At 37.5% G+C, this 113,217-nt stretch overlaps 2 protein-coding genes across 2 annotated transcripts; one reads left to right on the top strand and one right to left on the bottom strand.

The window, feature by feature from the left end:
- The first annotated feature begins 21,746 nt into the window (after positions 1–21,746).
- Positions 21,747–44,449, top strand: LOC115430599 (major intrinsically disordered NOTCH2-binding receptor 1-like). Its single transcript, XM_030150696.1, has 4 exons — positions 21,747–22,102; positions 33,165–33,398; positions 40,077–40,325; positions 43,511–44,449. Exons 2-4 carry the CDS (start codon positions 33,252–33,254, stop codon positions 43,709–43,711), a joined length of 597 nt encoding a protein of 198 aa, XP_030006556.1. The 5' UTR covers positions 21,747–22,102; positions 33,165–33,251; the 3' UTR covers positions 43,712–44,449.
- Positions 44,450–56,068: 11,619 nt separating this feature from the next.
- On the bottom strand, positions 56,069–108,732 carry LOC115430601 (solute carrier family 12 member 2-like). The gene is given in 28 exon segments (XM_030150698.1): positions 56,069–57,895; positions 61,204–61,271; positions 61,553–61,688; positions 66,041–66,127; positions 76,924–76,982; positions 76,984–77,036; positions 79,726–79,848; positions 83,230–83,277; positions 84,900–85,043; positions 85,945–86,024; positions 87,878–87,984; positions 90,679–90,819; positions 93,488–93,599; positions 95,037–95,136; positions 96,006–96,161; positions 100,152–100,262; positions 100,490–100,604; positions 100,690–100,797; positions 100,894–101,051; positions 101,154–101,238; positions 102,214–102,266; positions 102,269–102,337; positions 102,425–102,533; positions 102,622–102,732; positions 103,864–104,003; positions 105,308–105,403; positions 107,419–107,494; positions 108,617–108,732. Coding segments are annotated over 27 exon segments (2,772 nt in total). The 5' UTR covers positions 107,486–107,494; positions 108,617–108,732; the 3' UTR covers positions 56,069–57,759.
- Positions 108,733–113,217: the final 4,485 nt, after the last annotated feature.

Here is a 113,217-nt window from a genome sequence, read left to right as displayed (position 1 = left end):
GTGCAAGATAACTCAAAAAGTTATGGATGGATTTGGATGAAAATTTCAGGAAATGTTGATACTGGCACAAGGAACAAAAGATTATATTTGGTGGTGATCGGGGGTGGGGTGGGGGGGCCACTGATCTGCCTGGCGGAGGTCTGCGCTCTACAAGTGCTTTCTAGAAAAGACAGCGCAGACCTCCGCCAAGGCAGATCAGTGCCCCCCACCCCCACCCCTGATCACCACCAAAATTTAATCATTTGTTCCTTGTGCCAGTATCAACATTTCCTGAATTTTCATCCAAATCCGGGGCACTGATCTGCCTTGGCAGAGGTCTGCACTCTCCAAGTGCTTCTAGTTATTAAAGTATTATTAAAATTAAAGTACTTTTACTGCATCATTATTGTTTAGCCACTTGTCAATCACTTTATTCCCCAAACATGACACTGAAATCAATTACAAGTTAGTGATCTTCTAGAGGTTGCGTGACCCTGAACAATCCCTCATTTGTACAAAACCCATAAATATGATCTTGAATAGATCGTCCAACGAGTACGCCCAGTCCACTTCATATGTTTCTTTAGTGAATGAACTGCTCGTGTGCTTTGTCAAACATATGTTGATACTGTACTGTGGTTATCTGATGTAAGAACTCTGCGTTGGTGAATTATTAATGTAGAAACCCTGTTGAGCATCACTTTGTGTTTAATGGACATACTCTAACGCTGAGGATGATGGACTGGGAATACAACAGCAAATGACTTCACAGCATCAAATGTAATTTTAAAACAATAGCACAAGATCACTGAGGTTATTATACTGATGTATTTATTAGGACATACCTGTAAAGAAAAGTTTTTTCATCCTTCATTTTCACAAGATGCCAGAGGCAGGAAATATCATAGAACAAGTTTTCAGGTATATTTGTTTTTCTTATAGTTTTTAACAACTTTTACTCTCTATGTTTTAGCACAAATGTCTGCTCTTCGTACTCATTACACTTTCAAACAGACATTTACTTTTATGAATCATTGGTTATTTCTTGTTGAGCATCATTTTGCTTTATTCCAACATGAAGACCAGTTTCAGTGTAAAAACATGAAACAATAACAGAAAAAATGATCACAACAAAAGATGAAAATGATGTAAGAGACATACAAAGACGCTGAGCTGGTGAATGTAATGTTTGTTGTTGACGCTGTTTTACACTTTGGGCAATGATAACACATATTACACCATTTTCATTTAAAGTATGAATGATTTATATTCTTTATTATCTGAATCTGATGTCAGGTTCAGTTCATTTTGCACAGACACATCTCATATAACGTGTCCTTTAAAACTCCTATTTAGTTTTATACGCTGAGTACATTTCAGTCTGTATTTTTTTAACTTTGCTACAGTAGTCTTTTGTACACAAATACCAAGTACTTTGATAGGATTAAAGAATGTGTGGACTTCTATCACCTCTGTGAAGAACACTTCCAATATAAATATTGAAATTAATTAATTAATTCTGTGTAGTTTATTCACAATCTTACACAGAGAAAAAAAAAAACCCTTTTGGCTAAAGAAATTGTGCATTTAAATTGTACATTTTAACTGCAGACTCATAGTCATGATTGACAGACTATTTATTGTTGAACAAGCAAAATCGCCCTCGAAAAGAGATTTTATCTCAAGGGACTTCCTGGTTAAATAAAGGTTAAATAATAACTACAAAAAAAAAATAGAAAAAAAGGCAAGAATAAAAAAAAGCAAGAAAAGAACAACAACAAAAGAACATATTAACCGTATAATATTTACAAGTGAAATAGAGAGAAAACTGTAATATTAATAGTACATGAATGTACATAGATGTACACGATTACACACCATGGAATATATTTATGTATAAATATATATAATCAATCATATGCATACTGAATCCTACATATATACATCTGATTTGTTTTGTATATTATGTTCCTGAAAAGGAGTTGGAAAAAGTTGAATCTTAAAACAATTACACAACCTGCAGCTGCACATATTTGTAAAATGAATGATGCAATAGGAAATACAAAATAATCCAGCAGTAATTTTATGTCTTAATATAATAATACCTTTAATTATTTATTATTTATTTAATTCAGAACTTTTTTTTTTAGGAATATATACATCTATTTATGACATTTACTGAAGTTGGATTATTTTTCTGTTTTATATTGTATTTATATTTGTATGATTCATTTTCTACTGTTACTCCAAGTATCTGCAATATTACACATTTCTCTCTGGAATTACTAAATATTCTGATTCGGATCAAAGACAATCAGCTAACTAATGTGCGTACTACTGACATCATATAATTCATACAATGTTTAAAATGTTAAAAATATATAAATATCTTATTTAACTTGCATACTATTAGAAAGTGTTGAGCTATACAGACTTAAAGCTTACCTCATCCTTATCTGACAATGATTAATGTGCTTCTTACTGTAAAGACTGACCATTTACTGACATTGTCCATATTAAGCAAATCTTTTGAAATATTTAGATAAAAATAAATGCTTTAGTTAGGATCGGTAAAAGAAAACAGCAGTGAAAAAAAGCCTTTAATTGAGTGGCGTTCAGTCATGACTTGATGCTTGATGAATAATAAATAACACCATGTGGCGCTTCTAATCACACTGAATGCATCTGCATGACTTTAACATATGATTTCAAAGGCAGCGAATGGAGACAAGCAGATGGAGAGTGGGGAGATTTGTCTACAATCAGCAACATGACAAAAGAAAAAAAGAAATCAGCCATGCCAAGACCGAAAACATATAAATAAAGGATGATATTTCAAGATGTTTAGTGAAGCTGTGATAATTCATCTAAAATGATATTCTTGCCTGTTGTTCATACAGTCATCATCTGTGTTTCCAGAAATAAAATGAAAATAAAGATGCTAAGCAAATGTTACTATCAAAAATATTGTTAAAAAATACAAATACAAGCTGGTGCAACCTGTGTGAGACCACTGTAGAAGAAGCTGACCCACATAGAGCAACTGGTTGAGCAGACTCTCAGACCAGACAGATGGAGATCATTATGGTGCTGACATGGCTGATGTCTCCCGAAAAATCCTGGGGCAACTGCAGCCAGGCACACATTTGTAAACGGCCTTTAAAAAGAATGTAACTGTCATAGTGGGAACAGGTCTGTGAGGGTCATGCACAGCTTTAAAAAGCACAAAAACTACAAGAATGGCTCCAGTCCTGCATGTTAGACTGTGAAAATGTCAGCATGCATGTGCAGTGTTAGTGGAGTGGATGTAAGTCATATCTGGCCTTCAGCCTCTGACCCCGCAGGTGGGATGAAGGCTCAATCAGCTTCACTGATCTGCTCCTGAACTGCAGTCCTTCAAATATGCATTTCAGATTATATGCACGACGCTGATCCTCAGATTACAGGCGAACTGTTCCAGGCAGGTGCAATTACAAATGAAATGTCTCCAGGTGCACACAATCCCACACACGCAACTTATCTTCAGATTAAAACCAACCTTTTAGATGCCTATGAATCAGACAGGTTCATTATGACCATGTGCTCATTGTGGATACACACTGGTATTAGAGCACAAGTCAGGCCACCAGTCAGGACAAATCAGCCAGTTTAATACCAGATGTTTAAGCCAAAGAACTCCTGGGACAATCTGCTTCAACCCAAAGCACATCTTCAAACACACACACCTCTATTAACCTTCAGATGTAAAGACTGTGTCGAGGTAAATCCCACAGTGGGTGTGATTTCAGCCACGCCCCCCGGCATCTCAGAGCTCTGAATACTGATCACTTTTGGAAACCTCATTTTATTCATATACTGTTCATTTCAATTATTAAATTGTGGCTGTTTGCTAATAACACATCACTCTGTAACAAGCTGAAAACGTATTTCAGCTTCACATAGACTTGATATAATAGATTTTATGTGATTAAATTAAGTGTTTTGTCATATAAATCATACATAGGGTGCTGCTATATCCTCCTGACACCCAGGAAAGTAAACGTTTTGGCTTTTTTTATATTAATTAATTTTATTTTCTTTTTTATGATTGGACAGTGATTTATTTATTTATTTTTAAGTAACGCTGTGAAACTCTTGTCCCTTACAGAGGACAAAAATGCATTGCAGGGTCTCCCGAGGATGTAAGTGATGTCAAACTGTGCATTTACGTAACTGCAAAACGTAACTTTAATTAATAAAATAATAAAACGTGCAGCATGCATGTGTTAACATGCAAGCCTGCTGTCTTACTGTGGCCCATAAAAAAATACACATTAAAGACAACAATGAGTCTGTCATTTGCACACTTCATCACACAATTTATTTATAGGGACCTAAGCAGAACTGGAGCCCCCACCACCTCACTGCAACCACTGCACCTGACTTACTGTGACTTCTATTTGTGACTTTTTGCATTTTTTGTACATTAATGAACTTGAGAAAACAGTACGCTAATGTTAGTATAATTCCTCAAAATGCAGTCAATGTCCAGTAGATGCACACCCTGAAATACAGGACTGGTACTGAGAATGGATTAAACCAGTAGCATTAGCTTGTCAGCCTATTATATAAAGTTACAGTTTTGTATAATTAGAGTCAACATAAGATATAACAAAAACGTCAAGCTCTTCTAAGGGAAATTTGGAAGACTTATGGTTCACAGGGTGCTAACCCCTTAGCGTCTGAATTTATATCCAATTATATTGAAAAATACATTTGTTTTGCTTTCAAGCAGATGCTAAATTAAAATTGTTAATTTAACTATAGCACATACACTAGACATAAACCTAGGTATCATTCAACAAGCACCATGGTCAAAAATAATGAAAAAGTAATGAAACAGATTTTTCGTCTCAGGATGGAGATGGTTTTATTGATGCCACAAAATTATTTTCAGTGTCCTGACTAGGTATGTATCGAATATGCCCGAACAGGAATTAGGGGAACACATACACTATCTCAGCTGATTCCGTAATGGAAATGGTTTGATGCAAATTTGCAACAGTCAACGTTAAGGGGCTTAAGAGGCACTTAGTTCCCTTTGTCTTCCATACACACTGTGACTACATATTCTGGGTTAAAAATACACTGTTTAAAACAAAACTGCCACTAGAGCATGTCAACAGTGACAGCCTACATTGCTGTCACTAGCATTTCAGTGATAATCTTGATTTTGTTTTTCACACAATTTTCACATTATTCAAAGACAAAAAGTCAATTTAATCAAATTGATTCAATTTACAGCTCGACCTGAACTACAACAACGTCAGCCTTCTTGTTGGTGAAAGCTGATGTAAAAACACATACCAGTTTCTCAATTTATTCTAAAATTACTGCAATTACAGGAAAATTCATGTGAGTATGCTGACAGCCTCTAAATAAGGAGGGTGGAAACCATTGAAACCCCCAAGGTTCAAAGGGTTAAAAATAACATGGGTTTTTGTGTGATGCTGCTCTGTGATTGGCTGCAGCCTGTCACAGATGTCTGCATGCTGTGAGCGTTACTCTGCCTTCACACTCTGTCTGTCGGCTCCTCTTGGAAATGAGGCTATGAGACTAGGGTGTGAGGTTGCATTTTAACTTGTATAATCTCTAATCTGCATGATTTTATGGAGCGCTAATGTGACACTGGTGTGAAGTGAGACCTGGAAGACCCAGAATGGGGACCCCAGGAAGAACTGGCTTATGTTTAAACTAGTTCCTGTTCAGAGAGAAGGAGATGAAATGGATGTCACTTTTGCAGCAGCGTTACTTCCGGTCAATGAGCATGTTGAGTGAAAATGCTCCATGGTTTTGGGTTGCTGGTGCATTGTGGGTATTCTCTAAGAAGCTAAACTTCCAATGCACTGCAGTGATGCACCACTGGCACTGAACACCCTAGAAAATGTCTGACTCCCCGGGCAGAACTAATGCATCCTCTGTAGATTTACCCTCCCCCAACACCAAGAGTCACCGCTACACACTGACCCACACATTCAGTACACAATGTTTACAAAGACTCACATCATCCTGTCATGACTGCAGGACTCCTACACACTGTCAGATTTCAGCATGTTATGAGTCTATTGCCTGACACATTGAACTTAAAAATGATGTGTATGTGTGTGTGTGTGTGTGTGTGTGTGTTTCTCTACTGTGCAACAATAAAATCTGCTGAATCTCAGATCATGATGCAAGTCCAAGTAGAAGCATTAAACATCAGCTCAGTTCACTGACCTCTGCATCATAGTTGTGAGTAATGATGCAAAGTTAACAACAAAGTATTTATACATAAAGTTGAATTTATGCAGAATGTGAATCAGACTGAGACTTTGGTAAAAAAAAATAAAATAAAATAAAATAAAATAAAATAAAATAATAATAATAATAAAGATACAATTTTTGCAACAAAAGCCTGAGGTTGGTAGTTTTAGCTACATAAACATACCTGCCACCAACTGATGTGTTATTTTATTGCATTCCTGTTAGTTTTTAAGTAGTCACATTGTGAGATGGTTATGCTAAATTTCTGACACTTTTAGAATTTTGTTCAACATTTTGGTCATGACACAATGATACTTGCCATCTTTGAAACTCATCCTCTGTGCGACAACCAAGGTAGACAAAACCAACAATACCACTTCCATCTGGTAACACAGCCTGTGGATAATTAGAGTCTGAGGTCACCCACTAGTTTTTGAAGTGCCATTTTGAAGCCAGTAGTTTGTGATTAGCTGTCCCCATGTTGCATTTTGGAGCCAGAAGTGACTATATATGAACCAAAAGGGGTTGAGCTACAGGAGTGCAAGGGGTGATGGATGAGTTTAAGGTCACAGAACAGAGTGTATGGAGGTCACGCTCAACATCTGCCTAAAAAAGCCAGTTAGTCTGGTTGTAAAACTAATTTGATGGTCTAAAGTGACCATTTTGGAGCACATAGTGTTTTATTATAGTTGGCCACTGGACGGAACAATGACCATTGGAATAAACTACCAAAAAACCCTGAAATACTTTTGGCAACATCAGTTACACCAAAGGGCACTGACGACCATTGAAATACATTTTAGGAACATCCTGAAATACGTTGCAAAGAGTTCTTAAATAATCTAAAATACTTTTTAAGTAAATTTGATGGCACATCTAAAATGAGCACTTATGGACCACGTAGTATAGCCTTACTACTCGGCCACTCATGACCATTGGAGTAAATGAATAATAACTTGCTGCACCCTTTTAATCCCCCTCGGCCAAATATAGTGTGAGATTCTATTGAAAGTTACTGCCCTATAATTTAGACTAGATTGTCTTTGTGTAAACTTATTACATAACAGCAACACAACGGCACAAGGCCATCTGACCTTGAAAAAGTAGGGTCAAGGTCACCTATTTTTAATAGGCTTCTGCTCCATGCCAAGATGCACCCACAGTGTAAATTTGGTGCAAATATCTAAATGCATTTGTCAAATAATGCGATTATGTCGTTGAATGGACAGACAGACAGACAACAAAACAATTACAATACAATGGTTTAACAGACATTTAGAACACTTAATGATGTGAGGACATTTTTTGTATTTTGCTGAAAAAGACTTGATGCTCAATGCAACCCAGCAAAGACAAAGCTGAAGGTGGTCTAAAGACATGCGTATGGCATTGTTTTAGAAAACAAAACAAAACAAAAAAAATCAACAGTGATATGATGAAATATTACTATGATTCAAAGACTTACACAGACTTACAGTACAGTAAGGACAACACCAGAGATTAGTGACAGGACAATGAAAGTGCCAAAGTGTTGAACCTAAATTTACCATAAATAAAATGTCTACATTTGGAGTAAATTCTACCAACAGTAGGTTCCAGTTTCATGCAGACTAAACTAAATGTTGTTGACTCTGGACTCTGTGTGAGTAGATCTGAGAGGCCTGCTCCAGTGAAGTTCTTTAATTAAACATTACTGCATTTGTATTCTGGGCCTAAACCATTTAGTGATTTATTGACCAGTAGCAGCCCTTTAAAATTCTATCCTGTAACTAAGTCGAAGTCAGGACACAGATTTTAGTGCTCCAGTAATGTGCTCTGGTATCTTTAACCTCGTGGTTACAGCTCTCCTTCTGAATCAGCTACAATTTAATGCTTTTTGGGAAGTCCACATAGAACAGCAGCTGACTCTGCAGGAGATCCAGGCTTGGATGAGAGACTCTTGGTCTTTTAGGGCCATGAAAACTTTGATTCATATTATGTTTTTAAGTTAACTGACAGGTGATTGTTTTGATATGACTAAAGAAGGTCAGATCTGTCTTCGGTTCTTTCAGGCCGTGCATACAGATAATTCTATTTTCTCAGCTGTTAAACACAATAATCTTTGTTGTGTTGGCTCATCTAATTATTTATTTGCTCTCATCATTTACCCAGTGAGTCTTTTAGGCTGCAGTCACCTGATGAAAGAGCCACATATATCTGCACATCAACTGCATAACTATGGAAATCAGTTTTGTCCTGTAGAAGTTCACACAAAGGCATCAGGTAGACATCAAAATACTGTTTATGCTTGACAACAGCCTACTACAGCTTCCTATTTTTGGTTCAAAACAAGCATGAGCAAGTGTTTTCACATTAGAATCAACTTCACCAACCTACTTCAGACTATGGTACAGTTCTTTGTCCAGACTAGGGGTGTGTGATATGATGATATTAGATCGTGAAGGATTAGAACGTATTGACGATCCGACAAAGCAAAGAGATCGTGGAATTGAGGGAGTTTATACGGGGTGCGTTCGATGCTGCTCGTACCCCACAACGAGAAAGCACAGTAAAAGTGAAACTTAAAATAGCAGGGCAAGTCAATCATACTTAAGACTTGGCCCCCACACAGTCGGACGTACTTGACTTTGTGTACGTCTGCGCACATCCACCTGTTTTTGAATGTGAAATTGTACGCTCCACTATGAAACCTCAAACGTCTGCTCACAGTACGCACACATGCACAGTATGCCCGATGTGAGTCCTCCACATATTTGTCTGTGGCGTTACTCATAGAATAATGTATGTTTACACTACGAACCTGTTCAATCAGCTGAAGAGACAACATCCCAAACAGTATGACTCAAACTGAACTAGAAGACCAGCCACACCACAGCCAGAGGCAACAGATATAATTAAACTAAAGCAAACAACTGTAATGCGAGCATTTAGTAAAGGCACTCTATGAGAAGAGGAGCAAGTACGTCCACACTGATCCTTTTTTGGAGCGCCTGAATTCTTCTTCTTCTCATTTTGGACTTCTTCCTCCATCCAAGCCCACCCAATACACTGATTACCAGTTGAAAAACCAGAGCTACAGCCACTGGTTCTGGAAGTCTGGAGGATGATTGGAAACAGGCATTTCTTCATTGATATTTTGTTTGGTACTTTTTCTTTTTTTTTTACTTTTCATGTTTATTGAAAGCTACCTCAAAAATAGGATCAATGGCCCTGTAGCTTAGCGGCCAAATTAAAAGCTTTGGGAAATGTATCCAGATGCCATTTATTATCACCCGGTTCTGTGTATTTATTATATTACAGAAATGGTCCATGTTTTGGTCATATTCCAATCAGATCTGTAAAAAAATTCAAATTCCAACTTGATATCAGTGATACTTACTGATTTATTGGATCAATCCACTTCCTATCTCTTATAATGGGAAAATTTTTCAAAGTGGCACCAAATCCAGAATCAGATCCGGATCCAAATAATTTCAATACCTTGTGTTGACATCATCATACAGAAGCTGTATACCAAGTTTGAAGTCAATCAGAACTGTAGTTCGGGAGAAGAAGACGATTGAAATTTTGTCCCCTTAAGAGCCCATGTTAAATTTTCCATACGCTCCCGGATCCAGAAGAAGATCCTGATCAGCATGTGGCCATTATGTTTTGGTCATCTCCCCATCAGGGCTGGACTGTAGAAATTTACACTGGATATCATTTATATTTACTGAGTTTTTGCATTGATCCACTTCCTATCTCTTATAATGGGGAAATTTTTCAAAGTCGCACCAAATCCAGAATCAGATCCGGATCCAAATAATTTCACTAACTTTTGTTGACATTATCATAAAGAAGCTGTATACCAAGTTTGAAATCAATCGGAATTGTAGTTTTGGAGAAGAAGATGATTGATAGTTTTGTAATGGATAACAGACGATGATGCATGACGACAATAGCTTACAGCCTGTCAGCCAGTAAGCTAATAAAAACAAGTACAGTTTAATTTTTATGTTCAAGAGTGCACTTAATCAGAGTGTTGTTTACATTTCAGTATGTTTATGTTCTTGGAAAAATTGCAAAAACTAAGTTAAAAATGTTCTGGAAGGTTCTGTAGGATAAATTATATTTTTCTTTTAGGGCTGTCTTTTACATAGGGAAACTGTTTGGTTACACTGTTCAGAAACTTGCAATTAGTCTCAAAGATCAGAGGGAAGAATTGTGATTTGATTTTTAAAAATCATGACATGATATTTTTGCCATATCACCCACCCATAGTCCAGACCATGATGTAGAGAAGCTGTCACACCTGCAGTTTCAGTTATGCTCAAATTTTAAGTCTAGACAAAATACCATGAAGCAAGAACCATACCATGAAGACATCTATATCAAATAGGGAGCTTATTATTATTGCGTTAGTATTACCTTCAACAGTGATAAATAGTCACTTGCTTTTTCAGTGTTAAATTGTGACCTGCTGTCAGAATAATTAACTAACTGCTTTTATTCAGATGAAGATGACAGCAAAGTCTATTACCTCTTTACACTATTAGACTGCTTGACCAAGCACAGCATAGGTAAAATGAGGACACAAATAACCCTGTCCTGTTTATTCATCAGGTACAGTTATGATTTCACAGCATAATAGAGCTCAACATGGCCTGTAGTTTGGTTGTGATTTCGTACTTGGTGATTAGGTCAAATATTCCGATCTTGTGTGTTAAAATGATGTAATGTTTTCAGTGAGGTGTATCAAAACAGCACCATGTTTGCAGTGACATTTCAAGAAAGAAAAAAAGTAGCCAAACAATACTATACTGCCAGCTCAGAGAAGAGGAAAGAAATCTTATCTTCCACTATGATGATAGGAGTGAAATTAGGTTACGTGTCACTCTGCATCCCCTCGGCTTATACAGCTGGCAAGATGACTCAGGCGAGGAGCTACACACTTTACAACCGACACTCCACAACATGCTAAGAATGGGTAGCAAAATCCGTTCTAATTCCATCATGAAGATATGCTTTGTTAGTGCTCTGTGACCCGCAGGACTGCAAATAAGGAAGTGTTAGTTAAGGGTCAGATAACTAGAACTTTCAAGCCCCGGAAATCGTGGCATTCAGGTCACTTAAATATCGTATCCGTACAGGGAAGGCCTCCTTCAGCGTTAGCCTCCGATCCTGACTTTGGAGTATTAATATTTATGACCAGTTGTAGTGGAACTTACAGATGGGCGATGAAAGGGAAAACCTAATGGGAATGTCTGAACCAGGCTGACAGTGCCTCCATCCACAGAGCACAAGGGCTTATTTAATGGGGTGATAATTGCGAAATTATCTGAGCCATATGTTCTGGTCTTTGGAGTCACCAACTCTCTTCTCAGCTGAACACCCATCAGAGATTTTTGAGTAAAGTGTCGACAGCAGCCTCTACCTCCATCATCAAAACACCAAATAAGCGGATAGCTTTTGTTCGAACGGTGCACATTGAGTTCACAGACTGTAGAATCAATGCAGAATCAGGGCACTAAAGCTGTCCTGGAGGCACATAGTGGACGCTACATTGTACTAAGACATTTGATATTATTTATTTTCCCACAGGCTTCTTAGGCCGACACTACTAATGTTCCAGATGTGTGCACTGGACCGATTAGCGGCCTCACTGATACTAAAAGCAACTGTAATATTCCAAACATAGAGTATATCAGCCTAACCTCGCTTCACCTCAAAATAGCCGATGGTTATGTAACCGTTTGTAACCTAAATCTTTATGTGTGACAAACCAGAGTGAGTGGTTCAGTGATCCTGTTAATTAGCGATGAAGAAGGAGGTAAGGATCGTTCTATATGAATAAGAATAAGAAACCCTGTACATAGGAGATCACTGTTCATGTCTGCTTTTTGAAACCAAAGGTAAACGTTCCTGTATTCTTACTGTAACCTTTACCATAATCTTTTCTTATCCCAAACCAAGCGCTAACTGAAAGTCAAGGACCTCAACAACAAAATGCAGTCAATTCATGCGTATCTTTAAGTGTATTAGTGCTGACTGCTCCTGGACTGGATCCAAAAAGCCATGGTTTTCATAGTCATTGAACATCTCTTTAAAAATATTTAGTCAATAATATTTTCCAGGAATCATTCTGGTAAGACTCCTGGATTAAGATCTCAAGTCAAACAGAGGGTTTGACACCCACTATGTCAGGCTTTGATTGACTGGTGTTTATGACATTTCATTCGCCTGCCTAGTCGGACTTTCAGAGCTTCTGTTTATTGAATACAACATATTTTTCCTGACAGATCAACAGCTGTGGTTGATCACTTACATTAACATGACACTTGAATGTCTTTGGTCTGCACATACTTTAACCCTATAATGCCAAACATATCATATTTGACACATGAGTTTTAAACCCCTCTTCATGATCAGTATGATATTTTTTGCTTGAAAAACCTGATGTATACAATTAGATACATGCAATACACAGATAATCCACCAGGGGGAGGAATTTGCTCACCAGAGGCCTTTCCAGTGACACTACAAGATTATCATTAATGAGGAAGGAGGAAGAACTTTGCCAGTTTTGAAAAGGAATTACCAATTTGTTAGACATGTTTGTGTTATGTTATGGTTTTGTTTGTTCAAAAATAATAATACTTGAGTACTGAGACCTGATTTATCAAATATGATACAAAATTGAAACTCATTCACGGAAATTGCTATTTGAAAAATTTTTTGGAGGGGGGTTGTAAAGAAGGACCAATAAAGGCTCTAGTTTCAAAGAACAGAAATTTTCTGTCAGTGATTTAATGGTTCAGGCTTTACATGGCTAAGTTAAATATTCTACTAAGTCAGGAAGTTAGCATTTAGCAGCTCCGCCCCTTTTACCCAACTATGGTCCAAGAGCCAAACCGCTGTCTTCACAACAGCAGTCCAAAAAGCAATGGGTGACATCATGGTACTAAAGTGGTATTGGAACAGTCTAGATCCAACAGCCAATCAGCATTTAAACTAGAGTTGAGCAAAAAATCTTATCTTCAATTGCAACTGCAAAATAAATATGTGCAATAAAGGCATCATAAAAGTCCACTGGGTATAAAAATGAAAAAAAAAAAAGAATGTTTGTCTGTTTCATTTTTTCATACTCAACATGCTAACATCTGGCCAATCAGAAGGAGCCCCAGGCAACTGTCAGATACTCTCAGATTAATTGGTGTCAACAAGTGTAGTTATTTATCTAACACGAGTCATATTTCCAATACAACGCTGAACAGTATTGCAGATTTTCCTCATATCATTCAGGTCTCATTTGAACATGATCAGTGGTATTTTGTTCTACTTTCCTGCTGCCTGTAGGGATGTTAAACTGTCCAACAGAAGCACTAGATGGAAAAACCTCCAAACACTCATATATGTAATTTTGGAGGTCATCAGCAATCAGCCTGTTCTGTCATGTTGGTATGAAAGTCGCTTAGGTATAGGGACACCTTTTGCAACACTACAGTCATTAAAAAAGCACATATTTTTACTGACTGTACAGAGGCAGTCCTGGGGCTCATTTCTGGGTTAAATAGTGAACCCTTCATCGCAAATGGCGAGCTAATGATGGGTCTGCAAATGCAGATGCTTAACGAATGCAAAATCTGTTTCTGGGCTCATTGTGTTTGCTAAACCATCGGTACCTTACCATTTACGTTGAGGGGTGTTTGCTAACGGGTGCGTTCACTATTAAACCCAGAACAAAGTCTCTGCTCCTGCTGTTTCCGGTCATCTGACAGCATTATGGTTAGAATGAAGAATTAATATAGGCTATTTGAGACCCCGGACCTCCTCCCTTACCCTCACCTGTCTGGATGGACCCCCTCAGATGTCTGCATGTACCCCCACCCTACTGAAGTGAATTGAATTATTTACACACACATATATCGTGCGTCCAGCTGGACGTCTAAGGATGACCCCAGTTATTCCACAGGCGACTTTGACAGAACTCTAAATGTTTACTATTGGTTGTAACCACGCTGAACAACAGGACAAACAGATTGTATAGAAAAACTGAACTCTGCTCTGTTCCTCATCCATTCACTCATACCTCATTACACACACACACACACACACACACACCCCCAGGTGTGTGTGGCACTGGTTCACTAGCTCCGCCTCCATACTGCTCTCGTTAATTTATTCATATCTCAAAGCCACACATACTTTGTCCTGAAGTAATCTATATCTATCCATAAATGCAGAGAATACAATTCAGCGAGCGGATCAATCCTCACACGGTAAATTCATTTTTGTCGGTGCAAAATGTCCTTGGGAAAAATCTGATATGCTCAAAGATATTGTCAAACTTCTGTTAAAAATCTTCTTTTGAAATGTATATAATATTTCAAAGGGAAAACATGACAGAAATACAGTGAAATGAAGTTACAAGAATAGATCCTCATTCTAAGTTAAAATCAGCCCTGAAACATGGACCTGAGCGCAGACTTAACAAACTAGCCCAGAAACGGGATAACGCAAAATGCGTGAAATTGATGCATTTTGCGTTGTGCTGGGCTTAACGATTTAATGAGCCAATGCAGAAACGAGCCCCTGGTTCCCAAAGGAGCCTCTTGTGGTTTTAGGTGGTAGAACATGGACACTCTGCACAGGTGCAAGTGCTCCATGTCTTTGCATTGGGTTCATGGTTGTTCTAATCCACTGGACTATCCTCCACTGTCACGTGTCTCAGCCTCTTCACTGAAGTACGCCATTACATACGAGTGGGCTTGGTGTCTCTTCAACTGTGGAAATGCTGCTTCCTGCTCTGTTTGCCACATCCATTTGCACAATTGCCTCCTAAGTCTCCTCAAACATGTTGTTGCCACATTGGTTATAAATCTGCCGTAGCGGTTCACTCGCCCCGAGACGTTTCAATCTTCAGCTGTTTTTCTATGGCGGGGTGTGTTCTCTATTGCCTCGGCTTCTGCCTGCCTCGCTTTGCTCTAAAGTAACATTAGACTAGGATCAATAAGCACCAGGTCTGTCCTACAGTTTTTGTTTGAGCTCCTATGTGATATTTGGACCTGAATCCTGCTGTGGTTCTTATAATTTTGACTTTTTACCAGATTCTTAACACAAAATTACAGCTGAACGTGTACACCATTATTGCTTTATGTCAAACTACAGAGTATAGTATGATTTCCCCCAGATTCACTTTGCTAATTTAAAGCACCTGGCTAAAAAAAAAAAAAGAAAAGAAAAAAGAAAATCAACTCTTGGATTTAACTAAGCAAATAAGAAAGATCCTCCTATTGGATAATTACTCCAGGGATTAATATTAAGTTCTTCAGCTTTAACTGATTCAGTCATTATCTTCTCATTTCTTAAATAACCATCAGTTTGATAAAGAGCATACAGACTGGACTGTGTTTCAATGGAAAAAGGTCATGTGGTCGGATGAGTCCAGACTGACCCTGTTCTACAGTGATGTGCACATCAGGATGAGAAGAGAGGTGGATGAAATGATTACCCATCATGCCTAGTGCCTACAGTACAAGCCTGTGATGGCAGTGTTATGATCTGGGACTGATTCAGTTGGTCAGGTCTAAATTAAAGCAACATCATGTGACTAAAATGGTGATGGAAATAAATGTTGTGATGCTGCATAGGTGAATATGTGTCATAATCATAAGACAGCTGTGACAAAAGAGACAAGGGCTGTGTATTGGCAAGAATCTGGTGATATGATACAAATCACAATACTTGGATCACGATACGATATATCATGATACTGTTAAAAAGGCCATTTTTGTTTGTTTCTTTTTAAAATGATTATTTCCTTGAAGAATTGAATTACACCAGAAATATGCACAAATACTAAACACATTTTTATTTGATCAGAACAGAATCTAATGCTATATCACAACATTTTCCTGTGTTAAAACTTCAATTATGTTTCACAGACATTACAGTTTAAGATCCTGTTCAAATGTGCATATTCTATTAGTTCATAACTAACATCATAACATTATTTTTACGCAATCCCAACAAAGAAACTAAAATTATTCAGTAAAAGAATGTTAAGTAATAATAAATAAAAATAAACAAAAAAGAAAAACAAAAAAGAACCTCTACAATATCTGCATTTGAATAAATACCTAAAAATATCGATACAGTACTTTTTAATATCTGTACAATATTGTGAAATGAAATATCATGATATATTGCAGAACTGATATTTTCTTACACCCCTAAAAGAGACATGTCTGTTCTTACTTGGAACAGACTGTCTGTCTGTCTGTCTGTCTGTCTGTCTGTCTATCTGTCTATCTATCTATCTATCTATCTATCTATCTATCTATCTATCTATCTATCTATCTATCTATCTATCTATCTATCTATCTATCTATCTATCTATCTATCTACATTCACAACAACGCTAACATCACATGCCCCACACACATGTAAACATATCACTGGTGTGGAAGATCTTCACAGTGAGCACAGAAGACACAAGGATTACATTTATCAGAGGTGACTTATCCAGTGAAATGAACATGCCATGACTCTGTGGTTGTGGGGGAAGGATGTTCAAGTTAGTGAATAATCATTCAGCTGCAGTCATTTACACAGCAGCGTAGGAACGTCATATGTAAAAAGCAGCAGCTCAGACTCGAACATTGTAAAACCGTAAATGTGTATGTCTACGTAGTTTGGTATTTGGACATATCACATTTCTCATCCACTGCTATAACGTCTGCATCCCACATATCTAACCGCATCCAATCACACTGGACATAAAATACACACACAATTAAACTCGTATTGGCAAGAACCAGGTGATACGATGCATGTCATGACACAGGGTTTACAGTTCAGTCAGGCCCAGTAAGTAAACATTTTCACCATTTTACATTAAGTAATTGCCTTCATTGGAAACAGCATGATGCAACATTTTTTTCAGATACATTTTTTTATTTATTTATTTTTTTATACAATGTCCTTTTCAGTGGACTTTTTTTTTAAGTAAAGCTGTGAAACTGTTGTCCACTACAGAGGACAAAAAGGCATTGCTGGGTCTCAGGAGGATTTTGTGTTTTTTTTTGTTTTTTTTATTATCAAATGTTAGGTGAGAACACATCACCTCGTGCATAAATGTGTGTTTCCATTGTTATATTGGAGCAGATTAGTTAAATGTCTGAGTAACAGATTTAAGCACTAGGATTAAAAAAACTAAATTAACCACTGTTTGCTGTGAATATTTGCATGTACACTATTAATTATCAACATGTTTTGGAAAATCAACACAGTATCACAAAGTATAAAATCACAATAATCTTAGGTGTCTGGGGTTTTTTTTTCTCTTAAATGCAGACTTTAGAATATATAAAAAATGATCTGACCAAATGAGAACCACAAATATTTACAGTATCAATATCTTTTTAATAATTCATATGAAGAACCAATTTACATACCTATACAAAAGCTCTCAGTCTCAGAGTTTTGACATTTGAAACATTGACTGCAGCTTCTATATACCTGCAGTAAAAATGAATGCTATGAATAATATCTGTACCCTATATAAACTGCCAGTCCACTTTGCTTCCATAGAAACAGGTGCTTCTTCGATGGAAGCAGCAATAACCATCTTCCATCCATCATTTTCATCATGTGTACTATCCTGAGCTGCTGTTATTTTATGTTTCCCTTCGAGCACAATCACAGTGATGAGCAATAAAACTCATAGGAGTCTGTTAGGGCCCTAATCATGACTATTTATGAGCAAAATGTGTCCCAAAAAAAGCGACTACAGACAGAACGATGCATGTGTTGGTAAAGTCTGACTGTGTCAAAATTGGAGGATATATTTTATTTTCCATTGCCATTGGGATGATGGAGCCCAAACTCAGAGAACAGCTTTAAACACAGTGGTGTTAAGACAGCTAGAAGCCAAAGTGCTTTAATCCTGAGCTCCTGAAACGACTGCAAATGACTGAGACTGGCATAAGTGTAGGAGTCATGGGCTTCAGGGATCAAAGACCTGAAAATATTAAATCAGTGCTTACAGAACGATGCGGTTACTCTGTGTTCTCTGTTAATGTCCCAATTTGTTTTTCACAGAAGATGACTTTGATGCCCCTCATGTTTCATCTAATAGGTCAAACTCTGCATCAAACCACAGAAGGATAATCTGCAGACAAACTACACCTTTACATTCATGTTCCTCACATGATGAATCCTAGGACTTTTTCTACTAGGTTAACATTTCTCTGACATTTTATTCTTTCCTGAAAATAAACGTAGACAGTTTAGGTTATCCCTAGATGCTCCCTTAACCCTATCATCAGTTTCATAATAAAACTCTTCCTGGTTTATCAGACAGCTTTAAATGTATAATTTTACAATATGAATGTGCTTCAAAAGACAATCATAAAAGTTTATGACAGACAGTGTTTGTTATTGTTTGACAATTGTTCAACATGTTGGATTCGTGTGTGTTCAGATGCTTATGTAAAGTTTGCGTTGGAGTCTGTGTTGTGCTGCAGGCTTGTCATTGGTTGACATTTGCAGACTCCATTTCTGACCAAGCAGATGGAGGAAACTGTCAGCTATCCTCAGATTAATTGGCATCAGTTTGGTGGCATATCGAATAATGTTCTTGCACAATGGAGATTTTCCTTAGATTGTGCAGACCCCATTGAGAGAAGTGTTGTTATAATGTGTTCAGACCATAAGTGACAGTTTCACAATGGTGTGATTATACACAAAGTCAATGTAAAGACATGACTAGACTCTAAGACCTGGTGTTACTATGACATTAGTCACTTTTCCTTTGGACATCTGCGCAAAACTTTACCGATATTTACTAAATGTCGAAAAAACAGAAGTGCGTAACGTCAGTTTTGCCATTAAATCACAAATGCGATGATTTGTTTATTTATTATCGCGAGATGACACAAGAGTGATTCCATAAACATGGCGACGAACGTACATATGGTGTTGATTTACAGATATATTCATTATTATTATATATTACCCCTCTATCTCATACTAAATTAAAAAATGATTGGGTTTCCTAGTGTGTCCACACATACTGTGACATGTTTTTTCTTCTTCTTCGCTTGTGTAACGTACGTCAACATCCAGTTTTTTAATTCACCTGACTCTAGTTGCGAAAAAGGTCTTTCCATTGCAGTTTTGTGTGATATACCATTTGTGCTACGCCCGAAAAACCACCTCTTGCCAGCGCAAATCTTTTACTCAAAAAATGAGACTTTTGGCAAAATTATCATTTTTCCATTAGGTAAACGTTTAATGCACAAGTAATATTTGCGCAATTTGAGGGTCAATGGAAAAGCGACTATTGACTCTCAAAAACATTTATCCAGGGATTTTCTGCATAGCATATTATGAACTGGCCACATCTGTTGTGTTTCAAACTCTCAACAAAACACTGATAGGGTCTTTATGGAAAACACTGATTTCTTAGCATACATTGTGTGATATTTCCTGTTACTTCTTTTATTACCATTATTATTATTATTAGTAGTAGTAGTAGTAGTAGTAGTAGCAGTAATGTTTGTATGAAGCAATAGTAAAAGCAGTGGTTTATCTTATAAATTGGCATTATCTTTAATCATATAATTACTAGATCTCCTAAAATACACTTTACGCTGGTTAAAGGCATGTTACATATAATATGGATGGCACCACCTCTGCTTCATTTCGATCTAGGAAAAAAGCATAATTTATCTCACTAAGTTTGCAAGTACAACCTGACATTTTGCCAAATGTACCCACTCAGGGACTGTCTATTAACGTCAAATCTCTACTTCAGAGAATGCCAGGTCTGTGATGTGATTTAACATTGTTCAGTACTACCACGTTAATGATATAAAAACAGACTAACTTGACAGTTCCCTCTTCCACTTAAACCTGACAGTAGACGGCAGCTTTCTGGGGTTTCATCTGATGGGTCAAATAGAGTGAATGCTTTTGCTTTGAGTTCTGGAAAAACCAATTAGAAACACCAATTCAACATTCTTAGCAACAAAAATATATGAGTTACAGATAAGAATCAAATAGTGCTGTGTGCACGACTAATTTAATGACACAAAAAGACAGATGTGCTTCTTAACTGTACATAGAGCTTTCACTGCTATCATTACACACAGCTGTACTCTTGGATGAAGTTCATCCTAGAGTTGGAAATCCCTCAGTGGGTTTTCCAGTTGAGATTTCCAACTGGGAACATCATTACACAGAAAAGTGGCAGAAAATTAGGCAACACTGGGCACGTGAGAAGCCAATGTTTGTCCTTTTAACTGCACTGAAAATGATAAACTCACAGTTGCCAATTACTACTGCAACTAAATGATTCGTTTTTTTTGGCTCCAGATAAGAATCAGCTTTCTCTGACTGCTACGACTCAAATGATCTTCAAGTATTATTTCAAGTATAGCTACGAGGAGTATCTTCAAGTCACCCAGTGGTACGCTCGGTTACCTCCCAAATAATACAAATCCTGCGTTTAGCATTTAACTGTGACTAAACGCAACCTGACAGACCTGCCAACACGTCTCCTTTACAACATGTCTGAGAACCCAACCTGTACGAGGCAGATTAGCATTAATGTTGAAGTAAAATGAGACTCCCTGAGGTGTTAAGAGGTCCATTCATACGTGATGGGTTCCTCTGCTGCAGTTTCCCTCTCCATCACTATCTGTATTCAGAGACGTGCCCATATGTGGCCACCTGAGTGCTGCAGGCTGACGGGGAGCTCCCTCCATCCTCCACTGTACTCAAGGAATATTACACACAATGTGGCAATAAAACAACACATGCATTGAACCGGTTCCTAATTGGACACCAAAGTATTTCTGACTAATGTGGTTGTTTTACAAATGAGAGATCACTGCTTGTATTTCATGGATCATTTTTTGCATCTTCATTAATGTGCACAGACCATTCACATCAGGAGGGTTGAGCATGTTCTTCCACTGGTACATTCATACACATATAGGCTATTCTCAAAGATGCTGACTTTGTATGTTGGGCGTGTAAGACTGAAACAGACTGCATGCCTGTTTAATCTGTATGTGCATCTGAACACACAGTTTCCTCTACACATTTGCCAACTCTGCTAACATCTGGCTCAGCTCCTCTACCTGGTCCAAAACCAGGACCAGCACATGCAAACCCGTGTTCCACTGCACCAGACCAGCGCTCAGGGCCTGTCTGACACGGAATGGAATGAACTTAGGTCGCAGAGCAATGCATCAAGTCCGCGCAAACGTCGCATTGATGCACTGAGCTAGCAAACACTGCGTAGTAGACTCCAGTCCAGCTGCAGGAGGAGGAAGGAGCTGGAGCCGCGAGCCGGAGGAGGAGGATGATGTCAGTGCTCGAGGACGGGAACACATAAGACCAACATCAGCCGGTGGGGGACACGACTGTGGACCTCTGCAGCCCCTCCGTGCACCGACTGCAGCACACACACACACACACATACACACACACACGCCACCAAACCGACATTACAATCTGCAACCTCAAGATGGTTTACATGCAATCTCACGAGCGCACATCCACGAAAACAGGACGCACGAGCCGCGCCGTGCTCCCTCTGTGTGACCGTCGCAGTCGAGTCAAATTAAGCCCAAATTACGTGGACAGTGAAGCCTACACAACGTGCTACACATAGTGGAGATTGTCTGCGTGTAATCCGTGTGCGCACAGTCTACAGCCGCAAATCAAAAGCCCCATGTCTTACCGCATCCGTCCGCGCGCCCAGCCTGTGCTTATCCATTTTTCGCCAGGGAGGCGAAACGAGGCAGCGCGAGAGTGGTTTCCCAATGACGACATCGGACATGTGCACGAGGTAAAGCTGCAATATCCGCCTTATTGGTCACACTCCCAGGATTCTCTCTCCTCCTCCTTTAACCTCCTCCTCCTCCTCCTGAACGCTTACATCGTTGGTGGATTGGTGCGCAACCCTGCTGCACCATCCACATCAATCTGACCGCAACGCAACCACAAACCTCCTCCTACACTCTCTCTCTCTCTCTCTCTCTCTCTCTCTCTCTCTCTCTCTCTCTCTCTCTCTCTCTCTCTCACCCTCCCGGTTAAAGGTCTCCATCTCCTCCATCCACCCGGTGTGCGTATTTTCCTCCCTGCTCCATCTGTTTACCTGTGCCTAACATTCCCTAAAAGCACATTTGTTCCTGCTCACATTAGTGCTCTCAGCAGGGTGACATCTACTGATTCGGGTGACTCACATGACCTTTACTTTAGCGCCATCATCAGGCTCCTTCCGGTCATTAAAAAAGGGTTTTCGCCCTTTTTCTGCCAAAGCTGGAGCAGACTTTTGTAGGTTCCTTATAATGAATCAGCAGCAGGATGTGTTTTCTCTGGTTTTCAAAGCTCTAAACCAGGGGTGTCAAACTCTGTATCAGTAGTAAGTAACATTTAACCCTTTCATGCATACTGGTCACTACAGTGGACAGTCATTTTCCAGCTCTTCTCGTATATATTCATGGGTTTTGTTGTTTTAGTTCCATATCAGCCGACACAGTGTGGACGCTTATGCATCATCCCATAATACATTGTAATTCATACCATTACTGTAACTTTGCAGATCAGGGTGATAAACCTGATCTGCAGTAACATGTGTTAAATCAATTGCTAATTGTTATTAGACTGTAATCAACAGTTTTCTTAATCAAAAAGTTTTTTTTTTTTTTTTTTTTTTTTTGCATATTGTCTGCATGAAGTTAGTAATAACTAGTATTAGAGTATGTTAAAATGTGAGAAAACATCAGATTAGCTGCATGAAAAATGTTTTTATTTCATAGTTTTCACGCAGTTTTTCACTTTCTGATGATGGGTTTTAAATACAGGGTGGGGAAGCAAAATTTACAATATTTTGAGGCAGGGATTGAAGACAGTGTATGACCAATTAGTTTATTGAAAGTCATGAGAATTTATTTGCCACAAGAAAATTTACATAATAGAAAATGTTTTTATTCTATGTGTCCTCCTTCTTTCTCAATAACTGCCTTCACACGCTTCCTGAAACTTGTGCAAGTGTTCCTCAAATATTCAGGTGACAACTTCTCCCATTCTTCTTTAATAGGATCTTCCAGACTTTCTCGTAATAGTTTTGCTCATAGTCATTCTCTTCTTTACATTATAAACAGTCTTTATGGACACTCCAACTATTTTTGAAATCTCCTTTGGTGTGACGAGTGCATTCAGCAAATCACACACTCTTTGACGTTTGCTTTCCTGATTACTCATATGGGCAAAAGTTTCTGAAAAGGTATGGATAATAGTGTTAGGTATGATTATGACATCTATATGTTTGGTTTCAAAACAATTGACGTAGTGCCTGCTGAGAAAAAACAACTAAATGTTCATTGTAAATTTTGCTTCCCCACCCTGTACATGTTTTTTTGCTTCAAAAATTGGTGTCCAGCTGAGTGGACATTTTTGTAATTCCATGAAAAATAGGTTCATAAAAAAATTTCAGTCGCATTGATTTTTTCATGCCGAAAGAGGAATAAAAACACTCAGGAATAAAACTCAACTAAGGTTCTCATAATTCATGCATGAAAGGGTTAAGAAGAGGGAGAAACAGGACTTCATTCATGCTGTTGCTGTCCAGTAGATGCTAAATGAAGAGGAGATGGTGCATTTTAGTGACATTAGGCATAATTACTATAATAGTAATTAAACATATTTTCTAGTCTCAGGTATGTAGATTGTTTTATTGATGCTGATATTGATCAGTTCCTCTTGTCAACGATCCAAACAAAACATAAATGACCCAAAAATCAGTAGAATGACATGGAGTTAATTACACAGTGACTGAAACAGGCCATTGAAACTGATCCATGAACGTCAGGGATCATAAATAACCAGGTAACACTTGTACATTCACAAACAGTGTTGAACAGCACCTCATTACATAAACCAGGGGTCTCAAACTCATTTTCCTTCAGGGGCCATATTCAGCAAAATTTGATCTGAAGTGGGCCGGACCAGAAAAATAATAACATAATAACCTATAAATAATGACAACTCCACATTTTTGTCTTTGTTTTAGTGTAAAAAAAAAAAAATAATAATAATAATTATGAAAATACTTACTTTTATAAACTATCCCAAAAAAAAACCAAACAAACAAAAAAAAAACTGAAATTTAAATTAAAAAACGTAAGAAAATTTAGTGCAATTTTAACAATATTATTCCTCAACTTATCATTTCTCCATGTGCATTATGGATCAGATCTACAAAGACACTAAACACTGAGGAACAGGCAGAAAAATAGTTAAAATTGTGCTTAATTTTCTTTAGACATTTCAGGCTGTTCATATGTGTTCAGGGTATTCACATTTTAGTGTTATAGGATGGTTTGTAAATGTAAATATTTTCATAATTTAATGTTATTTTTTTGCACTAAAAGAAAAAAAATAAGTTGTTAATTCTAGATTTTTTTTTTTTTTTTTGGCTTAATTCAGGATTTTTTTTTACTTAATTTATTTTTATTTTTTTATTTTTTTGGCTTAATTCCAGTTTTTTTTTTTACTTAATTGAAGTTGTTTTTTTTTTTTTTGGCTTAATTGAAGATTTTTTTTTTAAACTTAATTGAAGATTTTTTTTTCTGCTTAATTCAAGATTTTTTTTACTTAATTGAAGATTTTTTTTGGCTTAATTCAAGATTTTTTTGCTAAATTTTAGATTTTTTTGGCTTAAGTGAAGATTTTTTTTTACTTAATTGAAGATTTTAATTTTTTTTTTTTTTTGCTTAATTGAAGATTTTTTTTACTTAATTGAATTTTTTTTTTTTTTTTTTTTTTTTTTTTTTTTTTTTTTTTTGGCTTAATTCAAGATTGTTTCCTTAATTCAAGTGATTTTTTTTTTTTTTGCTTAATTCAATTCAAGACTGTGGAATTTTTGCACTTGGCAAAAACATCCCAGGGGCCGAGCTGGACCCTTTGGCGGGCCGCATTTGGCCCCAGGCCGCATGTTTGACACCCCTGCTCTAAACAAAGCCTTTTGATAATGCATGTATGACCGCCCCTCAGCATCAGGACCAGTTTCTGAGTCTGGAATGATGCTGTGATGATGCGTGGGGTGGAACTCCTCCAGTAGGTGCAGCTTCTGTTTGACAGGTGGGTCCACTTTAACCCTTTCATGCATAGTGGTCACTACAGTGGACAGCTGTTCTCTTGTATATTCTTCTATTCTATTCTATTCTATTCTATTCTATTCTATTCTATTCTATTCTATTCTATGACTGATGTAAAACCAAAAATAAATTCATTCATTCATTCATTCATTCATTCATATCAGCCAACACAGTGGACACTCACACTGCAAAAATCTAACTCTGACCAAGTGTATTTTTCTCATTTCTAGTCAAAATATTTCATCACGCTTAAAATAAGACAGAATCATCTAAAGAGGAACTTTTCAGCAAGATATGAGAACTGATTTTTAGACAATAGATCTTCAAAATCTGATCTCAAGAAATCTTACCAAGATAATTTTCACTTGTTCCATTGGCAGATTTTTTTGCTTGAATTAAACAAAAAATGTTACTCTTTAGGGGATTATGTCTTAATTTGAGTGTGATGAGATATTTTGACAAGAAATGAGAAAAATATACTTGGTAAGATTCAGATTTTTGCAGTGCATGCACCATCCCATACACTGACATTCAGACCATTATTGTAACTTTACTGTTCTTGATAAAACCTGATCTGCACAAACATGTTTGAGTGTAAATCAGTTGCTTGTTATTGTTATTAAACTGTAATTAACAGGTTTTTGTGGGTTTTTTTTTTTTGTTTTTTTTTTTTTGCATATTATCTCCATGAAGTGAATAATGACTAGTTTTTGTGTTTGTTAAAATGTGAGAAAACTCAGAAAAAAATCAGATTATCTGCTTTAAAAATGTTTTCATTTCATAGTTTTCACACAGTTTATCAGTAAATATGTTTCTTTGCTTCAAAAATTAAATCTATGGTATCCAGCTGAGTGGACATTTTTGCAACTCCATGAAAAATGGGTTTATAAAAACTATTTCAAATGCATTGATTTTTTAATGCCTCAAGGAGTAAAAACACTCAGGAAAAATATCTTGACTAAGGTCCTCATAATTCATGCATGAAAGGGTTAATATGCCTATATGTGAGTCTGTGCGTCTGCTGTGGGTGGCTGGTTCATACCATTGAGTTTTTCTCCTGTGGTGGGTTCACTGACTGAGCTGGTGTATAGTCTATGGAGAAAAAATGCACACATCTGTCTGTCTGTCTGTCTGCCTTTGTGTGCTCTTTACATATACAGATGAACAATCATTCAACAGGTGAGTAAATAACCTGCTCAGGACCATGTCTTTGGACTGTGGGAAGGAGGTGGAGAACATACGTAGACAACGGTAGAACATGCAAACTCCTCATAGAAAAGCGAACCACTGCATCATCACCGCTTTAAAATGTCATGTTAACCATCAAGTGATTTTGTTACACAGTTTGCTCTTTTAACAAATCTGCCCAAATGTGGTCACTTTTGGCTCTGAACAAACAAGAAGCGAGGTCCAAAATGTAAACTTTGGGCCTCTAAAAGGTAGGTCATTCACATACGGTTGAAGATGTATGGCACCAAACACTACATTTAATAGTCTATGGTTCCATTTAGTAGTTGTGAATTACAGCTGGAGTGAGATGTATGACATGAACAGACCCTGGACTTGTATTCGAAGAACTTACAATTTGTTTATGGGTTGTTGTTTTGTTTTGTTTTTTTGCAGAATAGTCAGTTATCTATAGTAAAATTATATGTTTAGTGCTGCCAAAATGAATGTATATATCAGTCATTAAATAGAGCTTTTATTTTTTATCTAATTCCCTTTTACGTGATAAGATAAGACAGTTTTTCAGGGTAAGAATTGACTGAAAAATTAGGAACAAAGAAAAGAGTCCAGCCATTATTAGTATATATTATTATTATTATTATTATTATTATTATTATTATTATTATTATTTAATGCCTTTGCTTTTTCTACTCTGATATGTGTCTGTAAAGTCATTTAGATGTTTGTGCATTGTTTTTGTATTTACACCTGGTTTTGCATTACGACTTTAACAGACGTTTCCATGGGAATCTCACTATACCAGTCAGTTATACACAGCAGATGGACTTATTAATATGTATGGTGAAACCATCAAGGCCTTTAGTCCCCTGAAAGACTTCACATTGAACAGGGCTTCACCCCAGTGTCTAAAAAGACTTTTCACGTACATAATCAGTATTTAAGAGGATAGAGAATACATCAAGAACCAAATCTATTTTAGGGGAAAAAAGGAAAGTCTTGCAGAACTGCATCATTCAGTCTCATCTGTTGAAGTCAGCTGCTCAGCTTCATAGAAATAATAATAATAATAATAATAATAATAATGATAATAATAATAATAATAATAAAAGTTTATTTATATATCACTTTTCACACAGAATTCACAAAGTGCTTTACAATAAAATCAGAAGTAAAATACATGGGCAAAAAACACACATCTACATAGACACACACATAAAAACATACAGCTACAAACACAGGCATTAAAATATAAATACAAATTGTGATAAAACCCACACCTAACTAAAAGCCTGTAAATTGGAAGGCCTTCAGCTGCTTTTTAAAAGACTCAAGAGCATTTAAAGTGCAAAGTGTCAGTGTCAGTCCACTCCACAGCATGGGGGCCACTGTTTGAAGCATTAAGTCAGTATTTTTCAATCTTGGGGTCGGGACCCCATGTGGGGTTGCCTGAAATTCAAATGGGGTCACCTGAAATTTCTAGCAATTGATTAAAAAAAAAAAAAAACACGTATTAATAAAAAATATATGGTGAGTTGACAGAGACAATCACAGTAAATAAAAGACATGACAAACTGTGAAGCTGAAACTGAAGCACTGTGGTACTGTTTATCTGTCAAATGTTCATTGTGGTCGGTTTCAGATGCTGCAGCTCTTTCATAATTCATAGTTTGAGTTCTTGTTTGTTCAGTATTAATTGTCAGCCTTGTAAATCCAAGCTGGACTGACTGTACATATCCTGACCAAGGAAAATAAAATTCTCACTTTGTGCAGTAATCTACACCTGGCTTTTCTGCCTCCATCCATAATAATATACATTATATAGACTAAATGTCATCTAAAATTAATGTTTATTTGCAACACAGTATAGCAAACTATTACATGATCAAAAACAAATTAATTTAGCAAAAAAAAAAAGTCTCTGTTTTGAATGTCTTGGGTCGCCAGAATTTTGTGATGTTAAAATGGGGTCACGAACCAAAAACAGTTGGGAACCACTGCATTAAGTCATTCCATACATTGTGACCTGATGAACAAAAACATAAAACCTTGAACGTCTTTCACAGTGTAAATGTTATCCAAGTGCTCCGTCTAGTTTTCCTTGGTGCATGTAAACCAGTACTGTGTTGTTCAAGGTGAGAGGGTCATGTGGCAGATGGAGACAGCACTAGGCGTCTTTCTGCTTACTCAGCTAAACACCCTACGGTCACATGACACACATCTTGTACATCATGGTGGTCGCTCTAGTCGAGTCATGCAGCCGTCTGAAGAGGATGAACTCAGAGCTTTACAAAGAAGGGAGAGGTGGAGTTAGTCCACTTGTCATCTTATGTGGTACATCTGAATCTCAAAGCTAATATTTAACACTAACCACAGTTTTGATGATCAAGTCAAAGATGTTATAAAATTAGGCCATTTAAAAAAAAAAAAATCATTTTCTCATGTACAAAAAGCTCATGTTTGATCTATTCTCTGCTTCAGTACTGTAATGGACTTCAATATCAGCCAGGGTTCCTTTCACCATCTATACTTTGTACAAAATGCTGGTTCTCGACCCACACTAGATACAGGTCCTCAGATCACCTCTGTGCTGATTTATCTGCCTTGGCTTATTGTAAGATTTCTAATTGATTTTTACATGTTATTGCTGACTTTTAAATCCATAAATGGCCTGATTTATTGACTCCATATGCTCCGCCTTGACCATTAAAATCTGCGTCTGGAGCCCTGCTGCTTATTCCTAGGTCACAGAGACACATGGGGATCAGGTTTTGACAAACATGTGAGAACCCACTTAATGGTTCTCATGCTTCTTTAAACTCTACCCTCAGTGATTGAGTGTATAAAATTTCATCAACTCTAACTGCAGAAATGGAATAGAATATTCATAATTATGTTTTCATTTGTGTTAAATAGCCTGAAAATACAAAACATCCTCATCAATAAACAAGATTTACAGTCACTGCTAAAATGACATAAGACATGAATTTGCAGACACTAAAAACACAAAATACTACATACGTGTTATTTTAAGATATTGTAATAACATGGTTAAGGCTTGATTAAGTTTAGGTGGTAAAACAACTTGAATAGAAACAGACTGTAATGAGGGCTCAAATGAAAAAGTTACATGACAAATGATATTATAGGTTTTAACACTGGTTTGAAAAGGATCAAAAACACTGGTCTCTTGTGTTTAAGTCCAAAGAGTGATGTCATAGGACATCATGACAGTATGGAATTAATGTCAAACCTGGAAAACACATGCATAGACCCTCCTTTCTGCATAACTTTGGGACTCATTCATTCATTCATCCATCCATTCATTCATTCATTTATTTTCTGAACCCACTTGGTCCTCACTGAGGTCGTGGGGAATTTTCTAGTAATTGCTTAAAAAAATTACTAATAAAACATATTTTTAATTATTCAATATTTATTTCATTATAATTAAAACACCCCACACTTTTCCTAATAAGATTCAAGTTCAAATAAAATGCAGGATATATTATCTGAGAGAGCACATCTTGATTAACCTGATCATGTGACTGCATGCGTCTTTCAAATGTTCATTGTGGTCAGTTTCAGATGCTGCAGCTCTTTCATAATTCATAGTTTGAGTTCTTGTTTGTTCAGTATTAATTGTCAGCCTTGTAAATCCAAGCTGGACTGACTGTACATATCCTGACCAAGGAAAATAAAATTCTCACTTTGTGCAGTAATCTACACCTGGCTTTTCTGCCTCCGTCCATAATAATATACATTATATAGACTAAATGTCATCTAAAATTAATGTTTATTTGCAACACAGTATAGTAAACTATTACATGATCAAAAACAAATTAATTCTAGCCAAAAAATTTCTCAGTTTTGAATGTCTGGGGTTGCCAGAAATTCTGATGTGAAAATGGGGTCACGAGCCTAAAAAGGTTGGGAACCACTGGGTTAACCTATCAGTGCATGTCTTAGGATGGTGGGAGGAAGCCAGAGCACCCATAAAGAATCCACACAGACACAGGGAGAAGATACAAACTCCACACAGAAAGGTCCCACCCCCAGCGACTGGTGTTGGAATCAAACCCAAGACCTTCTTGCTATGTGGCCTGAGTGCTATCCACTGTACCACTGTGTCGCCTACTTTGGAACTCAAAGTTTTTAATTTTGGTGATATTTCATAGGTGAAAGAAGGCAGTTTTAGTGTGCTTTATATGGGACTTAAATGATAATTCATTTAACTTATAAAAGTAATGAATTGTAGACTCATTCTGAGGTTGGATAGTGAGATACTGAAGTCAGAATGTAGAAGAATTACAGGTTATTCAAACCTTTATGCCTTTAGGACATGCTAGTACTTTCCTTGACTTTATTTCATAGCTTGGTTTCATCTGCATAACAATATAAATGTGTGCTAATAATATAGGCTATGGCAGTGGTTCCCAACCTTTTTTGTCTGTGACCCCATTTTAACACCACAAATTTCTGGTGACCCCAGACATTCAAAACTGAGACATTTTTTTGCTAAAATTAATGCATTGTTTTTGATCATGTAATAGTTTGTTGCAAATAAACATTAATTTTTGACAAAATTTAGTCTATATAATGTATATTATTATGGACGGAGGCAGAAAAGCCAGGTGTAGATTACTGCACAAAGTGAGAATTTTATTTTCCTTGGTCAGGATATGTACAGTCAGTCCAGCTTGGATTTACAAGGCTGACAATTAATACTGAACAAACAATAAAACTATGAATTATGAAAGAGCTGCAGCATCTGAAACCAACCACAATGAACATTTGACAGATTAACAGAACCACAGTGCTGCAGTTTCAGCTTCACAGTTTGTCATGTCTTTTATGTATTGGGATTGCCTCTGTCAACTCCCCATATATTTTTTATTAGTAAGTTTTTTTTTTTGTTTTTTTTTAATCAATTGCTAGAAATTTCAGGTGACCCCATTTGAATTCTGGGTGACCCCACGTGGGGTCCCGACCCCAAGGTTGAAAAACACTGGGCTAAGGGAAACCCGTAAAACGTAAGGGTCCTAGCACAGACCCCTGTGGAACTCCATGACTGTGCTGAAATATATCACATCACACACTGATTTCAGTGACTCATATGCTGTCATATGCATATGCATATAGTTTGTGGCAGCTGGAATTACTGTGCAGGCAAATAAATTACATAACAGAAATGCAAACAAGGCAGCAGGGATGAAAGCACCTGTGATGTAGATACAGAGTTTGTTTTTTCAGTAATCCAAACATTAAATATGCCCAGCAGATTTGATGGACAAAGTTGACCATTTTAGGTCCACTGTAAACCAAACAAGTGCATGTTAGTTTAACAACACAAACCATGCATAAACTCAGGTCATGGTGGAAAACACAACAGAAAAATCACTATGTGGATAAACATTAAAGCCAGTCATTGAATGCATCATGATGACCCTCTGACATTAGTCACAGCTGCAGATCTTCTCCATCCTTCTCATCCTATGTGGTGACAGTGACAGAATAACATGTGGAGAATGTTTAACAGTTGATTTCATCTCCCACTGCTGCAATAGATGAACAGTGGTAAGACAAATTCACAACACGATGTTGGCATTTAATAGTGCTGAGTGTACTAAAAACTAAACTGGCTTCATTTTCTAAAGCCACAGTAACTTTGAAGTCAGGCAGCAGCTCCCGAGATGTCAGAATAAATTAACATGTTATGTTTTAAACATTGCAGGCTCCTGCACAAACAGCAGCAAGGAATGAGTAACAAGGACACTAATATCTGACATGAGTATCCAGGTTTCTCTGTGTTACATGTAATCACCATTCGACCAAACCTGGACAGGCCTCATTAGTGGTTTACTGGAGTACAGATAAACCCAGTCCACGTTGAACACCATGTGAGCAAAAGATTGATAATTAAAATAAAAAAATGGGATCTAATTGAATATTTAATCTTAAAGCCATATACTATGGTTCTTTTGATCCCACTGAAACGATCCTGATGATGAAACAATGATCCTGATGAAGTGATCGGTTGTATCTTGAGTCCACCTGAGGTAAACACTGTCTGTTTTAATAGCCTTCAATAGCTGGTATTGTTTTACTGATGACCTTACATGAGTATTGGGATGCCTATTGCCAGATTCTTGCCAATATGAAGCCTACAGTAAGTTGTGACCTGTTAGTAAAAAGGTCAAAGGTCACCGGAGGTCTCCCACATTTCAGAGTATCTGTAGAGACATTTTTCTGCACACTTAATAACCTCACATCAGCTCCAGTCCAGGGCTAACCGAGGCTTGGTCTTATATCATCCATAGCCCAGAGACGAGTGATTCTTCGATATAACGTCAGGTTTTACATAACACACTACTCAGGTGGCTTTGGCATGGATGGATCTTATGTAAACTAAGGCATCAGGGCTTCACCTCTTTCCCTCTGTGTGTCTCTGTCCTATCTCTCTAACGCTGCTGCCCATCGTCCGTCTCTTAATGGTCAGGTTGGGTTACACACACCTGCAAGTGATCCATGCTCATAAATATCTTGCTCTTCATGAATTATTAGTGAGCGTGCCGGTTGTAGTGAGCGTGTGCATGGAGCCAAAGTGCCGGCAGCTGAACCAGTCAGTGTGGATGGAGTCGCACAGCAGCCATGGACATCTCTGCTCTGCCCAACAATAACCACCCGGAGAAGTTCCTCCAGCTGGACGTGGGGATGCTGCCGGTCACCCACGGGATGTTCCAGGTCGGAGCTGTCATGTCCAGTCACAAACACTGGCACAACAGGGTCTACTTCCAGGTAACGGCCGGGTCACACCTCTCATACTGTACGTCCATCTGCGTTAACCTCCTGAGACCCAGTAATGCATTATTGTCCTCTGTAGGGGACAGTTTCATAGCTTTACTTAAAAAAAAAAAAACACTGTTCACTGCAAAGGACATTCCAAACAAAAAACAAATAGATAAAAAAAAAAGCTATCAGAATTTCTTTTTTTTTTTTTTTTTGCATTGTGATGTTTCCAATCAAGACAATTATTTAATGTAAAAAAGCCAAAACTTGTACTTTCCTGGGTCTCAGGAGGTTAACCCCTTGTAGACTATTGTCGTAAATTTGCCTCAATATTCCACTGTTTATGTAATGAGGTGCTGTTCAGTACTGTTTGTGAATGTACAAGTGTTACCTGGTTATTGAGGATCTCTGATGTTCGTGGATCAGTTTCAATGGCCTGTTTCAGTCACTGTGTAATTAACTCCATGTCATTCTACTGATTTTTGGGTCATTTGTGTTTTGTTTGGATAGTTGACTAGAGGAACTGATCAATATCAGCATCAATAAAATAATCTACATACCTGAGACTAGAAAATATGTTTAATTACTATTATAGTAATTAGGCCTAATGTCACTAAATTGCACCATCTCCTCTTCATTTAGCATCTACTGGACAGCAGCAGCATGAATGAAGTCCTGTTTCTCCCTCTTCTTAAATGTTACTCCACATTACATGAATATATTATTCATGGTATACATTTAGGGTACATCAATAATCTTCTGACAGAGATCATAGTCACAATCTAGCCGTGGGTGAAGATAGTGGAGTGAAACAGGAGAGCAGCAGCATTCAGTATTTATCAGACAGAATAGCCACAGGGCAGGAGGTAATATTTAAAACAGAGAAGAGCTGACCTCACAGCTGTTAGCTGATGTTATTCCCTCTGCTGAAAATGAACAAACATGAGTGGAATCCAGTGGAAGGACCTCAGCTCCAAAATGAAACCACTGTGGAAGCATTTTAAATGTGTAATACTCCTGATGGCCACTGGGGTTGGCAAGACAATATATATACAGGGTATCCCAAAAAAATGTATACACACTTTAAATAATTGTGAAGTAGGTGTTTATTAAAATTCATTTAATTTTCAAAATGTAATAGAATTTACAAACATCATTTTATTGTTTTTTCACTGCCTGTTCTCAAATGGACATCCAGACACTGCTGACAACCAGTGTTGGGCAAATTACTTTAAAAAAAAGTAATTAGTTATAGTTTCTAGTTACGTTCCCAAAAAACTAATTGAATTAGTAATGGAATTACTCCTTCATAAATGTAATTAGTTACCAGGGAAAGTAATTATTGTGTTACTTTTTTGAAAAACCTTCAAATATGTAAAAGGAAACTGATTTCTGAGCGTGTTTCACGGGTCAGCTTCATAGAGTAGAACAGAAGACAGGTACTGAATACCATAACTGTGGTGAGGCTGGGGTCCACCAGGGCCTGGCTTTTCCACCACATAAGGGGATCTGCATTTATAGGAAGAACTTGCACCTCCACTTTTGTGAAATGTCTCCAGTCCAGTCAGTCAGACTCTCACTGATAACTCCTCCCCTAAGTTAAACTGCGCACGTAGCTGTGTTCAAGTGAATGGGGTGTGCTGCGGACAACTCAAACTCGCAGATGTCATTAGTCGTTCAGGTGAAGGCAGCGTGGACAGCTCAGACTCATGTGGCATGCAGGTGAAGCATCAAGGCAGTGTGGGCAATTTGAATATAAGAACGGCTCATAAAGAACGGTTTCGCAACAAATCGGTTCTTATCATTCACTGAAAAGAGCCATTCAAATGACTCGACTTGTCCGCGAACGTCACACCTCTCGTGCCTGGCTGAGCGAACCAGGACGGATAACAGCTGTTAGAGATCAGTGCAAAGTAACGCACCACATTTCACTGCCGGTAACGGCATAACGTTTCAAATAGTAATTCATTAGATTACCCGTTACTGGAAAACAATAACACTGTTATTCCCAACACTGCTGACAATGCCAAGCAATGGAATCACACACATCACCAAACAATTCCCTTGGTATTTATGTGCATTCACGTTCAATGGCTGCTCTCAATTCAGCGACTGTTGCAGGTCTCATAGTGTAGACTTTGTCTTTTAGGTATTCACATTAAAAAAAAGTCTAGTGGTGTGAGGACTAGTGACAGAGGGTATTAAACAAAACCCCTCTGTCCAATCCACCTGTCTGGCAATTCACCAGTCCTCACACCACTAGACTTTTTTTTATGGGGATACCTAAAAGACAAAGTCTACACTATGAGACCTGCAACAGTCACTGAATTGAGAGCAGCCATTGAACATGAATGCATACAAATACCAAGGAAATTGTTTAGTGATGTGTGTGATTCCATTGCTTGGCGTTGTCAGCAGTGTCTGGACCAGAACGGACATCAGTTTGAGAACAGGTGAGAACAGGCAGTGACAAAACAATAAAATGATGTTTGTAAATTCTATTACAGTTTGAAAATTCAAGGAATTTTAATAAACACCGACTTTACAATTATTTAAAGTGTGTATACATTTTTTCTGGAACACCCTGAATTTATTTATTTATTTATTTATTTATTTATTTATTTATTTATTTATTCATTCCCCCCAGGAGTTATTGGTGGTAAACAGAGGCTTTGATTGGCAGGTCTATATGACAGTTCGTTCGTCTGTTGAGTCAGACCTCCAGAGTTTATCTTTACTTTAATAAAACATAGTTTCCCTTACAGCTCCACTGTGTTTGTGGTTGATAGGTTACACTAACAAGAATATAAAATGGCTTTGTCGGATAGTGCCTGATAAATTAGGGCTTTGTAAGAGTGGAAGGAGGCATATACTAAAGCACAATCAAGAACTACCAATACCCGCCTGAAATTACTGCAGTATCACTGGTTGATGCAAACATATGTAACTCCAGAAAAACTCAACAGATACAGTGGAGCTGTACCTGATATCTGTACCAAATGTGAGAAGGTAAAAGGCACACTTTTCCATTGTATCTGATGAACCAATGTATCCAAGATATTCTACAGATTCAAGTACCTTTAGTACCACAGATGTTTATAGTGGGTTTATATTCTGGTGACTCAAAGATTAAAAAAAAAAAAAAAAAAAAAAAAAGAACAAATATTTGTAGACTTAAGCATATTACTGGCAAAAAGAGTAATAGCCCTCTCATGGAGAAACATCGAAAGACCAAGATTAAGTAGATGGCTATCTGTGCTAACTACAACTCTCCCTTTAGAGAAAATTACATATATAATAAAAAATCAACAATATAATTTTCATCAGATCTGGGACCCTTTCATCGCGTATGTAGCTGCTCCTAAACTTTTTTCTTCTGGCTAGAGAAGAGAACCACGCTCCGACTGATGGTTGGTTTATTTTCTCTTATTTCAAACACCAAACCACTGTGAACAACTGAAATAACATAAACCATAACATGTAATATCAAAATGTTGGCATCAAGAATAATTAACACAATATTTAACATAAATGTCACATACAAATCAATATAAATAATAATTAGAAGTACTCCATACCGTATGCACCCTCCAACCAAAAATAAGGAGTAGCTCTTCTTAAAAGGTGTGTTTTCCTTAGAATTTCCAAAACAGAACTAAACTCTTTGTCCCTGCTATGTAACATCACATGACTGACTGATGCATCATATGACTAACCAAATGCATCACATGGCTACCTTGACATGTACCTTTTCTCCATCAGCAGGGGTAATTAATTACCAAACAAACAAAAATACATACAGATCAAATATCTAAACAAAGACACATATCTCAGTGACAGCTACAGCGTGCATAGCAAGAACAGACATGACACATATGATGGACACATGACATGTGAACAGTAGCCCTCTGCAGTGTTCAGTTCAACAGAAATGTCCCTTTTAAATGTATTTATTTATCCTACATAAAATAGAATGTGATTTACTGACCTGATCCCCAACCAAGAAATGAAGCAAATACAGGTGAGGGGTGGGGGTGGAAGTGGGATTGTTTTGATTTGTTTGTTCAACACATGTAATTGTGATTTCTTGTTCTGTGTGAAAATAATAAAAAGAACGCTGGTAAAATTAGCGCTTAGCATTATCTGACCTCTGACCCCTTGGGCTCCCATCATTCTGCCCCATTTGTCCAAATATGGTAACTTTTGGCTCCAAATAGCCACCACGTAATGACCAAATCACTACTGACTTCAAAATGGCATTTCAGAAACTAATGAGTGATCTCTGTATAGTCTATGGATGACTCTTATTTGCTTATTTGTCATCAGTGTCCTAAAATAACTGCATTTTTTTTTTAGAATTTTCTTTTTTTTTCTTTTTTTTGTCCAGAAACACAAAAACTTTGAGAAATTAAAATTGAGCATTTGATGATTAAGGCACATAAGTCATTTTTGACCAAAAAGGCAGTTATTACCTCCACCAAGGAGGTTATGTTTTTGTTGGCAGTGGTTTGTCTGTTTGTCTGTCTGTGTGCTAGATAACTCTAAAAGTTATGGACGGATTTGGATGAAAATTTCAGAAAATGTTGATACTGGCACAAGGAACAAATGATTAAATTTTGGTGGTGATCAGGGGTGGGGGGGCTACTGATCTGCCTTGGTGGATACGAGTGCTTTTCTAGAAAACACAAAATGTAATCATTTGTTCCTTGTGCCAGTATCAACATTTCCTGAAACTTTCATCCAAATCCGGGGCACTGATCTGCCTTGGCGGAGGTCTGCGCTCTCCAAGTGCTTCTAGTTTTTAGGAAGGTCACATATGTGACATACAGTATACCTTTGTGTTAACTTTGTGGTACATGCTGGTGCTTTTATGTGAAGTCTGTGTTGTGCTGTGAGCTGTCAGTCATTTGTTGACAGTATCTGGGTCAGTTTCTGAGCTAAAGGTAGAGAGGCCGAAGAAAGAAAATGAAGAACTCAGTAGCAAGAGTAAGAATTTTTTGGAAAAATCATATCTAAGTCCTCTGTGTAGAAACCAGTCTACAGGCTGGTAGGAAGCTGAGACGGACATTAACTCAGAAACGGAGCTGAATAATGTCAACAAACAACTGACAACAGCACAAACTGGACATGAGCACAAATGTTTCATCTGTTTTATGTAAATATGTGCAAAGTACAGCACTTAAATGTTTTAGATCACCTTCCCCTATTTGTCCCAGACCATCCAGCATCACAAAGAGCTTTAATCTGACTGTTTCATTTTCAGTGAGCGCTCGATGTTTTACCATTTTGAAAAGGAACGAGGAATTTGACCTGAAATCACCCGTTTATTCCCAAATTTGCTCTCTGGACTTCTCTAAGAATCACTTATTTAAAAACTAAAACTGTTTTTTCTGCACAGGAAAGCAAGTAAATGACTATCAATTGGCATGTGCTTTAGTATTTTTCTTTTTTTCTTTTTTTTTGTAAAACAATGCATTTCAAAATCATGGATAGCAATAATAATTATTTTTTACCATTTAAAATTATTATTTTGGTTAAAGAGCTCCTATATGCTGGTGTATTAACCATTACAGAAACATAAATGATTTGGGTAATTACCAGTGCTGTTAATTCAGGGCGGCTGTGGGATAAACCTTACATTTGGTGGACGTCTAATACATTTGTTAAGCAGTGTATGTATAAGTCTACTAAGCTGAAACAGTTTCATATAATGCATCTATATCTATTTCCAAACAAAATCTGTAGTAAAGGTGAAAAAGAACAGGTTCTGAAATGTACTCCCAAGTAAATAAAAAAGCAGATCAGCTTTTAAAGGGTATTTCTACTGAAAATGAACCTCATATGTGAAGACTATTAACTCTTTCATGTATGAATTATTATGAAACTGAGTGGAATCATTACTCCCAAACTATTTTTAGAGCGACATACATAGGCTATATTTAGTGTTTACTTGAACACAACTTTAATGAGAAATATATTTTTAGTATAGTGTCCAAAAGCCATATCATCCATCAAGATAATATGCATTTTATTAGGAAAACTTAACCTAAAATGTAACTGAAGTGGATGTTACACATAAGTGGTAACAGTAAATATCTGATAACATAAGAAAAAATATCAAGCAATCAAACAATATATGTATGTATGTATGTATGTATGTAGTTATTTGTTTATTTATTACCTCCGCCGAGGAGGTTATGTTTTTGCAGGTGTTGGTTTGTCTGTCTGTCCGTGTGCAAGATAACTTGAAAAGTTATGGAAGGATTTGGATGAAAATATCAGGAAATGCTGATACTGGCACAAGGAACAAATGATTAAATTTTGGTGGTGATCGGGGGGGCACTGATCTGCCTTGGCGGAGGTCTGTGCTCTCTGAGTGCTTTTCTAGTTTATTTATTTATTACTTTGGAGCAGTTATTTTAAAGTATTTATTGCAAATATTGGTTTTAACTGAAGCTTCAATAACACGATATATGAAAGGGTTGAATTATTCCCTCTTGAAATAAAAACAAAACAAAACAAAGAAAAACAAAACACAGTCAGCCATTAATCTCAAATTAATGGTTGTGCAGTGAATATCTGTTAGTCTACTTTAATCACAGTAAATGGATGTGAGTGTGTGAAGTCATCTGCCATCTAAAAATGTCCATAAATTTGATAAAGTCAGTTTTCATCTTATTTCCTCAGAGGGAACAGAGGATCAGAGCTGACACCAGGTCACCTCCGTCTCCAGAGGGTTCTCCTGTGGTGTTCGTGGACAGATATCTGGAGAAGCACATCACTCCTGTCACTTTTAAGTCCAACATTAAGACCAACCCTCTGTACATGGACATTAGAGCGATGGACGCCGTGGACAACGAGAAATTCAAACCATCGTGGACTGTACAGGAGTACGACACGCAAACCATCCACGGGAACCTCGCTGACTATTTAAAGGTAATTTAGGAGAGATGGAGATGTTACTGACAGCTCATCTGAGGGAAAAACACCAACATATTATATCAAACAATGATGCAGCCTCTTAAACCCAGTTGCCCCCTGAAGCCACAGTTTTATTTGTGTTGCCATAGTAATGCCATTCAATGCTTGTTGCTCCATATACATACAAATCCATGTAATTAGAGGAACATCAACTAAAAGATCAACAAAACCAATTTTCAGAAAACAGAACCAAGGTTATAATAGTTTTGGATTTTTAATTATAGTTTAGTTTTAATTAGTTTTTAGAGCAGGTTTGTTAGTTTTTATTAGTTATCATTTTTTTCTGAATGCTTAGTTTTAGTTTAGTTTAGTTTAGTTTTAGTATTAGTTTTAGTTATTTCATATATTTTATCTTCCTCATCATCCTATTCAAAGAAATTAGTGAGGCGTGGATATGGGCTACCCTGGACACTTTATTTGGGGGTCGGGTTAGGGCGGCTCATGGACTGAGCAGAGACACAATGTACCGTACAATGTATAAATTCCCTATAGCAGGTTGAGGTGGGGTGCAATCCATACACAACGTCACTTACGTGAAACAATGCGAAGATGTGCAAAGCATGAGAGGAGATGCACAAAGCAGCCAGCAGTTAAAGCAGATAGAAACATATATAAACCAGCTAACCAGCAGTTAAAGCAGACAGAAACATATATAAACCAGCTAACCAGCAGTTAAAGCAGATAGGAACATATTATAAACCAGCTAACCAGCAGTTAAAGCAGACAGAAACATATATAAACCAGCTAACCAGCAGTTAAAGCAGATAGGAACATATTATAAACCAGCAGTTAAACCAGATAGGAACCTATTATAAACCAGCTAACCAGCAGTTAAAGCAGACAGAAACATATACAAACCACTTATAAACATATATAACCCAGTTCCTCATCAGTAAACCACACCTTAGCAGATATCTCATCTCTTAATCATCTCCAGTTCCATTATTAGCTAACTTTGCTTCAGTTCAGTTCAGCTAGCTGTAGCTAGTAACATCAAACGTTTTTACGACATTGACAGAAACGAAAACGAAGGGAATTGTATCCATAATTTTTATACGTTTTAGTTAGTTTTGTAAGCTCACAATACAGTTTCAGTTAGTTATCGTTTTTTTCTTTTAATTAGAGTTTTTATTTATTTCAGTTAACGAAAATGTTTTTTCAATTTTAGTTTTCGTCATTTCGTTCGTTTTCGTTAACTATAATAACCTTGAACAGAACACAACCCAAACAACAAGCGCTTACATGGACAAATATTTAAACAAAGTTAACGGTCTGAGACCAGCGTATGAATAATTAAATAAAACAGAATGAGACACCAATGAGACCACCTTTGCAGTGCTAAGCTAACACTAAGAACATAACGTGGTATGCACTTTTAATCCCCCTCGGCCAAATATGGTGTAAGATTCTGTGGAAAGTTACTGCCCTATTATTTAGACTAGATTGTTTTTGTGTAAAACTTATTACATGTATATTTATATGTGAAATTACTCAGATATTATAACTGCACAAGGCCATTTGACCTTGAAAAAGTAGGTCAAGGTCACCTATTTTTAAAAGGCTTCTGCTCCATGCCAAAATCCATCCACAGTATTAATGTGGCGCAAACATCTCAATGCATTCTTCAGATAATGCGATTATGTCGTTGAATGGACAGAGGGGTAAAAACCCAACAGTACTACTCTTATTTCTCTACAGATAAAACTCACTGAATGAGACAAAGAGCAAAAATAAAGTTCACATTATGAAGTGATGATCATGAATGTTGTCTTACTTTTATGATTTTCTAATCATAACTTGGTTCAAATGAATGAACCTTCGGCTATTGGCTAATCCATTATTTTGTGTTACATTAAAGTGATTCCCACTGGAAACGAAGGGTTTTTAAATCTAAAAGTTAAAATGTTCCCCAGCTCTGTCCTCTCGTCTATTTATGGTCACTCAGAAAACTCAGCATGGTGCCACCACTCACAACTCCTGAGTAACAGTTCACAGGTCAATGAATAACGTCATGGTGATTATTTCTGTTGTATAATTTATGGACAGGGCGTCCTCTGATGAACTGTATCTGTTTCACTGACTGTGTGTCATTGACACGCAAGCTGGTTAAAGAGCAGCCGTTAACTTAATATCCACACAGGTCACATCTTTTGATGATGAAATTGGTAAATTTACATTCAGAGTTTTCTATATGTTTAGTCATGTATGTCCGTTTCTACCACTGTGATGAAAAACAGATCCTTTAAGTCAAATAAAGACAGAAAATCTAGAAAAACAAAAAAACTAAACGATTTCCTGAAATTATAAGAAATAATCAGTCAAATGTTGAAGTAGACTAATCAAATTTCTTCTTCAGTTTCTTATAAGTTCCATATAAGTCCTTATAAGTTCCATCCATTTGTCCAACAGCAACAAATATATGTAAAGTGATATTCAACACCATTACATGTATTTTGAGCTGTAAACAGAGTAATACAACTCTGTTGTAATTGAATGCATCGGTGCTGGTGATAATGCACATAAATACTTTAAAAACAAGTTGAAAACCATGCATTTTGTATCTGAAAACAGGTCAAGGAGGTTCTTTAAGGAGGTCTTTCCACCTCCATGCTGGTGCAGTCCTACTTTTATTCATTTCCTGATGGCTCAAAATGAAGCTTTTTATTCAGAAACATTGGGCTCATATGAGCACAATGACTTTTCCTTGTTAAACAACTGTCCTGATTGGTTTGTTTGCATTTTTATGTGCACTTCAGGGCTTCAGTTCACCATTGGAAAAGACTATGACAGGAAGAAAAAGTGGCAGAAGAAGTGGCAGACATATGTAAAGTGTACATGTAAATGGATATTAATTTTAGTCACCCCTTAATTAGGTTCAAACCAGGACAAAAACCCAAACAAACCCTTTCAGTGCCTCATGTTGATCTGCATAAGCATCCTGTGATTCTCTGTCAAACAGACGTCCCTGAACTATCCACGTCTCACATCCTCACCTTTACATTCAGACCTCTATCCCAGCCTGTTTCTGACGGTTTTCAGAATCACACAGTGGGTGGAGTTAAACTTAGAACGCAGATAAAGTCACATTGTAATGACAGGAAGGTGCTGACGTTTGATCAGTGTTATCTATTTGTTTTCAGGAGGGGGAGAAGACTCCAAAAGACTTGGACTTCTGGCTGGAGGACCTCTACACACCTGGATTTGACTCTTTACTGAGGAAGAAAGAAGCAGAAGAGAGAAGGAAAAGACTTTGTAAAATATTCTCTTTGGCTGTTTTGTCCATTTGTGTAATACTTATTGTGATCATAGTGCCAGTTGTGGTTCTAAAAAAGAAAAACTGACATTGAAAATTAGCACATAGTGAAGCAGTGGTTATATACATATAATTCTGTTCTTATTTACAATGACAGAGAAATGGAGGTAGAACTAACTGTCATATTGCACTTTAGATTCTGTTAGTTGTTCACGTGTTTGTGGTGGAACAGGTCAGTGTCCTGTCTGTGGTTAAACAGGTCATGGTGAGTCCTCTGTTAGGATGACTCAGCCTTTGGAGCATGAAATACTGCACAGACAGTTGAACCGATGCACAACGCATGACTTTAATCCTCTCCTCTTGCACAGGATGAAGAAAATCAGGTAGTTGAGGACAATTTAGATCTTAAAGGACTTCAGATTTCAGTCCCAGTGATATTTGGACTGAATAAAACATGGACATGGCATCTAGGAGGTCATAAGGAGATTTCAGAGGGGATGCTTTAAACCCATGGTTCTCAACGTGAGGTCTGCTGGCCCCTCAAGGGCCACGCCACAGAGCCCACTGGCCGGGCTCTGTACTGGTTCTGGTTCCTGAACCGGCCACCGCATTCCACTGATAAAAAAAAAGTTTTTTGACCAGAAAGTCAGTTCTTAGCTAGAACCTAAAAAAGGTGGTTCTTCCTCGTGAACTGTGACATCATCAGTGGGTGTGTCCTATTCTAGTTTGTGAAGTCAGGCAGGAAGGTCAGGTTTATTTCTATACATAGGGCATTTAAAGCAAAGCAAGCTGTTCACAGTGTTGTACAAAGACATAAAAAGTAATAAAAACAGATACAAAATAAAAACATAAAAATATAAAGTAAATAAAAGTCAGACATTTGTATTAAAAGCCAGTGCAAATAAGAACGTCTTTAAAACAGATTTTTTTGTGCTCAACAGACATATAATTTGTCAGGGCAGAGTGTTCCAGAGTGCAGGTGTCAAACATGCGGCCCGGGGGCCAAATCTGGCCCGCCAAAGGGTCCAATCCGGCCGTAGGATGAATTTGTAAAATGCAAAAATTACATTGAATTCAGGTTCTACATACAGACCAATTAAATCTCAACTGGGCCAGACCAGTAAAATAGTATCATAATAACCTGTAAATAATGGCAACTGCAGATTTTATCTTTGTTTTTGTGTAAAAAAGTTCAATTACATGAAAATGTGAATATTAACAAACTATCCTTGAACAAAAAAAAACATGAATAACCTGAACAGTTTTACCAATTTTCTGCCTGTTTTATTTTTTTTTTTATTAAATGTTTTATGTATGTGTAATTGTACTATAAGTTGTAATGCACATGTGTAAATGATAAACTGATAAACTGAGGCAGAATATTGTTTTTGTTAAAATTGCTCTTGTTTTTCTTGACGTTTCAAGTTCAAGTTTCAAGTTCATGTTATTCATTTTGAAGGAAACACTGTAGATGTAAATATTATCATAATGCAATTTTATTTTTTCACTGTTATTTTACTGGTCTGGCCCACTTCAGATCATTGTAGGGTGAATGTGGCCCCTGAACTAAAATGAGTTTGACACCCCTGTTCTAGAGCCTCGGATCTGCCACAGAAAAGGTTTTGTTGGCTTTAGTGTTTAGACGGGTTCTTGTTACATCTAAAACCAGGTGTAGGGAAGAAGAGAACAATGGAGAAAGGTGGAGTAATGTCCTCCCACTGTGGTTCTGCTTTTAAAGCTGGTGTGAACGTCACCAGAAAGCACCAACATTCTGAGGCTCCAGAACCAGAACCATGTCTGTCTGAAAGCACATATGTTGAACAAAACCATAATAAACACTAGAAGCACTCGGAGAGCGCAGACCTCCGCCAAGGCTGATCAGTGGCCCCCCCCCGTGGGCCCCCCCACCCCCGATCACCACCAAAATTTAATCATTTCTTCCTTATCCCATTTCCAACAAACCCTGAAAATTTCATCCAAATCTGTCCATAACTTTTTGAGTTATGTTGCACACTAACGGACAGACAAACAAACAGACAAACCCTGGCAAAAACATAACCTCCTTGGCGGAGGTAATAACAGATCATCAAAACTCTGTATGTAAAACTTCACACACACACTGTTGGCCATTAAGGTGGAATAAAATATTTTTTTACCTTTTCTCATGAATTGTTTGTGACAATGTGATTCATTCTTGATAGATGAAGTACAACTGGGACTCAGTCTGTGATCATTGTGTCTGGTTAAAGGTGTTTACTGATGTGTTAAATAGGAATAAAAAGAGGAATGGGTCTGAAAACATGATAATTCTAACTTTATGGACAACTCCAGTAATGCTCCTCCAGTGCTATAGATAGGATCCTCTGTCAGTACTGAACAGGGTTAAAACTCACTGGATTATTGTATTTCTTTAAATGAATTTTATGGGTGTTAAGTGCAGGATGCAGCGACAGTGCCTTAGTAAAACAATGTTGAGCAGTGGTTCCCAACCTTTTTTGGCTTGTGACCCCATTTTAACATCTCAAATTTCTGGTGACCCCAGACATTCAAAACAAAGACTTTTTATTATTATTTTTTGATCAAATGAATTTGTTTTTGATCATGTAATAGTTTGGTACACTATGTTGTAAATAAACACTAATTTTAGACACATTTAGTCTATATAATGTATATTATGGACAGAAAAGCCAGGTGTAGATTACTGCACAAAGTGAGAATTTTATTTTCCTTGGTCAGGATATGTACAGTCAGTCCAGCTTGGATTTACAAGGTTGACAACTAATACTGAACAAACAAGAACTCAAACTAGGAATTATGAAAGAGCTGCAGCATCTGAAACTGACCACAATGAACATTTGAAAGATAAACAATACCACAGTGCTTCAGTTTCAGCTTCACAGTTTGTCATGTCTTTTATGGATTGGGATTGTCTCTGTCAACTCACCATATATTTTTTATTAGTGGTTTTTTTTTTTAATCAATTACTAGAAATTTCAGGTGACCCCATTTGAATTTCTGGCAACCTCACGTAGGGTCCCGACCCCAAGGCTGAAAAACACTGATGTTGAAGAAAAGCTGTTTTGGTGGAACATTTACCCATGGCATTAAAAAGTCTCTGCATAGTAGGAGCTCATAGTATATGCATGTGTTTGTCCAAACTTGTCATTTCTAGTGTGCGATTGCAGCTTAGTTTGTTTTTCTGTCATAACAACAGGACAGTAACAAGCAGAAGGAGGGGGGTACATTCCGTGAGCCGGACTGTGAAACTATTACAGAAGGTCATTGTTTTGGTTCTCATTAACCTACTTAGTCCAATCGGACCCATCAGTAGCTCCCCATGACTCAGCCTCTACTTCCCTGCTGTCAGATCATCACTATTTTATGAATGAAACAAGATATGTGATGAGTTCTGTGGACTCATCAGTGACAAAGACTGTGTTTCAGGACTTAACTATGGTTAACATCCAGACAGTAGTAGCTATTGACAGTAAAACTAAATGACACCAAGAAATGATAAAGTTAAAAAAAATTAAAAAAAATTGTAGTCAATAAAGTTTTGGAATAAATCATGTTTTTCCTTTTAGTGTAAATATATGTGGGCTGGGGGCTCAGTTTCTTTTATTCTTTATATAAATGTTGAGACCTGGTTTTGTTGCATCCTTGGACAAAGCTAAAGGTTAATTAATTGTATTATCCCTGAAGGGAAAGTCAGTTTGTACTTTTTACTCATTTAAATGCACAGATAGCATGCAGCATTAGCATTAGCACACATTAGGAGCAGGGAGCTGCCATTGAAGACACTCAGGGACCAGTAGAATTAACATATATGCACCTGTTTTTAATGGAAATAGAAGAAAGAAGAGAACAGATAAATTCAATATTGGAAACTGAAAACCAAATCTAAAAGTGTAAAGTGAGGAGGATTAAATGGACCTGTTGTCGTACTTATTGCTATCCTGTTTAGGTCTTCACACCTGCAATTCCAAGTCAATCTTTGTCCTCTACAAGTAAAATCCCTTGTTTGTTTGACACATTTGAAACATGTGGTTCACATGGCTGGGACGTGAGGGTTATGAACTTTAAGTTTTTTCACAGGTGGACCCAAATTTTGCAAAACTGGCTGCAAGATAAATGTACATGTAGTTACCTTTAAATGCATTCTTAGATTTGGGTACTTCTATGAAACTGGGTTCATTTTGGTACCTGGCACTTTACCAGCTTTTTAGACCCAATAATAAAAGAAATTTGAACATATATCCCCCCAGGATGTACCCAATGATGACCTCAGATAAATGCAAAAAAAAAAAAAAAATACTATATTATAGCCATCCCAAAATCAATGAATTTTTAATAAAATATTGGGGCCAAAAATAGGACCAAAACTGGGACATGAAAACCTACCTAGGTATCAGTGCATTTGATCTGGAAAACATAAAATGGTCTTATATACCATTATAAATAAAGACACTTAAATGTGATGATCCTAGTGGTTTTTCTAACCCAGACGTGGGTTTTTCATGAATCTCAGTCTCATTCCAGGTTTTGAAAGTAACCCATCGTGTCCACTTGTGTTACATGCAGAACCTGCCCAGTTAAACGCATTTAAATTGTGAAGGATTTTGCAACAGTATTCATTTTTGTGAAACACTCTGCCTCGCATAATTAGTTTAATTTCCAAAATGTACTTGTGACAGAATAAAAATGTGGGAGGAAAAAAATAAAAATAAATAAAATAAAATTTTCGTGTCCTTTTTATTAAAACCTGAGACTAGTGGAACCCAACAGCGTGTAGTGAACGACAGACTGACTCGAACAAGAGTAAATGCAAATTAAAATTTATTTGTTCATACACATACAGAAGAAAAGCAAACTCTGATAAAGGAGAACCAAGGGCGTCACCGAACCGGGAGATAAACACAAACTAAACCAAGGGAACCAGGGCCTGAAACACAGCAGAGTGTGGAGTATAAAAACACACACTGGGAAAGGAACACAAGGTGTAAACCAAGAGTAGATATATGCGATGGTCTGAACTCAGACACAATTAACAAAAACCCAAGCACCAGGAAACCACCATACAAAGTACACCAAAATGAGAGCGACCATCTTACCAGCATGGAAGCAAAGACATTCTGGCACACAGCACAGGAGCTGCAGGGCTTATAAGCAGGAGGAGAGCTTGATTGCAGATCAGCTCCTGGTGTGTGCCATTACCTGGTCAACCACAGAGGGGGAGGGGAGGAAACAGAAGACAACCAAACCAAAAAGTGGATCATGACACTTTTGACCGTGTTACATACAGATTTTTGTATTAAATAAAATGTAAAATAATATGAAAATGTGTTTTATCTGAAAATAGTTTCTCTTTTATCTCAGTAAGTATTTATTTTTAAAACAGACCCAAAGTGCTTCCAAACTTGCTTCATAACATTAGTCTACATCTGGTTTGATGTCCTGTTTTTAGGGACCAGTTTAATAGAAGCACCCATTTGTGTTTAGTCTTTGCAGCTCATATTGTATACTTGTGGACTAAATAGCTCAGATATAGTTGGTGGGGTCAGTGTCATGAACGTGGTTAATCGGGTCACGGTGATTCTTCCTCAGGCTTCGTGATGACGTCGCTGTGTGAGCATCATCCGTCCTTTTGCACCAAAGGTCAAATGAGTGACGGTGAAGGGGGTCATGGGGAATTAAAAACACTCCTCCGGTTTCACTATTTGATGATAGTATATGCAGTGCTTGAACTGTACAGGGACCTAAAATTATAATTTGATTGTTAAAAAGAGTTGTGCGGTTACATCAGAAATATGAGAAAATGTGTGTTGAATTTACCAGATTTCCTCCAGTAGTGTCCTTTCTTTAGTTCAGCTGCAGTAGGTACCGGGCCTTTATTAGAAGGAGGCTTGAATCACAGATATGCCTTTATTAGAAATATCATCCATTTATTAATTACATCTCATAAACTCATACTTTATTCACAACAGAACAAAGAAATTTATCAAATGTTTAAAATAAAGGCAATATGGAATCTAATGATGTCAACACATCATCCAAAAAGTTGAGATTAAGAGGAAACATCTAGAGCAGGAGTGTCAAACTGATTTTAGTTCAGGGGTCACGTACAGCCTAATATGATATAAAATGGGCCGGACCAGTAAAATAAAATAAATAATAGGATAAGAACTTATAAATAATGTCAACTCCAAAGTTTTCTGTATGTTTTAGAGTGAAAAAAGTAAAATTCCATAATGAAAATGTTCACATCTATGAACTGTACTTGAATATAACATGAAGAAATATGAACAACCTGATTATTCTTAGAAAAATAAGTGCAATTTTAACAATATTACGCCTCAGTTTATCATTTATACATATGCATCACACAAATACACAAAACATTTAATAACAGGCAGAATATTGGTAAAATTCCATGTACTTTTCTTAAGACATTTCAGGTTGTTCATATTTGTTCAGGTTATTCACATTTTTTGTAAAAGGCTAGTCTGTAAATGTAAACATTTTTGTGTAATTTCCTTTTTTTAATTTTTTAACACTAAAACAAAGGGGAAAATTTGCAGTTGTCATTATTTATAGGTTATTGTGATAGTGTTTTACTGGTCTGGCCCACTTCAGGTTGAATTGACCTAAAATTAATTTACCATCATTTATTGTTAATATCTTCAGTGTAATTTTTGCATTTCACAAATTCATCCCAGGGGCCGTATTGGACCCTTTGGTGGCCCAGTTTTGGCCCCCGGGCCGCATGTTTGACACCTGTGATCTTAAGAAACATTTAACAACATGACTGTATATAATCTATAGAAGTAAAAATGGACAGAGGTAATTAATTGTATTAATACTGTTGATTCCTTGGTGGTTTTAGTAGATGCAAGTGCACTTTTTGGAAGCGAACTTCCACCTGCTGTTGATAGTCTGGAATATCAGTGCTACTTAGAACCCCTTTAAATACTAAAATTTGCTTAGAGGTCTTATTTCTGTCTTTGTGCAGAAGAAATCAATATAAGTGAATTCCTAAAGGAACTTTGTGTTGGTAAATGCAGCTATGCAAATGTACAGGATTTCAGTTCTGTTGCAACATGTTGATGGTCATATGAACTATGTTTTCAGCTCAAAAATGTCCAATTTCATCACAATTAATGCTATATTTTCATGTCACAAATGGCCAAGTTATATTTTAACTGAATTTACCTGAAAAACAAATATTCTATTCTTTTAGATTCCCCAATTTTTCTTACAAGATCATATACTACATATCACGTTTTATTTTTGCAGGTTGCAATATGGAGTATGGTGCTGATCCATCCTGCTTATTTTACTCACATACATACATGAAGAATGTCACACGTCACTTTTTAAATCAACACTTTTCTAATAATAAGCATTTTTATAAAGAAATAACAATTCTATATTGTTATTTACTCTTTAGTATGATGATAAACTATACAATAAATAATTCTGATCCTAGTTTTTGCACAGGGATCATTTGTGGAAACGGTGACATGGCTGCCGAGCATCAGTATGATGGGATCTGTAACAACCATGTCACATCTGTCCACTGCCACATTTTGTGTTTTTGTGTCAGCTGTTATTGTTTTAGATCCACAATACTAACATTTATGAATAAGAGGAGAATTAGCAATATTAAGTATATAAATTTATTCCTAATAAAGTACTGGTACTGACCAGATCATCATGGGTAATGTCACGTCCGTCCACCAGCAAAAGTTTTCACATACACGTGCTATTCAAAATCCAGTATTTCCGAAAATATAGCTTCCGCTGTCAAATAATATCAGTAGTCTGTGCACAAATGTATTAGCATTATTTCAACACAGTTCTATGCATTTCTTACAACTTTTTTTTTTTACAAAAATGGCCACTCATTTGACCCCCTAAGTAAATTTTAGCTGAAAAAAAAAAAAAGAATGCAACTAAACTACCAGCAAACAATCACAAAATGTTCATTTAGTTCAACTCCTATGAATATATGATGAGAGAAAATGCCATAAAACAACCATAAATCAATGACTGAACATTGGAGTCGGTCTTATATGATTTACTGTTGCATATCTTATTCAGGGTTCGTACACATTTTTAAAGGTCGAATTCAAGCACTTTTAAGGGTCATTTTCAAATTTTTCTAGCACAGCACCTTATCATTTTGTGCTCTGTACAGATTTTTTCAACCATCTTTAAATAATCATCCTTGTTGAACTGCAGCATTTCCTGATGCCATTTTTCAAGGTCAAATTCAAGCACTTTTAAGGGTCATTTTCACATTTTTCCAGCACAGCACTTTATCGCTGGGGTAAAACATATTATATACAGAAATACTTAAACTCAGGATTATTTTAGTCACTTTTTGTCACAATGATGTACATTTTCTTATGCTATAAACATGTAAAATTATGTTTCATAACAGGAAAAAGTTTAGAAATTCAGGGGGAACACAAAGCTTTATCCCAAAAAAGGGAAGTCACTTGGTGTTCTTTCAGACACACTCGCACCGAGACAAAGACTAAGATAAAAATGTACCTGGAGTCGACCTGGGAACACCCACTAATTTTCTGTTTTGACACTGAGCTTTATTTTTCAAAATGTATCGCCTCATCACCTCTCTGTAAGTAGCTTTGGCTTGCCATCTAACCTGGCAGAGTTCATATTAAAAATTAATTAATTAATCACATCACAGTTAGAATTGCAAGAACTTTCCAGCACATAAACTAAAATTCAAGCACTTTTCAGACCTTGAAAACACATTGAAATTCCAGCATTTTCAAGGATTTCAAGCACCCGTATAAACCCTGCTTATTCTATTTATTCACTCCTTTATCAAGGTTGTTTTTGCACATGTACTTTAACAGAGCAGCTCTTTTATGACACTGCTGACTGAATTCAATTGAACATTTCTGACAATAAAAAAAGCTTACCCAAAAATACAAAAGGAGACACAAATATCACTGATTTCATTTGATTTATTTATTGCAATAAAGATGTACAAAGTATTGGTAATCATAAATGTTAAAATGTTAGAAAAAGCATATCTGTGACTGTTAACAGTACAGTGTATCAAAACATTACTGCTTCAACCGGCTGGGTAGATTCCATCCATATTAGTGTGAAAGCAGGAGAAAACAGGTTTGATCTGCTTTTGTCATGTCTTTTCTTCAGAAGGCATTGAAAAGATAGAAATACACAGACTTGAAAAGAAAAAAAAAAGACAATCTTCTAAAATCAAAAGGCAACAAAAAAGAGAGAAAAAAAATTAACATGCAAATTAACTTACAACCAAACCAAAATATTAAAGAAAAAGGAGAAATTCTGAACTAAAATAAATATATTTCTCCATATTGAAATTTGACATTGTTTTTCCACTCCCTTAATTTATGCCATTAGACTAGAGTTTATTTACAGGTTAGTTTATGTTTGCAAGGTGGACAACAGGTCAACCATCATGAGATATTAAGACCAGTTTATGCTTTAAAAAAAACATTTGTACACTATTATCCATCATCATGATTCGACACATGATGGTTGGGAACTGGAGAGGAAGGGGGGGGGGGGCTTTGGCAAAAAAAAAAAAAAATACATCGATGGTTTGGAGTTGATGACACATGGTGACATTTGGTTTCTTCAGCAGAACAGCAGTTTTATTGTCAGTCAGGCTTCTGAATCTATTTATCAGGACATTAATGAGGAAAACGACAACACACAAACACTAGTATTTGGTTGTAAAATGTTGACAGGAGGGTTTTTTTTTTGTTTCACTAATGTGACATATCAAAGACAAAGATCCCCTCCAGTTCAGACTGGTACATATATGTGTATACATAGGCATATATATAGATTTTCTTTAATATACAAATATAGAGTAACCCGTGTTCTTATTTGTGATGTTGTGAGTGCTTCACAGAGAAACGATGAACAGTTGGAACCAACCCCGATTTTTGTTATAGCACACAACAGCGCCCCAGGTGGCAGTTCACTTCAATCCTCACTCAGGAGAGTTCATCCAAAATGCTGCATGTGTTAGAAAATATTACTCACTTTAGATGTTTTTTATGCAACTTTCAAATGCAAAAAACAATGGGATGCAACTATGGAGCTTCTTTCAGTCCAAAATATCCCACATGAGGAACAGAATAATGTATTTAGTTTTATAACTAAAAAAAAACAACAACAAAAAAACCATAATGGTATTTTTTAAATTTGCAATGGTCATGCGATATTTCGTCTTTGTAGGATATAATTTTGTGCTGTAACTCTTTCTAAAGTACAATCTAGTAGAAATGTTGTGTGATAAGTCAAAAGTACATTAGACTATTAATGATGCTTTTTATTTGAAAATCTTAAAAAATTAGCTCCATATTATGTCTTGGTTTTTAAACCCATTAAGAGAAATCTCAATGAATTCACATTAGCATCATTTCTGTATAAATATGACTCACACCCAAATGGGAATCCAAGCTCACTGTTAGTTCTGGAGGTTTTAGAACTGGTCTGTATTTGCAGAGAATACTGTGAGCACAGTGGGATACAACCAAACACCTGTACTGATATTTGAAAAGAGCCAGGAGGACGTGTGCAGTTTGGGCTTTTGTGCACTATAACATCACCAGGGGTTGTGTCTGACTGTACTGTTCACATACTTGCAAAGTTCTGCGGGTGTGGAATACACTGGTGAGCATGAAAGTCTATGTCTCCTGCACACTCCAGTTCATGTGTATATGATGGATACACATTCTGTACACGCAAAACGAGTCCTCCACACGTCAAAACGTACATGTGTATGTGGAGCTGAGTCCGGCCTGCCTGTTCTGCAGGTGAAGCACACACAGTGATGGATGATGGGATGCAGTCGTATGAATGCCAACAGCACGATGAAGCACACTGCTCCGTGCCACTGCTAACTATGCAGGAAACGGTTCATATACAAGAGAGTAAAGAAAAGGAGACTATGTATGCTAACCCCTAGCGGTAGTGTTCAGTATTATACAGTACATTCAACTAACCTAAGCATCGTGTCACATTCCTCTTTTGAAATTGCATACAGGACAGTATATATGAAAGTAATAAGCTAAATGCTAAAAACCGTTTGATTTTGGGGGGAAGCAAAGGAAAAGAGGTACATTACAAATAAAAAGAACCCTGTTTTATTCCATTGGTTTAGTGGCAGTTTCTAATCTGTAACCATTAACCCCAGAAACTGCAGTGGACCTTTCTGTCAGAGTTTACTTCCCTGTTAGCTTCTCACATTAGCAAACAGAGGAAATGAGAAATATCCACAATTATCTCTGTTGTTAACCACCAGACTGAACTGGAAGCAGCTATTTAGGCTAATATAAGCCGCATTCAGACTCTAATATTTGTACAAATCTGACCAAATGTGTTTATCCTCTGATGTGCTAACAACTTGAAGCTAGCCGATGCCAAACCGTTTAAAGGCACAGTATGTACTGTACTGTATACAAGCAAGTGGGTATACAGTACAAGTCCACAAAATATGGGACATGGGCCGGGTTGTTTTCAGATATTTACCTCCACCAGGAGGCATTATGATCCCTTTGCTTTGTGTGTTTGTTTGTTTGCGTGTGTGTTTGTTAGCAACTTTATGGGAAAACTATTCCAACCATCTTTACCAAATTTTACCCACAGATAGGCCTAGGCTCTGGGACCAACCCGTTAAATTTTGGGCCAAGTAGGCCAAAGTTCAAGGTCACAGCAAGGTCACAAAATTTCAAATTTTCCTATCTCTCATCATTGAGCAATTTTTGAAAATTCATAAAAAAATTCAAAACGTCTCCGATTAGCCTCCAATTTGATACACCCGTAGCTTATAACAATGTCTTGAATCTGGCAAAAAATTGTCCACATCCACTGTGGAATGTGGACTCTGTGGACATTTCAATTTAACATTGAAAATCCCATTTACGACACATTTTTCATTATAACTCAACAAATACTGATTGGAATTTAATATAATTTGACATACACATGACTGGTACCAAGCTTCAACTTTTTCTGCTGTATGGAACAACCTTGAAACTGTTGAATTTAAAAAGAAATAGTCAATCCACACATGCACACCGTTCGGGATGCTTGGCGGAGGTTTGCGTTCTCTGAACACTTGTTTTTAATGTAGAATTTCTACATACTGTGCGTTTAAGTTACTTTTTTGTAATTTTCCATCAGCTTGTGTTTGCCACATATAGTGATAACCTGTCAGCTGGTGGGAATACATCCAGACAGCAAATGTAACATCATGACTCTAAAAACCAGCCTAGTGACCGTCTGAACTGTGCGGCCATCTGAAAGTAACCCTGTTACAATGCTAATACAGAGGACCTATTTAGAACATCAGAAAATGTGAAACGGTCTGCAGATGGCTTTCGTCTTAGAGGCATGGTACTCTTTAAAAAGGTCACAAGAAGGAAATATGGATTTTTATTACAAGTACTTATGAAACACAAGCTCATATGCATAGAGGTATATCTTCACTCGGCCTCAACACATTCTCATGTCACATTCTTCTTCCTGTGCAGCCTGCGTGGTGTTCCTTCTCTCTTGCCCATCAAGTCTTTGTGGGAATGGGAGACCAGCAGTCCATCATTACACCCAGAAGGCAAACAAGCAGCCAGACAGGCATGTTACAGTATGAGTGCAGGAACTCAGGTCTACTGCGCCTACCGCCCACGCCGGCAAAGTGAAACACGTTCACCCTCCGCTGATTGACCGCCTCACCAGCAATGAACCGGCAGGCGTACAGTAAGCTACGTAACAGACTAATGGGGGTGGAAATGGAAATTAAATTAAAGATGCATATACAGTACAGAAGAAAATTGTACCGAAAACCTTTCTCCTTATGTAACAGACCTGCATTTACCCACAACACTGCTGACCAGCCAGTATGGCTTATAAGAGAAAAGGAACTCGTGACAATCGTTAGCATTAAGGCAAAGATTGAACTAGCTTGTTTGGGTAGAGTGGTTTATCTCTAAGGGGGACAAAACATATATGTGAACACAAACACAAAAGAATGACAAAATATATAGTCAATCAGCAGCTACAAGGGACAGCTAGTCTTTCCATCTGACGACGCTAATGAAAAACTAGATTCACATCTTCTCCGACAAACAGCAAGATCATAAATGTAAGACAAATGGGTGCATATATATATATATATATATATATATATATATATATATATATATATATATATATATGCCCCCATATACATCTTTTAGGCATGACGCCCAAAAGTCAAGTTGTGTGTCTTGTGTTGAGTAACTGAGGCTAATATTCAACAGTTTAAAAAAAGGAAGACTCAAAAGTGAATACAAATCAAAACGCTGTGGCCCAGAACATGTTAATTAGAGTAAAAGGAGAATAAGAGAAATGACAAAAAGTCATTTTTGTCAATCAAGAGGACACCTTTCATTAAATTCACGCAATCCACTCGCATAAATACAATGCTCCATCTAAGAAGGATTCACATTTAAAACTCAATAAAACTATCCACCAATATAATAGGTAATATCGTCAATCTATATAGAGATTAATTATTTATTCTGATTCAACTGGAAGGCACATCCATAAGGCTTTAGAAGGTGTTGCAAAGCATTCTGTAAGGTTCTCTCCCAAAATTTAAAGAAATAAAGGTGATTATTGCTGCATCACAAACACAAAATCTGGTCCAATTCATTTTTGACATCAACGAGAATATGAATGTTGTGCACTGAGCCTGAGAGAAATCAACAAACATGAAACTTTCAGGGGAGAAATTAGAAGAAGCTAGCGCTACGAGAGGAAAAACCCAGACATCTTGGAATAAATAGAAAGGAAGGAGCAGAGCGGGCAACCATACAACAACCCCCACCCCGACCTGGCAATCCTCATGTTACATGTAGGGCTACGACTCAACCAATATCACTTCCTTCATCTTTATAACCAGCGCGGTTTCCATCAGTGGCTGTGTTTTCAATCGTCTCTGGAGTGTATGTGGTTCACCTTAAGGTTTGGACTGGAACTGGGATGTGTACTGTATGTGGGTCTGCTCCCAGAGGCAGAAAGTGGATGTGAAACTTTGAAACGTGGATTTTTCTTCTCCGTGTGCATTTAGGAGTAGAAGGTGAGGACGCTCTGGTGGTTTCCACGCACCAGGAGGATTGGCGGCAGGTCCTTGGACAACGCCTCCAGCCAGGCCATATACAGAGCGCTGGACACGGCGCCCTTCCTGGCCAATGGCAGGCTCCTGCAGAGAGATGACGACACACATCGATGAGCAGAGTTCAACCAAACACACACTTCCATCTGCTTCCAGAAGGACCCACACCAGATCCCCTTATCTGAGTCCAGAGGTTTTAGATCATTCTCTAGCGCTGCGTTCACACCACAGCTCATAACACTCAATTTGGATATTTTTGTGTGGTTGTTCACATGATAACTCCAATATGACTCAGACTTGTGTGCTAACAGTCTACAGTCCTGAAGTGACCCACATGTGTGGAAGAAGATGTTACATCACACACAAAACTCTGTGTTTGCAGAAATAAATATAGACCTTTCCGGGTCCTGCCTCCTCCAGCACAGAATTGTGACGTCTATTGCATTTCAGTGACATAAAAGTCAGATGAAATGTGGCATGACCATACATACTGAAGTCATATTGCAAAACACCAGATATGTCAGATAGATAGATAGATAGATAGATAGATAGATAGATAGATAGATAGATAGATAGATAGATAGATAGATAGATAGATAGATAGATAGATAGATAGATAGATAGATAGATAGATAGATAGATAGATAGATAGATAGATAGATAGATAGATAGATAGATAGATAGATAGATAGATACTTTTGGTTATGACAGCTGTTCAAAAAACACAAAAAAACCCCACACACCAGTCAATCACAACAGACATCCCACAAACAACCAACAATGGAATGTTTAAATGTTAAAAACTGAATAAAAGATATATAAAATATGTAATATGTACAATAAAAGTAATGTAAAATATACAATAAAACAAAACACCTATAGTATGCACAGCATACAATAATTATCTCACAGCAAATACAGATGGACCTGATGTCATCTAATGTTGTAATACAAAAGTGAAGCCATCTTTCTAAGCTTCCATGCTGAGAAAGAGAAGTACAATAATGCCCAGGTCACATCTGAGAGAATCTGATCAAGGATTGGTAATTACACCTGTCAATCATGTACTTCACCCTCACAACTGTCTGAAAACACCAGTGATAAGTTAAAATATGGACGTCACTGGGTAGATTTTCAACAATCAGAAAACAATGAAGTAGACGCAGAACCCTCATGTCCATGAGACCAGTTGAATTACAATACATTGAAAGGAAATTGTGGATTTTTTGACCAAAGAGGCAAAAAAAACTAAAAAACAAACAAACTACAGAGCATTGTAATTTTAAATGACTATAGAAATGCATGTAATCACATGCCATTGATTAAATCAGCCAAAATGAAAAGATGGATCTGGTGATGCAGAGCAGCAATGTCAACTAGGTTAAGGACCATAAACATTGTGTCTTAAATGACATTTGTGAGTTGGATGCCAAGAAGGGAATCAGCTGAACCATCGAACTACATTTACAGGTTAAATGGTGCATCTTAAAAACCCTGAAAATGGTTGCAAAGTTGAATTTCTAAGTATCCTATTCTGGGTGGTATCAAATCTGTGTGAATAAGGATGTTAGTTTCATCACTGGATGAACTTTATACGACCAACATTCGAAATAGTTTAAACTTAAATTTTGCTCTTAGGCCTTAATATGTGTAAAATACTCCAAAAAAATACCAGCTGGCAGAGCAGATTGTTTTGAAACATGGGGCAATCGGGAGGATTTGACTAAATTTTACATTAGTGTTGTTGTAAGGCACAGGTGTCAAACATGCGGCCCGGGGGCCAAATCCGGCCCGCCAAAGGGTCCAATCCAGCCGTAGGATGAATTTGTAAAATGCAAAGATTACACTGAAGATATTAACAATCAGTGGTGTCAAAATCATTTTAACTCTTTCAGTGCCATGGGCCGATTAAATCGGCTTTACGAATACAACCTTTAAAGTGCCACGGGCCAATCAGATCGGCTTTGGAGAACACGCCATATTTGTGTACAAACAAACCATCCACCCCCATTTCCTTCTCACATTTCGATGACGTTCTTTCTGTGTCCCCCTTTTGAGACCAATCAGACGGGAATTTGAGGTCACGCGACCGAATAATATTTTTATATCTTTTTAATGTTTCTTATTCTCCGGTGTTTCATCAGAGGGAGCCCTCCATGCCGGGGGGCGGCTGTGGACTCCGGGGGCTGTGGCGCCTTCTCTCACTGGGGTCCGCTCCTTTCTGGTGGGTGGGGGTCCCAGTTGGCCCTCTCCCACTAGTTGGGATGCGGGGCTGTGTTGCTGGTGCCTGGTTGCCGGGGTCGGCGGCTGCCTCCTGGTGCGGATGGCTCCCTGAGACAGCGCCTCCTAAATTGATCTTTTACTTTTACTTGTACATTTTTGTTCTGGTCTACCCGTGCTCAGTCAGTCTTCTTAAGTATGTGTGAGCTTGTGGGTTTGCATGTATATGTGTGTGTGTGTGTGTGTGCGGGTGAGTGGGTGGGTGTGGGTGGGGGGCGGTACTGATTTTTAAACTGATATGTAAAGCACTTTGTGCTACAGTTTTTAATGTATGAAAAGTGCTATATAAATAAAGATTATTATTATTATTATTATTATTATTATAAATTATGCAAATTACGATCAATAATGAATCGGCTGCGTCCGGTGCGTTTTGAATCTAATCAGCAATCGGTCGGATGTTACCGAGCGGTTTCCTGCAGGATTCTTCAAATATTATAAAAACGACGCGAAATACTGAAAAACGGCCAAATTCTGTGGCACTTTTAAGGCTTATTAGCCCCTTAACTGTCTGGCACCGAAAGAGTTAATTCAGGTTCCACATACAGACACATACAGTCCAATTAGATTTCAAGTGGGTCAGACCAGTAAAACATTATCATAATAACCTATAAATAATGACAACCCCAAATTCTCAATTTTTTTTTTTTGCTGTAAAAAAACATATATTATATGAAAATATTTACATTACCAAACTATACTTTTACAAAAAATGTGAATAACCTGAACAAATATGAACAAACGGAAATGTCTTAAGAAAAGAAGAGGGAATTTTACCAATATTCTGCCAGTTACTAAATGTTTTAAGTGATTGTAATGCACTTGTTTAAATGATAAACTGATAAACTGAGGCAGAATATTATTAAAATGGCAATTGTTTTTCTGAAGACAATTCAAATTGTTCATGTTTATTCAGATTTTTAAGGAAACTTTGTAGATGTAAACCCAAACATAATATAATTTAAATTTTTCACTGTTATTTTACTGGTTTGGCCCACTGCAGATCAAATTGGGCTCAATGTGGCCACTGAACTAAAATGAGTCTGACACCCCTGTTGTAAGGTATAGAACCATGACAGTGAAATATATATACACACACACACACACACACTTACATGACGATGAGGTTGGCTGTGCTTGAGTGCTCCTTTAGCAGCTCATTGAGTCTGATCTGGCGATTAGTCTGAAAAGCAAAACAAACACAAACATGGCTTCAGACTTTGCAGTATCAGTTTACAAGATAATTATCACTGTGACTCTGAGCCAGCGGTTCACCTCACACACACACACACACACACACACACACACACACACACACTGAGAATAACAGTTATTTACGAAGCAGAGGATTACACAGTTATTCATTAACCTGAACGGCTTAGAGCTACAGTTTTGTACAGATATAATAATGTGGATCTTTGTTCAACTTCTTCAGTCATTAAAACAGACTGTGGGTGTGCAGACCTTGGCGCGGTACAGCTCCAGCTCGTTGTCGGTGATCCTCCAGGGCTCGCTGTTCTTCAGCCTCTCCGCCGCCTCCTGCTCCATGTCGTCCTCCTTCAGCCGATACGGCTCGATCAGCTCCTCAAACGCAGCCATACTGCACAACAACAACAGCTCCATGGGTATTCCACTCACACACAGCATCATTACATCAGTTTAAAGATACGATGGAATCAAGAGGACAAACAGGAAGAAAATTCCAAGGCACTCTCTTTAAGCATTAAGTTGTCTTTATTCTCACAGCATGATCATGTATAGACCTTAAAAAACACTTGAATGTGTTTTGGCTTCAAGCCTTCATCAGGTCACTTCGCGTTGAAGTGTTTTTTAAGGTCTATACATGACCACGCTCTGAGAATAAAGGCATTTTAATACTTAGAGTGCCTTGGAGTTTTTTTTTCTTGTTTGTCAACTATTCTATGAATCCCTTTTTCCAAAGAGGACCTCGAACAAACTCTTTTTTGGGTCCTGGAAGCATTCCTTCCCCTGATTTTTTATATGATGGAATCAAGTTGAGACCTGAGTTACTTGACAACATATTTCCAGGGAGATACTGTTGTGGAGGTAGAGCTCCAGAACACAGTTATTTCTTTAGAATGTGGGAAAGTTTAGAGTGTGGGCAGGTGCATCTCGCTTCTAAAGTGGTAGTAGTACAACTCAGGGTTATGAAAGAAGTAGTGAAAAGCAATTTTTATTGAAATAAAAACAAAGGGACTAAAAAAAAAAAAACAAAACACAAACTAAAATGAAATAAATTGCAGGCTTTGTTGCTTCATGGTGTACAAGAATAAAATGACTGTTAATGATCTGGTACCTTTATTGTAGAATGATTTGGTAAACTGTATTCAATGCCATCCCTTATTTCATTTTATGAAACAAGATTCCTTCATATTATCTGGAGAAACAAAGTTAATACAATATTTGTTTTCAAAAACCATAACCCTCAAAGACCTAAAGCATCTACTGATCTATAATATGTTAGACGTTTTAATCCACTAATCCTATCAATACACGGAAATAATGCAGGTAAAATGCATTTCCTCCACTTTTCATCAACATCAGATATGACCCATTTGGATGTTCAGAGGCTCCGTAGTGAACACTGTCACCTTTTTAAACATTGATTCACCAGTAAAACCCATGGAGTTGGACAAATGACAGTGATTGTAGATGATTATTTTGACATTAAGTTATTGATACATCTTGCTGAATAGTCTTCATTTTCCTCTGTTTTAATATAATAACCTTTGAATTTACTCTGCATTTTTATGAACATCTACATGATCAGCAAATTGGGAAAAGAAAACAAGTGATTTTCAGTGACAAATATGGATAATATTATAATAAATGATGATAAATCACTGAAGAAAGGTTAAATAAAAAAAACCAAAACTAAAACACAAACTAAACTAAATAACACACACACAAAAATCCTGGTTCTGTCTTAATTCAGAATAGTCTTTGTGCAGTCCATGAAGCTGACTGGGTGTTTGTCATGTCTTTACACAAACAAACCACATGGGGGGGCAATTGGTTTAACTTTGACTGAACAGAGCAGTGAAACCACTTAATGTATTCAAAAAGGTGGAATTAAATGTACTGTGACGAACATTTCCTTCAATTTACATATAGTGTCTAACAGTATTTCACATAAAACCCCTTTGTCTGAACTGTATCACTAATAAACCTGAGAAAACTAAGAGTCTGTTGCCTTCACACAAAAACACTGATCTAATTCATCTGTTACGTCTAACTTTATTGAGGTAATTTCCTGCAGAAATGTTCCACAAATGTCCTGCAACTCACTAACAGACACAGCTTGGACTGAAAATAGAAAACACACTTAATTGGATTTTATTCTGGAAAAAAAAATATAGCTGCCAAACAAGTATAAAAATATTTCAAGTATGACGTGTTTGAGGAACTACAGCATGTAATAAAAATGCATGAAAATCCTCTTACTTTTGGCATGTCTGGAGCAAAAGAAAAAAAAAGTCCTGTAATAGAGTAAAAATAAGCTATAACAGCCCAAACACAATGTAGTCAACACTTATCAAGTCTGTAAATAACCTTATAAAGGAGGAGTGTTATTTGGCAGAACTCAACCATCTGTCCTCCTTATATATCCTGATGATTTCTCACCAGTGTTCTCAGTTATTTTCGTCCCTGTAGGATTTCTTTTTGGACTTGAACAACATGCTCTACAGGTTTCTGAAGCGTGATGTATTATAAATATGAGTATTTGTTTAACAGGTACATTTTGGTGCCTGCTAGTAACTTGCAGGGCATTTTTAAAAACATCTGTGCATCTATAGTTGGAACATTCTGTGCTCTAGACAGATTTTTCTACCATCTTTAAATAAACGTCCTTGTCGATAAACTGCAGTGCTTCCTGATGTTTCGTACAGGGTTCGTACACATTTTTCAAGGTCAAATTCAAGCTCTTTTCAAGCACTTTTAAGGGTCATTTTCAAATTTTTCCAGCACAGCAACTTATCGCTGCGGTAAAACACATGATCTACAGGAATTCATATACTCAGGATGTTTTTTGTTTTTTTTTTTACTTTTTATCACAATGATGTACATTGTACAAGGTTATTCAAAAAGAATGAACCGATTTCATTACGCAATATTTTAACCCTTTCATGCATAGTGGTCACTACAGTGGGCAGCTGTTCAAAAGTGTTCTCTTGTATATTCATGGGTTTTGTTGTTTTAGTTCCATATCAGCCAACACAGTGGACACTTATGCATCATCCCAGACACTGAAATTCATACCATTACTGTAACTTTGCTGTTCTAGATAAACCTGATCTGCAGTAACATGTTTGACTGTAAAAAAAAAAAAAAAAAAAAAAAAAAAAGGCAATTGTTACTAGACTGTAATTAGCAGTTTTGTTTTTGTTTTGTTTTTTAAACAAAAAGGTTTGTTTTGCATATTATCTCCATGCAGGTATGTTAAAATGTGAGAAAATGTCAGATTAGCAGCATTAAGTGTTTTTATTTCATAGTTTTCCCACTGTTTCCCACTGTCAATAAATGCATGTTTCTTTGCTTTTAAAAGGAAACGCATGGTGCCCAGCTGAGTGGATATTTTTGTAACTCCATGAAAAATAGGTTCATAAAAAAAATAAATAGATAAATAATAATAAAAAAAATCAATCAAATTGTTTTGTTTTTTTTTTCATGCCTAAAGATGAATAAAAACACTCAGGAAAACAATCTTGATCAAGGTTCTCATAATTCATGCATGAAAGGGTTAATAAGGAAAAGCAATAGAAAACTCCAGCCAAGTTACAAGTATTCTACTCACAATCAACTTTTATTTCCTGTCTTACAAGTGTTCAAATGTGTCCACCACCTGCAGCATGGACAACATCACTGCGATAAGAGAATTCCTCCCAGACGCGTATCAGCATATCATAATCCACCGAGTTGATCGCTGTTGTTATTCGATGTTTAAGGCCATCGAAGTTAGTGGGTAGCGGTGGAATATAAACACAATCTTTTATGTATCCAAAGAAAAAAAAAAAAAAAAAAAAATCGCACACGGTGAGGTCTGGGGATCTCACAGGCCAAGCACAAAGAGCAAGGTCTTGGGCCCCCTTCCAACCAATCCATCACTGGGGCACTTTTTAATCTAAAAAAGCTCAAACTTAGAAAACTCCTCTTTCAAATGGTCACTGACTCATTCCATGACAATGTTTGAGAACTGAAGCCATGCGTCATGAAATCGGTTCATTCTTTTTAAATAACCCTATATTATGCTATAAACATCTAAAATTATGTTTCATAATAGCAAAAAGCTTAGACATATCCAAAAAAAAGGGAAGCCACATGGCATTCTTCAGACACACTTGCTCTGAGCCAAAGATTAAAATAAAAATGTACCTGGATTCGACTTGAGAGCACCCACTAATTTTCTTTTTTTGGCATTAAGTTTTATTTTTCAAAATGTATCACCTCTCTGTAAGTAGCTTTGGCTGGCGTTAATATTAAAAATAAATTCATTAATAATATTTCAGAGTTAGAATTAGAAGAACTTTCAAATACTTCAACTAAAATTCAAGTGCTTTTCAGACCCTGAAAACACAGCACTGAAATTCAAGCATTTTCAAGGAGAACTGGGAGAATTTTTAATGGGAAACATCTGTGGGAAGGTTTGGTTTCATCAGTGTCAATGTACAATAATAAAGGTTTAGATAAGAGAAATGGAAAACAGAAGTCATGTTGTTGTGTTACTGCTGTGGAAATATAATAACTGCAGATAACTCCATAAGATATTCTACGACTTTAAAATCATTTCCTTTCTTTATGTGGATGTGTTTTGAGTCCAGTGGTGCGTGGATTGTCGGTAAAAAGACTTGACCTGAGTGATGGTCAGAGGATACAAAGCCATGACTCAGCTGGTAGCAGAGCGGTCTACTTTGAACTTTATTACAGACTTACTTCTCTTTCTTGGGCTTGGTGTTTACATCTCCCAGGACGGTGATATCGGAGAAGTCTATCCTGAACTTGCTGAGCAGAGTGGCCATCCTGTGCGGAAAAAGAACATACGCAAAGAGTAAACAGAGGAGCGGCTGCAGGACATCTAACATCCGAGAAGCTGAGGATGGAGATAAGAACTGTGAGTCATGATCAGCGCCAGGAGAAGCTGCTTTTAATAGCTCTGTTTGAACATCGGCTTCTACAGGGCGCAGTCAGGTAGGAGCGAGCGCCCAGGAGCATTGTGGGTACAAGACTCATTTCCTTCAGCTTGAGGTTCAAAGGAGAGAGGTTTAAAAAGCAAGATCTCTCACACATGTACTGATTTATACAGCTGCAGTTTTCATTTATGGACTTTGAGGAGATAAAAGCAGCATCAATGGAGGAATTTTGTCACTTAAAGCTGCATTAGAGGAGTTTCTGGCCACTGGGGGGCAGCAAACCATGCTGTAAACACAAAACTGACACAAACGCAAACGGTCTGTAAAATCCAATAGCCTGAAAGTGATCACTGTTAAACAAGTGAAAAAGTAAGCGGTTGCCTACTCAGGGATTAATTTTGAGTCGTAACTTTCAATCTTTTCATAAACTTAAAAAAAAAAAAAAGCAAAATTTAAAAAAAAATTGAGAGACAGGCAAAGAACGTGTCAAATGTGAATAGAATCAGGTGAATAGCATTCAAGAAATCGGACAAATTTGTTAAGTTGAAATGTACAAAAATTTGGGGGAAAAAAAAGAATTCAGCCAACAAACTGTGTACTGCACCTCTCCTAGTAGTAAAAAAGTGTGTAAAATTTGAAAAGAATTGGGTGAATAGTGTCAGAGAAATTGGTTGGACAAAAATTTCAGACGGACAGAAGGACGGATGGATTTCCCGGTATATTTGGTGAAGGTATTGTAATAATAATAATAATAATAATAATAATAATAATAATAATAATGATAATAATAATAATAATTTTTAAAAAACATCTAAAAAGGGAAACATCTCTAATGAATTTACATGGAAATGAATCTGCTTGTTTTGTCATGTAGCTGAAATTACGCTGACGTGTTCATTTTAATAAAACACTGTATAAAATGGTAAACATGCGGCCAAATATGTACAAACTTACTCTGAAATGTATATGTGGTGCTAATTTCAGCTACATTACTGACCAAGGAAGCAACAGTACGTAGTGAGTTATATGCAACTACTACTATTTTGTACAGTTTGATGTAAAGCCTGATGCTTTGTGTCTGGGCTTTGAGTCACTACCAGTAAACTAACCACTGCCTTCTTGATCTGTCCAGTAGCTGAAATTACCCGCAGATTTTCATTTTAATATCATAATTTGTAAATGTGATGTATGAAAAGCCTTGTGACTCGAATTTGTGCTTTGTGTCACTATATCTGGATTTATAAGCTAATGACTACATAAATAAGTGGGCTACACATAACTCACTACTGTCACCTCACTATATAGCGCTATAAACACCTGAACTATTCTGGATCACAAGCTGACACGAAGAAAATATCCACAAAGCACTTAACATTAGTCAGTGTTTCTGGTGTTGGACACATATTTTAGCTAACTGACTATTCACTTTTTAATTTAACGACCCAACAAATAATCATGTAAAGTTTGAAGCGGATTAAACTTATTTTGATTGAATTATTTCCTCATTTTGATCAACTATGTAATAGAGAAAAAAAATATTTAGGGGAAACTGCACAAAATAATCAATCTTAGGCTACGTTCAGATTGAAGGCAAACGTGGCCCAAATCTGACTTTTTTACCCATATGTGACCTGTATCTGATCTGTTAAAGACAGTTTGAACAGCACAAATCGGATATTTTCAAATCCGACCCAGGCCACTTTCATATGTGGTCCTAAATCTGATACTTTGCAATGCAACTTCAGTCACCTCAGGGTCACATTCAGTTCATACTCAAAACTGATAGAAGTCGCATTTAATGTGCAATTTGAACCAGCACACAAAAAAATTTGATTTCACAAAAGCTTCCGTATTGTGCATTAAGACCTGCTGTCTGAATGTGGCCTAAATCTCATGTAGCAGAAATAATGTTTATGTGTAAATTTCAGGCTAACACCTGCACGTATGCTGTTTTTTTGTAGCAGTAACGGCTACATGCTGTGTTTTCACAACAGCAGCAGAGCAAATTACCTTCACCATCACACTCAACATAATAATTTGGACACTTTTATTTATCAACAAGCTACTTGTAAGGAAAATCTATGTATTTAATATTAATAACTGAGGCTGATACTTCTCAGATTACATTCTTTTAACTACATATAAAAATCATGTGATCTTTAAAAGTGACCATGTGGCACAAAAGTAGAGTAGCTGGTTATTGCATGAGCCACGTCCTTCATATTTGTCTTTACACAAATCAGTTAAAGGGTGATAACAAAAAAACAAACCTGGCAGATCCTAACATACTTCCTGTTTCTGATCTTGCAGCTTCATCACATTCAGAGGTCACTGTATTAGTCAGGTTCGACTGAACAGATGATCAATAACAAAGGACTGTGTTTAAGGACGTGGCTCTGGGTATTCAGTGACAGTTTATCATTACTATATGTGAATCAATATTCAGTCATTCAGATCCATGGCTTTACATTTTTTTGTCTGTCCTGAGTGCAGGCTCTTCTCTGGCACCACTGAAGGATGAGTCACAGACTTACAGTGATGTACTTCAGTAATGTTGGGGAGAAACACATTATCCATAGACTGGTTGAAATAAGGCCTGACATGTCGTCATCAGTACGAGTCTGGGTCCTAAAGGTGGTGGATCCTTCACTTGTTGTGATCCAATTTCCTTCCTGGTTAATGGTCATATACATGTTTAGCATCTAATTTCTGTAAAATGCTTTAATGTCAAATCACCCTCAACTAACCCACTGTTAACCCATAAAGACCCAAACATCCACCAGTGACCAAAAGCATCTACTGAGCTAAACTGTTTAATACCTGTTGATCCACAAATCATATCAATACATGTAAATAATTCATGTAAAATACAGTCATTCGTCTTTCCATGGTCATCAGATATGACCCATTTGGACGTTCAGAGGCTCCGTAGTGAACATGGAAACACAGTCATCTTCTACAACACTGATTCATCAGTAAAACCCATGGAGTTGGATCAGTGGCAGTGGGTGGAGACACTTGTTTTATGTTCAATTAATGATATACTTTACTGAAAGTGTCACTTTTTCTTCAGTTTTCTCTGTTTTTGACATAATAATCAACTTTAATCTGAGCTTTTATGAGCGTCTACATGATCAGTACATTAAATATTGGAAAATGCCTTATTTTCACAGGAAAAATGCAAAATACAGAGAATTATTTTATAATAAATGGTTTTAAAATGACTCTGGAAATGTTAAATATACAGAAAAAAATCATTTGGGAACTGCCACAAAAGTAATACTGGGTCTTTATGGGTTAAAACCTGTTAAACCCTTGGGCATTTGTTTCTAGTTGGAATCATTTCATAGTAACACAAAACAATGGCTTAGCCGATAGCACAAGTTTTATTCATTTAAACCAAATTACAATCTGAAAACTTGCAATCATCGTGTCATAATGCGATCTTTATTTTAGCTCTTCTTTAGCTCTTCCAGTGAGTTTTACTGGTTGAAAAATAATACTGTACTGTTGGGTCTGCTTAGTGTTAGCTTAGCACTGCAAAGTTTGTCTCACTGTTCTGTTGTATTAAATTAATCATGACTTACATTGGTCTCAGATTGTTAGCTAGTTTTAGATATTTGCCATTTTAAAGATTTGTTTGAGTTGCAGTCTGTTGTTCGACAACTGGTTTCACTGAACTGATAACTGATGTTCTTCTGGTTATGGAGATGTATAGAACGTGTATATTCCTGCAAGCGTCATGTAGCATTACCATGGCAACGCAGAATAAACTGTGGCTGCCCTCCTGAACCAGGGGCAACTGGGTTCAAGAGGCTATGTAAAGGGTCGGTTCACTCACAATACACACAAAGAAAATAAAGGTTAAAAAGCAGAGAAAACAAACATTTTCTTCGAGATAACAAAGAACATTTTCCACTAGAGATAGCTGTGAAAACAAACAGATTAGGTAGCACCTCAAAGATCAGCACGTATATGTGAAAAATGTATAAATATTTACTGTAGCTGACTCAGCTGTGGGAAAGACGTACTGTTTTATGACCAGAGCGGGCGGGGAAACACTAAGGTTTCACAAATATGTTGAAGTGACTGCTTATTGTTGTGCGGTAAATAAACACAAACGGGATTTCAGAGCGCACATAGAGCCACTCAGGCACAGATAAAAGGATCGGCTGATAGTACCAAGCTAATTTTATCCAACAAAAGGGCGTAGGTGGCAGCTGTAGGGGACAATGAGAGAGAGGGAGAGAGAGGGAGAGAGAATGGGGGGGGGGGGCACATGGCAGGTTTATTTAATGAGGAAATACGATAGCTCTCAGAAGTTAATTGTTGTGATTGATTGAGGTGAATCCAGGGTGTGGTTCGATAAATTAGTTTTAAAGACAGAAAACAGGGCTAAACTGCTAACCTGCCTGTGATATTAAAGAAAGATGGGAAATGTGGTCCTGTGAGACCCAACTATCTGCCTGTTAAGTCTGACATCATGGTGCAATGAAACTCATCTCTGGGCCAAACAGTCGATGACAGCAGAAGCCGTTCGCTCATTTACTGTAACTTCTTTAGTGAAGCGTCGGTTTGGGTTCAGAAGGGGGTCAGCTCATTTATTTAATTCAATACAGGGGTTACTGTAATTTTTCATAGTCACTGTTTTACCTATAGTAGGTTGTGATTTTAAGTGTCGTAGCCTCTTAAGAGCTGTTGCCCCTGGTACTGAGGGCAGTCACAGTGATGTCTGTGTTGCCATGGTGATGACACACGATGCTCGTAGCAATATACACACGCTATACATCCTTGTAACCTGAAGAATGTCAGCTAAAACCAAATGTTGGACAACAGAACACAATCCAAACAAGCACTTGAAACGGACAAATATCCACAACAAGCTAACAGTCTGAGACCAGTGTATGTTATGGATAATTTAATAAAACAGACCAATGAGATAAACTTTGCAGTGCTAAGCTATCCCCTATCACTAAAACTCATTGAACAAGACAAAGAAGATCAAAAATAAAGGTCACATTATGAAGTGGTGATTACACATGTTGTCTTACCTTTGCTGTTTTCTGATCATAACTTGATTTTACATGAATGAACTTCTGCTATCATATAATCCATTGTTTTCTATTACATTGAAATAATTCTGACTGGAAACAAATGGCCCAGGGTTTAACGGTTAAATCCTGTTTGAGGTCCTGGTCTGTTTACAACAGAGCATCGCTTCAGTTCATACTCATCTATGATTGATGTTACTTTATTTACCTTCTCCTGAACTGGTCACGGACAGATTAAAGGCTGACAAATGAAAAACAAAGAGTGAAGATGTTCTACATCAGTGAAATCTGGCATGGCAGATGCAGAAGGAACCGACGTTAGTTATCTAATGATCTAACATTAGCTTGGCCATACTTTGTTTTTTTCCTCTCATGTTACAGATTTGTAACTCATCAACTTCATGCACTTCCACTTCAGCTATTGATCTCAATGTGTGAAGTGGTAGAAAAGAAATACAGTGGTTTCTACACAAAACCCACACCTTGAATGGTCATCATCAGTTTCATTCACAGACGAATTAGATGAATATGAAGCAGTTTGGAATTTTTTAAGCTGCTAACCAAAGCCAGGGTAAACACAAGTCCTATAGGGCAACTTTAAGAAAAAAAAAAAAAACCAACATTAGTTTTTCTAATCTTTAAAAAAGCAATACATTTTCATGTTGCGTTATTTAAGTTTCCAAATTACGAAGCTATTTCTTTAACAATGAGAGGACTGTCATTTTGGAGGATCCTGTAGCAGTCCTCTTTCGGTTAAGGGTGTAATGAATAATAAATGTTTGACATCTACAACAATGAAATAATTAACAAAGAGATAAATGAGATAAGAAGAGCTTTTGTCTACGATAACAAGCTATTTGCCATTTGTGCTCAAACACTAGTGGTTCTGATAAAGACTTAATGGAGGATTAGAACTACCCTGGAAGACGACAGGATGAGGAGGATGTGCTGTTGTTCCAAAAACAGACGCCTGTTTTGCAGTGACCGAGCTGGTGGTTCAGTCACAATGTGTAATCAACAGGACTGATCACTACAGGAAGCACTGACATTTAGATTCATTTCCTCTTCTGCAGGAGGAGGAAAGTGGTTTTATGACACTGGAAATGAGTTTCCAAAGTTGCTGTAGACCTCACTTTGTGTAACTTGGTCATAAATTTTACTTTTTCTGAAGCCACAATGTCCTAAATTCTAAAATATTCCAGCAGTAAGCACGACTGCAGGAGCCTCGTGCTTTCCTCTGACTCAGCTGTCACATATTCAGATAAGCAGAGACTTCTGGTTTTTTTACTTGCGTTTTTAAGACGTACAAAATATAGAAAAGGGCAGCTTATATCTGACAGTCTAGAGCAGGGGTGTCAAAACCAGCCCACCAAGGGGTCTGGTCTGGCCCATCAGAGGAATTTGTGAAATACAAAAATTAGGGTATCAAAATAATTTTAGTTACAGTCTAGTTAAACTCAAAACATTTTACTTCGCTTTAGTTTAAGTATTTTACATACACTATATTGCCAAAAATATTTGCTCACCTGCCTTGACTCGCATATGAATTTAAGTGACATCCCATTCCTAGTCTATGGGGTTCAAGATGACGTCGGTCCACCCTTTGCAGTTATAACAGCTTCAACTCTTCTGGGAAGGCTGTCCACAAGGTTTAGGAATGTGTTCATGGGAATTTTTGACCATTTTTCCAGAAGCGCATTTGTGAGGTCACACACTGATGCTGGACAGAAGGCCTGGCTCTCAGTCTCCGCTCTAATTCATCCCAAAGGTGTTCTATGGGGTTGAGGTCAGGACTCTGTGCAGGCCAGTCCAGTTCATCCACACCAGACTCTGACATCCATGTCTTTATGGACCTTGCTTTGTGCACTGGTGCACAGTCATGTTGGAAGAGGAAGGGGCCAGCTCCAAACTGTTCCCACAAAGTTGGGAGCATGGAATTGTCCAAAATGTCTTGGTATGCTGAAGCATTCCCAGTTCCTTTCACTGGAACTAAGGGGACAAGCCCAGCTCCTGAAAAACAACCCCACACCATAATCCCCCCTCCACCAAACTTTACACTTGGCACAATGCGGTCCGACAAGTATCGTTCTCCTGGCGACCGCCAAACCCAGACCCGTCCATCCGATTGCCAGATGGAGAAGCGCGATTGGTCACTCCAGAGAAGGCGCCTCCACTGCTCTAAAGTCCAGTGGCGGTGTGCTTTACACCACTGCATCCGGCGCTTTGCATTGCACTTGGTGATGTATGGCTTGGATGCAGCTGCTCGGCCATGGAAACCCATTCCATGAAGCTCTCTGCACACTGTTCTTGAGCTAATCTGAAGGCCACATGAAGTTTGGAGGTCTGTAGCGAATGACTCTGCAGAAAGTTGGCGACCTCTTCGCACTATGCGTCTCAGCGTCCGCTGAACCCACTCTGTCAGTTTACGTGGCCTACCATTTCGTGGCTGAGTTGCTGTCGTTCCCAAACACTTCCACTTTCTTATAATACAGCTGACAGTTGACTGTGGAATATTTAGGAGCCAGGAAATTTCATGACTGGATTTGTTGCACAGGTGGCATCCTATCACAGTTCCACGCTGGAAGTCACTGAGCTCCTGAGAGCGACCCATTCTTTCACAAGTGTTTGTAAAAGCAGTCTGCATGCCTAGGTGCTGGATTTTATACACCTGTGGCCATGGAAGTGAGTGGAACACATGATTCTGATTATTTGGATGGGTGAGCCAATACTTTTGGCAATATAGTGTAAGTGAAATTACAAGAAAAATATTTATATTTGAAAACTAATATTGCACAAAAAGGGCACAACATGAACAACCTGAAATTAGATGAAGTTGAGAAATAAGTGTAATTTTAACAATATTGTGCCTATTAGCAAATGTTTTGTGTATGTGTAGATCCACTGTGATTTTGTTATGCACATGTGTAAATGATAAACTGAGGTACAGTATTGTTAAAACTGCACACATGATTGTTCACATTTTTTTAAAGGACAGTTTGATGTTAACATTTTCTTCATGTTATGTTGCTTTTTTAACTCTAAAACAGAGAAAAGTTTGGAGTTGGCATTATTTATTGGTTATTATGTTATTATTTTACTGGTCCTACCCACTTGACATCATATCAGGCTGAATGTGGACCCTCAACTAAAATGAGTTTGACACCCCTGGTTTAGAGCTTACTTGATCTATCGGTTTTCACCTAAGGAAATGTTCATGTTGTCATTTTCTGACCTTATGAATCATCCTGTCTGTTTCATTTCAACAGTGGAAAGCCTGAGTTCTTGTCCATATTTATTTTCTCAGTAGTGATGCATGTCCTCAGGGTCTTGGTTCACTGACGGGAACAGTAACATCCATGACCACAGAGTGACTCACAGCAGCTAACTGAGCAGATAAGCAGTATTTAATGGTGCATAATGTTGTCTACATGCAAAACAAAAAGGCTGTGTTTACTGTTCAGTCTGCACAACATGATGTACAGGATGCAAAAGTAAAGGTAACAAAAGTACACACTGTCTTTACTCCAGCAGGAAGTACAGATACCTGTGAAGAAGTAGTCTATGATAGAAGTATACGCGCTGATTCGAGTTGTCTTGTTCTATTTACTGTGTGACATGCACCAACAGATGCATAACATTGTGTTGTCCTTGTGTTTCCTATTGTTGTATCCACTCATGTAAAAAAACAAAACTGTGTTGATGTTGTGAAGGAATGCTATGATATGAAATTAACATAACGAAAAATGACCCTCAAGTGGATTAAAGCCAAAGAAACACCCCTGTTTTGAAATATAAGGAGCAGAAAGCATTAGATATCTGTGAAAAAAGAAATACTCAAGTGAAGTACACATACTACTACTCTTATATTTTCCCGTTTCACTCTTATATGTTCTGCCTGTCATCTGCCACTTATTCTGTTATTTTGCTGCTGTAAACAATGTAATTTCCCTACAGTGGGATCAAAAAAGTCTTACCATGTCTTATCTTAGATACTGAAAACTCACAGGAACAGTCACAAAATATTTGTACTTTGTTATGTCATAACATATGCCGCAGATTTTCATCCATATTAGTGCAAATATATTGTAAACACTCATGTAATAATACTGATATAAGTTTCTGGTTTATGAAATGGCCAATAACAGGATGTGATTTCTGGGTCACAACACAAGCCCAAATGCTCATCAACACAACACCTATGGTTGGTATCTTGGTTGAACAGAAATACAGCTTATGTTGCTGCAGACCACTTGGTGTGTGTCATGTTGTCAACAGCAGCTGAGCAGATGAGGTGTGGTGCTGAAAGGAAAGCATGAGCTCTGGCTGCTTTACCACAGCAGAACCCTGTGATGGTCCATGTTTATTTTAGAATACACTGCCAAACCATGATGGAATCTATGGGTCTTTTAGGTCATTAAAAACAGCCTACATTTTTTTTACATTTACATTTATAGTAGTTTGTTTTTGCCTCTCAACATATTGCAGCTTTGTTCGTATAATATTTTGACTTTTTCCCTCAAAATATACACTGAACAAAAATATAACGCAACACTTTTTCCCATTTTTTCTCCCATTTTTCATGAGCTGAACTCAACAATCGAAAACTTTTTCTATGTACACAAAAGGGCCCATTTCTCTCAAATATTGTTCATAATTTGTCTAAATCTGTGTTAGTGAGCACTTCTCCTTGTCCTTTGCTGAGATAATCCATCACCTCACAGGTGAGGCATATCAGGATGCTGATTAGACAGCAGGATTATTGCACAGGTGTGCCTTAGGCTGGCCACAATAAAAAGCCACTCTAAAATGTGCACTTTTACTGTATTGGGTGGTCCAGAGGGGGTCAGAAAACCAGTCAGTATTTGGTGTGACCACCATTTTCCTCACGCCGTCTTCATGAATTCTCTGAAACAGCTTTGGAGCATGGCTTATGGTAGAGAAATGAACATTCAATTCACAGGCAAAAGCGCTGGTGGAGATTCTTGAAGTCAGCATGCCAATTCCATATTCCCTCAAAACTTGTGTCTCTGTGGCATTGTGCTGTGTGATAAAACTGCACATTTTAGATTTTTTTTTTTATTGTGGCCAGCCTAAGGCACACCTGTGCAATAATCCTGCTGTCTAATCAGCATCTTGATATGCCACACCTGTGAGGTGGATGGATTATCTCAGCAAAGAAGTGTTCACTAACACAAATGTAGACAGATTTGTGAACAATATTTGAGAGAAATAAACCTTGTGTGTACACAGAAAAAGTTTTAGATCTTTGAGTTCAGCTCATGAAAAATGGGAGCAAAAACAAAAGTGTTGCATTTATATTTTTGTTCAGTGTAATACTAATCTCATAATATCAATGACTTTTTTCATAGATTGAATTCAGGCTTTTATCCCAATATATTATAATCAATAACCAGATTTGTGCCTCAATGTTGCCCTAATATTCCGTCATCACAAACCATTATAATCTAATCATCATTTATTTACAGCACACGTGTTTACTGTGTGTTGTTTTAGTCTGGTTCTATTGTAAAATACAGCATGGTCGTCATTGGTGTAGAATGAGCAGTTCCAGCAGAGGCCTTAATGTGCGCCGGTTTACAGGACATAATGGATGAAGGGGAAGTAGAGCACTTACGCTCTGCGGTCGTGGTCAATCCTGTTGATTTTGCCTCCGATGAAAACGCGGATTTTGCAGGTCCTTCCACCTCTTCTTGTTGGTCAGCAGGTATGGGATCAGCAGGGTCAGACCTGGATGGAAGCACATCAAACTGCTTTACAGAAACACACATCAGACTCATGACACGGAGCATGTGGTGTAGAAACAAACATGTAATTCCTGTTGGAGGCGTCTGCTAATGTGGAGGTGAACTTCAGGACTGAGCAGTGACAGATCTGCCTGCCAGGACAGAGTCTGTCTGAAATAATGATGATGAAACAGATCTGAAGTGTCACAAGCTACGGTGTCTTTAAAAACGAGTCATGCCTTAGGCCACATTATCGAACCCTGCTGTGGTGACACACACCCATAGACATTCAGGCCAAAAGACAACGATTCAAATGAGCATATTGGCTCTGTCAGCGCCACTAATCACTGATGGACGTGTCCTGGTTTACAGTTTGATTTTCTTTGGACTTCTGTTGCTAATTAAAGCATCCACATCTGTTTCCAGATCAAAACAGGCATTGGACCCAACTTGTTTAAATTAATGATGTGGTCTATAGTACAAGTATTTTATCAATATTCAATTCAAGGTGAACCTATTTAATAAGAAACACTACATGAAAAAACCCACAATAAAGTACAGCATAATTACATGATCTCTGTGTTATCCTTCCTAAGGTACTGTCTTCATGACATACACGGGCCAGTTTAGGTTAAAGGGGAGTGATTTTAGAGAAACTTTCAACTCAGATACTCTGAGATTAAAGTGTTAGCATTACATGTAACATTTTTGCAGTGTACAAAAATAAAACGACATAATTTACATTTTTCTTAGAATATTATCCCCTCCGCTCCGTTCATCTCAAATGACATTTTCCACTGTCCTACTATCTTAGAATTGAATCAAAGAACAAAAACGATCAGGAACACACTAATACATTATTTATTAATTCTGGATTACTGAAATGGCAGGAGCTAGTTAAGCTACAGACTTTACTTGTTATGTTCAAGGCCAAAAGTAAAGCACTACCAGCTAAATTACAAGAACTGTTTGTTCACTTCAGAGTGAAGAGCATAGAAGGAAAGGTCATTTCAAGCACCAGTGTGCACAGACAACTTTGAAGCAGATGTGTATCAGTAGGTGGGTGTTAAACTGTGTGAATTCTCTTTATAATGAGCTGAAGGACTGTCAAAACATATTCCAACTGAAAAAAAGTATATAAAGAAAGAACAATGAGATTATATGAACAGTTATAAGTTTGACATTTTGCTTTGTATTGTACTGCATCTTGTCACATATTTGCTTATTTTGGTCTGGTATAATGTTTTTGCATCATTTCGTCAGTTATATATTTATCTCTGTTTTGTACTTTCTGGACATGTAGTTTTGCACTTGTTTTGTTTTCATTTTGTACTATCTTTGGATGTATTTAGTTTGGTTTGTCTTACTTTATACAGTATGATTTTACAGCTAGTTGTGTATGGCTGACCATTAAAGTTATTATTATTTAGAAGGGGGGAAGGAAATATAAGATTTTCTTCATCCTGCTCCTTTTCGAGTATGGATGTGTACATGTTTGTTTACTGAATGATTATTGAATGTTTGCTGATGAAATGCAACACCCATGAACGAAATAAATGAAATGAAATGAAATGAAAATAAACATGACTGACCGGTAATTTGAGGATGTTAAGCTATACATTAAAGCTTCGTATGACTTTTGTCACCAATTTTTCATCAGATCTGTAAAACCCCAGTCATAGCCTAAGTATCACAAATCCAAAGTCTTTCTGTGATCACACACCTGAATCTCTTTCCCTCACGGTGAACAATTTCAAAGTGTATTCCACCATAAACAATCCATAAGTTTACAACCACAGCTGGTAGGTCACTTGGGCAATTTTGGAAATTTGTCGCAACGTGCTTTGTGGGAAGCAGAGTTCTGCGCACCCGCTTTAGCTTGGTCGACATGTTTGTTGTTGCTGCTACTGCGGCTTCGTGGAGCAGTAGCAGCAACAACAACAAACATGGATTATTTATGGTGGAGTACACTTCAAAATTGTTCACTGTGAGGGAAGAGAATCAGGTGTATTATCACAGAAAGACTTACTGATTTGTGATACTTAGGCTATGACTAAGGTTTAACAGACTTTATGAAAAATTGGTGACGAAAGTCAAACACAGCTTTAAAAGAAAAGCTTCTCCACTTACACTCATTGTAAATACTTTTTTGTTTGTTTTTTTTGGCTAGTGTTTTTCAAAGAGTGTTTTTGTATGAAACTGAACTATTGCGACCAAGTAATTTCCCTTGTGGATCATGAAAGTTTGTCTAAGTCTACATCTAATCACTGCTATGGAAGAAGCCTCTTAACCTCATGAGACCCAGGAAAATAACAGATTAGGCTTTTTTACATGAAATAATTGTCTTGATTGAAACTGTATAATGCAACAGCTTTTTCAGACACTTATTATTTTTTTTAAAGGTATGTCTTTTGCAGTGGATATTTTTTGAAGTAAAGCTGTGAAACTCTTCTCCCCTACAGAGGACAAAACCCATTGCTGGGTCTCAAGAAGTAAAAATACATACCTATGGTGTCATATGATCATTAAATGTTAAGGGTGTTACCAGTGTTTGTTTCTACAGCCGTATCAGTGCCCTCTCTAAATCTGGGTTATGTCTGAGCTGCTAGAGCTTAGTACATAAATTTGTTTAAGCCCACTATTGGCTGCTGTCCAAAAACCGATGGAGTTGTCTCTATTCGTTCTAGCCTCACCTCCGTCATCAAACAGCCACCACACATCCACGGTGCCTTTGCCCTGTTTCTGCTGGAACTGCTGGCTGGCCTCCAGCAGCCTCTGGTCGGACACATTCAGCGGTAAAGTCGGGCTCTTCTTGTCTGGAGAGACAGTGGCAAAAAAACACACAAAACACAAGACGGACGGGAGAAAAGTGTATTTAGACGTAAAATCCAGTAGGATTTACAGTGTCAGGTCAGAGTTATGCTGCTTTGTGTAAAGTGAAACTAAAAGGACAAATCTATCAAATCTCAATACTAAAGTTGTGATCTGTGTGTTCTCAGGATGCACCAATCTATTCACTGAACATCTCATCCACAGGGAATTGAGATTAATTCAAGTTCACTGTTTGAAAATGTGAGTTTATGTAGCAGTCAGCAACAGAATGACATGAAAACAAAGAAAGCACATGTAAACAAAATGATTGTAACACCCCTTCGGCCAGAAGTTGGCCAAGGGGTAAAAACCACCAGTTAGATAAATTGTTACTGGGCTACAATTTGATGATCAGTGCATCTCTAGTGTCTTCAGAAACATGGAGGCAGTTAGTTTAATGTGCCAGACATGCAGTGAAAGATTATACTTAGAAATAAACAGAATTTCAGGGTAAAAACTCAAAACTGTGATGTAATATTTCAGTTGACTTCAGGAATTCAGTCTTTCCATAATAATTAACAGGTCAAGACATATTAGGAAACACTGCATTTAAGTTATGAGCATACAACTTTCTCTAGATAATCTGCAAAGGGGTACATTTCCAAAATTTCTTAAGGATGTAGGATAATGTTTTTTTTATTTGATTCTGGGTTCCAGACAGCCAAGGTTTCCAATTTAGTTCAGGATCAATGATTGACCTATATTACTGACCAGTTTGACTTTTACTGAATGTTAAAGTCTTGATTATATGAAGTGTAAGAAGATACTCAACTGATCCAGCAAATATGATATTTCAGCAAATTGCAACAAATGATGGTGAAATTGTTATCTACTGATTTTGGACAAATCATATGAGCACTGATTGATTTGCACTAAAATAAATGGAAAACAGTCGCTGCCTTGAAGTCAGAACATTCACAAATAACAAATGCTACAAATGTAAATTAAAATGTGGCTAATCACTGACACAGTAAATAAGGCGTCAAGTGTCAGTTACAGAATAACGGAAAGGACTTAAACACTGTAACAGTAACACAAGTAGAGAAACGTCAAATATCACGTTTCTGATAAAATCTGCTTTAAGTTTTTAAAGGATAAATGTTTTCCTTAGTATGGATGATTAACTTACTTTAAGCAAATATTCAAGCAATACTATGGAAAATTCTGCACCAGGGAGTACTCCATAAAGGTATAATTTGTAAGATTAACCCTAAAAAATAAACCCCACCATAAACAGAGGGGACAGGATTTTACCATTAAGATGCAATATTGGACAAGACTGAAAACTACCAAAAATGGTCCATGTTTGTTTGTGAAGTTCTACTCTGCTGTGATCAGATTATTCAATGTCTTTACTGTGTAGTCAGAATTGGTTCATTAGCTGCAACTACACAGAAATAATTTAAAAGTAAATTCCAACAGCTAATATGTGATCAGTATCTTGATTTAACGGTACAAAAATACACCAATGCTTTTACTTTATGTAGAGTGCCATAAAAATGAAATGGTGTTGATATGTTGCTATAAACTAAGCTCTCTTCAAAGTCAGACCCCCTTGACTAAAACCTGGATTTAACAGGACACAGGAGTTAGTGGTTTATTGTGTGTTCACCTGTTCATCTGTATTTGTGTTATTTGGGACTTTGGTTTTTTAACACATTAGTAAGAATCTGAAATAGAAAATAAACTGATGGTCTACATTCACACTGCAGGGGGAAGAAGCCAAAACCAGATCATATGTGACTGTTTTTTTTGTTTTTGTTCATGACAGTGTGAACAGCATCACATACAATAACACCACTCCAAATGAGATCCTGAATCAGACACTCATCTGATATTTTCAATGCATCTTCAATCAGATCTGAACTTTCACATCATTTTACATCGAGATTCGTCACGTTATAAACGTGTTCAGATGTAACATATATATGAATGCATCAACAAAATTGAATCCAAAAAATCCTATTCAATAGTAAAAAACTGACAGGGACATTTTTACAGTACAATGACTATTGATGATATTTAAAAGTAAGGTTCTGAATGCACAACTTCTCCCACTATTGGAGCATTTTCACTGTGTATATTAGTTCTTTTTACTGCAGGGAATGTGCCCTTGAATGAACACTTCTAACTCCACTGCTTTTGTGCATGTGGCTCAGTTCCATGTTACACTGGAATCTGATGTTGGCCACATTATAAAAACTATTATGACTGATCAAACAAAACAAACCTGATCTGAGCATTGAATTGGTATTAAATAACTACAGCTGGTAGAGTAAACGTAGACACTGACAGAGAAAGTGAAAAAACATCAACTCTTGTGTTACATGTGATTAAATTACTGTTTTTGTCAAAGACGCCTGTTGACTTTGGTGCTTAGTTTTCTGGTTTTAACACATATTACATTCTGAAGTAGGTAAAAGCCTGTATATTTTTTGTACTGCTTAAAGATGTAGTGTAAAGAAAAGATGCTAATCATTAGCATATTAGCATTTTGGCAGCGTTAGCTATTGAATATATAGATCACAGCAGCTCTGCAACTTCTTCTCACGTTGGACAAATGGCAGAATGAAGTTGAAATTAACTCCCTACTTACAAGTGTTAGAATGTGGTAAAATGAGACAGGATGGAGTGGAGCTAGCTGGTTAGCATGCTAGCTGTTGTACAGAATGTAATATAATACATTAACATGTTAAGTCTCATTTCCTCGCACTCTGACGATTATTTCAGTTACTTTTGAGGGTTTTAAAGATGAAATATTACAAATTATACCTTTAATGAATCAATATTCACATTAAACAGGACAGCAAACAAACAGGGAGAGAAGCTGAGAGAGTTCAGAGTTAGAAACATGAAAACAGAAGAAGAGTTTTCATCCTGGAAAAGAAAGCAGCACACAAACTGTCACCTCCAGAGAGAAGAAGCAAGAGACAGTACAGACAGTTTGGAGGAAATTGAACTGTTGGCACAAACACACAACGTTAGATATTCAAGACTTGTTTTGACTTAAAGGCACTATTACATACAGCTTCAGACTAGGATTGAGAAAGGAAAGACTAGATGTTATTCCTCTTAGCCAAGAAGCTAGCAGGCCGGAAACAGGCACAGACAAGGAAAAGACACAAGGCAGCGACAGCGAGGCGCAGGACAGTGTGTTATTACAAGAGGAATTCAACGCAGAGGTTGAAAAATGAAGATGAGGGGAAGGAAAATATGAAGCAAGGATGCAGGAGCTGCGAAAAAGAGAGAGATACTTAGACTAGAGAGCGATTAGAAAAGCGAAGAGAGAGGTTTTAAGGCAACTCAATAAAAAATGGATGTCCTGCCTTTTTTCAACAGGGGCTGAGTTGGGGCTTTGCCATCATCTTCATCATCTGTGACATGAGAGACAAAAGGAAAGAGAGAAAGAAAAAATACAACACAGCTGAGGTGAACTGGAAATATGACATGAAAACTGCAGTTTCTTGGTCGTGAATCCAGATGAAATGGATTCCTACTGAGAATATGCAGTTGCAAAATAAAATAATTTAAAAAAAAACCAAAAAAAACCACAGTTAAAACATGCAGTATATATTACACATGAAGTTCTGTGCAGTGCAGAGGAGACGTGCAGCTTCATTCCAACACACTGGCACTGAGGCTCATGGAAAAACAACAACCTTTTTCCACTGGCAGCTACTTCTCCCCAATTTCTGGAGATTTCTCAAGCCTGATCTGAACAAAACCCAGCAGCTCGGAGCCAGGACTCTACGTTTGTAGAAATAAAACAGGCTTCGACCGCCCAGTTGGTAAGAACAACTTGTGTGGACATGTGAGAGTATTAAATACGCTTGAATCAGTTTAATTCTCAAAGCCCAGGTCCTCCGCTGAGACGAGCCTTGGATTAAAACGAAACTCTCACACACTGAGAAGGTGAGTCAGAATGGAAATGAGCTCCACAGAGAGGAGGGGAGGGGATCTGGGCAGTGGTTGAGGCTTAATAAACTAAGAGGATTAGAATATCACAGTGTTCATCTTCACGCTGATGCTTTTTGTGGCTTTAAAGGGTGAATATAGGTGTTTAATGTGCAAGATCTGATAAAAACTACAACACGGACAGGTCACAGTCAGCATTACTACTCATGCTTTTTCATGTTTTGTCACTTTTCTATGTCCTGCACATGTTGGTTACGTCGTTATATCTGGATTCTTTGAGCCTAATTACTGATTACTTATTGCAAACTGAAAATACCACTAAATGCTAACACCAATTCCAGTCATGTCACAACTGAACAAAGCTTACTCATGTTACTCAGAGAGCTAGAGTTGCTTATGAAACCTAAACACTTCCTGTGGGGATTACTTTGGTAGATTAAAGGTATCATGTGGGGATTTTGACCACTAGTGGAGCTGTGGAGCAATGTTTTTACAGTGTAAAATATCCAGTTTCATGAATCCAGCCTGGATGAGGTCTGGTGTTCAGGCTGTAGTTGGGAATGTTAGGGACAATAGTTCCCACAATCTGGGAATTACTTCTTTGTTTGTTTGCTCTGTGAGGAGTGGGTGGCACTTATTCACACACTGACAAATCCACACACAAACACACACACATACATAAGCACACAGTGTAGCCCAAGACATCTGTGGACTAACAAAACTGGGCCCAGTGGGACGACTGGGGTCATGGGTCACCAAGGCGACTTCCTCTCAGGGCAGTTTGTGTGTGTGTGTGTGTGTGTGTGTGTGTGTGTGTAGGCAGAATAAGGGAAGCCATTGATGGGTTAAGGGAGATCTCTGAAATGGTGTTAAACTGACTTCCTGGAAGGAAAGCTTTCTTCTGCTGTAACCTGTAATGACGTTGGTGTAACACAAATAGAAATATACACATAAACACAAGTATACACACAAACAGGGCCCACATCAAACCAACAGAACATCTATATACAGTATATACGTATATATCCACTCGCTGGATAAAAGGGAATAAAACAAACAGATGATGCTGAAGAGCTCTGACCTTTCTGGATGGCAGGACTGTTCTGAAGGCTGGTAGCCTTGGAGGATGGCTTAGATGAATCAGCATCTGAGTCTTTGCTGGTGTCTATGGACACAATCACATCTTTCATCCCTGATGACTTCTCCTGGGAGGAAAGCAACTCATCTGGAAGGAAACAGAAGCAGAAGGGAAGAAGATGGAGGTGGAAGAAAAATGAAACAAGAGGGGAAAAAACTGTCTTTACACAATATTCAAGTGATCAGAGAAGTTCTGATTGCTGATCTAATTGTGTAAATAATGTGTTTATATGTATATATTTTTATTTTATTTTTTTTTTTAATGAGAGTATTGACCATGTCTTTACTGCTACTTTTTATGTTTTAAAGTAGTCTGATCTGAGATACTTATCCAACATGTATCTTCAGTGAGATGTAAAGGGTTATTTATTTATTTTTTTTTTAAGTATGATTGTCCTGAGTAAACTTTGTAAAAAGTCTATATACTTTCTATATTGGACACTTTCCTCATTCCACAAAAATTCAAAATGAAGCTTGTTTGTTGTGGTATAATAGTTGTGAAGATGCTTCCTTTAGTTTTACCTCAAATAATTTCTCAGAAAAATAATGCAGGCTGACATTCTGCTTTTGTGTTACCGTTTGTTCATATCCTCCTGAGACCCAGGAAAGTAAAAGTTTGGGCTTTTTTACATTGGAAACAACATGATGCAACAGGTTCTTGAGATACTTTTTTTTTAATAGAATGTCCTTTGCAGTGACCAACATGTTTTGTTTTTTGCTTTGTTCTTTTAATAAAGCTGTGAAACTCTTGTCCCCTACAGAGGACAAAAAATGCAGTGCTGGGTCTCAGGAGGATATGGCACATATATAGTGTACAGTTTTAATACTTCCTTAAAAATGAACGCTTTGCATGTTTTGTCTTGAGTTGTTCACATCCAAAAACATGTAAACTGTGAATCATCTGTATTTACTGTATATACAGAAATCTTGATTGTCACTCATTACAGTGTCATGGATTCAACCTATAAGCGCATGCATGTGCTTAGTACCTTGTCCTTGGATGTGGGACACATCCAGTCCCTCTTTCAGACGCAGAATAACAGCACCGTACTGGAAGTCAAAGGCATCACTGAGAGGAAAAACACATGAATAAAAGATGGACATCAGCAGTGGGATGAACCATGGCATGCTGCACTGAACAGAGACACGATGCTGAAGGACATGGATTGTTTCACAAACTGCAACATTTTCACGTCCAGTTCAAAGACCTTTGTTGAACTTAATAGACTAGACGCTGCTACAGCTACTCACTGAATGGAAAGTAAAGGCCACATTGCTTAGCGTATTAGCAGTGATTTTAATATTGTGGGGCTGCCACATGTGTGACCTTGAGCTCTAATGCGATAATCCCCACACTTTACAATGAGGAACTCATTCAGCATAAGTCCACCACTCACAGGCTCACATGACTGAATTAGGGTTCAGCAGGGAAACAGGATTTCACATGGGTTAACACTGTATCCCTGAGCAGCTACAGCTACATGAAGAGTGTGTGTAGCATAAATACATTGTTTATCTTATCTCTTAGCTATCTTAACTCTCTCTTTTCAATTAATGTGCTGTAATATATTGTTTTTTTAGGGTGCCTATTGTCTTCAGGCCGGGGACTACAGCAGGACACTAGCCATGTTAGCTAAAGCTGCCCCTTTTACTGTTATTGATACAGTTCATTAATTGGGATTGTCCATACAATGAAGTAATAAACTAAATAAAATAAAGTAAAAGACATAGATGGACCATTGCTTCAAAGCCTTGAGCTGTTAAGTGACCATATTTGGACAAGAGGGTGGAGCTGGGGAAGAACTTGGGATTAAACTGACCAAGTTAATTTTAATGTTACCACTGATAACTGGGAGATGTCATGTTAAATAACACCTATTAATATCTATTTGCTAAGGGTTAATATATGATGCCAACTTCTTATAATGTATAAGCACAAGTTGCTGGTTAGCTAACAGGCCATGATTTGCTATACTCAAATGATGCTAACTTGAGCTAATGACACCACGTGATGCCCAGAGGATGGTTTAAAATCGAATAGAACAAGGTTATTCTAGCTGCCACAGTTGTTTTACACTTTAAAAGACTTGTGCTGGCTTCATTTTCAAGCTTTTATGCTCCTGCTGGTTTTCTTTTAAACCTAACTTACAGACTCAAGGTAATTATTACATAATTTTAAAGCTCCACAATGGGAGTCGAGGGGTCTCTGCTTAATCATCACCCCAGAAAAATGTGGGTAAAGACCGACTTATTAGAATTAGATCAGATCGTTTGCTGAGCAGAGGCGTCAGGTTCAACCTCACCTTTCAACATCCAACATGGCACTGAATTGCCAATTATTAAACAGATATCTCCAAGCAATGATGTCACCAATGAGCCAATCTCCATCATTTCTTTATATTCGACCACATTTTTCATGACCTTTTTCAGATTAGGTGCCGTTTTGTACCTCTGGATCTGGCCCGGTTGTTAGAAAGTATGCTCCACCCTGCTGCTCACAAATTTAAGTGTTACTATCAAAAGAAAGTCCTCATTCAGTATTCATGCGCCTCCAAAACACTGCTGCAGATTCATGCAGCAGCAAAATTTTACTGTGAAAAATGGATGACGTTAGTTCAACTGCAGTAAGGCTTTAAATGGAAAAAATGGAAAAATGGCCTTTTTTTGGCATGTTTAGCAAATTTACACTTACCTATTTGCCTTTTCTGCATCATTGTACCACAAAGGTTGCAACCACTGAACTACTTACTGTTTGCTTCTCTGGACAGATCTCATCATTATGTTGTAAACCCTCAAAACACATTGCTCATGTTTCCTCAAACCTTATTGCAAGTGAACAGGGTGTGTTACATTTGACAGCTTCAGTTACAGTTTCATCTTCAGTTGACTGTTGTACCAATGCTCTGATTCAGCTTTACTTACTGGATCATACTGATGTAGGTCTCCACGTTCATCATGTCACCATCCCTCCAGTCGTTCTTAAAGCCCAGAACCAGAGTGTTTGGCTTGAGACGGCCAAGACCTGCAGCCTTTAAAGGGAGATCAGAAACATCATCACGTTCAAGAACAAGAATATGAATCAACATTAACGTCGGACGTGAAATGATATGGGCTGTGTTTGGAAAAGTAGACTGTGGAACCGTTCAAACAATCAACAAACCTCTTTTTCATCACTATATACAGTCACGTGATCTTTTTGGTCAAAATTAGTGATGGCATCCGTCATAAGAGGGCAAAAAAAAAAACATTAAGATAATGAACTAACAACACTAGTCCTTCAGTTACTGGCTGCATATGTGATACATCGTGCCATCCTATGATATAGTTCATGGAATAAATATAATTATTTGTTAATCCCAGAATCATTATGTCTGAGCTGTTACCCTACAGTATGTCTACTGAACTGGGCCATAATCAAGCTGATATTCTGGTTTGACAGAGTCTGGAAAGGTTTTTAGAATTGACTGATGCCATCTTTCAGGAGGAAAATTTACAATGTGTGATTTTTGAAACTAGTTCCCGTTTTACTCCACATACTATTCATTTAATGGAAACCTTTCAGTAGTTTATCATCTCGAACTTTGGGCTTTTTACATGTCAGCCCAAACCAAGGTTCAGATTTTTGTGACATTGTATAAAACTATATTAGTTTATGTTTCACGCTGATATTTTACAAATGCACTGAGAAATTTTGTATGACATACCACTGTCCTGACATTATTCCCTACACGATGAGATATACTTGACACAGATTGTTCCATAGAGTCTAGTGTGTTGTTTGACCAGTAGCCTTTTCTGTTATTATAGTCACAACAGAACTGAATTCATGAATGTTTCTCTATTGAGTCAGAATTATTGAATTACTACCAGCACCACCACCTTTGATCAGAACACTTGTGTTTTCTGTATTCTTATGTTTTCATGTTGATTTTTATTTCTTTATTTTTATATATTAAAAAAGTTGCTCTCTTCACCTTTTTAGTTTTTTCTGATTTTGCTCAAAAGCTGACAATATAAAATTAATTCAATTAATTGAGGTTTTGTTTACTGACAAATGACAAAATCTATTCCACTAATTCCTCTAGAGACAAAAAAACTCAGCCTGTTTACTTCTTGCAATATATTAACTGTGCATGTGTTTTCCAATTATATCAGACATACAGTGTAATTTCAAAATAAGAGTTTTTAAGTTGAGATTTGTCTTCAATTCATGCAGCCAGGAAACAAACAATTAAATGAATGGTCTGTAAAACTGAGGAGAGAAAAACAAAAAAAATACATTTAGCTCTAGCCTGCCACAACCTTCTGTAACTGGTCTGTTGGTCTGAACCATTAAAAAAGGTTTTCACTTTAGAAATGAACCAAACCATGGTTCAGTTTGAGACCAGTTCTTTTCATAGAACCAATGTTTCCTATTTTCTCTGTGGGAGCTTTAGCCTTTGCAATTTTAGCTCAGATTAAACTGAAATGTCAGAAGCTGGATCAAACGTGGTGTGAACATCATACACTGGGGTCAAATTGTGGAATCACATTGGACCTCAGACTCTTTGAAACTAAACGAAGATCACTTCTTCCAGATGAATGAGCACGGCAAGTCCAGGTCCAAACTGACTGAAATGCCAAGAGGAGGTGCTCTGTAGACATTCTTCCATTTTTTTAACCTTCTCTACATCAACAGGCTCTTAACAACGATAGTAATGTTCTCAATTATACATTTTATATATTGTATTATCATAAATGTTGTATTGTTGCATACAATGTTGTATTTTATTGTATTTATAAATTGGACAAAAAATAAACCAATATATTTGTAGGTTATATAAAACAGAATTGAGGCAATCATATGGGAAATAGTATATAATTATACTCTATGGCCAATTGTATATCATACGTATATGGGTTTACATTTATCACATATGTAGTGGATTATGGTGTCGAACTATATCTATATATATATCTATATATCTATATCTCTGTATCTATCTCTATCTATCTATCTATCTATCTATCTATCTATCTATCTATTTATATATATATATATATAATATATATATATTATATATGGTAATTATTATATTGATTGATATTGACATATTTGATTTAGCTCGTGTGTGTTATTGTAATAAAAGGGTAGAATTAAATCAGTGTTTACTCCTCATTCCTTTTCAGATGTGCAAATAACACCTAAAATTGTATTGTAAGTATCTATTTTGTATTATCATATAAATGTCTTTTTTAGTTGTCTTGCATTGTTACTTTACTTTTGTTAGTGGTGTATTGTGCATTTTTGTGTGAAATAAAACATTCATTCATTGAATTTGGATGCACATGTTACTAGTCATGGGAAGTTTTGGCCGTAGAAAGTCTGTTGTGATGTGTGTGTGTGGTGTGTGTGTGTGTGTGTGTGTGTGTGTGTGACCTCGCAGGAACTGTAATGAAGTCAGAAAGGTCTCGAAATTCAATAAACTTTACAGCCTCATGCAGAAATGAAGTTATCTTAACAAGCACAATTCTGGATACGTTTGCATCTGTTTTTCATTTTTTGCACAGTTTTTAACAACTTTGAAACATCCTTATTAATCCAACAAAACCCCACAGACAGCTGGTATGTGTTAGTCTAGTCTAATCTAATCGGTGTAGTTTATCTCATGGTTGTTTACTCAATCACACCCACAGTCACAGATGGCCATTGCATTTCATGTCTGATCAGTGTGTTTTCCTACCTGGAGCAGGTACTGTGTTCCCTGCCTCATGTCCTCGGCAAACACAGACGTGTAGAAGGCTTTGGTCTCGTTCTTCAGGAGCCAGCGTTGGTACCTCGCCTGCTCTGTGGCAATATCCTTGAAGTTTGGCCTTCTGTAGCCCTGCGTACACACACACACACAGGGTTATTAGAGTCAAGGAAAACTAAAAGAAGTACAACTTGCATAATAATTATATTTTGAGTCTTATAATTGTTTGCCCATCAGCTCTTGATCCAAACTATCATTACTGTATTGGCCTTTAAAAACTTAAGAAACAAGTAATGATCAACATGACGTTCATGTTAAATAAGGTATTACTTTAAACAGTGTTGACATTAATCTATGTTAATGCAGTGTACACACTAAACTAATGTGTAAACCCTAAAATGACAGACATACTAATGTTATCCATTATTATTACTATTAGCTAATGTAAATAGCATCTTTAGAAACCTTAATCATAATTCAATACTTTGGTTAAAAATAATACTATTAAAATATAATTTCATATATTAGTTAACTATGAAACAACAGTTAGGCAACTACATTATTGTTAATGAGTTTAGCCTTACTGTAAACTGTTACCTAAATAAACTAGTCCACTTCCCAAAGTAAAATTAAAACTTAATGTAAATGTTAGAAGTAGGTGCTACACTGGGTCATAACATGAAAAATAAATAAATGTGTGAAGGAATTGGGTGCTCATCGGGAAAATAAATGAAAACATGAAACTGATTATCAATGGTAAATGGTGAAAAAAATATATATATAAAAAGCAAAAACTTTAGTCACAAGAAATGTCTGAGGCACTCCAACATAAAATTTAAAAAATGTATTACCTACAGGGACAACACGAACACATTTAACTGCTGAGTGTTGATGAAGATTCTGTAGTTAGTGGCACTAGTGGAAAAGTTAGTTTAGTTTTACCCACAGATGACATCACAGAGGATTTTCAACTACATAACCAAATTGTCACTCTCTATTCTTTAGTCAGTTTGGTTCTTGGTTTAAATGTCGAAACTGTAATAAACAGCCCTTTATTCAACAAATCTGAAAGAGTGGAAAATGACAGTGCAGACAAATCCCTGCTCCTGATTTTATGGTCAACTATTAGTGGACGATCAGAGTTAGACCGAAGGATTCAATCTGCTCTAAATCTCTGCATGAGAAGGTTTGTTTATTTCTGAAGAAAGAAGCTCACAAAGCTGCTCATCAGCCAGGAAATTGTAATACCATTAGTCGGGAATGTTTACATCGTTTAACTTGTTCTGAGCTCTGGTTCAGTCCTAATGGAAGCAACAGCAGAACAGATCAGAGGCCACTTGTGGAGGGCGGCGTGTTCCACTGAGCCAGAAAGCTGCTGGACAACACAGAGCTGCATTCATCCAATCAAAATGGCCTTTCCATTGTGAAGCAGTAATGCGCGACAGGGGATTTGTAAAAGGCTTTTTACTCTGGTATACAGTAGTGGAACAAATGCATCAACCACATCGCCAAAGTGGCTCTGAGGTGACTGAGTCTGAGTGGACAGGTAATGTGGATCTGTGGGTTTGTCTCCAGCACAGATAAGACTAAAAGTACAGTCAACATGTATGGGGATGAAGTATGTATACCATAAAAACAGCTGGAACAAATAAAGTAAATGTATATTTTGATACACAATATACAGTCCATATATTGTATTGTACTGGTTGTATTTAACCTCTGAAAATGGAGGGACTTTAAAGCAGCTGTAATTCCTAAATGGCAAATGCAATATTTTTGTTAAATCCATTAAATTTAATCTACTGTGTTGGTGTATGGAGACCAAATTATAAACATGTGTCACTGTCCAAATATTTATGGACCTGATTGTATAAATATACTTTAACCTCCGTGAAATGATCTAATGCAGATTTGAGTCTAGATACAGTGTTTTCAGTTAATTTTCTAGATGTCAGAATTATAGTTTCACCATCTAAGAATGTTTAAATATAATCCGTAATAATCCAGATTTGTGCAGTCTAGGCATAAATAATGTTTTAAACCTGGATCAGATCTAACAGGGTCAAGCTGTGACGAAGGAAAAACTGAAACGCTCTTTAATTTGCATTTGCACAGATGGAATAAAGGTCTCAAAAATCAGAAACTTGGTATTAAATAACCTTTACCCTCCCTGAGATGATGTAGTCCAGATTTAATTAGTCTAAATATAGTAGGTTTTAATCTGGATCTGAAATGTGAGTTTTTGCATCTTCACAACCAGAAGAAAATGTTTCAGAAACTAGAAAGACTGTTTAAAGTGGTCTCAAACTATCAGGGATGATCTAAACTACACTGGTTTTAGGACGGGACCTGGGCTAATATGGACTACATGTGGAGAAAATAAATCAAATGTTCATTTTTTGATTTTCACATTAGAATAAAAGATGGATAAATCACAGATTCCATTTTTAACAGCTTTAAACTTTCAGGGCTGATCTAGTCCATACAGGTTTTAGGTTTAGATCTGGTCTACTGTGGTCGCAGCAGTAAAATACTCTCTTTTTGTTGCCTTTTGTTTTTGTAATAGGTTTCAACAAATCCAAACTTGCTTTAAATAGTCTAGATGAGTCTAAACATGATGGTTTTTGCGATGGATATGTGAAGTGAAATGTCCTTTTTTTTTTTGCATTTTCACAATAATTATGTTTAATTAATCTTTGTCCTGTTAGTTGGAAACATCTTTACCCTCTGATGTGTGACAGATTTTTACCACCTCTTTCAATGACAAGTGAAGGAAACACCAGAACATTGAGGTCTTTACCGTGCGAACGTGGCCACAGATCATCAGGCCGACGTTCTTGGTGAAGCTGTGGACAAGGTCAAGGAGAGCAGGGCGCGAGTTGGGGTAACCGGTCATCACCAAACACTGGGGTCTACAAAAGAGAAAAGACAGTTAAACAAATAAGGAAAAAAGACCATCCACACAGCAGGTTTTGACATAGTCACAGTGACAGCATTATTATTTCAGTTGGCCCTTCACAGTGGCCTCTTCTTAATGCAGGACAAATGAAGAAACAGGAGCAGAGTAGCGCACATCAAAGCAAATATGTTAAGCACCATGGGATTTAATAGAAGCAGTGCGAGGAGGTGGAGGTCCTCGGAGCAGCACACAAGTCAGTCTGAAGACACCATCAGATGCCCTCTAATCTACCTCCTGGTCTGATGCCATGGGAATCAGTCCCACAAGCATTATCACTAATACATCCTCAAAAACAGCAGTGGCTCATGTGGACGAGGACCACATGTTCTGCTGCTCAGCATAAAAATATAATAAACAGACATGTGAATTCACTTTAATGAAAATGGATTTGTTCCCATTTAGAGTCTGTGACTTTAAAATGTTGTTCTTTTGTTGCTCAGTGGAATCAAGACACAACAGCAGAAGCATGTAAAAGTGTAAAAAAGAAAAAAAAATCATAGGATGGAATACTTCTAAGACTCAGAAAAGGTTGTTTGAGTTGCTCATTGGAAAAGGGAGTCATAAAGTAAATAAACAGGAAGAAAACTCCAAGGCACTGTCTTTAAGCATTAAAATGCCTTTATTTTCATGACATGGTCATGCGTAGACCTAAAAAAAAACACTTCGGCGCGTTTCGGGTTCAAGCCTTCATCAGGAAGTCAAACAAACAAAAAAGCAAAACAAAACAAACAAACAAAAAAAAAAAACTAAAATCAAGTGTGAAACCTGTTCAAAGTGTAATTCTACTGTTGGCCACAGGAGGCTGATTCCACTCGACTCCATCCTCACACTGGAAAAACTTTTTACATAAGTAATAACACTTCCATTTGCTTTTCATGAACCCTCCACTAAGTGCATTGGGGCTTAGATGTCTAATGTTAGCATAAATTGAGCTGGAAGTGAACAAAAAGCACAACTGTACTGTTAACATTCATCCAGTGCTGTAGCTGAAATGACTCTGGGGCATTTGAAGATAACATTACTCAGTTAGCATGTGGCCAGTGTTTTCAGTGCATTAGTGGTAGCATTAGCTTGATTTCACCTTTCATTAATCCGTAACTCCCCTCTCTGGTTCAAACATGGTCACTTCAGTCTCCAAAAAGCTAAGATGGTGATGGAAAAAATGCCAAACTTGAGGCTTCAAAGTAGTTGATCAATGTACAACAGCATACATCAACGTATGCCCTGTGACATTAACATCAATTAACATCTAGTCTGTCTACGGTTTCAACAATCTAACACTGATTAGTTTGATAATAATTAAAACACAATCTTATTCTGCAGCTTAAACTAGAGGTGATAATATTTAATGTACGTGACTACAGGTGTGTTTGCTGTCTGTGTTTAGTACCTGAAGTTCTTGATGTGGTCCTCCACTCCACTCAGATGCAGAGTGTGTGTCAGGGCCTGGTGGTAGGTCAATGCCTGGGTGGACGAGCCCCAGTTCACATCTGGCCGGGAGAACGCATGCAGGCAGAGACACACAGTGCAGTTAGGAGGATGTTTACTGGTCGGCCTGCTGGGCTAAAGGCTGCCTGACCCATGTGGTGTTAGAGTCAGTGACAAGGCCTCGTATGTGTGTGTAGCTGAGAGTCAAACTGCGACTGCACACAGGTGTGTGTTCAGAACTGTGTGTGTCGGGACTCTGTCATTAGGACTATAAGTCTGAAACAGCTGGATCTATATGCACCCAAACAGACATGCAGACACTGGAAGTACTTTTTCATTTCTGCAGATAATTACTTCTTAATCAACCGTCCAGATAACTTCTCCTCAAAATCTGAAGAACGTTCAGACATTTTTCTATCTCACTGATAATCAAATGGAGACAGGATGTAAATAAACTATGCAGATAAGCTCAAAGCTTAAAATTCCGTCTTAATTTGGTCATTTTTCTTAATCTTTTCTAAAGTCTAAGTCTTTTCTAAACCTAATGATGGACATTAGCTGAAAAGTTATAAAGCTGTGATCGATGTGTCTGTGAATTACAAAAAAGAGCTTGTTATCATATGTTTCCAAACTTTAGAATTTTAAGCAGCTTAACTTCATACAGACTGGGCTGCACCATCACAACATTTTATATTGTTACAGCGGTGCTTTCACACCTGAATGTTCAAACCAAGGTCCGAACCAAGGTTAAAATGTTTGTTAAATTTCAGATTTGGACCAGTTAGTTCAGCTTTCACACTGGTTTACAGACGTCTGCCTTGGCTAATTTTTAACTTCCTCCAGAGTCAGACCTCCGCTTTCTAGATTTTATACATCAAACCAACAATGCTGTACACCCACTTCCTAAACTACACTGACACTTCACACTGACCAGGTTTCTTGTAGCTGACGTAGATGTAGAGACCCAAGACGATGACGTTGGTGAGGAGAGCAGCCCACCAGTTGATGACGAACATCACCACACAGCACAGAACGGCTCCAGCCAGAGAAACCCACATGTTGTAGTATTTGAAGCTGGGACGCCATCCTGCGGTTTCCAACAAAAACAAGTCAAACACAAGCAATGCGAACAAAATTGAAATACCTGAAAGTTACATTCTGGGTGGATGTCACAATGAAAATTAGGGGTGGGAATCAGAGTATGTTGCCCAAGATACATTGATTCTGCAACACCTAACGAGAAAAAATATCTAATTATCTATCCATTATAATGTGTCTGTTTACATGAAGAAAAAATATAACTGAAGGGGCAAAAATCAGAATAACTATAATTTTTTATATTGACGTGTAACATCAGTCCAAAAAGTAGTGACTCTGGAGAATCAAACCAACTTAAATTTTTTAATAAAACATATTAAAAATGATTGATATTCAGCCCCTGTAGATTATGATATATCGTACATAATACAGTACGATATATTCCTGTAATTATGTTTTGTCCCACCCCTAATCAATATATTATTAATGGTAAGCTTTACTTGCTGATCAAAAGTTAAATTTGTCAAAAGATGCTTTACTGGGAATAATTAGGATTCAACAGATTAAAATGTGGAAAAGGGAACATTACTGATAATTTCCATCATTAACATGGTTTTAAAGTAGTGAATGTTGCTGTTAAAGAGCATGGATAAAGTTAAAAGTTGTAGTCTGAAGTTGAATATGTGTTTGTGTTAAAAGAATGAAGAGTTAGCAGTCTGTTAGACTGGAGACCAGGATGTTATACCAGCTATTAGGAACCTGGGCATTTATTGACTGGGTACCACAGAAACTAGACTAGTGGGATTTTTAGTGATGGGATACAGTTGGACTTTGTGTGGTTACACAATGACAGGGTCTAAAACAAACCACAGGACATAAAGGGTACATTGACAGTACTGTTTCTCTCAGCTCCACACAGGGCGTTTAAATGTCCCTAAGAGCGAGGTGAAATTGACCCTGAAGCAGCCGGAAAAACCAAATGGGGTTTATATTTTGTGGTTCCAGAGGCAGTAAAATCCATTAGGCAGAGTCTGTAAATGCTGCTTGCCTCTAATTGAGTCATGTACCATTTAAGTCCATGTAATTATACGACCTGCTTGGAAGAATTAGAAGCACATAGAGAATCTGTACCTGGAATTCTGCTAGAGCTTTGGTATCAAAAAGAGGAAAAAGCACAGAACTCAATATGAAAAATCCTCAACTCGATCTATTTCATACAGCTCTACATTCTGCATAATAAGGTGTGTTAACAGTTACAAAGTACACATTTTCCCACTTACCTCGTCACGTATCTATTCCTGGGGGGTTTTGCTTTTATTTCTATGTGATCTCCACCTTTACCCAACTTTACCAGTGACAGTCAATCACTGCGGTTTAAGTCTTATGATACAGATGCACAATTAGTTTATCTTTTTAATTCTGATGACTCACTGCTGTGTTCCTGTTATTAGGCTGCAAAAGCACAATGACCATACAGTATTACAGAATGAGGGTTCTTCTTCTTACTTAAAACCAGATTAGGATACACTGATCCGACAGCAACACTAAGCCAATGGCCTCCAATTTGACTGCCACTGGCTTATCAGCAAATTAAGATGACAACCACTAAAGGTAGTGGCTGATGTTTATCTGCTGCTGTATGAGCTCCTGTCTGACTACAGCCCAGGCCATGATCTCAGACTGAAATCACACTCCATTCCCTCTGTTTCATTCATGTCCATTTGTCTAGTCCAGCTCAATATACAATATGACCAAGCAGCTGTTACAGTGCCTTTACTGAGACTCCAGTGACATGTGTTGTGTTGTACTATGATGTCAGGTGTGCACACTAAATGACAGTTACTTTACTATAGTATTGATATTCCAAACTCAACAGCAGGGGGAAGTCGCACACTAGAACGCACTTGGAACTAAAAAAACCCACCAATGAATCAATGCTATGTATTCACAGACTGTATCACTCACTGAATAAAGTATAAAGCTCATTGTTTCCATTGTTTCCACACATTTGTTTTATGGTATCATCAAGTTTTCCCCTTCAAAAAAAAAAAAAAAACCTCAAGTCAAAATAACAGTGTCTTATAACCGTCACATTTTGCGTCAGCCAATAGTTTACATTATAGCTCTGTTAGCTTAGCTCTGTTTTTAGACTGAAAACAGCCACAGTAAAACCACTAATCACCTCTGTTTTCTGTAGGTTTGTGTTGTCAGTCGCTGAACTAAAGATCTGTTTAGAATTGAATAAACAAGGTCAGAACTGTCACAGTTTAGTCTGAATTGTCTGAATCAACAAACAGCAACTTAGCAAAGATAATAACATCCCATAATAACTTTGCACCTTCATAAGACTCATTATAAAACTCACCCATGTTGAAGAAACGCTACCATTTCAGCATCAAACTCCATCCTTTTCATTTAGAGCTGTGTCCAGTGGAGAAAACAACAGCGCTTCTAGTTTTTATCCCTTTGTCACTGACTTTAACTCTAAAAATTGTGTCTTAGTGGTTCTCATCCCATCTGTTCACTTTCTGATGCCTTGGTCAAAGACCCTGTGGTGTTAGTTTTCCTCAGCATGAGAGACCAATAGAGTGACTCACTACTCCTCTAGTGGTCCCATAAACCTACCAGCCAGATTTCTTTATTTTAAACCCTCTAATGAAGGGTTTTTAATACTTTTATATTAATATTTTAATACGGCATATAGTTCCTTTAAGTCAAGTTCACTGATGTCCATTGGGTGTCCAGCCTACTAAGGTTGCACACTAGCAGTTAGCAACAAAGTAAAGCAAATCAAATTTCTGGATCACTGTATCTGTAGACATGACCAACACTACCAAGATGGAAAGGCAAGCGAGGAAATGGGTTGATTTTCTTAGATTTATGGAAAAATGATTCTTTAAACATAAAAACTGCAATTGAACAGGTCAGTGTTGTTTTGTCTTAAACCATAAGGCACCATCTGAAAAATCCTCTGCTGCTCAGATGTGTGTCCTGGAAAGGCAACAGCCGTCCATCTCCTTGGTGTAAACTGACGGTATCCCGTTTGTGGCAGCGGAGTGCTAATTCACGCCAGCACCGTGCCAGTAACATTACAAAATGACAACTCCTGGCAAACTGTTCTCACGCATCTGTCACTTCACAGCGGGGCCGACTACAAATATTGCTAAATGGAACGATGGTCTCTAAGTTTCAAAGGATATCAAAGAACTGGAGGCGTTTTGTTCAATTTAGCAGAACTGTTGCTCATTAACATAGCCCAGTGAATCAGAAAATGACTCACATGTGTGGCAGTGTTTCACTGGCAGTGACCCACTCACTTTGATAGAAACATTCAATACAATGTCGGAGTGATTAGAGGAGAGGGGTGGCGTTGGGTGGCAGAGAGAAAATAAGAAACATCTCCATAAAGTATGCCAAATATCTGACAAATACTGACTGTGGTTTCATCCCCTGGTGCAAGTAACCTTACATTAGACTGTGATATTCAACAAATACAGCAGTGGCTCCTCATATCGAGAGCTTCTATCACCTCTAGTAACAACATCTTGTTCCAACAGATGACTAAGGGATATATTTGTGAAATATGTGGATGTACAATGTTTGGTATTCGCTAGTGAAACCATTGACTTAAAGCTGTTAACTGGTCACTTCCTGTTTTAACTCAAAGAACTTCCTAATTGTTACAAGAAATTAGGAATTACAAGACCATTTACAACTTGAAAGTACATGTCCGTTTTGGCGCAGATGTCCTGTTATCTTCTGATACAATCTGTCCTGTGAGCTGTAAAACATTAGCTCTAAGCTCTTGGAGGCACTCAACAGATCAGTAAATGTCTAAGTGCTTCAAGTAATTCCTTCTGATGCCCTTATCATTTCCTGCCACATTCATTTTTAAATCCTTATGACTCGTGACTCTACTTGTGGCTCAGCTCATTTTTACAATTAGACAAGTCATGTCTCTTACAGGAAACACCAGTGTGTATGAACTTTCGACTCCAGCATATGCCTTTCTAGTCATTTTGCTTCCTCTTGATCTTACCTGGTGAGTTTGCCAGTGAGGCATGGAACACCGAGAAGTTGATCAAGGCATAAGATGCCAAGAAGAAGTTAGAGATGATGGGAGCAATTGTGTTCAGCTCAGCTGAAAGAAAAATCAAAAACATGCAGTCAGTCATTTCCTCCTGTCTCTAACAAAACCCTGCAGCATTACAATATTTTTGTCCTGAAAAAAATTATTCTAACAACTACACAAAACACAGTTTGTTATCTGACTGTATGATGATTAGGACTGCTGATAATGACATTTTAGCTGTCTAGTGTAGATATAAAGATTTTGTTGGCCTTTTCTGGTCATTTTACGTCAGTCGTACCAATAAGGAAAAGCCAGAGCAATCCCGAAGGTCAGGATGTAACCTCGCAGGGGCTCGTTGTTCTTGCCGTAGCCTTTGGCGAACATGCCCAGACCAGGGTAGATGTTGTCCTTACATAAGGCCTGTGGAAACACAGGAGACAAATCAAAACCTTAAAGAAAAGTTTTTTTCTTTGGACACAGTAAAGCTGTTTAAGTGGATCCTTACCTGGAAAACTTTGGGTGCACTGACTAAAGAGGCCAGAGCAGAGGACAAAGTGGCAGAGAAGATCCCAGCAGTGATGATAGGCCCGAAACCAGAAACCAGGCTCATAACCTGAAGACAGAGGTCAAAAAAAGAAACTGCTGACTGTTTGGTCCTTTTCTCTTTCTGGTATGGTCCTAAAATACTTGTGACAGAGTGGCATTATACCTGGAAGTCATTGTGGAGGCCATATTCACAGCCATCTTTGCTGGCTTTACAAGTAGAGAAGTCATAGTTAAAATTGCAGGAGGCACCACCAGTGCAGTTTGTGAACCCAGAGGAGATTGTGTCATTACTTCCACTGGCATCTCTCACAATGCAGGAACCTGATGTGATAACAGATTTATACAATGTTATTATGCATTAAAAAAAGTTTTGATGAGGTTAAAAAACAAGCATTCTCAAAGCAGAAAGAAAGCCTATTCCACCTGTAGAAACAGCAACACCTAGGTAGACAATTCCTGTGATGACAATGGCCAGAAGAGTTCCTCTGGGAATGGCCAGCTGCGGGTCCTGCAACAAACAACCACCAAACACATGATCACAAACAATCCAAATGTGAACAAACCTCTGAATCCAGATCAACAAGGAGCTCCATTTGTACACAATCTGCACTGTGTAATGAATGACAACTCAGCAGTGGCATCTGAAAGCAGCTGCACTTACAGTGTGAGCTAACTAGGGTTAAATGACATTTAAAATAATGCCACTGATTCAAACTGCGAGTTGAGCCTGTTGCTGGTTAAATCAGTCCAGTTGTTATTTTTCAGTATGTGTATTGTTACTGATCCAGAATGTCAGGATAAGTGAATCCCCAATATTATTTTGAATGGTTGGAGTTGGGTTGTTATGTACAAACAGAATTGTGCTGAAGATAAACCTGGAATCAGAGTATTTATCTGAAAATAAATAAAATTCAATGTTTTTAGAAAAGTAAAAGGAAGCAGACAGTTGACTCCTTTCTTCACCTCAACATAACGATGTTAAGTTAAAAAAGGAAATACTGTCAGGATACAAAGTAAAATCACAAATAGTTGAATCTGAAAGAATTACACCTATGACTTTTACATTTTACATTTTTAAACTATCTAAATTTATGATCTCACTGTTCCAGAGTAAGTAGAGAAATCGGTGCTCATTTACCACTTTTCCTTTAGTGTCTGTTAGCTGTAGTTAACGGTGAGCAGTTACCTGTCGCTAAATAAACAGCATTAGAATGAAGTTTTGCTAGACATGCTCTGTAGATTTGTGGTCCTTGACTGTTTGATTTTGGCATGGCACATTTTGCAGACAGCTTATCAGTCCCTTGTTGATCTCTTTCTTAACTGCGGAAACCAAATTGAGCCCATTTGTGGTTTTTCTGCTAGTTCAGATATCGGGCTTGCCAATGCTAATATGGGTAGCGCTCCTCGAGGCTACTCTGAAATTAACCGTCTGTGAGTAGAAAATCTAATGTTAGATATTTGCTGATGAATACTGATGACTTACTGCTAGATCTCCTGAAATGTTAGCTCCAGCCAGAATGCCAGTGGCTGCAGGAAGAAGATGGAGAAGACCGAGAAGAAGGTTTCTCCACGGAAATCCGGACCCATGTTCTCCCACATAATTGAACCTGATAATTAAACACAAGGACGAATCTGGTGAATCATGTCACTCAGCGGTGTGAGGTGGAGCAGGAGGAAATGCAAAGCAGTCGTACCATCATAGCCGAAGAAGCCCTTAGATTCCTTGTCTTTGACAGGGATGAAGGTTCCGATGAAGAAGTTGACAATGGCCGTGATGAGAACAATGAGCAGGAAGATCTGGGCCTGTGGAGAACCCAAAGAACCAAGGAATTAGTGACAGGTTCACTCATTCACGGAGTTTTTATTATGCAATATCAGATATGGTTCGAACCTTGGCCTCCCATTCCATTCCTGCCACTGAGATACCCAGAAGGAGGATCACAGTGATGGTGCCGATGATTCGGATGTCGTTGATTTGATCTGTCATGATGGCATCTGCACCCTGAGACACATTACGAAGGGGCCAAGTGATTAACTTTTCCCACTTTCCAACTGTTGCACCGCTCCAGCTAAAACCTCAGTCATATAAGCCACACAAAAGTAAACAGTAAAACATGATAGTTATTGCATAGCTGGAGCTGTTCTGTTCTGTCTGTATGAACGAATGAAGCAGCAATATTACATCCCATGTCTGATATTAACTTAAGAAACCTGCACAATCCTGAACTCAACACCCCCCCCCAGAAGCTCTAACTTCATAGATGTGAATAATAAAAAAAATTAGCATCATGCAATAAAAAAAAAAAAAAAAAAAAAAAAAAAGCAAGTTCCATTACAGATCAGAAACCTGTCACCCTAATAATGGGCCTGTTTATGCTGACACCCAGGAAAGCAAAAGTTTTGGCTTTTTTACATTAAATATTGCATGATCATCTAGCATGATGCAACAGTTTTTTCAGATACATTTTCTTTTTTTTATGCAATGCCCTTTGCAAAGGAGAGCATTTTTGTCTTTTTTAAAGTAAAGCTGTGAAACTCTTGTCCCCTATGTGGACAAAAATGCATTGCTCAGGAGGTTAATAATAATAATAATAATAATAATAAAAGAAAGAAGAAGAAAGAAGAAGAGAAGAAAAAAGAAAAGAAGAAGAAGAAGAGAAAAGAAAAGAAGAAAAAAGAAGAGAAGAAGAAGAAGAAGAAGAGAAGAAGAACAAGAACAAGAACAAGACACAAGAAGAACAAGAACAAGAAGAAGAAGAAGAACAACAAGAACAACAAGAACAACAAGAACAAGAACAAGAACAAGAAATTTTATTTATAAGCACCTTTCAAGACACCTAAGGACACTGTACAACAAAATAAAAGAGGCAATGCATAAAATACAAAGAAGTAAACGAATCAATAAAAGAATAATTATGATATATAGAAATGAAGATGTTAAAATAAAATGAAATGGCAAAAAATGTTGGCTCCTTAAAACAGAATATAAAATGAACACCCCCATTAAAAAGGAAAACAAAAAAGCAGGGGGAAAAATGTTAAACTCAACCTGTTTAAGAAAACTGACCATTAAAAAAATGTCTAATAATTTAACAAAAATGAAAAGACAAAAAAGTAACAGCCCCAGACTTACAGCAAGAAGTTCCACTACTGTTTCAGCGAAGCCCACCACATACATGGCTACAGCCACTGCATTGGCAAAGGCAAAGATCAGACCGATGGAGCCTCCAAACTCTGGACCCAGACTCCTGGAAATTAAGTAATAAGCTCCACCTGAGAAGAAAAAAGAAAAGAAACCAGATGTTAGAACAATGCAATGTATCAGCCAAATGTCTCCCTGGTGTATTTGTATACTGAGGGTGTTGGGTTGATATGAGACTTCCGAGCAGCCTAAAAGGAGGTTCGTCTGTCCAGAGATGAGCTCTGTCACAACTGTGAGATTCCTACTGAGTCATGACCACAGTTTGAACCTGATGCATCCACTTAATACTTCAAATAGACGAGTCACATGACCAAGAACAGAGGACGGGATATTTCAACAGAGTGCCCATCACTTCACATGGATGTCGGATCTGTTTCTGGATGACGAGTATACTTGGAGTTTGGAAAGTTACCCAGAGGTTGGACTGGAGGATCAGGCAGCCCAAGGAAGCACCAAAAATCCAATTAGTTCATACACTATATGGACAAAAGTATTGGGAGACGGGGGTCTGGGCTACAAAACAATAATGACAAATGTCATAATATAGTTTTATATTGTGGTAAATATCATTGCATTGGTTAGATTTGTTTAAATGATCTTTGTTTCCAAAATGCCTCAGAGATGGTTTTTACTTAATTTTGCTCAACATTAATTTTGTTTTGTCCATGACTATGATTTTATACTAAAAATCCCTCAGATTATTACATTATGGATCAGCATCACAAAACATTAACAAGTAACAATTAACATGAGAATCTGCCCCAAAGAATAGATCCTCCTGTGTACAAAAGGCTAGGAGTTAAGTACGAGTAGTGCCTTTACTGCCCAAGTGACTTAGTTTTTTTTCTCAGCATGAAATATTTTGAGATTAGTAGCCTGATCTGCTGTGTGAGGAACTTGTGAATATCGATGTCAGACCACCATGCCAGAGCTGCTGCAGCTTTCATGTTCCAGTTTGGAGACTCCAACCGACACGACCGGGGAGGCGTGTTTTGACCGCTTTTTATTTTGACTCCAAATAACGCACTCAATAGTTGGTTGGTATTGCACAGGTGTTGTACGCAGGGTTCGTACACATTTTTCAAGGTCAAATTCAAACACTTTTTAAGGGTTGTTTTTACATTTTTCCAGCACAGCACCTTATCACTGGGGTAAAATACATATTTACAGGAATGTATATACTTATGATTATTTTTTTTCACTTTTTATCACAATGATGTACATTGTATCATGCTGTAAACTTCTAAAATTGTGTTTCATAAAAGTAAAAGGTTAGAAATTAAAGAAGAACACAACATTTCATCCTTAATAATACTAATATTACTGAGAACTCAGCTGCGCAGTCAGTCGGTTTATCTCATTCAGTGGCGTTTACCTCCTCGTACAAATCCATTGGTGGCGATGGCAGAGGTGGACAAGCCGGTGATGGTGGTCACTACGGTGGCCATGCAGACGATCAAACAGGAGAGAGCTGCGGAGGAAAGGACATTAACTTTTCAGAGAATGTGCTGTGACATCGCTGTGAAATCTAACAGCAGAACTACTGAAGATGCGACGGGCCGCTGAGGTTCGCCATATGTGTCACACTGTGGCGATATTTCACATCAAAGTAGAGAATTATCAACAAGTGCCAGAGGTGGCGGAGTGGGAGGGGGCAGGGGCAGTCAGGAGTTGTGTGTGAAATGAGAAAATAAGTGACACACCGTCTTACACACAGATCTGAAATGAACACCCAGTGAGCACAGAAACATCAATAAACACAGGCTGCATGCCACACTGCTGGGTAACTCTGTTTGGACAGTGTGATGTGGACCAGTCACTGATGTCCAGGCTTCGTCTCATTAACCTTTAACATCCTCCCTTTACATCGAGACCTGACCCCCAGACCCATAACCCTATGACCCCTGAGTCAAAGCCCACTAGGGTTAGGGGTTATGACAGAAGACATTTCAGACCAAAAGGCATTTATTACACTTCCCCTCAAAGTAAGTGTCTTCTACTTTCTGTGTTTTGACACATGTGTAGTATGTGGCTGAAGCTAAACTGAAACTCCATCAAACAACTTCACCTGCACTCGGTTAAAGAGTTAAGGTTATGTTTGAGCCCTGCCTGAACGCTAAATGAAAACATTTCCCTAGTTTTACGCAATAAAACCAGTTGAGTTATGGAGTAGATCAGGGGTGTCAAACTCATTTTAGTTCAGGGGCCACATTCAGCCCAATTTGATCTCAAGTGGGCCAGACCACTGAAATAATAACAGTGAAGAAGTAAAATTATATTATGATCAGGTTTACATCTACAAAGTTTCCTTAAAAATCCAAATAACATGAACAAGTTAAATTGTCTTAAGAAAAACAATTGCAATTTTAACAATATTCTGCCTCGGTTTATCAGTTTATCATTTACGCATGTGCATTAAAATCGCACAAAACATTTAGTAACAGGCAGAATGTTGGTAAAATTGCATTTACTTCTCTTAAGACATTTCTGTTTGTTCATATTTGTTCAGGTGATTCACATTTTCGTAAAAGTATAGTTTGGTAATGTAAACATTTTCATGTAATTTTACTTTTTTACACCAAAAAAACAAAGAGAAAATTTGGGGTTGTCATTATTTATAGGTTATTATGATAATATTTTACTGGTCTGACCCACTTGAAATCTAGTTGGACTGTATGTGTCTGTATGTGGAACCTGAATTAAAATGATTTTGACACCATCGATTATTAATATCTTCAGCGTAATTTTTGCATTTCACAAATTCGTCCTGCAGGCAGGATTGGACCCTTTGGCGGGCCGGATTTGACCCCCGGGCCGCATGTTTGACACCTGTGGAGTAGATCGTGGTTTAGGTCAGGATGAATGTGCATTGTTTGTAGAAACAACACAATTAAAAAAGGTAAGTGTGGACCAATGAAGAGACTGAAAAAAAAAACAAAAACAACAATCAATTAATGTGCTTCTTCGGTGTTAGTAGAGCTATGTGCCACATAACCTACTGCGCCACCTACTGTTGACACGACACATGTGGAAACACATAATGGAATTCCTATTTGGCTTTTTGTAACTTTTCGAAGGGTCACTTCAAATCATTTGATTGTCAAAATGTTCCGGGCCCTAAACCATAACAGTGTACCAAGCACCAGGTTTTCCACGCATCACCTGGACCAAAGTATATTTAAGGTTGAGGAGAAATTAGGCCATGATGATTTAGCAGAAGAACAAAATATCCACAACAGAAAAAACTTCAGATGCTTCCTAATATTTTAAACAATTCTCATGTCACTGGTGTTTTCTCTTCTTTCACAATGTGTTTTCAGGAACTATGAGTCTTACACCACCTGCTTTTGATGAAGAAACAGTGTTGGTACACCTCTACATTGCACAAATAATTTTCAGAAACACTTGATTCTCATATTTCTATGCAGAAAACAGTTTTTAACACTTTGTTCGTCGGCAGGAACTTCATGAGAGTCCTCCACTTACCGATGCCAGCCTGACCCACGATCCATGACATACGAATGAAGAGCATCACACCCCAGATGTTCAACATACAGCGAACCTGCAGAGAACACACAGTTACTGACGATGCATGATTCTGCACAGAGGTTGAAAAGGGCAGTGATGGACAGAGTGTACATATGAACGAAGCCAGAATGAAAAAGAAACGAGGGATTACAATAGTATTTAGAGGAAGAAAGTTTTTTTCTTCCTTAATGTCATTGAATGTGATTTTTCTTGCAAATTTCATACTTTCTCACAGATTTGTTTTTATGGAAATCTGTGATTTCATAATTGCACAGAATCTATGGGTTTTCTGTCTACACTTTGTTACACTATGAGATAAGAACCAAGTGGCACTTCAGAAAGCATCCACTGGACTTATTTAATCTTTCTTTACTGAATTGCAAAGAGGTCTGTTTTATGGCATGTGATGCTTTTGGTGCATGTGAGAAAGTGTGATTTTATCATTTAAACAACACTTAGGTTCCAAGCTCGACTTCGTCTTGCATAAATCAACTGAGAATCACATTTTCTGAATGTTATATATCAAAAAATTAACTACGCCAAACCATGAGAGCCAAGAAACGGACACGAGAGCAACTGAAAAGTTTATATTAGAGAGGAAGCAAGGACATCTCATGTCAAAATAAAAAAGAAGTGATAATATCCAGATACATCTCAGCATGAAAGAAAAAAAAAAAAAATCACCCTCTGTTGACGATACTTAAAATAGAAATGAGTTCCAAACAGCTCTGCTGGTTCTCTCAGGTGAATGAGTCATTTCTATCCCCAGGACCAGTTTCATGACAAGAGGCTTTGACTAAGACCTCAGACAAACATCTAAATGTACCTGTACAAAAGTAAAGGTGCAGAATGAAGTCTAGTCTAAAGCACCTGTGTGAAAGTGGCCCCTGTGGTTTTACAACCTCCCACTAACTGAGCCCCCTGTAATTCCCACTCTAGGTCCAAAATCCACAACATAGTGTAATCCACTTACATTTCAAAACAAACAGCAGCACACTTATCACCTGGAATTCAATTCAACTAAGTTTAACATGAGGCGGAGTGTACACTCACAACATTACACTGGATACAATCTGTTACAGTCAACGGGAGAAAAGAGAGAGATGAGACAGAAATCCTACATAAGTCAAGGCCCTACATAAACACACTGACTTACCAGGACCCCCTTAATCCAGCCAAACTTCACCACTCCTTTGGACTCAGCTGCTTCCTTTGCGGCAGCCTCTTCAGCCGGCGTCAGCTCATCCCCGTTAGCGAACCCATCCTCAAATGGTTCCTGCAAACAAGACACAAATATCGCATTAAAGACAAATGTGAAAACCTGACAACAGGACAGTTATTCTTGCCTTTTGACTGTCCACGCTCAGTTTACCTGAACACTGTGATTTGGGGACAAAGTCAGAGTGTTCTTTATCAAATCTCTTTGATATCCAAGCAAAATGGGATTTATGCCTGAAATATCTGTAATTGAATCAAATATCAAACTGAATTAGGACCTCGTGAACTGAATGAATTATCAGTAGTGATACCAGTCCTCCTCAACATATTTCATTTACTTAAATATACCCAGAACTGTTTGTATCTGTTGGTATTTACACCCCTGCAACCCTCGAGAAGAATAAGTGGTTCAGAAAATAGATGGATGTACATCATTTATTTCCATTACAACATTACCATTGTATTTAATCTGTGTATTTAACGATCTATCAGGATCAGGATAAACTCTATTGTCTTGCATGGGAAATTTATCTTGGATAATAGCGCTACATTCGCATTTGGACAGATAAAATACCAAAACACACTAAGTCTCAAGATTTTGGAGTCAGCATAATCACAATTATGTAACACATCTAATCTATGTATCGCACCTTCCTCTCCAAGGTAAAATAATAAGATAAAATACAATAAGACAAATTAATTTATATAGATGACTTAAATAACTCAAGAAATAGTTAAATTCAATAGAAATAGTTCAATTCAGTAGTGACCCCAAAGGGAAATGAGGTGTCTTCTTTCCATACTGGGTCAATCATATATTGAGATGATTTTCTTCCCTGTGGAACCAGAGGGAAAAATGGTCAAACTGATTTCACGCAGAATGTTGAGTGTTAAAATTGCAGCAAAAAAGTGGAAAAGCTGATGCAAAGTTCAAATGACTGAAAACATTACAATAAGAGATTGAGAATATATACAATATGGCCCCTCTAAGAGGAAAAAAAGTAAGCAATCTAGTCGAAAGGCTTTCATTTCCATCTTCATCCTTGACAACAGGGTCTTTAAAAACACATCTATTCACAGAGGATGTGTGTCCTTGCATTTACAACACAGGAAGCCTTCCCCCTGTGCACAGACAATGTTGTGACGTTCGTGGGCTCCCTGCCAGCGTACACAACATACGATTACAACACTGAGTTCTGTAACACCCCCCCAATGAAAAACAAGACTGCACGTAAAATTAGCCTAACAACGAGACCTTATAAAACCACACTTTACAACAACTCACAACCAAAGTCAGCTGTAATAATCACAGCAACATACAGCAGTTTGTTTCCCAGGCACTGAAACGTGTGGCCATCATGGCTCAAAACTGAAGCCAATGCACAAACATGCAGGAGTGTAATACTACTAACAACCAGTAGATGCTTCTTCCAAAAACATCCGCTCAAATGCACTGCTATTAAAAAAGTTCTCCCTGTAAAAGGAGTCATGCACAGTGAGTCATTCTGATCTCACTGACTTTATTTGAACCACCAATAAATACACTAGTGACCCGTTGTGTAAATTACTGCTTCCTTATCAGGGTTTTAGGGCTTTTAAGGCTATTTTCTTTGACGACACAGTGTTTCTTACTAATGATACAACCTGTGGCGGCCTGTCATTGTGGATTTTGAACCAACAAAAATACTGTGGTGAGCAGTCTTGCTGAACTGTGTTGCCAGCGATGTACAGTCAGATCCATATACATTTGGACAGTGGCACAAGTTTTGTATATTTGTGTTTGGACACCTCTGCAGTGGAATTGAAATGAAGCGGTTAAGATGTGATTGAAGCGTGGACTTTCAGCTTTACTTCAAGGTGTCTAACAAAAATATTGCATTAACAGCTAAGGAAGGAATTACAACCATTTTAAAGTCCCTCCATTTTCAGTGTCTCAGAAGTAATTGGACAAATCATGATATATATTATTAAAAATTTACTTTGCGCTCGGGCTTTTGGCACCAAATTTTTTGACACGCTTGCAATAGTGCTTGATCTGGACCTTAGTCCTGAGCCATACATGGCCCTGTTTGGCTCTCCTCCACTTATAACACCCATTCTCCCTGTGACAAAGCACCAAATACTGGCCTTCACAACTCTATTGGCCAGACGCCTTATTTGGAAATTTGCCTTAAGTGGAAACATGTTCTCCTCCCTTCACACAATAACTAGCTTAAAGTCCTAACACATATCAAATTTGAGAAGGTTACATTCTAAACTGCGGGTTCTAATAATGTTTTCAACAAATCCCGGCAGCCCTTCATAGAGTACTAAGATAGAATTACTATTCGCCCAGAGAGTGACTCGATGCGGGGGGGGGAAGGGAAAATGGTTAATTATGGTTCATTCATAGAAGCTGTTCTGGTTTACATTAAAACTGTTGTTCCCAATTTAGCTACATTGAGTATGACAACTTTCTACTACCTTTCAACTAGATTTCCGGGAAACATTATATATGTCAGATATTGCTGTGTGTATGTGAAAAATCCAATAAAAAGATTTATAAAAAAAAAAAAAAATTTACTTCGCAATCAATGAAAGCCTTAAGTCTGGCACCCTTGGACATCACCAAATGCTGATGTTCTTCCGCTTAAACACCTTGAATTAAAGCTGAATATGCACACTTCAAATGCATCTAAACTGCTTCATTTCAGACCCACTGTGGTGGTGTACAGAGGCAAAAATACAAAGCTTGCATCACCGTCCAAATGGACCCGGCTGTAAATTTGGGACAAACTTGGAGCCCGTTAACATTATGATATATGGTGAAATTAAACTGACCGCACAAAATACTTTTACAACGTGAGCGTGAGCATTAATACTGTTCATCTTGAGTAGCATTAATATTGTTCATCTTCTGGAAGAGCACATAAGTAATGATGGTGATTTGTGTAGGACATTGTGTTCCATACAATGACAGAAACTGGTCCACTATTAGTTTGATGGTGCTCAGATTCCCATCATCTCTCAAACCAAACATCCATTTTCTCACATGGTGAAAAGTAACTTAAGAACAGATAACATATCAAAGGACAAAAAAAACCAACACAAAGAACATTCACATCATTTTCATGTGATTAAAAGAGGTGTCAAAACCACAGTAAGAGGACACTGTGTCTGCCTGTTACTGCGATATGAAGACTTCAACTGTAAAATAGCAGTAATTTAACATTTTTGAGTAATATACTAACAGCTAAAATGTAACAGACCATCTCTGGTCTCTCATTTAGTTTCTTCAGTTAATTTTAATATAAGTTGTAAAAAATAATAATGAGTAAGGGTTCAAATAAATTCAAATAAGTAAACGTCAAAGAGAGGGAGGCTGTGATTTAAGGGGAAAGTCAAATTTAAAGATTCATAAAGTACACACTACGTTAAAAAGTTTCTGTATCACCATCTGTGGAGTAAAATTGTGGAACAAATTGTGTGTGGAGATAAAACAAACATCAAACATAATTCAGTTTAAAAAAAGATAAAAAGTGAAGTACAGTATTGAATAATAATGACAATGAGGGCTGTTTGTTTATGGATAATGTTGTATTGATAAATATGCTGTAATTATTGAAAAAAATTGTTGAATTGTTGACTCTGTATGACTGTACTACTATGATCACATTGTTGTGTATAATTCAACAACTGCATTATGTATTTGTTGTCACTGAATGTGAATATTAGAAAAAATGTATTGTTTGATTCTTGTATTAAGTTAGTGATAAAGGTATAAAAGCACTTGAGGGGTAGAATTAAATAAGTTTATACTTCTCCTACTCCTTTTAAACCATGCAAAATTCAGCCTTGCATGTACTTGAAGATAGATTCTGTTCATTTAAATGTTATTTGTTTTTGTCTTATTACCTCTGCCAAGGAGGTTATGTTTTTGTTGGCGTTGGTTTGTCTGTTTGTTGTGTCTGTGTGTGAGATAACTCAAAAAGTTATGGACGGATTTGGATGAAAATTTCAGGAAATGTTGATACTGGCACAAGGAACAAATGATAAAATTTTGGCGGTGATTGGGGGGTGGGGGGGTGGGAATTGATCTGCCTTGGCGGAGGTCTGTCCTCTATGAGTGCTTTTCTAGAAAAGACAGCGCAGACCTCCGCCAAGACAGATCAGTGCCCACACCCCACACCCCCAATCACCGCCAAAATTTTATCATTTGTTCCTTGTGCCAGTATCAACATTTCCTGAAATTTTCATCCAAATCCGGGGGCACTGACCTGCCTTGGCGGAGGTCTGCGCTCTCTGAGTGCTTTTCTAGTTTTGCTTTGTTTCGTTTGATTTTGTTTCTTTGCATGTTCGAAATAAATAAATAAAATAAATAAACGTAGTTCTCCACACACCAGATACAGAACAATTTATGGGAAACACACATAGGCTACAGCTTGTTTTTCTGCTATTATAATGACAGGAAATTAAATATTTAACTTTTATAGCGAGCAGGTGAGAGGATGTTCAGATATGCTGCTTAATGGAGTACAGAAACACTCCCAGAAAAAAAGC

The sequence above is a fragment of the Sphaeramia orbicularis genome, chromosome 12 (genome assembly GCF_902148855.1).
Source record: "Sphaeramia orbicularis chromosome 12, fSphaOr1.1, whole genome shotgun sequence".
NCBI classification, from domain to species: domain Eukaryota; kingdom Metazoa; phylum Chordata; class Actinopteri; order Kurtiformes; family Apogonidae; genus Sphaeramia; species Sphaeramia orbicularis.
This window is presented reverse-complemented; position numbering and strand designations above follow the sequence as displayed.

Coding starts and splice junctions, on each gene's coding strand:
- LOC115430599 (XM_030150696.1), top strand. CDS start 33,252: ATGGACATCTCTGCTCTGCCCAACAATAACCACCCGGAGAAGTTCCTC. Junction 33,399..40,076: donor ACAACAGGGTCTACTTCCAG/GTAACGGCCGGG, acceptor TTATTTCCTCAG/AGGGAACAGAGGATCAGAGC. Junction 40,326..43,510: donor ACCTCGCTGACTATTTAAAG/GTAATTTAGGAG, acceptor ATTTGTTTTCAG/GAGGGGGAGAAGACTCCAAA.